This window comes from Oncorhynchus keta, chromosome 33, assembly GCF_023373465.1.
Source record: "Oncorhynchus keta strain PuntledgeMale-10-30-2019 chromosome 33, Oket_V2, whole genome shotgun sequence".
Lineage (NCBI taxonomy): Eukaryota > Metazoa > Chordata > Actinopteri > Salmoniformes > Salmonidae > Oncorhynchus > Oncorhynchus keta.
Window position 1 is genome coordinate 17782766 of NC_068453.1, and position 110918 is coordinate 17893683.

General features: G+C 43.3%; 3 protein-coding genes across 65 annotated transcripts; 1 reads left to right on the forward strand and 2 right to left on the reverse strand.

The window, feature by feature from the left end:
• The first annotated feature begins 10014 nt into the window (after window positions 1–10014).
• Window positions 10015–89500, forward strand: LOC118366306 (myotubularin-related protein 5). Of its 9 annotated transcripts, none has more exons than XM_035748867.2 (44): window positions 10015–10266; window positions 43246–43331; window positions 45247–45384; window positions 45712–45837; window positions 46064–46174; window positions 46815–46901; window positions 49446–49475; window positions 50917–51022; window positions 55298–55430; window positions 55620–55743; window positions 56793–56906; window positions 59511–59588; window positions 59856–59969; window positions 60222–60350; window positions 60446–60544; window positions 62887–63097; window positions 63601–63713; window positions 63901–64050; window positions 64331–64399; window positions 64525–64683; window positions 64864–65156; window positions 65431–65603; window positions 65864–65937; window positions 68069–68261; window positions 68347–68474; window positions 68688–68863; window positions 70232–70368; window positions 70580–70787; window positions 71202–71398; window positions 72857–72994; window positions 74386–74481; window positions 74811–74885; window positions 78233–78405; window positions 78537–78713; window positions 78911–79012; window positions 79179–79364; window positions 84774–84900; window positions 85124–85254; window positions 85500–85742; window positions 85850–85957; window positions 86176–86381; window positions 86479–86566; window positions 86647–86778; window positions 86928–89500. In XM_035748867.2, exons 1-44 carry the CDS (start codon window positions 10212–10214, stop codon window positions 87024–87026), a joined length of 5892 nt encoding a protein of 1963 aa, XP_035604760.2. In that variant the 5' UTR covers window positions 10015–10211; the 3' UTR covers window positions 87027–89500. The 9 variants fall into 9 exon arrangements, with proteins under 9 accessions (XP_035604760.2, XP_035604762.2, XP_035604763.2 ...); XM_035748869.2 differs by having other exon boundaries at window positions 64864–65144; XM_035748870.2 differs by having other exon boundaries at window positions 55620–55728.
• LOC127914624 (protein FAM98A-like) lies at window positions 75168–78270 on the reverse strand. 50 transcript variants are annotated; one of them, XM_052492304.1, is made up of 10 exons: window positions 78142–78270; window positions 78016–78105; window positions 77667–77690; window positions 77139–77174; window positions 76865–76900; window positions 76561–76770; window positions 76303–76524; window positions 76139–76270; window positions 75777–76030; window positions 75168–75533 (listed from the first exon to the last, which is right to left on the reverse strand). In XM_052492304.1, the coding sequence occupies exons 3-10, from the start codon at window positions 77674–77676 to the stop codon at window positions 75468–75470; spliced, it is 966 nt and encodes a 321-aa protein (XP_052348264.1). In that variant the 5' UTR covers window positions 77677–77690; window positions 78016–78105; window positions 78142–78270; the 3' UTR covers window positions 75168–75467. The 50 variants fall into 50 exon arrangements, 48 of the variants coding, with proteins under 48 accessions (XP_052348264.1, XP_052348263.1, XP_052348251.1 ...); XM_052492303.1 differs by having other exon boundaries at window positions 77980–78105; XM_052492291.1 differs by lacking the exons at window positions 76865–76900; window positions 77667–77690 and adding exons at window positions 76901–76972; window positions 77355–77630 and having other exon boundaries at window positions 76561–76864; window positions 77067–77174; window positions 77848–78105; window positions 78142–78264.
• A 1033-nt stretch (window positions 89501–90533) lies between the features above and the next one.
• On the reverse strand, window positions 90534–106645 carry LOC118365969 (serine/threonine-protein phosphatase 6 regulatory subunit 2-like). Of its 6 annotated transcripts, none has more exons than XM_052492251.1 (23): window positions 106323–106645; window positions 102702–102869; window positions 101149–101403; window positions 97567–97753; window positions 97341–97478; window positions 97140–97205; window positions 96802–97028; window positions 96337–96463; window positions 95906–96058; window positions 95465–95707; window positions 94790–94854; window positions 94548–94663; window positions 94335–94420; window positions 94109–94189; window positions 93937–94034; window positions 93727–93784; window positions 93499–93626; window positions 93219–93376; window positions 92932–93013; window positions 92677–92759; window positions 92350–92548; window positions 91861–91980; window positions 90534–91534 (listed from the first exon to the last, which is right to left on the reverse strand). In XM_052492251.1, exons 3-23 carry the CDS (start codon window positions 101373–101375, stop codon window positions 91483–91485), a joined length of 2694 nt encoding a protein of 897 aa, XP_052348211.1. In that variant the 5' UTR covers window positions 101376–101403; window positions 102702–102869; window positions 106323–106645; the 3' UTR covers window positions 90534–91482. The 6 variants fall into 6 exon arrangements, with proteins under 6 accessions (XP_052348211.1, XP_052348210.1, XP_052348209.1 ...); XM_052492250.1 differs by having other exon boundaries at window positions 93192–93376; XM_052492249.1 differs by having other exon boundaries at window positions 92932–93076; window positions 106323–106644.
• Window positions 106646–110918: the final 4273 nt, after the last annotated feature.

A 110918-nucleotide genomic window follows, 5' to 3' on the forward strand; every position in this document is an offset into this window, starting at 1 on the left:
ACACACACACACACACACGCACACACACACACACACACACACACACACACACACACACTATCCTAGCTTTAGTGTTATGATTGTGTGAATCTCTAACATGGGAAAAGAAGTCAGACAAACAAATACCTTGGGGCTGCCCTATGGATGATCCTATGTAAGCCTAGTCTGTGTGACCTTTGACTCAACAGGCAGCCAGTTGAGCTCCTGAAACTGGCTCCTACCAATATGAGTATGTGGGCTCAGATTCAACACCAGCTTAACAACTTGTTCTGGGCTATCTGAAGGTTGCTTTTTAGTAGATTAGTTAAGTCTTCGAACCATGAAGTGCTATTGTAACGTGGGGGAAATACACCAAAATATTTCATTTCTGTAGTCGTACTACGCCCCCTTTTAATATGCGAGGTAGGTCCTTGGGACTAAACTAAACATAACAGGTTCTTTGCATCAAAAAGTGGAGCATGGGAATCAGACAACAACAATTTATTTTCATCGTCACAAGAAAGGCACAATCTCTTGGCCTACGTAATATCCATATACCATCTTCAGCTCCAGGAGCGCCGTACAACTATCCTACAAGACAGACTTCAATATCACACAAATAATACTATACATTCCATTCCCATACTCAAACAGGCAATAATAATGTGTTGCCACAGTCACGGAGGGCGTGCCCAGGGAAGAGAGAAAAGCCTAGGTGGAATATGGACGCCAGTGCCTAAACACACTACATGTACAATAAGTCCTATTTCTCATACTTTGTTAAAAACCACCATCACCACTCCCGCCCTCCCAAGGCAAGCCGACCAGCACATAGTAAGGGGATCCACTAAATGACACAAACAGGAAGGGTTTTATACAAAAGGTGACACCCTTAAATAACAATCCCACACACCTGGCACAGGCAGACCAACAAGAGTGCATTCAAAATAGGTAGACAGTTCTAACCCGTTACACTAGCATAGTCAAAATGAGTGCATTAGCTAGCCCTTTCTTACCTAGCACCTTAGTGGCCATACCTCCCCTCCCATGTTGCCATCTAGTGTACATTCTAAGTAATTGCCTGCTGTTTTGGCTGTGAGTACCTCTCCTGCTAGCTGTACCCTGATGCCTGAGGACTTGCTTAGTTTCAATTTAGACCCCAACAGAATTGCTTCTGTTTTGCCGAGGTTCAGAGATAGCTTGTTGTCTATGAGCTATGCATTGATGTTAGTGAGCTCTGCACTCAGTATACTCTCCAGTGTGGTTTAGTTTTTGTGAGACACAAGGAGTGCAAAGTCCTCTTCATACAGAAACAGGTGCCATGAGCAAGCATCCTTTATATCATTAATGCACAGTAGGAATAACAGAGGCCCTAGCACGCTCCCCTGTGGCATGCCACGGCTTATGTGTAGCCTCGGAGGGTAAACCATTTACCTCAAACACTTGTTCCCTCCCCAATAAGTAGGACTCAACCCATTCAAGAGTGGTACTGCCCAACCTTCTCTCTTCTTGTCTCAGCCGATGTAATATTTTTATGGTCACAGATTGTCTGATTGGTTGTGTAAACGTTCTGAAATTGCTAAATGTTTTACTGTGATTTCACAGGAGCCCTTATAAACAGAGGCTCCCCAGGGCGAAACAGAACATATTACACACCATAATCTGTGTAGAAATAATTTGTGCTGTTGTAACGTTTGTCGTCGGAAGGAGACCAAGGTGCAGCGTGGTAGGCGTACATTATTTTATTTAAATGTTCCACCAAGAAAAACAATAAACAATACAACGAACGAAAAGCTTTGTCGTGCAAACTACATGCACTCAAACAAAGACAAGATCCCACACTGAAGGAGGGAAAAAGGGCTGCCTAAGTATGATCCCCAATCAGAGACAATGAAAGACAGTTGATTGGGAACCACACTCGGCAAAACACAAAGAAATAGAGAACATAGAATGCCCACCCAAATCACACCCTGACCTAACCAAACATAGAGAATAACAAGGATCTCTAAGGACGTGACAGCTATCTAATGTTGTGCACACAGGGGGGTCAGGGGATATGTCCCCTTATGGTTTCTGAACAGGAAGCACCACATAAACAAATTACAGAGCTGAAGTGTTCTGATTTTTCTGAGATTAGGTGGTTTCGTTGCAAAACAGCCTAATCATACAAACAAACAACACCTGTGGGCTGGAGGAAGATTTATGGAATCCCCCAGAGTCCAAAAGTTTCCCTCTGTTTCTGAGAACTGTTTTAGGGATCTGTTAAGAGGTTTTCTACGGATATAGCACTTAATTTTCCATGTATACTGTAAACATACAGTATAACCCACTGGGCGCAGACATCAATTCAACGTCTATTCCACGTTGGGTCAACGTAATTTCATTGAAATGATGAGGAAACATTGTTGATTCAATCAGTGTTTTCCCAGTGGGTACCCAATACCTACTTTTCTTCCTGACACAGCAACTTGATCATAACTCAAGAATGATTTCTCAAATATTAATTTCTACTTTATCCATCTTCCAACAATTCCATGTGCATCTATTCATTCACCCATCAATTCACTCATATGTTAATTTACTTCCTGCTTTTTTTGTCGTTTCACTTAGTTACAGTGCAGTTCACTGTTTGTGAGTGTCTGCACAGTACCAGAAACCTCACTGTATCTGGTTATCTTACAATTGCTGCCCCCTAGTGAACCTCCTATCAGTCGAATGTTCTCCAGTGGTGGACAGTTACTGAGGCCAGCTGCAGAGGCACACATAGCTGAGCCCAGTGGAGCTTTGCCAAACACAAAAGGCTTTGACCTCCAATGGGGCTGGGGACAGACCAGATTATGTCCCAGTTAGAAGATAAACATAATTTGTCAGCATTTTTTAAAACACAAGAAAACAAACATGATCAAATTAGGACTTTTTTGTAATGTCAAGCAGACCCTTGAACCCTAAGTACGAGGCACCATTAAATCCTCCATGAGAAATCATTTTGGAGACATGGTCTTTCCCACTGGGATGAGCATTCCTGTCTCCCTGTGTGCTCACAGGCACCGTGGCTCCCCACATCAAATGTGTTTACATGGCTAGTTTGTAGGGGATTGGGGCACAACCAAGAGTGTTTGCGTGGATAGTCATCTCTCTCTCTCTGTTTGCATGGCTCTTGTTACCAGCGAGGGGCCGAAGGTGACGGGGGTTGGAGGAGATGGCCTGAGTGAGTCAAGGTTTGGCCCAGTGTGCCCATTTCATGGGCAAATGAGGGATCACTCCTCTGTGTGGTGAAAGATGGTAGCACAGACGGGGTGCTTGTTGCTCGGTGGGACCGTGGAGGCAGACAATAGTGGTGCTTCCAGAACTGACAGCGCCTGACTGGGCCCTTTAAAACTGGCGGCAGGAGAACAGGAGATCACAGTATCAAATAGCCAAACAAATAAAAGATTGATGATAGTATCATGGCTATGTACAGCGAGTTTACAAAACATTAAGAACACCTGCTCTTTAGCCTGACCAGGTGAATCCAGGTGAAACCTATAATCCCTTATTGGTGTCACTTGTTAAATCCACTTCAATCAGTGTAGATGAAGGAGAGGAGACAGGTTAAAGAAGGATATTTAAGCCTTGAGACAATTGAGACATGGATTGTGTGTGTGTGCCATTCAGCGGGTCAATGGGCAAGACAAAACAATTAAGCGCTTTTGAATGGGTACGACAGTAGGCGCTAGGCACACCAATTTGTGTCAAGAACTGCAACGCTGCTGGGTTTTTCACATTCAACAGTTTCCCGTGTGTATCAAGAATGGTCCACCACCCATAGGACATTCAGCCAATTTGACACAACTGTGAGAAGCGTTAGAGTCAACATGGGCCAGCATCCCTGTGGAACGCTTTCGACATCTTGTAGAATCCATGCCCGGATAAATTGAGGCTGTTCTGAGGATAAAAGGGCAACTCAATATCAGGAAAGTGTTCCTAATGTTTGGTATACTCAGTGTAGAATAAAATAAGGTTAAACCTACTGCAGTTAATCTACTTCATGCATTCTCTCAGAGGCATGCTTGGTTCATTAATACATTTACTTACAGACCTGGCAATGACCATAGGCAGGGGTTAAGTCTGTCACCTCCTTGAATGGACAGGGATTTTCAAAATACAACGTGCTTATAGTATTTTTTAGATACAGTAAATTCATGTGACCTTTAATTCACTTTAAATAAATTAACGGAAGAGTTCTTGCACCAGAGAGCTCAGGAGAGACATCTCTGACATCTCTACCTGCCCTGAAGCTTCTTCTCTGTATGTTATGAGTGAAAACACTAATAGTTACAGAGCAGGAATATAAAGTTTACTGTACACAAAGCTCTTTGCTACATTTCCTATTGCCTGCGGGTGTGTGCGTGCTCCGGGCACCTAGGTACTGTGGGGGCTCGCTCTGTGGATCTCTGACCCCAGGGAAGTAGTGAGGAGGCTGGGCCTTGCAGCCTGGATCAGGACCTCTTCTAACAATCACAGACTGGTCCAATGACCTCTTCATTAAGGCCTCAGTCTGTCCAATACTTTCATTTGGTTTGTTTTCTCAGAGTGTCACGCCCTGATCTGTTCCACCTGTCCTTGTGATTGTCTCCACCCCCTCCAGGTGTTGCCCATCTTCCCCATTAACCCCTGTGTATTTATACCTGTGTTTGTCTGTTGCCAGTTCATCTTGTTTGTCAAGTCAACCAGCGGGTTGGCTCAGCTCCTGCTTTTCCCCCAGTCGCTCTTTTCGCACCCTCCTGGTTTTGACCCTTGCCTGTCCCGACTCTGAGCCCACCTGCTTGACCACTGCCTGAGCCTGCCTTCAGTCCTGTACCTTTGCCCCACCACTCTGGATTATTGACACCTGCCTGCCTGCCCACGGCAGATAAACATCATAGGCTCAATTACTATTGTGTTTATGTATACTTAGATGGTATCTGCCTCCTTGAGAGGAAACATTCTGTATTATTGCAGCACTATAGATGTCAGTTGGATTGACATCCTGAACTACCCCTCTTCCTTCCACAGTGGAAGTAGTAGTATATAGAGTATATAGAGACCAGCATTATACCTTTACCAGACTACCAGTACATCATAAAACAGTTCCCCTTTTCACTTCTATCGTCAGATACAATACAGTCTAAGACACTTGGGGAAGTGAAACCTTTTGATCGCTACTTTTGTCCTCATTAAGGACATTTTCACGCTTGCTTTATCTCAGAGGATGAGCAATTGAATGCTGGATTCCCCACGAGAGCTATGATTTGCAAGAGGCCTTCAACCCACTTCCTGTCTGTTGGTTTGTTGGAAGGAAGTCAGGTGACTCATCGTATCCGGCCTGACAGGTCTTCTCTTTGTGTTCTGAGTGGGCTGTGTGTCATGAGTTACAGAGAATCAGTGACAGGAGGAGCTGACCCTCTCTGTCTCTGTCTGTGTGACAATAGTAATCAATGTAGGAACTGAGATCAGGAACAAATACTATAGCCAATTCTCTCTGCTTAAAAGTCAGTTTTCCCACGCTAATGGCGCTTTCAAGTGTAACTCAATATTAACTTATTCATTTTGCTTTGTAATATTATCAACACACTACATAATAACAGTGTATGCACTCATGCCAGTCTGAAATCTTGCTATCTGTGCTATGTCTACCCAGGGCATGGATGCGCCTAACAGGGGAGACACACGAGCGGTGAGAAGGACCAGGAATGTCAGCAGCGCTGGGCTGGGTCGTCTTCAGAGGGGAACTGGAGCTGGACATGGAGATGAAACAGCTGAAAGGGACGACTTCATTAGTTTGAACTACAGGAAAAGGAGGTCCGAGCACGCCCCCATTCTCATCGATGGTGCTGTAGTGGAGCAGGTTGAGAGCTTCAAGTTCCTTGATGTCCACATCAACAACAAACTATGATGGTCCAAACACACCAGAAAGACCTGAGAGAACGACCTAGAGCCTTCTGGCCTTAGTTACAATGATCAAATTCCCCCACAATGCCTTGAGAAAGACACATCAAATCAAATCAAACCTTATAGTGAAATGCTTACACACAAGCCCTTAACCAACAATGCATTTTAAGAAAAATAAGTGTTAAGTTAAAAATAGATAAGTAAACATTTAAAATTAAAGTAACAAATAATTAAAGAGCAGCAGTAAAATAACAATAGAGAGACTATATACGGGGGTACCAGTACAGAGTCAATGTGCGGCGGCACCGGTTACTTGAGGTAATTGAGGTAATATGTACATGTAGGTAGAGTTAAAGTGACTATGCATAGATAATAAACAGAGTAGCAGCAGCGTAAAATTGTATGGGGAGTGGCAATGCAAATAGTCTGGGTAGCTATTTGATTAGCTGTTAAGGAGTCTAATGGCTTGGGGGTAGAAGTTGTTAGGAAGTCTTTTGGACCTAGACTCGGCGCTCCGGTACCGCTTGCCATGTGGTAGCAGAGAGAACAGTCTATGACTAGAGTGGCTGGAGTCTTTGACAGTACATCACTGGGACCAAGCTTCCTGCCATCCAGGACCTCTATGCCAGGCGGTGTCAGAGGAAGGGCCTAAAATTTGTCAAAGACTCCAGTCACCCTAGTCATAGACTGTTCTCTCTGCTACCGCATGGCAAGCGGTACCGGAGCGCCAAGTCTAGGTCAAAAAGACTTCCTAACAACTTCTACCCCCAAGCCATTAGACTCCTTAACAGCTAATCAAATGGCTACCCAGACTATGTGCATTGCCCCTCCCCATACACTTGTACGCTGCTGCTACTCTCTGTTTATTATCTATACATAGTCACTTTAACTCTACCTACATGTACATATTACCTCAATTACCTCAAGTAACTGGTGCCCCCACACATTGACTCTGTACTGGTACCCCCGTATATAGTCTCTCTATTGTTATTTTACTGCTGCTCTTTAATTATTTGTTACTTTAATTTTAAATGTTTACTTATCTATTTTTAACTTAACACTTATTTTTCTTAAAATGCATTGTTGGTTAAGGGCTTGTATGTAAGCATTTCACTATAAGGTTTGATTTGATTTGATTGGTCTTTCTCAAGGCATTGTGGGGGAACTTGATCAGTGTATCCATTGTAACTAAGGCCAGAAGGCTCTAGGTCATTCTCTCAGGTCTTTCTGTATCTTGTTGACTAGTCATTCAACTGAGACTGCTCTTCTCTGTATCACGGAGGCGCTCCGCACTGCTAAAGCTAACTCTCTCTCCTCTGCTCTCATCCTTCTAGACCTATCGGCTGCCTTCGATACTGTGAACCATCAGATCCTCCTCTCCACCCTCTCCGAGTTGGGCATCTCCGGCGCGGCCCACGCTTGGATTGCGTCCTACCTGACAGGTCGCTCCTACCAGGTGGCGTGGCGAGAATCTGTCTCCTCACCACGCGCTCTCACCACTGGTGTCCCCCAGGGCTCTGTTCTAGGCCCTCTCCTATTCTCGCTATACACCAAGTCACTTGGCTCTGTCATAACCTCACATGGTCTCTCCTATCATTGCTATGCAGACGACACACAATTAATCTTCTCCTTTCCCCCTTCTGATGACCAGGTGGCGAATCGCATCTCTGCATGTCTGGCAGACATATCAGTGTGGATGACGGATCACCACCTCAAGCTGAACCTCGGCAAGACGGAGCTGCTCTTCCTCCCGGGAAGGACTGCCCGTTCCATGATCTCGCCATCACGGTTGACAACTCCATTGTGTCCTCCTCCCAGAGCGCTAAGAACCTTGGCGTGATCCTGGACAACACCCTGTCGTTCTCAACTAACATCAAGGCGGTGGCCCGTTCCTGTAGGTTCATGCTCTACAACATCCGCAGAGTACGACCCTGCCTCACACAGGAAGCGGCGCAGGTCCTAATCCAGGCACTTGTCCTCTCCCGTCTGGATTACTGCAACTCGCTGTTGGCTGGGCTCCCTGCCTGTGCCATTAAACCCCTACAACTCATCCAGAACGCCGCAGCCCGTCTGGTGTTCAACCTTCCCAAGTTCTCTCACGTCACCCCGCTCCTCGGCACTCTCCACTGGCTTCCAGTTGAAGCTCGCATCCGCTACAAGACCATGGTGCTTGCCTACGGAGCTGTGAGGGGAACGGCACCTCAGTACCTCCAGGCTCTGATCAGGCCCTACACCCAAACAAGGGCACTGCGTTCATCCACCTCTGGCCTGCTCGCCTCCCTACCACTGAGGAAGTACAGTTCCCGCTCAGCCCAGTCAAAACTGTTCGCTGCTCTGGCTCCCCAATGGTGGAACACACTCCCTCACGACGCCAGGACAGCGGAGTCAATCACCACCTTCCGGAGACACCTGAAACCCCACCTCTTTAAGGAATACCTAGGATAGGATAAAGTAATCCTTCTCACCCCCCCCCCCTTAAAAGATTTAGATGCACTATTGTAAAGTGGCTGTTCGACTGGATGTCATAAGGTGAATGCACCAATTTGTAAGTCGCTCTGGATAAGAGCGTCTGCTAAATGACTTAAATGTAAAATGTAAATGTATCTAGAACACCTTTATTTACTGCAGTTAACAAGGCAGTGAATATTGCTACCTTATAGCCTAATGCTCAACCAGGAGAGCCAAGGAGAAGGATCTTGTGTGTTTCCCTCCCTCCTGACTACTGGCAGTTCGTCAAGTGAAGTTCAAGGCCATGTGTCTCATCAGCTGTAAGAAGCATAGACCATCCCCCTTGACCTGACTCACTACAGGCATAGGGAAATAGCATCACTCTATTGTCAACAATGATTTATCTACAGTATATGCTATCGGGTTGACACTGTGCTCACTGAAGGGGGAAGGTATAGGGGGTGTTTCTTGACATACATTTTCTTGCCAACCACCCACAGCGACAGCCTATCATTCTAAGTCAAGGGGGGATACCAATCCTCTGGGAGAAGGAGAGAAGGCTATACAGAACAAAAACAAAAGACAAAAATGCTTAAGAGCCATGCCTGGTTTTTAATCCCGAGGTGATAGGTACTTTGGGTCAAAGGTCACAGTGCAGGAAGTGCTGGAATTTTCTCAGTGGCGTTACGGAACTGGGCCTCTGTTTCAGAGGATGGATAAATGTCATCTGCGCTCAACCTCCCTATCACCTAACGGTATTGCAAAATCACTGCAACGTTGTGACAATGTTGCTCTTTGTTCATTATGAGGCAAGAGTTTTTCTGTGTTGGGACTGCTGTATTTTAAAGGTGATATTGTTGAATGTAATAATACTAAGTGCTCTGCAGTTTTACGCTGGAATTTGACAAGGGCATGAATGTATTATGTTACAGGTACTTTAGTTTTGTTTTGGCGATCATGAAGAGACAATGCGAGTGACACTTTTGGTTAGGATCACACTGGCTATTCAGCGGCACACAGAGGTGATGTTCTATTTCATCTCTATCTCTCTCATACAAGCATACTGTGTAAAACTGAAAATGTATAAATCCTATTTAATTCCGATTCTTTTCTGTATCGGTCTACGTTACATTTCAACTATATGGGCTACCATCTGTTTTGACCACACACACTGCGAAAGCAGGCATTCCTGTGGGCTGTCCTCTGATCAGTTCTGGCAGACGCTCTGATTCCAGAGTATTTCAGCAATGACATGCGGGCTGGGGAACACTTGTGACAGATATGAGGAAAATATGATCTCTATTTTAGATAACCAATATAGTGATGTTGAGTGCACAGAAAGGTTATGATACAGTTTTGTCATTTTCACTGTAAAAAGTCAATTTGAGCTGTCAGACTTGTTTCAACGTGTTTATTTGATATGTTGATGTGCATTGATAGACTACATAAGGTTTCCCAAGTGTACCATGCCATGTAGCCAAGATGTCATTGATGCATGCTAAATACACTAATTGTTCATAATCATTCTACCGCATATAGTGCATGTTTTCAGTAAGATAATTGTCAGCATCTAGCTAACAACGTGCTGCATTTCTAGGCAACAGTGGTTTAGTTTTTTACAAGGGATCAACACCCAACTACATTAATGGGACGTTGTGGGACATTCTTGCCATGCGCCGCTCCCTGTAACCCAGTGCGCAGAATCATCACACTCCGCTGTCAGCGCAAGACATACTGACGGTATGGCGGCAGGATACAGCAGGAAGGATGCTACTGTCGCCCGTGATGTGTCTTTCGCCAACAGAATGTGAATGGAATATCGACGGTAAAGGGAAAGGATACCGCAATAAAGGCCTGTCTCCGTGAACTCCGACATGGCCAGGCTCGCCGACTACTTCGTGGTGGTCGGTTACGACCTCGATAAGAGAGGTGAGTTTTGGGCTAGCTATTTTCTTAAGTGCTAGCTAGCTAATGCTGGCGTATTAGCCGCGGTTCAGCCCTGGTAAACATGGGGAGGCGGAGGAAAGGGAGGCGGGGACGGGCCGGGACAAAACGGCGTCCCACAGTTGTGGGGTGTCTTATCCGGCAGGGCACTGAACTACAAATCGCGGATGTCAAAGGCCTCTCGAGATTAGCCCGCCGTCTGGTGTCATTTCAAACCACGAGGAAAGAGTTCATTTGATTTTATGTCATGCATAATTTTCATAGCCATATCTAGCAAACTAATAACTTAAGTGAACTTGCAAGCTAATTAGCTTGGAAGAGGATACTTGTTAGCTTGCTAGCTAACGACATGTTTGGCGGCGTTGGTTAGAGTAGATTTCTAGCTAATATGGGTTTATTAAACCAACTTGTTATTTAACTAAAGCGAAACCATTTTCTGTCACCTCTCGCCAAGTTAACAGGAATTACCTAGTAAAGCAAACGTCACACAATCGTGTCGAGATTTTACATGATGAGGTCGAGATTATAAGGACTAACTGGTCATTCTGAGAAGCAAAGCAAATATTTGCTTGATAAAAGCGTACTATTCTTGTGAACAACTAACGAATGTTTTAGAAATGGAAGTATTGTTGTTTTCTGTCTGTTTTTGTTTGTGGACTAACCTAGATGGCTTTGCCCCTCCCCAAGCCACTTGAACCAGAGCGGCCCGAACCGAGCCCCGTAGATGCTCAGTTTTCATCCTGTTGTGTTTCGGACGCTGAGCGTTTGGGACCGTTATCTGACGCTCCCCCCGGTTTGTGCGGTGTCCTAGATCTGTGCGGTATAATGGCCTGTTCACCATGAAATATTAAAGCCGCCTTATCGGATGAATATATTCAGCTAGTTGGAAACTTGTAACGTCTTTTATTTATAGAATGGATTCTGTTTATGACTTATTTAGATGGAGCATGCAGAAACATCGTAGCATGACAAGTTCTCAGCGTCTAAAATCAAGCAAGAACTGGCTTGTGTACTTATTTCTTGGTTGGAAAGTTGAGGTTGGACAATCCATGTCTGTTTTGAAGGGGGACAATCCCTGCAAGGTTCAGCGGCAGGATGTTATAATGTGGACGTTGCACACTGCAGAATGTCTCTCCTTCCTGTATCTACCCTGCTGTTCTTGCTGCTGAATGCAGACTAGGCCTGTAAAGCATCTGGGAAGCAGACATTAAAAACCCCAAGCGTTGAGGCGATCAAGGAGAAACGAGGCCTCCGTACCCAATAAAAAAACAAGACTCAGGGATGATTTGTCTGAAGTTGAAACCCTTTTACAGCAGCCAAATGCATAATAAATACATGCATAGTAAATCACTTACTGCAACATATGCATCTGACATTTTATTCTTTAAAGTATGCATTTTACTTTTCAACAACACAAGCTTATTTTAGTCTTACCCCCTGTTCCTGAACACTGACTCCATACTTATTACCTAAAGTGGCTACCCACTCTTCTGTAATCAGATCGATACTACAATTTGATACTCTTTATTCTGTTAGGCTGATGCATTCTCCCAGGGGTAATGACATTGTCTTCTGATATCATTCCCACATGCCAGAGAGAGCTTGGTGATCCCTGACATTTTGACAGAGCTGCAGCCTGCCTGTCTTGCGATGTCCTGAATGCACAGGTGTGGAGGTGTTGCTTCATCTGTGTTTTGACTGGCGCACACACACACACATTTCTAGAGAAGATGCTTCCTGGGTGATTACATCATCAACATAACATTCAGTGATGAAGAAAAGCTTTTACCTGCAAACACCCATCCTTTAATTGTATGTGACTACGCTTAGAATTCGAGTCGACAGTGTACAATGTAAAGCATTCATCAGTTGAATTATTTGAAGAGGATATCCAGAGGAACAAAACCTCTCTGCACCCTGTGGGGCAGGTTTTGCTACTGTACTGTTTGCAGTCAATGTTGTGGTTGTAGGGCACGTCCCTGCCTTGATGACTACTGCCTACAGCTCCCATTCACACCCTCCATTAGTCACTAAGGTGTCAGGTTGCCTGATAATTGTGCTCAACCCAAACTCCCATCGATCAGATAGACTTCACATGGGGAGCCAAGATGGCCGGTCTGTGGCCAGGGTGTGGTCAGCCTGACTGGGGTTTCTTGTGTAGCTCTGTTTTGACTGCTGTCCCCTTTTGTGCTGAGAACACTGTGGCGAATCAAATGCTCCGTTCGCGGTGCTCCCGGCCCAAACAGGAAATAGGAGAGCGGACCCTTGGGAGACGTGTTTAGAGCGAGAATCCAGATTGTCCCTCTGTGTGTGTGTGTGTGTGTGTGTGTGTGTGTGTGTGTGTGTGTGTGTGTTCTCATGTGGGTGGGGAGTTGTCGTTAATTTTGTAGAAGCCAAGGGCCTCCTTTCATGATCAGCCGCAACACACACTGCTCTCCATTCTGACCCCTTCTTTTCTACCTCCTCCCAGGCAGCTGGAGGAGTGTTACTGTTTGTGTATGCAGAAGTGGGGAACTAGACAGAATGCACAGCAGTTGTTTTTCACCCAGGAGTGACAGCTCTGGCACTGTGAGAGAGCATGGACCAGAGCTCAGCACTGTGCCTCTGCTCCCTTTACAAGAGCTAGAGGTAAACAGATCTATATAGAGAAGCATGAAGAATGCCACCTACTGTAATGTTGTGTCCAATTCATTATAATACGAAATACCTATCAGCGATAGGTGAGCAGCATTCTTGTCATTGACAGCCAGGAGATTCACCCACTGGTTCTTTAGGTCAGGTGCATAGATATTAGAGGTCGACCGATTAATCGGAATGGCCGATTTATTAGGGCCGATTTCAAGTTTTCATAATCGGAAATCGGTATTTTTGGGCACCGATTTGCCATTTTAATAAAAAAATGGATACCTTTATTTAACTAGGCAAGTTAAGAACACATTCTTATTTTCAATGACGGCCTAGGAATGGTGGGTTAACTGCCTCGTTCAGGGGCAGAACAACAGATTTTCACATTGTCAGCTCGGGGGATCCAATCTTGCAACCTTACAGTTAACTAGTCCAACACAATAACTACCTGTCTCTCTCTCGTTGCACTCCACAAGGAGACTGCCTGTTATGCGAATGCAGTAAGCCGAGGTAAGTTGCTAGCTAGCATTAAACTTATCTTATAAAAAACAGTCAATCATAATCACTAGTTAACTACACATGGTTGATGATATTACTAGATATTATCTAGCGTGTCCTGCGTTGCATATAATCTGACTGAGCATATAAGTATCTAAGTATCTGACTGAGCTGTGGTAGGCAGAAGCAGGCGCGTAAACATGAATTCAAACAGCACTTTTGTGCGTTTTGCCAGCAGCTCTTCGTTGTGCGTCAAGCTTTGCGCTGTTTATGACTTCAAGCCTATCAACTCCCGAGATGAGGTTGGTGTAACCGAAGTGAAATGGCCAGCTAGTTAGCGCGCGCTAATAGCGTTTCAAACGTCACTCACTCTGAGCCTTCTAGTAGTTGTTCCCTTTGCTCTGCATGGGTAACGCTGCTTCGATGGTGGCTGTTGTCGTTGTGTTGCTGGTTTGAGCCCAGGGAGGAGCGAGGAGAGGGACGAAAGCTATACTGTTACACTGGCAATACTAAAGTGCCTATAAGAACATCCAATAGTCAAAGGTTAATGAAATACAAATGGTATAGAGGGAAATAGTCCTATAATTCCTATAACTACAACCTAAAAATTCTTACCTGGTAATATTGAAGACTCATGTTAAAAGGAACCACCAGCTTTCATATGTTCTCATGTTCTGAGCAAGGAACTGAAACATTAGCTTTCTTACATAGCACATATTGCACTTTTACTTTCTTCTCCAACACTTTGTTTTTGCATTATTTAAACCAAATTGAACATGTTTCATTATTTACTTGGGCTAAATTGATTTTATTGATGTATTATATTAAGTTAAAATAAGTGTTCATTCAGTATTGTTGTAATTGTCATTATTACAAATAAATAAATAAAAATCAGCCGATTTGAATCTGTATCGGCCCTTTTGGTCCTCCAATAATCGGTATCGGTATCAGCGTTGAAAAATCATAATCGGTCAACCTCCAATAGATATGCCTACGTTTTTCTGGACAATTTGAATCAGCTTTACATTTGGAGAGTACCGGAGTGAGACTGAAACACCACAACAACCAATGCAGCGGAAAAGGACACGAGCGAGGGAGAAGGCAAGAGCTTGCCAGCACTCCTCTCTTCTCGATCTGTGGGCTACCACTTCCTCCCTGGTTCCAGAGCAGGCCAGGCTGCAGCCACTCAGGACCTCCAGAAATAGACCTCACAATCTGTCTTTCATAGGGGACGGGGGTGCTGCTGGAAGGGGGACAGAGCTGTGAGTGTGGTGTGTGTGTGTCGGAATGTTTCTACCATGGGACTCGTCATGCCATGGTAACGTTACCGTCTCCCTGTCTGTTAGGCTGTAAACAGACACTGCTTGTCTCCGTGTGGAGCTACACTGAATACTGGCTGGTCTGGTCTCAGGGCTTGCGCCGGGTACTTCTCTCCCTGCAGACATGATGTGACTCTGTTCCCTGCTCTGACCTGGATGTAAGCCTACTGCTCTTATAGTGAGGGACTTTTGTTTATGTCCCTGCCCCAGCCCAGGGCTGTGTGTGCGTGTGGCTATTTCATTGCCGTCTGTCTGCTGTAATGAATGCTCCTTATTCAGGAGGCAGACGAGTGCCCCAGGGCCCTGCAGCCTGCCCCCAGTGACCCACTTCCAGAAGCTAGTGATGGGGATAAAAATTGATACAGTTACATATCGGGATATTATTTGACGATGCATCTTATTGTTTTGCAAATATCATTTTTGTGGTAGTAGGCTCCAATACTTAAGTATTTTTCCTTCATGGCTTGTACTCAATCTTCATTTTAATTAGGGAGCCAATCATGGGAATCGCAATACATATTGTATTGGCACCTAAATATCGTGATAATATTCTATCGTGAGGTCCCTGGCAATTCCCAGCCCTGCTTTGCTTTGATGGTCTTCCATGGAATTTCGAGAATTTATCCCCCTCACCCTTTTCCTCCTGCTGTTACCCCCTCAGGGCAGGACTGGGGCAATCCTGTTCCCAGTCAGCCTGGGATTAGAGGAGTAATTGTTCCAATCCCCCCCCCAGGGTATATCAGCGGTGGGACTAGATTATCTATGATCAAGACCACCTCCCCTTCATCATCGCCATCAAAGAAAGGAATTATAATCTAGTGTCCCACTGTGTTTCGCCTAATTCCGCACACATCATCTGATTGGTTGAAAGGGACAGGAAGCAATACTGATTGGTCCTGGGCCGGAAAAAGTTGATCCTGATTGGATGGTTATTTATCTCTGGTGAATGGAAGTTTTAAAAATGCATATACAGTGCCTTGCGAAAGTATTCGGCCCCCTTGAACTTTGCGACCTTTTGCCACATTTCAGGCTTCAAACATAAAGATATAAAACTGTATTTTTTTGAAGAATCAACAACAAGTGGGACACAATCATGAAGTGGAACGACATTTATTGGATATTTCAAACTTTTTTAACATATCAAAAACTAAAAAATTGGGCGTGCAAAATTATTCAGCCCCTTTACTTTCAGTGCAGCAAACTCTCAAGAAGTTCAGTGAGGATCTCTGAATGATCCAATGTTGACCTAAATGACTAATGATGATAAATACAATCCACCTGTGTGTAATCAAGTCTCCGTATAAATGCACCTGCACTGTGATAGTCTCAGAGGTCCGTTAAAAGCGCAGAGAGCATCATGAAGAACAAGGAACACACCAGGCAGGTCCGAGATACTGTTGTGAAGAAGTTTAAAGCCGGATTTGGATACAAAAAGATTTCCCAAGCTTTAAACATCCCAAGGAGCACTGTGCAAGCAATAATATTGAAATGGAAGGAGTATCAGACCACTGCAAATCTACCAAGACCTGGCCGTCCCTCTAACTTTCAGCTCATACAAGGAGAAGACTGATCAGAGATGCAGCCAAGAGGCCCATGATCACTCTGGATGAACTGCAGAGATCTACAGCTGAGGTGGGAGACTGTCCATAGGACAACAATCAGTCGTATATTGCACAAATCTGGTCTTTATGGAAGAGTGGCAAGAAGAAAGCCATTTCTTAAAGATATCCATAAAAAGTGTTGTTTAAAGTTTGCCACAAGCCACCTGGGAGACACACCAAACATGTGGAAGGTGCTCTGGTCAGATGAAACCAAAATTGAACGTTTTGGCAATAATGCAAAACGTTATGTTTGGCGTAAAAGCAACACAGCTCATCACCCTGAACACACCATCCCCACTGTCAAACATGGTGGTGGCAGCATCATGGTTTGGGCCTGCTTTTCTTCAGCAGGGACAGGGAAGATGGTTAAAATTGATGGGAAGATGGATGGAGCCAAATACAGGACCATTCTGGAAGAACCTGATGGAGTCTGCAAAATACCTGAGACTGGGACGGAGATTTTGTCTTCAATGATCCAAAACATAAAGCAAAATGTACAATGGAATGGTTTAAAAATAAACATATCCATGTGTTAGAATGGCCAAGTCAAAGTCCAGACCTGAATCCAATCGAGAATCTGTGGAAAGAACTGAAAACTGCTGTTCAAAAATGCTCTCCATCCAACCTCACTGAGCTTAAGCTGTTTTGCAAGGAGGAATGGGAAAAAAATTCAGTCTCGATGTGCATAACTGATAGACACCCCAAGCGACTTACAGCTGTAATCACAGCAAAAGGTGGCGCTACAAAGTATTAACTTTAAGGGGGCTGAATAATTTTGCACGCCCAATTTTTCAGTTTTTGATTTGTTAAAGTTTGAAATATCCAATAAATGTTTTTCCACTTCATGATTGTGTCCCACTTGTTGTTGATTCTTCACAAAAAAAATACAGTTTTATATCTTTATGTTTGAAGCCTGAAATGTGGCAAAAGGTCGCAAAGTTCAAGGGGGCCAAGGCACTGAATACTTTATGTATATGTGTAGGCACTGTATATATGTGTGTGTGTGTGTATATATATATATATTTAAACAGTTGTCAACCCCACTCCCTCTCCCAGGGAAAGCTGTTTGATATCTGTGTTCCAGATTATTACTGTGTGTTGTTCACCCCACCCACCTGGTTGTTTTTTGTATGCACCTGTCCTTGTAGGTCACTCCAGATAAGATTGTTTGTTAATATGCAAATGTCTGTGTTTCTCAAAGTGTGGCTCTTTTCTCTGTGTCTCTGTACCTGTCTGTCTACTAGGCAGCGTTTTCTATTAGCACCGGCCGGCGGCTAATCAGCCGGTTACAGACGCATTTTCAGCCACCTACTTTTTCCACTTCATTGTCAGTGTCCCCAGACTTTCTTGAAAAACACATTGCTACTCTTCTGGCACCTAATGACCGATCTGCACCAAACTTGATATGTGGCATCTATGGACAAAGGTCTCTCGAGAGACCTTTGTCTCTAAGGTGTCTTGCCTTAGAGATTCATTATTTACCAAATTACAATGATTGCCCCAAAGTGGGCCGCTGCATCATTCGTGGGGGACGACCTGTTCGCTGTTGCCTTTGTATTAGTAGGCTACTTTTCATTTAAGTTTCAATTGGCTAGTCCATCAAGCCATCTGCTAGAATGAAAGATAATCATCTTCTAGTGATCTCTTGATAGGATAGGTGCCTGTCAGTCACAAAGCGGGCTATGACAGGGAAATGCAGTCTTTTCTCTCTCACCTCCCGGTACAATTTGTGTGCATTGTTTGGTTGTAGTCACATTTTTTTCACACAGGGGAGGGAGAGCGCATGATGCTCGTGAATTTGCACATCCCCATGTAATGTAAGTGGTAACGATGAGTCAAAACCCAATTAGCCAAATTATTGTTTTCTGGCACATTAATTATCGATCACGTTTCACATAGCCAGCTATGCGGAGTCTGAATCTAATTTTATTTGTCACATGCGCCGAATACAATAGGTATCAGCTAATGTTTACTTAAGAGCCCTTTCCCAACAATGCAGAGTTAAAAAGAACAATTAGCTAAATAAAAAAAAGGAAATTGTAACACAATGTAATCACAATAACGAGACTATGTGCAAGGGTACCAGGTAGCTGATGTAATATGTACATGTAGGTAGGGGTAAAAGGGACTAGGCAATCAGGCCACATAATAAACTGAGTAGCAGCGTGTGTGTGTAGTCCAGTGAGTGTGCTTAGAGCCAGTGCAAGAGGGTCGGTGCAGAAAAAAGGGGGTCAATGCAAATAGTCGAGGTAGCCATTTGATGAACTGTTCAGCAGTCTTATGGCTTGGGGGTAGAAGCAGTTCAGGAGCCTTTTGGTCCTAGACAGTCTGACTTGGGTGGCTGGAGTCTGACAATTTTTAGGGCCTTCCTCTGATACTGCCTGTAATAGAATTCCGGTGTTAAATCGTAATTTAACCACATGTATTGAACAATTTATTTTGCCCAAGTTTATGCCCAACTTTATCATAAGACATGAACAGAATTCATCAGTGATTTGTATTTCCTGCAACCTTTTGAAGGGGCAAGGAGAATGCCACTGTCTGTGTATGGGTGTGTACCACTTTCTGTAGCTGTTGTCTTCTTGCAGATGGAAAGGCTTTCCCAAAAAACATTCTCAATTAAATGTTAACTAAAAAGTAGGCTATGGCTTAACTGTCAAAATATCATGAATATTTTCATCAATCCGGTGGGTATTTGGTTTGCAAACTCTACCGTCCAATGTGTGTTACAAAAACGTAGCTGAACAGCCTCTTGCTAGGTGCACAATTGAATTTAAGTGTAATTACACCTAAAAATCTACATTTCTCAGATTTTTCACAGACCTCAAGTCTCCTGTTGGATTTGCATCACATTCTGTGGTTTTTCTATTAGTGTGATTTTGGTAGGCATCCTACAGCGATTAAAAAAACAACTAAAAAACCCAACTATTTTACTGTTGAAAAGCGATACCCCAATTCTAAATATAGTAATGTACACACAGTGAAGGGTAAAATAATGTTTTGAGCAAAAGTTCATGGAGTAGGGCATTCAAGGAGTTGGTCTAATGGAAGTTGTGATGTCATCAGCCTCCTGCCTTGATTGTGGAACAGTATAGGAACAAAAGAGGAAAGGCCCACCTCCACCACTTGTGCTATGTCATAACTTACCTGGACCACCTATTGAGATGTGCCTTTTTAAGTGAATCTGGTGTTTAAATGAGACTGAAGTGACATTGGCTTGAATCTAATCAAATCAAACTTTATTTGTCACGTGCCGAATACAACAAGTGTAGACTACTGTGAAATGCTTACTTACAAGCCCTTAACCCACAGTGCAGTTCAAGAAGAGTTAAGAAAATATTTACCAAGTAGACTAAAATAAAAAGTAACACGATAAGAACAACAATAACGATGCTATATACAGGGGGGTACCGGTACAGGTTAGTTGAGGTAATTTGTACATGTAGGTGGGGGTGAAGTGAATACGCATAGATAACAAACAGCGAGTAGCAGCAGTGTACAGAAGGGAGGGTGTGTCAATGTAAATTGTCCGGTGTCAATTTTACTAATTGTTCAGCAGTCTAGTGGCTTGAGTGTAGACTTGGTGCTTCGGTACCACTTGTTGTGCGGTAGCAGAGGAAACAGTCTATGACTTGCGTGACTGGAGTCTCTGACAATTTTATGGACTTTCCTCTGACACCGCCTATTATATATGTCCTGGATGGCAGGAAGCTTGGCCCCAGTGATGTACTGGGCCGTTTGCACTACCCTCTGTAGTGCCTTAGTCAGATGCAGAGCAGTTGCCATACCAGGCGGTGATGCAACCAGTCATATGTTCTCGATGGTGCAGTTGTAGAACCTTTAGAGGATCTTGGGACCCATGCCAAATCTTTTCATCTAGATTGTGCCTTTTAGATTTTCGAGACAATTGACTACTAAACAAATAGTCTTTCACTTCTCTCATTGACTTCCCAAATCCCGGCTGGTCTGCTTGGTCTGTTTCGCGTTGTTGCGCCTCTGGGTTTAGAAGCTCGATGGCTATATCATCCACTGCCTTTTTCCTGTGTTGGCCAGCTGAAGAGCAAATGTAACAGCGTGACGTTTTGACACCTTGGAGATAGACTCCTAAGTTTTGGGTGTGATGGATGGTGTGGGGTTAGGATGATACTTTTAGATGGGATAGCTACTAGGATGGCCATGGGAGGTAGACACTAGTACCTGGGGAGCTGGTTAAGGGGAAGACGGGCATAGGGGAAGCGATAGTGATGGAGGAAAAAATCGATAGTTACATATCGCAATATTGTTATGGATGCCATATTGTGCCCTTGGTCACCACAAACGACTTCATTGTAGATCTTAATACAATAGAATTGTGAGAATTGCAATCCATATCGTATTGGCACCTATTTAGTGATAATATCGTATCGTGAAGTCCCTGGCAATTCCCAGCCCTAGTGAGTGAATCTACTATTCCCTCAGTTTACTTGCTCTAAGTGAAGTGTAGGGAGAGGGTTTTGATAAGTTTGATTGCTGTAAATCTATTGTTTTAATTTCCTGAGCTACCCACCCCTGTCCCACTCAGAGGAGATCATTTGGAGACTACTGCATGGTCAGTAAGCCATAGGCCTTGTGTCTGTTGTGGTCCATCTCCATGGTCAACGCCCTGTGTAACAGCTCTCCTCATAGTCTCTCTGTTAAACAAGACCGCACCAACAAATATTCAAATGTATTAAACTTCAAAGAGATTGAACAACCCTCTCGTCACTTTTTCAAAATACCTCTGTATAGGGTTTCTATGTACGGTATACCGCCCTAGCCTAGTTGATGATCCCTGCTCTAGAAGTCATTGACCACTACAGGCCTCAAAATTGTAGGCTATTCTATTAGCATAGCATTGTGCTAACACTCTGAAGAGTGCCACTGATTAAAGTTGGAGATATTTGGATCCTTTCCCCCTAGTCTGTCTACATACAGCTGTGATGTGAATGTGATAGGTGACAAACTACTAAACTAGAGTTGCCAACATAAGACTGTGTGCTACCCGGCCAAGAGTGTGAGTAGTGCAATGTGTGTGTGTGTGTCATGCTCCACAAGGAATGTGACGCTTATGAACTGTTGTAAGATCAGTTCTACTTGACCCCTTAACCTGACCCCGTCCAAGATAAGTTAAAGCCAAAACACTCTTTCTAGACCAGCGCTCTAAGGGATTTGAGACAGGGTGGGCAGATACTGTAGGCTGCTGTATATGCATACCAGTAATGTAGAAAAGACAGGGGCTCAAATGGAGAAGTCTGATACAGAACAGGCACTTAGCTGTCAGACTTTTTTTCTAATATCAAACTAATTTCACAGTGCTAAGATTCACTGGAAAGTGTGTGTGTGTGTGTGTGTGTGTGTGTGTAGTCGAACATATTTGGAAGCGAATAGTGACCTTGACTGTTTTGCTGCAAAACAAAAAGGGAAATGTTAAAGCGAAGACTTGTTGGTCACATCTCTCTTGTCTGAATGGTACCATATTCTCTATGTAGTGCTTTTTGACCAGGACGTGCATTTCGGGTAGCCTACATAGGGTGCCATTTGGGACACAGCCTCTCTCTCAGAATTTAGTATTTCCTCTCCTTGAAAGCCTGCATTTTTGGTTGGGGGGGGTAAGTTTAGCAGGAAGGATGTGAGTTAGAGGTTATTTATTTATTTTTTGCACAGAGAAAATGACCCTCGCGGTCACCATGGCGACGGTCATCATGGCAATGGCTGTTTCCCCCTTCTGGTCTGTCTGCAAGCCAGTGTTGGTTGCTACTGGAGATCACTTTAAATGGATTGGGTTTATCTTTGCATGGTGAAGTTTTTCCCCTGGTGTCTTCTATTTCCAAATTCAGAAAATGACAAAATTTAGAGATATTTGGATCCTATTGATTTATTTATTGCCATACTCTCCAGTGACCAGTCACATTGTGCATCCCACCCAATGTCTGAACCAAGTAGAGGCCTGGGTCTGGGCCTGCACTGCTGCTTTTAATCAGAGAGAGTGACTCACCCGCACTCTCATTCATATTACACCGCTGGCTGGCTGGCTCACATGTTAAAGAGAGAGGACTGTGTCAGAGTGGGTGTGGTGATGGGCCTGAAAATGATATAATTTTGCGTTATGCGTGTTGACTAGGTTTATGGCCTGTATACTGTGTGCGAGGGAGAAAGAGTGCGTTGTGCATCGGGCCTGTAATGGATCCACTTTTCCGGCCATGTGTGGTTTGGCCTCAGGAGCCTGAAAAATGCAGAGCTGCACAGTGCAGTAACCATGGCACGCTAACCTGGTTGGTGTCCTGACGTCTTTTTTTTAATCAGGTAGAAACATACTTGATCATGTTGGAACTATGAAGATTAGATCAAGATAATGATCTATGTGCTAAGGATAAGTGATGTAATGTGATGGCAGGTCCCAGAGCAGCTCCCCTCGTCACCATGCAGACACACACACCGTCTGGTAATTTATCCTGTGAGTTGCAGTAACCATGGTAACCAGCTGTCACGTTATGGTGGTTTAGAGACGAAAGCGAGAAGCTGTGGTTGTGGTCTGTTCTGATGCCAAGAACACAACACACACACAGGGCTGTTATCAGCCTGCATTCAAATCTAATTGGTCACACACATTTTGTAGATGTTATTGTGGGTGTAGCGAAATGGTTATGTTCCTAGCTCCTATGGTGCAGTAATACCCTTGACTGTCCATCCAAGACCATATGATAATTTTCAGTCTACAGCCAGTCACTATTCCAACTGCCTATCCTCCAAGATGGGCTTCCGAGTGGCGCAGCAGTCTAAGGCACTGCATCTCAGGTTTGACTCCAGGCTGTATCACAACCGGCCGTGATTCGGAGTACCATAGGGCGGCCCACAATTGGCTGGGTTTGGCCTAGAGGTCGACTGATTATGATTTTTCAACGCCGATACCGATTATTGGGGGACAAAAAAGCCGATACTGATTAATTGGCCGATTTTTAAAATGTATATATACACACATTTTTAAAAGAATGACAATTGCAACAATACTGAATGAACAATGAACACTTTTATTTTAACTTAATATAATACATATGGGCTTTTGGATGGGTGTTTTTAAGGTGATTCCACAGGTTGGCGGTATTTTTTGATTTAGCTGTTGCTGACACCATGCTTACATCTTTATCACAAATAAGACGCTTTGGTTTCCCTGGTGCCAATTCCATGTCATTGTCCTACACTGCTTTTCTCTGCCATCTGTAAAACACACAAACAGCTCTTAAGTGACAATGATACTGAAGAGTCTGCTTAGGAGACAAATACTCTCAACTGTTTGAATAAAAATAGAGTTTAAGTTACCTGTGATGAATATATGCAGGAAATCCTATTTTAATAATGGACATGGTAAGAATTGACTACCAAAGTGTGAGTCATAATTCCCATGACACCTTCTAGCAAAATCTGAACAGCGGTTCCTTCATTCATTTATCGCATAGAATATTTTTTAGATTCACTTAAAATAAGGTCTGTGTTTCGTGTAGGCTTGCCTTTTTTATAACTGTGTAGATATCCATAGGACAACGTAACTGGTCAATATTGGCTAAATATAAGCGGAGATCATTTTTTTGTAGAGTGGATTTATGAAAATTACGTTACCTTATTCTAGTGAGATTTACATGGGTATCAAAATGCCGAGGTGGTTTAAGCACGAAACACAGACCTTATTTGAAGTAGATCAAGACATTCTCTATGGAAGACATGAACAGAGGTGGATTAAGCACGAAACACAGACCTTATTGGAAGTAGATCAAGACATCCTCTATGGAAGACATGAACAGAGGTGGATTAAGCACGAAACACAGACCTTATTGGAAGTAGATCAAGACATCCTCTATGGAAGACATGAACAGAGGTGGATTAAGCACGAAACACAGACCTTATTGGAAGTAGATCAAGACATCCTCTATGGAAGACATGAACAGAGGTGGATTAAGCACGAAACACAGACCTTATTGGAAGTAGATCAAGACATCCTCTATGGAAGACATGAACGGTAAAATAACGAAGGAACCCCTTTCAAGTTCAGCAGCAAGTTATTAAAGGAATTATAACGCGTCAACTATTTCTCTAAACCATATACCTTTAACTATTACGAGCCTGCTGCTGTCTACCACCGCTCAGTCAGACTGCTCTATCAAATATCAAATCATAGACTTAACTATAATAAACACACAAATACGAGCCTTAAGTCAAATCTGGAAACTATCACCTCGAAAACAAAACATTTATTCTGTTCCGTATTTTATCTAACGGGTGGCATCCATGAGTGTAAATATTCCTGTTACATTGCACAACCTTCAATGTTATGACATAATTACGTAAAGTTCGGGCAAATAAGTTCGCAAAGAGCCAGGAAGCAGGACCGAGTTTGGGGAAACTCTGATCTAAGGCCCCCCATCTCAGCAAGTTGTCAGCATAGAGGGCGGCAGGGTAGCCTAATGGTTAGAGTGTTGGACTAGTAACCGGAAGGCTACAAGTTCAAATCCCCGAGCTGACATGGTACAAATCTGTCGTTCTGCCCCTGAACAGGCAGTTAACCTAGGCCGTCATTGAAAATAATCATTTGTTCTTAACTGACTTGCCTAGTTAAATAAAGGTTATATATATATATATATATAGGACCCCTCCCCAACTTCAACTCTGACCCTGCGTCACCGGTTTCTTACCTCTCACCTTTCTCCACCTACAGTGGGGAGAACAAGTATTTGATACACTGCTGATTTTGCAGGTTTTCCTACTTACAAAGCATGTAGAGGTCATTAATTTTTATCATAGGTACACTTCAACTGTGAGAGACCGACTCTAAAACAAAAATCCAGAAAATCACATTGTATGATTTTTAAGTAATTTGCACCCGGTCAACACCTAACATCCGCTAACTTTCTCACCTTGTGACAATTGACCAAAATAAGCATCACCTGCTCATAGTTTCACTCCACCTCCACCGTGTCACACTTAGTGTGTCACTGGGCCTCTCGCAGGGGGGGACCTACTGATCAATGGCCTGCAAACCTCACTCATGCAAATACCTGTGTTTAAAAGTTAACCAGGTATAGGCCTAACTTTAATTTTGACATGCCGCTGTTAACTGCCTCTCCAGAACCTGAAGGATCTAGAGAAGGTCTGTATGGAGGAGTGGGCCAAAATCCCTGCTGCAGTGTGTGCAAACCTGGTCAAGAACTACAGGAAACATATGATCTCTAATTGCAAACAAAGGTTTCTGTACCAATTAATTACTTAAAAATCATACAATGTGATTTTCTGGATTTTTGTTTTAGATTCCGTCTCTCAGTTGAAGTGTACCTATGATAAAAAATTACAGACCTCTACATGCTTTGTAAGTAGGAAAACCTGCAAAATCGGCAGTGTATCAAATACTTGTTCTCCCCACTATCTACCCCACTCCCTTCCTCGCTTTCCCCACCTCCAGTAGTTTTTACCCAACAGCATGTCCTGCTGATAGTAGTGTGTCTGACATTCCCTCACGCTGCCCGGCTCAGTTCACATTCCAGTCACGCTCCAGTCTGAATGCTCTGCAAGGAAACCCTTCTCTTACATCAGACTCTGTTACTTCGTCACCCAGGAGACAACTATAGTGTAGTCTACCTAACTGTCCAGGTTGGCCCAGACTCACTCTGCTGAGGTTTCACTGTTGATAAGCTCCCATAGTTGTGCCTGAGCCAAGACAATCAGGGTCTCTCACCGTATCTAATTTAGGCCCAAGAGCCCAGTTTTGAGAGTTCCCGCCTGTAACTGACCTGATTAAATGAATCAACTGGGCTTTTATGATTAGTGGAATCAGGTGTGTCAGTGCAATGCTGGAACAAAATCCTGCACAGTCCCTGTGGGTCTCCTGGAGTTAGGACCATGATTGAGAACTCTGGTTACTATGGTCTCTATAAGGGTGAGGTCTAAAGAACTTAGAACTATGGTCAGGGCTGCTACCAACACGTCAGTTGTCTAGTGGCTACTTCTACCTGATGCTAGGGGAAGCACTAGAATACTGTCTAGTGGCTACTTCTACCTTGTGATGCTAGGGGAAGCACTACAATACTGTCTAGTGGCTACTTCTACCTTGTGATGCTAGGGGAAGAACTACAGTACTGTCTAGTGGCTACTTCTACCTTGTGACGCTAGGGGAAGCACTACAGTACTGTCTAGTGGCTACTTCTACCTTGTGATGCTAGGGGAAGTACTACAGTACTGTCTAGTGGCTACTTCTACCTTGTGATGCTAGGGGAAGCACTACAATACTGTCTAGTGGCTACTTCTACCTTGTGATGCTAGGGGAAGCACTACAATACTGTCTAGTTGGCTACTTCTACCTTGTGATGCTAGGGGAAGCACTACAATACTGTCTAGTGGCTACTTCTACCTTGTGATGCTAGGGGAAGCACTACAATACTGTGTGAGACATTTCCTCTTCTCTGGAAGAGCAGAACCACCCGGTCAACACCTAACATAAGCTAACTTTCTCACCTTGTGACAATTGACTAAAATAAGCATCACCTGCTCATAGTTTCACTTCACCTCCACCGTGTCACACTTAGTGTGTCACTGGGCCTCTCGCAGGGGGGGACCTACTGATCAATGGCCTGCAAACCTCACTCATGCAAATACCTGTGTGTTAAAAGTTCACCAGGTATAGGCCTAACTTTAATTTTGACATGCCCCTGCTAACTGCCTCTCTAGAACTGTATCTATGATTCATATCATATCATAATATTTTTGTTTTTGTTTGCAGGTAACACCCTCTACTGTAAATGTTGATAGTACCTCCAGGGCCTGAGGCCTAGGGCCTGTTCTTTTCCCATCAAACATACTCTAAATGGCTCAACTTTCACCTACAGGGAGAATTAACTAAGGATTATGCAAGGGCTCCAGCTTGTGCCAACGCTCACCAAAAATGTAGGTTTTGAGAATAACAGTTGCAAAATCATAGGTGAATGCCAAAACCAATAGCAACAGCCACTGTAAAGGGGGTAATCTGCAGTTGCTGCATCCATTTTTTGATTAATAAATGAATGATATATTATGTCCCATTGATTATTGAAGAATTTAACTTATAAAAGCCTCATAAGCTAAGTTAAACTGTTGTTCCCGATCAGAACCCCAAATATAAGCTTGTTTTATGCCAATGTTTGTAAACAAAGTAAAACACTATATAGCATCAACATGGTTGTAACTATAATTTTGATATCACAGATGGTCAGTCCTTGCATCCGTTTCTCTGTCTATGAATTTGAGAGCGGTTGCAGTCCTTCAGCCCCATGCCGCAACTTTTACCAGAACATTTTGTTTCAACTGCTGATTGTCACTAAGGCAAACAGTAATGTTTAATCATTTATCTGACCATGTCATTGAGTCTGTTTGACCTGTATAGTGACTGGATGCCAACCCAGTGCCCATTCGGTCTTGCCCGTCCTGATGCCAGCTGGTCATACGGTTGCTGGGTGCATTCCCCATAGCCATGGGGTGTGCCAGCCAGAGCGGACCGGTGGGTCATGGGTTGCTCTAGTACCCGGTGTCACCCTGTGCTGGCCAAGCCTGGTACACCTCTGTAGCACAGACCTTTCTAAGGACCAGGTCCCTTTGAATGTTTTAAACTTGCAGACAGTTGCCTGCCTATTCTGTTTCCTGGTTATGTACGTTGCACAGAATTATGGTGTGCTGTTTGTCTGCCATTTGTTCGCTTGCTGACTACACTGTGTTTCAGGGACCACCCATCTGGGCACCTGACTGCCGCCATTTTTGTTAATATCTACACTCTTTCTATTCTGGTTGGAGCCAGTTTACACTGTTCTGTGAAGGGAATAGTACACAGCGTTGTACGAGATCTTCATTTTCTTGGCAATTTCTCATGGGAATAGCCTTCATTTCTCAGAACAAGAATAGACTGATGAGTTTCAGAGGAAACATTCTTTGTTTCTGGCCATTTTGAGCCTGTAATCGAACCCACAAATGCTGATGCTCCAGATACACAATTAGTCTAAAGAAGGCCAGTTGTATTGCTTCTTTAATCAGAACAACAGTATTCAGCTGTGTTAACATAATTGCCAAAGGGGTTTCTAATGATCAATTAGCCTTTTTAAAATGATAAACTTTGATTAGCTAACACAATGTGCCACTGGAACACAGGAGTGGTGGTTGCTGATAATGGGTCTCTGTACGCCTATGTAGATATTCCATTAAAAATCAGCCGTTTTCAGCTACAATAGTCATTTACAACATTAACAATGTCCACACTGTATTTCTGATCAATTTGATGTTATTTTATTATTTATTTTAATGGACAAAAAATGTGCTTTTCTTTCAAGGACATTTTTAAGTGACCCCAAACTTTTGAATGTTCGTTTATATTGTCATGGTAATCTTCATTACATTGCAGGCTTCTAGGCTTTGTTGCCCAGTACACAGAGACTATTGTTATGACAACCATGTTTATTTGAGCAGTGGTTTGTTTTTGTTGTTCTAGTATTCTAGTGCTTTCCCTTGTTTTCCAGTGGGTGTGTGCATACATGCTCTTCCATGATTCTCTATGCAATACTAAAGTGAAAAGGCCTGTTTTTTAAAATATATTTTTATTTATTATTATTATTTTTTTGTGTAGAAGTGAAGGAGCCAGTGACTTGACTGTTGTAAAGTGTTTAAAAGCGGTGATATCCAACAGAGACAGAACCAGCAGCAGAGAGGAGATCCATTAGCAATACCTCTGAAACACTATAAGCATCCCTTAAACGCCCTTGTGTGTGTTGTCCTCCATGCCATGTATTAAAGGAAATCCTAAGAGCCTGTTCTGTTTTGCTGACTCGGCAACCTAAATATCTTGGAAATCAAGAATCCTGGAATGGATCCTGGGAATATTGGAACCGGAATGAGACTTGAGTATTCCCCCATCAATACTCAGGGAGTCAAGGAAAGTCAGCTTGAGTATCCCTTCCAGATGACTGACTGAGCACACAGCCGCTGACAATTCATCGCATTGGTCTGAGCTCTCCTCTGTTTGTTTGGAGTCTCTGATAGTCTGAGGGAGAGTGGGGATAGTCTGAGGGAGAGTGGGGGAGGGAAAGCAGAAGATGGAGGGTATGATGGAAAGGAGGAGGAGAGACACTGGGAGGGATGGGTAGGATGACTCTGGTGTAGGAATGTGTGCTACTGACTAACAGTGCATTTTCCACCAGACACTGTGTTGGCAGGAGAATTTTGGGGAGCCCCAGTCATTTTAAATTGTGAACATATAGTCAGCTTAACAATATGCAAACAATGTGTGAGTTTAGCTATTCTCTGCTTCAGATGTACAATGACAAGGGCGCATTGCACATGCCCATAATGCCACTAATGCCATCATACTGTGGGCCTATGGCTGACAGCCCTGACAGACTATTAAGTTGCTATCACAGGAGGTTGGTGGCACCTTATTGGAGAGGACGGTCTCGTGGTAATGCCTGTACCGGAATAGGTGGAATGTTATTAATTACATCAAACGCATAGTTTGCAGGTGTTTGCCATTCCATTTGCTCCATTCTCCCCTCAGCAGCATGTTGTAACTCCCCCTCTAGGGGAAATGACTGTCCTCCCCTAAAATGACCAGCCCTATCTAACTAGCTAGTAGACTACTCTCTCCCTTTCTGACAGCTGGAGAGGCAAATCTGTTCACCCTCCTCCATGCCTGTTATCTACACATGCATTTGGAGCATGTGTTTTTTTTTATTTACTATGATAAATACATCAAGATAACAAGCTAAAATGAAGTTAGCTAGCCGATGATACTTATCTTAGCCATACTGCATGTCAGGTTGGCTAGCTAGCTAGCACCTCAGTAGCCTAAACACAGGGGCCTGCTGTAGCCAGCTAGCTACTAAGTGACATTCTGCTAGCAGCCTGAAAAGCGCTTAAAAAAACACATTGCACAGAATTATGGTGTGCTGTTTGTCTGCTATTTGTTTGCTTGCTGACTACACTGTGTTTTAGGGACCACCCATCTGGGCTTCTGACTGCCGCCGTTTTTGTCCGTTTTGCAAATTACAGCCTTAACTTTGTTCAGAGGTGCTAAGTACTCTCAGCCGGCAAACCCTAGCGTTGTGTCCGTGCCTTAATTAAGGCAGACTCCTTCCCTCAGCTCTGCTTGGTAATATCACCTTTACCAGATGCAGGATGTCCTGCAGCCTGGCTTTGTACTCAGTGCCATAAACCAGCACTCTTATCTCCACTATATAGCCAATTAGCGTTAGCCATTAACGTTACTCATTGTGTATTTATTCAGTGTTTATTCAGTGTTTTTTAATGGGGGTGTAGATCAGCTTTAATATTGCAGATTGTGGCTTTATTCCTTCGGTTACTATTTTTCTACTATTTCTCTTGTTTCTCTGCATTGTTGGGAAGGGCCCCTAAGTAATCATTTCACTGTTAGTCTACACCTGTTGTTTACGAAGCATGTGACAAATACAATTTTGATTTAACATTTTACTATATCCACACCAATCACTGCCCAAGGCTGATAACATAGCTCAACCTAGTGGCAGAGGAATCACTCTGCCAGGGTGTGTACCTGACTGGATCTGTTCTGGTAACTGTCGTCTTTTGTGAAACATTATTAAAGGTAATTTTAGGTTACTGTACGTTTTTTGTGGTTTTATCATTGAATTTATTTATAACAGTTAAGGGGGTTTGTATGGAGGGTAAATGTTACTACTGGGCCCAGTGACTCTAGTTCCACTGAAGATTTACCCTGGTGTTTTACTAAAAATCCTCAGACTTGTTTCCACCTCCAGATTACCGTGGTGTTTTACCAAAAACAGCCCTGCTCCTGGAACTCACTGGGCCAAAAACAGCCCTGCTCCTGGGACTCACTGGGCCAAAAACAGCCCTGCTCCTGGGACTCACTGGGCCAAAAACAGCCCTGCTCCTGGGACTCACTGGGTCAAAAACAGCCCTGCTCCTGGGATTCACTGGGCCAAAAACAGCCCTGCTCCTGGGACTCACTGGAGATTATAACAGAACCAAGATGTTCAAATGTTCAAATGTTCATAAATGACCAGCATGGTCGTATAATAATAATAGTAGTAGTAGTAGTAGTAGTAGTAGTAGTAGTAGTAGTAGTAGTAGTAGTAGTAGTAGTAGTAGTAGTAGTGGTCCTTCTGTAGCTCAGTTGGTAGAGCAGCTTGTAACGCCAGGGTAGTGGGTTCGATTCCCGGGACCACCCATACGTAGAATGTATGCACACATGACTGTAAGTCGCTTTGGATAAAAGCGTCTGCTAAATGGCATATATTATTATTATTATATTTAGTAGTAGTAGTAGTAAGGCAGAACAGTTGAAACTGGAGTAGCAGCACGGTCAGGTGGACTGGGGACAGCAAGGAGTCATCATGTCAGGTAGTCCTGGGGCATGGTCCTAGGGCTCAGGTCCTCCGAGAGAGAGAAATAAAGAGAGAATTAGAGAGAGCATATGTGGGGTGGCCAGTCCTCTTCTGGCTGTGCCGGGTGGAGATTATAACAGAACATGGCCAAGATGTTTAAATGTTCATAAATGACCAGCATGGTCGAATAATAATAAGGCAGAACAGTTGAAACTGGAGCAGCAGACAGTCTATTTTACAATAGTTGTTTTTAGTCCTTCCTCTATTTCTGATGTCCATCCAGTTTGATTTCTATTTGTAACTGTGCTATTTCACAAAAGTTCTGAACCTATATACATTTTACAGACCCCGTATGATTTACATGTTTTATCTTGCTATTAGTCCAACCCTTCAGCTCCATTCAACCTCTCCCATCTATCTCTCAACATCATCCATTTTGGATTTCTATTTGCCATATATTTTTCAACTGTGCTATGATGCTTCACAAACGAATTGAAGCTTTCTATTCTCATAGCTTCTACAGATTGTACATTAAAAATACACATTTTTACTTAAATAATTATTATATTATTGATTGATTGACTATGGCTTTTCAAATCACCCAGTACTGCAGCGTTAGTTCTAGGCAAATGTTGCAATTCTTCAGCCATTCCTGGACCTGTGACCAAAAACGAGCTACATATGGACAATACCAAAATAAAGGATCTAATGACTGCCTCCTTACAGGAGAATCTGCAGAGCTGGGAAGATTGTATCCCCCATATACATAACATTCTATTAGTTGCAAGAATTTTGTATAGTAATTTAAATTTAAAAATGTGAAGTTTTGCATCCGGCGTTGTTTTGCGTATCAATTCATAAACCATGTGCCATGGAATGGGTACATGGCAAATCTCTTCCCAACTATTTAGAAATGTATATGGCACAGCTGTCAGTTTTTTGGTCCTTAATTGAAATTGGTAAATGTTTTCATTTATCACACTTTTCTTGAACCATTTATGCTCTTTAATACAGGGCCAACATACAAGTTCTTACTTTTTTCCCCTTCTACTTTCCTCTTCCATTTTTGCAGTAATGCTGCAATTAATTGGTTGTAAATTTGGGTACAGCAGACATTTCCAAATGTCTGTGTTAGCTGCATGTGTGACAACTCCACCAGTCCTATTTATATCATTCACAAAAATTATACCTTTCTTAAATATTTCCTCAATTTTTTAAATTTTTGATCAATTAGTATATTTGAATTTAACCACAATATTTGTTGTATTATTTGTTCTGTCTTTTCAGGTGGATTAAACTGAAATTGCAACCAACTTTCTAAGGCTTGTTTAAAAAATCAATATATTTTGGAGATTATTTCCTTTTCAAACAACCTAAAGTGATTAGGTGTAATCTGAATAAAGGGAAAAAGGCCCTTCTTGAACATAGGATGAGACATTCGTAACAATTTACTAGAGAACCAGTTTGGATTTAAGTATAACTTTTGTATGACTGATGCCTTTAGTGAGAGGTCTAATGCTTTAATATTTAATAATTTCTGCCCTCCGAATTCATATTCGTTATATAAATATGCCCTTTTAATTTTACCTGGCTTGCCATTCCAAATAAAATAGAATATTTTATGTTCATATAATTTCAAAGCAGGTCACTAGGTGTAGGCAAAACCATAAGTAAATAGGTAAACTGTGATATGACTAAAGAGTTAATCAGGGTGATTTTTCCACAAATAGACAGGTATAGTCCTTTCCATGGTAGCAAGATCTAATCAATTTTTTGTTAACTTTCTATAAAAATGTATTGAAGTGAGTTCATTTCTTTTGGGATTTGTATACTGAGTATGTCCACATCTCCGTCAGACCATTTAATTGGTAAACTACATTGTAATGTAAAATGTGCGTTTGTTTTGGTTTTAATCCAGAGAGAATAGCAAAAGTATCTAGATCCTCTGAGGCCGTGGAGAGAATTGTGGTTTTAAAAGAGAACCTGAATCATCAGCGTACAATGGCACCTTTTAGTTTTTAAGCCACGGATTTCTAATCCCTTGATTGATCTAATCTTAACCTGTTCAACCTATGGGGGCGCTATGTCATTATTGGATAAAAAGACATGCCCGTTTTAAGCGCAATATTTTGTCACGAAAAGATGCTCGACTGCATGGAATTGACAGCCTTGGAAAGACAAAACTCTGACGTCTCCAGAACTGCAAAGATATTATCTGTGAGTGCCCCAGAACTAATGCTACAGGCGAAACCAAGATGAAGTTTCATACAGGAAATGCCCCAGATTCTGAAGGCGCTGTGTTCCAATGTCTCCTTATATGGCTGTGAATGCGCCAGGAATGAGCCTGTGCTTTCTGTCTATTCCCCGAGGTGTCTGCAGCATTGTCACGTGTTTGTTTACCTTTGTTCACCATTTACCTGGTGTCCCGCCCGGTGTCCTGTGTGCGTAATCTGTAGGTCCATGCGCGTTCCATTTCTTCAGAAGAGAAAGTAAACTGCCACGATGGATTTTATCGTCGATAGATATGTGAAAAACACCTTGAGGATTGATTCTAAACATCGGTTTGCCATGTTTCTGTCTATTATGGAGTTAATTTGGAAAAAAGTTTGCGTTTTATTGACTTAATATATATATATATTTTTTCCCCTCCCCAAACGTGATGAACAAAACGGAGCGATTAGTCGACACAAATAATATTTTTTGTAAAAACTGAACATTTGCTAACAGTCTCCTCATTGAAAACATCTGAAGTTCTTCAAAGGTAAATGATTTTATTTGAATTCTTTTCTAGTTTTTGTGGAAAATGTTGCATGGTGAAAGAGACTCATAATGCTATGCTAGGCTATCAATACTGTTACACAAATGCTTGTTTAGCTATGGTTCAAAAGCATATTTTGAAAATCTGAGATGACAGTGTTGTTAACAAAAGGCTAAGCTTGAGAGCAAATAGATTAATTTCATTTCATTTGCGATTTTCATGAATAGTTAACGTTGCGTTATGGTAATGAGCTTGAGGCTGTATTCACGATCCCGGATCCGGGATGGCTTGACGCAAGAAGTTAAAGGCTAACATTTAGATGGCAATAATAAATGGATATGCCGATAGTGGACAACCTTGTTTTACTCCTCTAGAGAGTTTAAAACCTTCTGAGATGTAGCCATTATTTACTATTTTACACCTAGGGTTACTAACCATAACTTTAACCCATTTTATAAGAGATTCCCCAAATTTATATATAAACTCCAGTTGTACTTTATCAAAAGCCTTTTCAAAATCAACTGAAAACCAGGCCTGATTTCCCCGATATTTCACAGTATTCTATTGTTTCCAGTACTTGTCTTATTATCGCCAATGTATCATTCCGTGTAAAAAACCTGTCTGATTAGGATGAATAATATCCGACAATACTTTTAAAATTCTATGCGCCAAGCATTTTGCTAGGATTTTTGCATCACAACACTGAAGTGTAAGAGGTCTCCAATTTTTTAAAATGGGCTGGATCTTTATATATACCACTTGGGTCCTGTTTCAGTAATAATGATATCAGACCTGGTTGCGTGTCTGATAATCTACCATTTTATATAGGAGTGGTTAAAACATGCCAATAATGCTCCTTTGAGTATATCAAAAAAGGTTTTGTATACTTCCACTGGTTTTTTATTTTTTTATTTCACCTTTATTTAACCAGGTAGGCTAGTTGAGAACAAGTTCTCATTTGCAACTGCGACCTGGCCAAGATAAAGCATAGCAGTGTGAACAGACAACACAGAGTTACACATGGAGTAAACAATTAACAAGTCAATAACACAGTAGAAAAAAAGGGGAGTCGATATACAATGTGTGCAAAAGGCATGAGGAGGTAGGCGAATAATTACAATATTGCAGATTAACACTGGAGTTATAAATGATCAGATGATCATGAACAGGTAGAGATATTGGTGTGCAGAAAAGTAAATAAATAACTGTGGGGATGAGGTAGGTGAAAATGGGTGGGCTATTTACCAATAGATTATGTACAGCTGCAGCGATCAGATAGCTGATGTTTGAAGTTGGTGAGGGAGATAAAAGTCTCCAACTTCAGCGATTTTTGCAATTCGTTCCAGTCACAGGCAGCAGAGTACTGGAACGAAAGGCGGCCGAATGAGGTGTTGGCTTTAGGGATGATCAGTGAGATACACCTGCTGGAGCGCGTGCTACGGATGGGTGTTGCCATCGTGACCAGTGAACTGAGATAAGGCAGAGCTTTACCTAGCATGGCCTTGTAGATGACCTGGAGCCAGTGGGTCTGGCAACGAATATGTAGCGAGGGCCAGCCGACTAGAGCATACAAGTCGCAGTGGTGGGTAGTATAAGGTGCTTTAGTGACAAAACGGATGGCACTGTGATAAACTGCATCCAGTTTGCTGAGAAGATTGTTGGAAGCAATTTTGTAGATGACATCGCCGAAGTCGAGGATCGGTAGGATAGTCAGTTTTACTAGGGTAAGCTTGGCAGCGTGAGTGAAGGAGGCTTTGTTGCGGAATAGAAAGCCGACTCTTGATTTGATTTTCGATTGGAGATGTTTGATATGGGTCTGGAAGGAGAGTTGTGGCTCCTTCCAGATGCCATCCAGTATGCCATCCAGCCCTGGAGTTTTCCCATCCTTAAATGCCCCAATTGCATCAAGCAGTTCCTCCTCTGTAATTTGGCCTTCACATGAGTCTTTCTGCACAGATGTTAATTTTACATTATTATTAGGGAAAAAATCCATACAATTTAGTTTGTTAGTGGAGATGGAGGAGCCTGAAATGAAAACATATTCTTGAAAACATATTCTTAAAGTACTTTACTTCCTCTTTTTTGCGTGACTCCATTTGTAACAAGTTAATACATTTTTTGGGGGTAGCATTTCTATATTGAAGATTGAAAAAGAATTTGGTGCAATTTCCCCCATATTCCCCATCCAGTTCGCTTTATTTTTGTAATCTATTACACTGGATCTTTCTTGAATAAGTTCCTCCATTTATTTTTGTTTTTCCTCTAACTTATTCTGTGCCTCTTTGGTACCGTTTTTATTGCTATCTAATAAAGGTCGACCGATTTTATGATTTTTCAACGCCGATACCGATTTATTGGAGGACCAAAAAAGGTTTTAGGTTGTAGTTAATAAAGTATTTATAGGACTATTTCTCTCTCTACCATTTGTATTTCATATACCTTTGACTATTGGATGTTCTTATAGGCACTTTAGTATTGCCAGTGTAACAGTATATCTTCCGTCCCTCTCCTCGCCCCTACCTGGGCTCAAACCAGGAACACAACGACAACAGCCACCCTCGAAGCAGCTTTCCCCATCGCTCCACAAAAGCCGCGGCCCTTGCAGAGCAAGGGGAACAACTTCTCCAAGTTTCAGAGCGAGTGACGTTTGAAACGCTATTAGTGCGCACCCCGCTAACTAGCTAGCCATTTCACATCGGTTACACCAGCCATTAGGCTGATAGGCTTGAAGTCATAAACAGCGCTGTGCTTGCGAAGAGCTGCTGGCCAAACGCACGAAAGTGCTGTTTGAATGAATGCTTACGAGCCTGCTGCTGCCTATCATCGCTCAGTCAGACTGCTCTATCAAATCATAGACTTAATTATAACATAACACACAGAAATACGAGCCTTTGGTCATTAATATGGTCGAATCCGGAAACTATCATTTCGAAAACAAAATGTTTATTTCAGTGAAATACGGAACTGTTCGGTATGTTATCTAACGGGTGGCATTCCTAAGTCTAAATATTCTTGTTACATTGTACAACCTTCAATGTTAGGTCATAATTATGTACAATTCTGGCAAATTAGTTAGCAATGAGCCAGGCTGCCCAAACTGTTGCATATACCCTGAATCTGCATGCAATGAACGCAAGAGAAGTGACACAATTTCACCTGGTTAATATTGCTTGCTAACCTGGATTTCTTTTAGCTAAATATTAAGGTTTAAAAATATATACTTCTGTGTATTGATTTTAAGAAAGGCATTGGTGTTTATGGTTAGATACAGTCGTCCAACGATTGTGCTTTTTTCGCAAATGCGCTTTTGTTAAATCATCCCCCAGTGTTGCATCGATTATATGCAACGCAGGACACACAGGATAAACTAGTAATATCATCAACCATGTGTAGTTATAACTAGTGATTATGATTTATTTATTCTTATTACAAGATAAGATTAATGCTAGCTAGCAACTTACCTTGGTTTCTATTGCATTCGCGTAACAGGCAGTGGAGTGCAACGAGAGAGCACTGCTTATAGCGTTGGACTAGTTAACTGTAAGGTTGCAAGATTAGTTCCCCCAAGCTGACAATGTGAAAATCTGTCGGATAAAAAACTATTATAAAACTATTTTTATAAGGAATTGGCAACTCGTTCTCATTCTGAGAAATAAGGTAGGCCACTTTATTTCAACGTCTGAACAAAGTGGACAGGCTAGTATGCTATTCAAACAGTTGGAGACGGCCGGACGGGTGTGTTCATAACAAATCAACTGTTTTACCTTTGTTAGCTAGCAAATGGATCCAAGTTGGCAAGACTTTAAATATAAAGATAAGCTGGCTACTCACTGACACTTGGGCTTGTGTTGAGAGATTATTTGAGACCAAATTTTCTATAATGCCTACTACAAAATGTTGATCATTATTAGTTGATGTGCATTATGCATGGTTTTGGTTAAATTAGTAACAAGAGCATTTTCATAGACTTGAATGACAGATCAGTGATTATTGCAAAAATATGTCTTAAACAATTTTGATAAAATGATTACATTATTTGCAAGTTATTTGTTGTTGCGGAAGGCCAGCTTGCGACCAGAGTCAGCTTGCAGGCACCCGGCCCGCCACAAGGAGTTGCTACAGTGCGATGGAAGAAGGAAATCCTGGCCGGCCAAACCTTCCCCGAACCCAGACGACGCAGGGCCAATTGTGAGCTGCCTCATGGGTCTCCAGGTCATGGCTGGCTCTGAGACAGCCTGGGATCAAACCCGGGTCTGTAGTGATGCAGTGCCATAGACTGTGGGAGGCCTCTATATACAGAGTTTACAAAACCTTATGAACACCAGGTGAATCCAGGTGAAATCTATGATCCCTCATTGATGTCAGTTGTTAAATCCACTTTGATCAGTGTAGATGAAGGGGAAGAAAGGTGTTATTAATGTTTTGTACACTTGGTGTATATTGTGAATCACCCATATGTTTGAAAAAAAATAAAGATATGATTTTTAGGCCGTATTGCCCAGCCCTAGACTAATTGCATTGCAAACACAATGTGTGAACACTGGCCAGGCCACGTGCATGTAGCAACAGACAGTCACTGTCAAATATTCTACCTTTGACCGATTTGTTGGTCACGCAAGCTCTTATTGCACATATTAACCCATTCAACATATATTACGTGCACTTACTCACACTTACACACAAAATGCATGAGGGCTATGTTCTGTGAAGTAAAGACATACACACCTACCTACCTACCTACCTGTGCTACGTGCTGAAGCTCACAGAGCCAAACCTTAAGGAAGTCTTTATGAACAGTCAGTTTACAGTCTACCACTGAGGAGGTCATCTGAGTACATGTAGAAAACACTCTTCACCACCACCTGGCTGCCACTGAAACAATACGTTCCAATATCCACGCTAGCATACTACATAAAATAAAGGAATGTATTGGATATGCATTGTAAGTGGTATTGCAGTATGGATAATTTAGGTACTATTGATAATCTACTACTAGCCATCCCCCCTCCCTTCTATATTGCCTGCACATCACTTAATGTAGCACGAAGTAGGTCTAAATTAATAAACAGCAGTGTGATAAGAAAGTTGAAAATGTAAATTCCTTCCCTGTCCCTGACCTCTGTTTAGACAGAACTGGAGTGGTGTTTTAAACGAATGACAGAGTACATGTAATATGAAAGGCTGGCTGCCTGCATTCCTGCAGCTCTGTGTTTGACTGGTCATCATGGGATTTTGATACCAGAATGTTTTTTGTAAAGTGGTCAGGAATGAAGGACAGCTGGTCTACTGAATGCAACCCACTGTCTCATGATGATCTTCTCACGAGAGCGAGAGAAAGGGAGAGCGAGACGGGGATGGTAGCACAGGTGAGATGGGGGAAGGAGAGAGTGCAGAAGAGAGGATGAGTAGGCTATTTCTTTCCCATTTGTGTTTGGTTTTGGGAGTTGCCTGCCTGCCCTAGTTGGTTGTATTGTGACTGGGCTTACCGGGCTCCTGGTTTTGTTCCCTGTGATAAAGAGCCTGAGGCTTTTATTATTTTCTCAGACAGATGCAGCATTCAACCACAATCTCTCTTCCTCCTTTACTTTGGGAATAATGTCTCTTTCAGTGACTTGTCCCATGCTGTGACGCAACAAAGTGAATTCTGTGTGAAGGCGACTGTCTGGACAGAGAAGCTCAAACGATGGTTAACAGAGTGATTTGTAGCGGTTACATAAGAAGGTTTTTGTCATTCTGCTAAGATGAGCAGCACTAATGTCTTAGCTGAATTCTGAAGAGAAATCGTACTGTGTTTGGGAAGAATCGCAAGAGCGTTGTGCCAAGAAAGTGTTTGCTTATTAGTGAGGCAGCCTGGAACAAGGCCAGTCCCTTCTGGGTCATGATCCCTCAAGGCCAGGTTTAAGGCTCGCACACGTTACACGAATGTGGATCCAGCATCCGTCTGCTGATCGAGCTTTTGTTATAGGGACCACCTGTTTTAGATTTCTGTCTGCAGACATTTTCCATGCGACTCTACAGTACATGTCAAATTTGTGCACACTCAATTTGCAAATTACATTCAGAGGTGAAGTACTCTCAGCCAGCAAACGCTATTGGCGTGTCTGAGCCCTTAGTCTGGAGGTACCTAAACCACTGTGTCAACAATAACTGTGTCATGATGTAACAGTTTGGCACTGAGCTTTTTCTTTATGACAGACTGACAGTAAGATTGGGGGGGGGAATTGATACAGTTACATATTACTTTTAGGTTTAATTTATTTGCACCCAAAACGATAAGTGAAAAAAAACTAGACAGATAAAAACTAATATAAACTGTGTAGGTGTGTTTGGAAGCCCAAGGGCCTTATATACTGTAAAAACCACACCACAAACTATATACAATTCAAGTACAAAAATAAGAAAGGTTTGTTAAAACGGATAACAAAACCCACCAATCATAAATGTACAAATGAACCGATCAGCAATCACAAAACGTGTGTGAGTGAGATGGGCTATATGGAGATTACTGAGTAGTTTGGTTCATCAAGCTGACCCCCAGTCTTTGTTTCAGGAGGTTTTTGCAATGTGAAAATAAGAATTCCAGAGTGTATGGTACCTCTGTATCTGATAGCCTATTCTCTATGCAAGGTGTGGCAGTTGGGAGGGTGAAGGTTATCGCAGTGTGTCTTGCTATATAGATGGATTTCAGAATTAACCTGGCAGAATCCATTGAAGGGTGTCGGTAAATTGTCTGGGAGGTATGAGTTTTTGGTGATGAAAGTGTATAATTGGCGTACATCGATGTCACATAAATGACAAGATATTGAGTTTCTTAAACAAAGGTGCAGATGGAGCCAGGTAATTAGAGGAAGTGGCTAGTCTTGTAATTTTAGTTTGTATGATGAGTAATTTGTGTAGATAGGAGGTATATGTACAGACCTGTGTGGCTCAGTTGGTAGAGCATGGTGCTTGCAACGTCAGGGTTGTGTGTTCGATTCCCATGTGGGGGTACCAGTACAGAAAGAAATCCGAAAATATATGGGTAGGAGCGTCTGCTAAGTGTAAATACTTGGGATGCACTGATTTTATTACATTTTTGCCGATACTGATATCCAATATTTTCCTTGCCAAAGAAAATGATGCCGATAACCGATATTTAACATTTTTTAGCTGCCTTTTAAGCATTCTAGTACAGTTAAATAGTTAGACCACTGCGTGTGTGTTTTAAGGCACTGCATCTCAGTGCAAGAGGCATCACTACAGTCCCTGGTTTGAACCCAGGCTGGAACACATCTGGCCATGATTGGGCGGTGCACAATTGGCCCAGCGTCGTCCTGGGTGGGCCGTCATTGTAAATAATAATTTGTTCTTAACTGACTTGCCTATTTAAATAAAGGTTACACACACTACACCACAAATCTAATGTATTTATATAGCCCTTCGTACATCAGCTGATATCTCAAAGTGCTGTACAGAAACCCAGCCTAAAACCCCAAACAGCAAGCAATGCAGGTGTAGAAGCACGGTGGCTAGGAAAAACTAGCCTGACCACACTGACCAAAAGTTATTTTGTTGGCATTTAAGTATGTTCCCATTACCAGTAAAATATAATCTAAATGTTTCTTTAACTTACTTGCTGTTTCGTTTTCATTTGTTCAGACTTTTCATTATTTTTTAAAAACATTTATTTTTTATGTTTTACCCCCTTTTTCTCCCCAATTTCGTGGTATCCAATTGTTAGTCGTTACTGTCTTGTCTCATCGCTACAACTCCCGCACGGACTAGGGAGAGGCGAAGGTTGAGAGCCATGCGTTCTCCGAAACCCAACCAAGCCGCACTGCTTCTTGACACAATGCCCACCTAACCCGGAAGCCAGCCGCACCAATGTGTCAGAGGAAACACCGTACACCTGGTGACCATGTCAGCATGCACTGCGCCCGGCCCGCCACAGGAGTCGCTAGTGCACGACTCCTGTGGCTTGTCCCTGCCAGCCAGCCAAACCCTCCCCTAACCCGGACGACGTTGGGCCAATTGTGCGCCGCCCCATAGGGTCTCCCTGTGGCAGCCGGCTGCAACAGAACCTGGACTCCAACCCAGAATCTCTAGTGGCACAGCTAGCACTGCGATGCAATGCCTTAGACCCCTGCCCCACTTGGGAGGCCTCTCTTCCTCTGTGGCCTCTCTTCCTTTGTGCCCGCTGTCACTGTGTCCGTTTCCATGTTGTCCAGCTGTGTATGTAGCATTTCACGTAAACCCTGTTTCTTGTCTGCATCGAAGTAGCGGTCCTTGTACCTAGCATCGAGCATGGTGGCGACACAGTAAAGAGGCTCAGAGAGAATGCCACCGGATCACTTGTTCACAGCCTCAAGTACTTTTGTAAGTTTTAACCCCATGGTCTGTGTCGGCAGTTTTATTGAGCAGGTGCTTCAATACCATGACCGAGGGTATCACGTCTGCTGCAGACGCAGTTGAGCTGATTTCTTGAGTCAGTTGTTCGAATGGAGCTAGGAGTGTTCATGTTTCAAACATGTTCTCAAATACCATTGAACTGGCAGCAGCGGTATGAGAACCAGCACATTCTTGAGCATGCAATACAGCTTTCCTCAGTACAAAATCACATTTTATTGGTCACATATATACAGTTGGTTGGAAGTTTACATACACCTTAGCCAAATACATTTAAATTCAGTTTTTCACAATTCCTGACATTTTAATCCTAGTAAAAATTCCCTGTTTTAGGTCAGTTAGGCGTTCCGACCTGACCTTTGTCACCCTCTCTCTTTCTCCAGGGGGCAGTGAGGGCCAAGGTCACATTCTCCAGCGCTTTCCAGAGAAAGACTGGGAGGACAATCCCTTTCCACAAGGCATCGAACTGGTATGTAACAAACATAGCTCACTCACAAACGAACGCACAATAGCCTACATATTTACCCCAGTTACATACAGTTGAAGTCAGAAGTTTACATTCACCTTAGCCAAATACATTTAAACTCATTTTTCCCACAATTCCAGACATTTAATCCTAGTAACAATTCCCTGTCTTTAAGTCAGTTAGGATCACCACTTTATTTTAAGAATGTGAAATGTCAGAACAATAGTAGTGAGAATGCTTTTATTTATTTCATCACATTTCCAGTGTGTCAGAAGTGTACATACACTCAATTAGTATTTGGTAGCATTGCCTTTAAATTGTTTAACTTGGGTCAACTGTTTCGGTTAGCCTTCCACAAGCTTCCCACAATAAGTTCTCACAAGAATTTTGGCCCATTCCTCATGACAGAGCTGGTGTAACTGAGTCAGGTTTGTAAGCCTCCTTGCTCGCACACGCTTTTTCAGTTCTGCCCTCATATTTTCTATGGGATTAAGGTCAGTGCTTTGTGATGGCCACTTCAATACCTTGACTTTGTTGTCCTTAAGCCATTTTGCCACAACTTTGGAAATATGCTTGGGGTCATTGTCCATTTGCAAGACCCATTTGCGACCAAGCTTTAACTTCTTGAGATTTTGCTTCAATATATCCACATCATTTTCCTACCTCATGATGCCATCTAATTTTGTGAAGTGCACCTGTCTGTCCTGCAGCAAAGCACCCCCATAACATGATGCTGCCACCCCCGTGCTTCACAGCTGGGACGGTGTCCTTCGGCTTGCAAGCCTCCCCCCTTTTCCTCCAAACATAATGATGGTCATTATGGAAATTGCTCCCAAGGATGAACCAGACTTGTGTAGGTCAACAACAAAAAAAGTCTGAGGTCTTGGCTTATTTCTTTGGATTTTTCCCATGATGTCAAGCAAAGAGACACTGAGTTTGAAGGTAGGCCTTGAAATACATCCACAGGTACACCTCCAATTGACTCAAATTATGTCCAATTAGCCCATCAGAAGCTTCTAAAGCCATGACATCATTTTCTGGAGCTTTCCAAGCTGTTTAAAGGCACAGTCACCTTAGTGTATGTAATCTTCTGACCCACTGGAATTGTGATACAGTGAATTATAAGTGAAATAATCAGTCTGTAAACAATTGTTGGAAAAATTACTTTTCATGCACAAAGTAGACGTCCTAACCGACTTGCCAAAACTATAGTGTGTTAACAAGAAATTTGTGGAATGGTTGAAAAACTAGTTTTAATGACTCCAACCTAAGTGTATGTAAACTTCCGACTTCAACTGTACATCATCCGTACCTGAAGAAAGGCTGCATCATGAAGGGATCAACATAACCCAGAATAATTTACTGTTGATGTGTATTTAATGTCTCCCAAATAACCCTTATTCCAGTATTGTTTACCTCATTATTGTCTAATGTGTTTTGCCAGCGTCAATATTGAAGAATTCCTAAGTGTTCATTATATATGTACAACGGGGTTCAATGGAATGTCTGTTTTGTATTTCATTCATTATATATTACAAGATGAATGCCTACAGAACAATGGTTATTCCTTGGTTTGCTTATAGCCTATTTCTCATCCATCCAAAATAAGGGTGTAAGGTTAATCATTTCTGACACGTGGAAAGTTTTCTTAACTTGATATAGCCTAGCGGTGGAAAATAACCAAATGAGCTAGAGATCAGAGGTGAGTCACAGAGAGATGCAGAGTAGGGACATGTGACATACCACACTGGGATTCGGCCCACTAATACTGTATATTCCTCTCCTATCATCCATCTCTCCCTCCTATCCTTTTCACCTCATTCCCGTTTCCCTCCTTCTTCCCTTGTTTCTCGACCCCTGCACCCTTTGACCCATTTTCTGTCACTCGCCCTCCCCCCCCTCTTTCTCCCTCTCTTAGTTCTGTCAGCCCAACGGATGGCAGTTAGTTCCAGAGAGGGAACGTCCGTCGTTCTTCGTGTCGGTTCTGACCGACATCAACTCAGAGCGTCACTACTGTGCCTGTTTCACGTTCTGGGAGGGCCTGGACAACCCTCAGGTGAGAGACTGGAGGAGAAAGAGAAGAGGCCCCCCTCGCCACACTTCTCCTCACACACTGACCCAATGTCATTATGAACCAGTAACGGTATCGTTACAGCTGTACTGTGTATCAACAATGTGCCAACATTTTACGCTGGCTACAAAGTTGTGGAAATGAGACGATCTGATCATATTAGAAACAGGTAACGGTTTATAAAAGTTCCAAGCTGTATGTGACATCTGTGATATGACGTTACATCTTTAATGGTACGTCTATAGAACATTTGCACAAAGTAGGCTACGTTCTGTACACTGTATGATATTTTGTCTCATTCTGTGTGTGTAGCTACCGAAAGCTGAGGCCAGTGAGGTGGATGAGGACGAAGTCCCAGGGCTGGTCCAGCCGGCCCAGGTCTTTGCCCCCAAGAGCCTGGTGCTGGTGTCCCGTCTGGACCACATAGAGGTCTTCAGGGTACAACGCACCTCAAAACAATACTGCACGTCCCTGTCCGATACTCCCATTGCACTTCTCATCTATGTTTCTTGTTACAACAAAGAGTGATTGAGACAACTCTAGGCTTGATTTGGCTGTATTTTGCTTTAGGTAGTGTTCTTCACCCACAAACCCCATTTGTTATTTCACTACAAGTCAAGGAAAGTGTGTGCTTGTCTTTTGACTGGGTGCCTCCCCTGTCCAGAACTGTTTGGGACTCATCTACGCCGTGCACGTGGATAGCCTCAGCGTTCCCTTGGAAACGGTGATCGGAAACCTCCTCACCTGCGTCATCCCCGTCGCTGGTGGTTCTCAGGTAAACACACCTCCTTTCAGCATGCATACCGACTTTTACGTATTCTCCTGGGCTGTGCAACCCTCCCAACCAGCTAGCCTATTAGCTTGTTAGCCCCATCCAACCTGCTAGCATATTAGCTTAGCATGTTGGCCAATGCAGACTGCTAGCACATTACTTTAACCAACCTGTTTGCATTGTAGCTTAGCATTAGCGGGTGTGCTATGCTAACCCTCATTGCCGAGTCAATGCCGGGTCCTCAGCAAAGAGGAGATGGCCAGCATAGTAACCTACACACCATAGGAGGTTGGTGGCACCTTAATCCTTAATGGACCTTAATGGCACCTTGATGCCATTCCAATCGCTCTGTTCCAGGCATTATGAGCCTCCTCCCCTTAGCAGCCTCCACTGCTACACACAATGTATAGGAATATTTTCTTAGCTCTTGTATTCACCCTATGTGCACAATTTAAATGTACTGTTTGTCTCAAACTAATTCAATGACGCTACAGCATGAAGTAGTGTAACATACAGTAAACTAGTATACTAAATCGTGCACTACTAGTATATTGGGCCTATACGTACATTTCTGTACATTTTGTTCCCTTGTGTAACATGCCATTGAACCCCGCTGTACATTGGTTCCTCCTGTGTGTTACAGATAAATGAGTCCCCAGTATGTAGTTTAAATCTTTCGGTTCCTCAGGCCTTAGCCTGTGACTGGCTACTGGGCTGCTTTCAGGACCAGGTAACATCACCTTCCGGCAGCTTCTTACAAATCCGCTTGCCTCATTGTGATTTTATCTATTTAGATAAACATGATGATTCTAAAAAGTCTGTTTTGTATTTCCTGTAATCATCTCAAACCATGCTGATTTAATATTCACTCAGTGGTTTGCAGTTTGCTCTAGTCTGCTTTTGTGGAATTTGTGGCCTAACGATGCTGCGTATTCCATGCTACATTAACCTGTCAATTTCAATCATTTTTTAGACCTTTTTAAATTCAAAGAATTGTTTTGATTCTGTGTGCCGTTGTTTGTCGTGGATCGATCTGATGTGTTTGCCATTATTGATCTGTTGTAGAAGTGATAAGACTTTTCACTTGGTGAGGAACACACACCGTACACAAACACTGATTCTCTGAGGGTGACCATATGGGACACCAGATGGCCTCATAGCAGGCAGTGCAGTGGTCTGAATGAGAGATGGGACTAATCAGCATTAACACACACACACACACATAGATCTTGCAAACAAAAACAAACACACTTGGCTTACACACACTCTGAGACCTTCAGGCATTGGATACTATAGCACAGATCATTCTATATTAAAACAGTACTTGAAGAGCAATGCTAGGTGTTTGTTACGGTGTAATAGCAGGTTTGATACTATCAAATGTCTAACTTTTTATTAGACTCAGGTCTAGACTTGCTAGGACTCTCCCCAGTCATGCCACGTCAACCACTGTCATCCCAACATACATTGAAACACATCCACTTTACTACTGCAACTGGCAATTATCTCAACTGTCAGATACGCACTCCTGACATACAGAGCAGCAACCTTTAGCCCAGTTACTGTACAGTGGAATATATATGAGTCTGATATGGAACCTGCCTGAACGTTTGTGTGTGTGCGCGCACGTCTGCCCGTCTGTATGAGGGATTTAATAGATCATTGTAAATGACTGTGTCTAGTCTCCACAATGTCTCCTGGTTACCAGCCCAAGGACGTTCTGTCAATGGGCCAATCTCCATAAATAAGTTATTTGATTTCCTGAAATATTAACTAAAACATTAACTAAGCAGATTTCCCTTTTAAAGTAACTTTACTGAAAAATGACAATGTTACACAAGTATAACATTTACATTTACATTTAAGTCGTTTAGCAGACGCTCTTATCCAGAGCGACTTACAAATTTCAGTCCTCTGTTATTTCACCCCAAGGTCATAAACACATCTGACTAATTTACTCATCGATGTTTGTAGCTACGATAGGGCTGGGCGATATGGCAAATAAATTACCACGATATCGATATTTTTTTCAATCGAAAACTATAATTATCACGTTATTAATCAAATAACGTTTAAAAGGTGCATATCTGCTTCAAACTCAAGAATGCCTGAACACACCGTGGTTAGAGCGTTGGGCCAGTAACCGAAAGGTTGCTAGATCGAATCCCCAAGCTGACAAGGTAAAAATCTGTCATTCTATCCCTGAACAAGGCAGTTAACCCACTGTTCCCCGATAGGCCGTCATTGTAAATAAGAAGTTGTTCTTAACTGACTTGCCTATTTTTATTTATTTATTGTGAGCTACACATGGAAAATCGTTCCATGTTTGCTGCGAGGGAGCATGTACCTGGTGTCAATTAAATTGACAAGCTTCTTGAAACCTTCCTTTTCCACTGTGCTAATTGGTAGCATGTCCTTAGCAATGCAATGCATAATAGCATTTGTGATGTTTGCATGTATGGCATAAATGCTGTCAGTGTTGACTGCTTCGGGCAAACATCCCTAGATTTGGCTGGTGCTTGAGGGGCGTTTATCAATACCGTGGCGCAAACTCAAACTTCCTGCATGTTCCAAAGAGTAATTTTGCTTAAGTGAAAAAGGTTTGTCGTATTACCAGACTTCGTAGCCACCTGTCTACGGCACAATTTGCACCGAACATTGCTCTGCTGTTTGTCGGACTTCAAAAAGCCAAACCACTTCCAAATGACTGGTCCTTCTCCATGGCTATCACTGCCACTGTTTTCGCCTATGTCACAAATGTTTCGTGGTTAATAGTGGCTACGCCATCACTCGAGAAGCGAAGTGTTTTTTTGTGGGCGTATACCTCTCCACGTGCACATTGTCACTTCTCCGTACGTTCCTGCTGCGACACAGAGGTGAAATAGACTGCTGTACCTAATTATTCTATATATCGACGTCAACAAAAATGAATGTAAACGTTCTATATGGTTATTGAGAGAAGTAATTACCTCTTGATATTGATTTATCGCCCAGCCCTAAGCTACAATGTCAGATATTAAATGTGGCTGAACTGAGCTGTGGCTGCTTCCATTTTATTTCCCCAAAGTTGACAGCTGGTTTGACTCTGTGCCTTATGTTAATGTTGCTATACTCATGTCATAATGCCACGCTGTAAAACATCTGTGTATATTTGTAATGTTAATGTTTTGTCATGTTTTTGTTTGGACCCTGTTGTCTTTAATCTGTGTGTTTTCCTATGGTGTATTTTTCTCTCTCTCTCTGTGTGTGTGTTTGGGGTGCTTTACTTGTGTAGCCGTGCCAGGAGGAGAGAGAAGAGAGCTTGGTACGCCGCCTGACTACTTTATTCTCCTTTCAACCAATCAGCTCCTAGCTTTCCCTAATTCTGTCAGGATCCTCTTCTGTCTATGGATCTCACCTACCTCTCTCTCAAGGGAAAACCAATCAAATCACTTTGATAAGGCCCAGTCTGTTACCCAATGGCTGATCTTTTTACGATCTGTTATTGGTAGCCTGGAAAAATTCAAGGATATCTAATTGGTTGTTGATCAGACGAGTGACGGTGAAATGGTGTTCAACAGTTGGATCATTGCGTTCCCATTGCTGCTGCTGCTGTAGAGAGCATGAGCTCACGCCAACCTTTTCGTTCCCAGATATATACTTGGGCCTTGTATTTTAAGTACTTTTAAATGAAGATTTGGCTACAGTAGATTCCTGTTTCTGGAGTTTATTTGAAAATGTATGTTTTTAAATCTATTCCCTATTTTATAGTGAAAATGTATTTTTGAAGAATTTCAGTACTTAAAATAATTTGCATTCCTACTTGTCAAATGTGGTATACAGCCTCTGTAGGTAGTTCCAGTTGTTTCTGTGTATTCTGTGTTATTACTATGTGATGTCTGTCCTAGAGGCTGCTGTGATTGTGTTTCTATGTGATGTATTGGATGCCTTCTTTGACCTTGTGCTACCTGTCCTGTATGCAACTCTTTGTAATCGGTCTTCATTTGCAGCCAAGACCCACGGTACCTATCATGCTGTGCAAATTGTGCCTTAACTCATGTCGGCTAACATGCTTTTTCAGTCTTGCAAATACTTCAAATCCAAAACAGTCATTGACATTGCATGCAACATAAATATCACACTTACAAATGATGGCAACTTATATTTTACAACAACTAGTACAACTCTCTTAAGCTATAAATGTAATGTATGTGCTACAATGTGAAGTTTACATGACTAAGATGTTTCATGAATGTTACAATCAACAACAATCAACAACAAAACAATCTAAATCATTCTGTCACTTCCCTTCCCTCTGTGTCACATGGCCGTAAGAACTATCCAGTAACACAAAACCAATAAGACATTTCAAATGTTAAGACCCCCCCTAAATCATTCAGATGTTTGAACTTTCCAAAATGCAATGGAAATGTCCCTCTATGGACAATCTGGAATGTCATTGGTATTTGACTCCCATGAAGGCCCATTTAATATGGTGGGCTGATTTGAATCTGTGGTAAGGCCCATTGCTCTGGGTTTCTCAGTTCAGCATAGGTCAGTTCTCTCCTGTTCAGCTCTGAATGGCTGGTTACTGTGGAGTTCTAATGTACCTGCTAAACCCCTGTGATTCATATCTGTGATTTCTCCTCAATACACTCCAAATCTCTGTGATTGTGCTGTAGTTGCTAATCCCCATTTTTCAGAGAGAGCGTTCACACTATCTGTTCTCTTTTTCCATGTGACCCTCTCTTTCTTTCTCTCTCTAGAGGACTATAACATTGGGTGCGGGCGATCGACAGGTCATCCAGACTCCCATCAACGACTCCCTCCCTGTCAGCGGCAGCAGCGTAGCCCATCTCTTTAGACAGCTTGGTACGGCAAATCACAATGCAGTTTATTCAGCCCAGGACCGATGGGGCACCTTATGTGATGTCAGTGATATGGACCAATCAGAGTCCAATGTTCCTTTGATTTTAAAGACCTTCACCAATTGTTCAATTGCTTAATGAACGCAAATCACAGGCCTATATTTGATGAGTTGCGAGGAAAGGTGTGTGTGTGTGTGTGTGTGTGTGTGTGTGTGTGTGTGTGTGTGTGTGTGTGTATATAAACTCAGCAAAAAAATAAATGTCCTCACTGTCAACTGCATTTATTTTCAGCAAACTTAACGTGTATATATTTGTATAAACATAAGATTCAACAACTGAGACATCAACTGAACAAGTTTCACAGACATGTGACTAACAGAAATGGAATGTGTCCCTGAACAAAGGGGGGGTAAAAATCTAAAGTAACAATGCAGCTGGTGGCCACACTAGCTACTGACTAAGTACTGCTGTGCATCTCCTCATGGACTGCACCAGATTTGCCAGTTCTTGCTGTAAGATGTTACCCCACTCTTCCAGCAAGGCACCTGCAAGTTCCCGGACATTTCCATTTCTGGGAGGATTGGCCCTCACCCTCCGATCCAACAGGTCCCAGATGTGCTCAATGGGATTGAGATCCAGGCTCTTCGCTGGCCATGGCAGAACACTGACATTCCTGTCTTGCAGGAAATCACACACAGAACAAGCAGTATGGCTGGTGGTATTGTCATGCTGGAGGGTCATGTCAGATGAGTTTGCAGGAAGGGTACCGCATGAAGTAGGAGGATGTCTTCCCTGTAACGCACAGAGTTGAGATTGCCTGCAATGACAACAAGCTCAGTCCGATGATGCTGTGACACACCGACCCAGACTATGACGGACCCTCCACCTCCAAATTGATCCCGCTCCAGAGTACAGGCCTCTGTGTAACGCTCATTCCTTCAACGATAAACGCGAATCCGACCATCACCCCTGGTGAGACAAACTGCGACTCGTCAGTGAAGAGCACTTTTTCCAGTCCTGTTTGGTCAAGCAACGGTGGGTTTGTGCCCATAGGTGACGTTGTTGCCGGTGATGTCTGTGGACCTGCCTTTTAATAAGCCTACAAGCCCTCAGTCCAGCCTCTCTCAGCCTATTGTGGACAGTCTGAGCACTGATGGAGGGATTGTGCGTTCCTGGTGTAACTCGGCAGTTGTTGCAATCCTGTACCTGTCCCGGTGGGATGTTTGGATGTACCGATTCTGTGCAGGTGTTGTTACACGTGGTCTGCCATTGCGAGGACTATCAGCTGTCAATCCTGTCTCCCTGTAGCGCTGTCTTCGGTGTCTCACAGTACGGACATTGCAATTTATTGCCCTGGCCACATCTGCAGTCCTCGTGCATCCTTGCAGCATGCCAAAGGCATGTTCATGCAGATGGGCAGGGACCCTGGGCATCTATCTTTTGGTGTTTTTCAGAGTCAGTAGAAAGGCCTTTTTAGTGTCCTAAGTTTTCATAACTGACCTTAATTGCCTACCGTCTGTAAGCTGTTAGTGTCTTGACGACCATTCCACAGGTGCATGTTCATTAATTGTTTATGGTTCATTGAACAAGCATGGGAAACAGTGTTTAAACCTTTTACAATGAAGATCTGTGAAGTTATTTGGATTTTTACGAATGATCTTCGAAAGACAGGGTTCTGAAAAGGACGTTTCTTTTTTTGCTGAGTTTACTCAACCGTTCGAAAGTTTGGGGTCACTTAGAAATGTCCTTGTTTTTTTTTAAAGAAAATCATTTTTTTGTCCATTTTTAAAGTAACAGAAATACAATGTAGACATTGTTGTAAATTATTATTGTAGCTGGAAACGGCAGATAAGAAAAAAAGAAAGGAATATCTACATAGGCGTACAGAAGCCCATTATCAGCTACCATCACTCCTGTGTTCCAATGGTATGTTGTTAGCTAATCCAAGTTTATCATATTAAAAGGCTAATTGATCATTAGAAAACCCTTTTGCAATTATGTTAGCACAGCTGAAAACGGTTCTGATTAAAGAAGCAATAAAACTGGCCTTCTTTAGACTAGTTGAGTATCTGGAGCATCGGCATGTGTGGGTTCAATTACAGGCTTATAATAGCCAGAAACAAAGAACGTTTCTTCTGAAACTCGTCAGAAACTGAAGATCTCGTACAACGCTGTGTACTACTCCCTTCTATTCTGGCTCTAACCAGAATAGAAAGAGGAGTGGGAGGCCCCAGTGCACAACTGAGCAAAAGGACAAGCACATTGCAGTGCCTAGTTTGGGAAACAGACGCCTCACAAGTCCTCAACTGGCAGCTTCATTAAATAGTACCCGCAAAACACCAGTCTCAACGTCAACAGTGAAGAGGCAACTCCGGGATGCTGGCCATCAAGACAGAGTTCCTCTGTCCAGTGTCTGTGTTCTTTTACCCATGTTAGTCTTTTATTATTGGCCAGTTTGAGAAATGGCCTTTTCTTTGTAACTCTGCCTAGATGGCCAGCATCCCGGAGTCACCGCTTCACTTTTGACGTTAAGACTGTGTTTTGCAGATACTATTTAATCTAGCTGCCAGTTGAGGACTTGTGAGGCATCTGTTTCACACACTAGACACTCTTAGAAAACAAGGGTATTTCTAAGTCACCCCAAACTTTTTAACAGTTGTCTGTGTGTACACTGCATTCGGATAGTATTCAGAACCCTTTACTTTTTCCACATTTTGTTACATTACAGCCTTATTCAAAACTGTATTAAATTGTGTCCCCCCCCCCCCCCCCATCATTCTACACACAATACCCCCATAATGACAAAGCAATAAAAGGTTTTGAAATATTACATTTACGCAAGTATTCAGACCCATTACTCAGTACTTTTTTGAAGCAACTTTGGCAGCGATTACAGCCTCAAGTCGTCTTGGGTATGACGCTACAAGCTTGGCACACGTGTATTTGGGGAGTTTCTTCCGTTCTTATCTGCAGATCCTATCAAGCTCTGTCAGGTTGGATGGGGAGCATTACATTTTCAGGTCTCTCCCGAGATGTTCGTTCGGGTTCAAGTCCGGCGCTGGCTGGGCCACTCCTGTGTTGTCTTGGCCGTTGACCTGTCTTCGCCCCCCCCAGTCTGAGAACCTGTTTCAGAGCACTCGGGACTTCATCAAGGATCTCTCTGTACTTTGCTCTGTTCATCTTTCCCTCAATCCTGACTAGTCTCTCAGTCCCTGTCACTGAAAAACATCCCCACAGCATGATGCTGTGGTGTGACACTTGGCATTCAGGCCAAAGAGTTCAATCATGGTTTCATAAGACGAGAGAATCTTGTTTTTCATGGTCTGAGCGTCCTTTAGGTGCCTTTTGGCAAACTCCAAGTGGACTGTCATGTGCCGTTTCCTGAGGAGTGGCTTACGTCTGGCCACTCAATCATAAAGTCCTGAGTTGGTTGTCCTTCTGGAAGATTCTCACATCTCCACAGAGATGTGAGAGCTCGGGCAGTGACCAAGGCCCTTCTCCCCCCGATTGCTCAGTCTCTAGGAAGAGTCTGTGGTTCCAAACTTCTTCCATTTAAGAATGATGGCGGCCACTGTTTTTGGGGACCTTCTTCAATGCTGCAGACCTTTTTTCGTACCTTTTATTTAACCAGGCAAGTCAGTTAAGAACAAATTCTTATTTTCAATGACGGCCTAGGAACAGTGGGTTAACTGCTTGTTCAGGGGCAGAACGACAGATTTGTACCTTGTCAGCTCGGGGGTTTGAACTCGCAACCTTCCGGTTACTAGTCACACGCTCTAACCACTAGGCTACCCTGCCACCCCATATGTGTCTCAACACAATCCTGTCTCGGAGCTCTACGAACAATTCCTTCAACCTCATGCCTTGTTTTTTTTGCTCTGACATGCACTGTCAACTGTGGAACATTATAGGCAGGTGTGTGCCTTTCCAAATCATGTCCAATCAATTGAATTTACCACAGGTGGACTCTAAGTTGTTGAAACATCTCAAGGATGATCAATGGAAACTGTATGCACCTGAGCTCAATTTTGAGTCCCATAGCAAAGGGTCTGAATACTTATGTAAATAAGGTATTTCGTTTTTGTTATAAATTTGCAAAATAATTCTAAGAACCTGTGTATGCTTTGTCATTTTGGGGTATTGGTTGTAGATATCTGTCTTAATGCCTGCATGTTTGATCATTTTGTTTGAAGATACATTTGATCTTTACAATCCATGCAGTTGGTCTTTCCCTGCAAGTAAAGTGAATACTGTACCTCTGCTATGTTGTTGCTCTCAGGTATAGTGAACGTCCTGTATCTGTTCTGTGCTGCTCTGACGGAACACAAAATCCTGTTCCTGTCCAGCAGCTACCAGAGACTAACAGACGCCTGCAGAGCACTACTGGCCATCATGTTCCCCCTCAAATACAGGTGTGTGTGTGTTTTTCGTTGTAAATTAGGTTCATAGATGTCTTTTTAATATTGTGAATTTACAGGGATTTGATTAACAAGATTAACAAGATATTGGTATGTTAGTTTGGGTGATTTCCTCACTTATCATATCATCTCCTAATCTGATTCCTGATAAATCTGATTTCCTCTTGTTTTCCCTCCCGCCAGTTTTACTTACGTCCCCATCCTGCCGGGCAAACTCCTGGAGGTGCTGAGCACGCCCACGCCTTTCATCATCGGGGTCAATTCTTTCTTCCGTTCCGAGACCCAGGAACTGGTGGGTAGCATGACCGTATGTTCCAATCTACAATACTTCTTTTTGATTTATTTTCTAGATCATGTTTATATATTCTGTCAGTGGTATGCATTTGTAAAGCCTATCTGATGCCAGTAAAGACTGTCTTAATTCTGTGTTGCTCCCCCCCCCCCATACTTTGACAGCTTGTGGTACGATCTTGATTATTGGATATTGTCAGTTCTCTGGCCTTCTTTCCTTATCTATAATTCATCTCACTCAACAACCCAGACCTGCTGTGTTTTAGCCATCTGAAACCTATTTTAGCTTAAACACCTCTCAGTACTAACACCACGGTCTTTGTAAACCATTCCAAGGTACATTAGCAATATACATTGCATGTAACTTAAATATCTTCATTCTATATCCAGTGGAATGTTGGATGACTTTGAAAGTTTCCTTTTGTTATTAAGGACAAACTAATGGTTAAGATGAATAATACAAATAATATATTTATTTTGTATATCGCTTTTCATTAGTTATCTCAAAGCTCTGAGGAAAGAATAATACAAAAGGATATTCAATAAAAACAAGGTACATTTTAGAGTGAAGGCAGGTAAAATAGCAGTAGTGGGCTAGGCACTAAATACATTTCAGATTGGGATTTAGGACTATGAAAAGACAGTCATTATAGTGTCATGTTTCGGAGGTCTAGGTTAGGGTGCGTTAAACTACATGTGGTCCCTCGCCATGCTTTGTTATGTAATGACTTTTAACAACGGACTGCCTGTCTGTTTAATATAGTATACTATACAGTCACATGGCTCTCATAGATCGATTGATGATGGAGTGTAAGGGGGTGAGAGGTTATCGCCTTGGCAACCCAACGGCCTGTTAAAAGGTCAATTTCACTGCTGCTGTAGGTAAAGTTCTGTAATGAACAGCTGTTGACAGAAGCGTTTGTGTGTGTGTCTGTGGCTCTGTCAGTCACTACTGTTCTCAATCAGCACACTTAGCATCATGTACAGTATGCAGTACAGTGATCTCTTACAAGATCAATCAAAGATATCGCACTGACTGAGCCGTCTGTGTGTGTTGTTCTACAGTTGGATGTGATCATCGCTGACCTGGACGGAGGCACGGTGACCATCCCGGAGTGTGTCCACATCTCTCTGCTCCCCGACCCCCTCCTGCAGCAGACCCAGACTGCCCTCTCCATGGTAACCACCGTGATGACAACACTCACACCTCACCGCAACACCCTTCAGACTTCTACACCTTCACGTCATACAGCTACATCCGTCACCAATACCAGTACAGCACGTTAACCCAACACAGGGACTCCCACTATGTATTACCCTGAACCATGTACAGCTATAGTGGTTTAAGCACAGCATCACATTGCGATGTTGATTTACTACTTCTGAACCAACTCCTTTTCTAAATAAGGTCAAGTTCCTTATTGTAATCGAGCTTCTCACTGCCAGCACAATCTGGAAATTCCTCTTGTTCAGATAAGATCCATGTTATGTAAAACTAATCTGATCGTGCCTGCCTATCATTGGTGTCTATGGCTGGTTTTATGCTTTTGTTTCTATGTGGAGGAGAGCCATGCCATTGCTTTCCCATCATTAGCTACAACAAACACATGGTTTTATTTATTGAATGATTCTGGTTGTTATTGTAAGCAATCTGGTTTGTGATCACAAAGTAATTTACCACAATCTTAAATTCTAATTGTAAGGTATCGGAACTACCATTACACACCCCTATAAAACAATATCATATTTTACAATATTAAAATTACCCATGAGACACAACTAAAAACAATGCAGTCATGACCTGTTCATGAGGATACGTCTGTTTTTAGTTTCACAATTGGTGTGAGTTGGCATGTGCAGAGCTTACTGTAATACACAGTAGTCCAATAAATAATTATGAAAGAATGGATATTCCCATCTTCAATGAATGAAATGATACTACAATCTGGAGCCAAAAGAGGGTTTATTTGTTTGCCTGTATGACATTGGCATTGATTCCCACAGCCCAAACTGTTTGTGTTATCAGAGTTGGACCAGAGGGAGAAGATGAATTATAGAATCTGACATGCTGTCCCACATGAGAAATATTTGGGAACATATTATTCCCTTGATAAAAATGTCTTCCTCCCCTCATTTCTTTATCAGGATAAGAGTAAAGTTATATGTTTTAATATGAAGGAACATTTGATATGGACTTGCGTAGATTGCTCAGAATATTGCCAGACCGGCATTGCTCGGAACTGCTCAAAATGCGTACTTCATTAGCTTTTTGGCACTTTTCTTAACTGTTATAGAAAAACATTTTTGGTTGTTTTTTGAGACATGTCCGTGGTAAATTATATTTTAGTACATGTGACAGTATACAGTGTTCATGCTTTTGACTCTCCAAGGCTGTCTGTCTGAGGCCAATGGGCTTTATCTCAGGGGCTGGTCTCTATGATCTCTATTGGCTGGAGGGCATGAAACATGAGCCATACTCAATCTGCGCGGTTACTAGCCAATCTGTTACGGCTAGACTGAACAGGAGAGGAGGAGGGAGGGACAAATGAGGTGGGAAAGGGGGGAGAGAGGGAAAGCAAGAAAAGGCAAAAGAGAATGAGACGGGGTTAGGCTGTTACTGTGTCCTCTCGGTCAGAGGTACATTGAAAAGGAGCTGCTCCTCAACCAGTATACTTCCCCCTTGTCCTTCATTACCATGTTTAAACATTCCTAGACATTTGAAAAACAACACAGTGGAAAGAGCTATGTACCAGCCAATACCTGCTCTGGTAAGTAATAGAGACTGTAAAATTGTTCCATCTCAGAACAACCAGTCCTGTGATGGGACCTGACCATTCTACAATACAATATACAGGCCTCTCCCACTTCCCTCTGTTCTGTCCTCCTTTCTTTTCTTCCCCCTGTCTCCCTCTGTCCTAACCTGTGTGGGCCATAGAGACTTGTAGTGCTGGCCCGGTGACCCTGCATGGCTGGAATGAGACCAGAGCCCTGTAATGCAGGGACAATTTCACTGGAAGTGCTAGTCCTCTGTGTCCTGAGTCAATAAAACACTATGTGATGTGTATGCACACATGCTTCCTTCCATAACCAGTAAAGCACATTGTGTGTGATCATGGGGTCCATTCCGCCCTGCATTTGTCTGCCTGCACTGTCAGTCTCTGTGCAGCGCTGTCCAAGCCTCAGCCCCCCAGCCGGCTCACATAATAGGCCTAAGTGACCTTCACCCAGACCAGCACAGAGAGGATAATTGCAGTGCGTGAAAAGCGATAGCTTTTGCAACTGGAGGTAGAGTTAATTTGTTTAATCATCTGGAAAAGTTATGTGGGGGTTGGTGGAGTGCGGTGGGTGAAGGTTGTTGCAGTGATGCTTCTAGAGATAGTTGGGCAGCAACCGTTGGGTGTGGGCTTATGTAGGTACTCTGCTGCTATCTTCACGATTAGCTGAATTAATTCACCTCACCATCCCCAAACACAAATAGGACTGTGAATAGGAGATTCTGCAGCTAATTTAGTTAATGGGTGTTTGCTGCTTAGTCTGAAGCCACATCTGTCTCATTTTTGAGCGAGGCTTCCAAGAATTCTCATCTTCCTAAAAGCTTCTGACAGCGTATTGTAATTTATGATACCCGATGAAGCGGTGTCCGAATGCCAAAATGTAGCAGCAGCTGCTGTAGGATTTATGTACTGAATAATATTGATGACCTGAACAGATCTAATGAGAAGACTGTTAGATGATATTTCTGTCCATGTTGTTGTAATATGACTCCTGCCATCTTGTTTGTAGGTGTTGGACCCAGAGCTGGAGATGGCTGACCATGCCTTCCCCCCTTCCTCCACACAACCCTCCACACTCAAGATCCAGGTAATGTTGAGCCCTTCTATCCTCGGTGGAAGGTGTGTGTGTGTGTGTGTGGAAAAAAAAGGAATACAATTGCACTCACTACTGTAAGTTGCTCTGGATAAGAGCATCTGCTAAATGGCTCAAATGTAAATTGAGAAAGTCCCTGTCCCTTTGTTTGGGGCAATGCTGCAGCAAGGTCTCCGGATTTCTGAGCTTTCCCAGGCTTACCGTCCAGCTGTCCCATACTTACCCCTCAGTATGTTATAATTCCCTGTCTGTGTGTTGCAGGATAAGGAGATCCGGGCGGTGTTTCTGTGGCTGTTCGGCCAGCTGTTCCATGGCTATCGCTGGTGTTTGCACATCATCCGGATCCACCCTGAACCAGTCATCCGCTTCCATAAGGTAGGTACACATCACCTTCTATCTCTCTGAACTTTATTCCTAAGGTGATATATTGTGTTCATACAAGCCTGGAACTAACTACGGTCTTTATGAACACAATGGAATACATCACTTGAATGTGTGCCTGGAGGACAAAAACATTTTCCTCTAAACAGACCTGCAAACTGTTTTGAGTCTAACACTTAGAAAGGAAGAGTGGATCCCAAGAATCTCCGGCCTGACGAGTGTGTGTGTGTGTGTGTGTTCCTCCAGGCTGCATTCCTGGGCCAGAGGGCTCTGACTGAGGATGACTTCCTGATGAAGGTTCTGGATGGTATGGCATTCGCTGGGTTCATATCGGAGAGAGGGCCGCCTTACAGACCCACAGACCTGTTTGATGATGTGAGTACCCCCCCCCCCACACCTCCCCAATCAGTGGTAAAGATGTGAAGGAAAAAGCATTCTAACTTCCTGTTTGTCTTTTCCTGTGTCTACAGCTGATAGCCAATCAGGTGGAGCGTATTCGCCAGGAGGAGTGCAGCCCGCACAAAGTCATGAACCATATCAAGGAGCTGGCTGAGCAGCTCTTCAAAAACGTATGTTGTGCATAAAAAAATGTAAAACATGTTTATTGATTTTATTTATTGACGTAGGATCTTAATTTGATCACCCTTTTGTTGCTTAGAATTTATGCTGATGAGCTTTGATTTGTGTAAAATTCCCTGAAAACTCACACTAACGTGGTTATTTTAACAATATTGGCCGATTTAACGGCAGCATGGCCCGAGAATATTTTTGGTATCACAGATAGTTTAAAAATTTTTAAAAAAAAAATCATGATGAAAGTATCCATTTTAGGCTCTTTTTAGACCTATACTGTACATGCCTCCAATAAGACCCTATGATCCGTGAACTGTACGTGATACAGACATCTTGGTGTCATTATATTCTTATAGTGTGTTTTAAAATATGGGGTATGTCTTGATTCAAATTTCGTTTTTTTAAGTACATTAATTTATTCAACATTAAAACTACTATTCATATCTTAAAAGTACCCTTTTTGATTTAGTTTGTTTTAAGACATTGTTTGGAACTATACTCTTAAAACACAAAGTTTCCAGTGTGGGGTCTCTGCTACTTTTGAAGAAATGATCCATTTTATACATAGCAATTGACATAATGGGTCATTAATCAATCACACACAGCCTCATGTCGGATTGCACATTCAGCAAATCACCAGCAGAGGGAATTCCCTTTGAATTCATTTTCCCATTCATTGAGTTGGTGGTGCTCATAAAATGTATCATAACTTTAAAAGTAGCAGAGAGCCCACACTGGAAATGTGATGTACTTGTAGGCAATGTTCCCTCTATGCTCTGCGTGTGCACAGCTCCCCCGGGACTGCCACACAGAAGAAATATCAGCTCGCACAGAGAAGCACGAGATTGAACTTCACTCAACTTTCTAGTTTTCCCCTTTAGTTAACACTATCAACAAGTCAGTCCCATACTTTACACAGACTGGTGCACCATAACCAATCAGAGCTGCAGTGTCCCTGTATGCAAATAGATCATTGCCATATATGGATCTGTGCCATTCCCTTTTAACTGGACTGTGTTTACAGCATGAGTGGTAGTGAGTAGATGCACTTGTTTTGCATGTGTCCAGGTGTGTACATTTGTTTGTATTCTTGGCTATTAAGTGAATTATTAGCCCAGTTATAGCACATTTCTAGTCAGCAATGGTGGAGTGGTTGCTTCCTGCAAGAGCACAACATGTGTGTAGTTGTAGACATCTTTGAAAGCAAGTCAGATAAAGAGCTTTTTTTCTGTCTTAAATGGGCAGTGTAGTGTTTTGAGACGGGCTTGAATAAGCTAAGTAGCCAATAGGCAGAGGGTAGCATCATTTCTCTTATTCTGTGTTATTATGGTATGGGAATAATAATACATTTTATATCAAACACAACATTTTCAGTCACCTTGTTGTCTGAAGGACAAGTGCATAAACAGGTTAATGGCAATCCCTACATATTTTTTTAGTCTCATGGAATGTAAGTCTATGTTGAATACCACACATTAGCTGCTACTGTTGGCTGAATGATAGAACAGCTATTTCCATGTTAAATTGTTATGGGATGCATTTCCTCCATTGTTTTTGATGGTAGGCCACTCTGGTAGACCTATATTATGATCAAATAGCCACAGTAGCCTTCATGGCCACTGTTAACTGTATTTTAAACCAAGTACAGCCTCGGTGTTCACAGTAAACTTGCACTAGAAGTTGCACAGAATTTTCACAGCGTTCAAGTTTGCGCTCAGCAGACCTGACATTTGTTAAGTGCCCACATTTTTGGGAGGTAACATTGCTTGTAGAGTATATTGTTTAAAACAATGTCTAAAAATGTTGAATAAATTAATGTGTAAAATTGTATTTCAGAAGGTATCATTACTCCATATTTTAAAGAACACTATAAGGAAGTTTAATGACACTAAGAGGTATGTCTGTATCATGTACGGATCATTGGGTCTTACAGGGGAGGCATGTACAGGTCTAAAAAGGGCCTTGAAATGTTCACTTTCAGGATTTTCTCAAAATGGTTTGTGTTACAATGTACGAAGAGTATCAACCACCCATCCTCCCAATAAAGTTTCTATGAACAATCTGAGATACCTAAAATATTTTCTGGCCATGCTGACATGTAATTGTCCAATTGCACTTCATGTAGCCTACTTTTGGCCAGCTAATAGCCTAACCACCGATCAGGTAACATTATGGACTAAGTGTTCAAATCCCATTGCTGTGACAATATAGGTCAAATTAAGATCCTCCATCTATGTAATGCAGTAACTAAAATAACAGGAGACCACTTACCTCTTTCCTTTGCCCTTTCTCCCCCTACAACTTTATGGTCACTCACCTTTTATTCTCCCCCCATCAGGAGAACCCGTACCCTGCCGTGGCCATGCATAAGGTGCAGCGGCCAGCTGAGAGCCCTGGTCACAATGACCCCAAGAACTTGGCTATGTTCCCTCTGCTGGACGACGTTACGGTCCAGCTCTTCATCGACCACGCTGCCGCCAAGCTCCAGACCGCCCCGCCCGTGGTCAAGGCCGAGCTCAAAGGCATGGTGCCCTCCGGACCCCCACTGGGTGAGTGTGCCAAGCTGGTGGGAAAGACTGAGTGGAGGGGGTTGCTGGGGATAGTGTGGGCTGGGGGGTGGAGCAGCATAGGCATGAGATGGTGGGATTAAGTAGTGCAGTGAATGAATGGTTGAAAGACTGATGCAGACATTCCTATTGGGTTGTGGGTCAGAATTTAGCAGAGATGCCAACATGAGATTGTGTCTGACGGATTGGCTTGATGTCTGATGTAAAGAGGCTGATCCAGACACAGACAGGCCTCTAGACAGGCCTCTAGACAGGCCACTGTGTTAGTTAGGACAACCTCTGTGTGACCCATCTCTCAGCATGGGTTTAACTGAGCTGGATTCAGTGTAGCTTCAGTGTAGACTCATGAGTGTCCACCAGAAAGGCCACTGTGTTCGGACCACCGCTGTGTGACACATCTATCTCTGTGTTGGTTTAATTGAGCTGGATTCAGTGTAGACTGATGAGTGTGATGTAATAACCGCTGAGTCGTGGTGTTCCTCCAGGAGACATTGTGGACAGGCATGGTCATGTCCTGGCTAACAGCGCTCGCAGGCTGGAGGTGGTCAGGAACTGCATTACCTACATATTTGACAACAAGATGCTGGAGGCCAAGAAGGTGAGAGACAAGGACACAATAGCATCTCAGTGCTCGGCCATTTTGGAATGATAAAGGTGTTAACAATTTATAGATAGTTTAGAAGTTTGACCTACATGATAGTCTAGTGATTTAAAAAATATATATTTTAAAAAATATTTTTTTTCTTCCATCTCCTAATGTTGTCCTGTGTCGGCTGCCCCCCCAGCTGATGCCAGCGGTACTGCGGGCGCTGAAGGGCCGGGCGGCCAGGGTGTGTCTGACCCAGGAGCTCAACCAGCACGTCCTGCAGAACCGAGCTGTGCTGGACGACCAGCAGTTTGACTACATTGTCCGCATGATGAACTGCACCTTACAGGTACATGCCGAAGCCACAAAAAAATTCTCTCTCCTCTTCTACACAAAGTTCTATTGTAGACCGCAGCACACAGTCGGGTTCAGTACATAGAACGCCTGTATTGAAGGAGTTCCTAAAGAAACTCCTTGGGACTTTTTCAAAACAGTACCATGCTACCTGCAATGGAGGCATTTATATTTTCATAAGATCACACACTGAATAATGGAGCCTAATCGGTGGTGTGTTTGCATGGCTGACATTGAGAGAGTATGGTGATGTTGACCTCTATTCTCCTACTCAGGACTGCTCCCACATGGATGAACACGGTATTGCAGCCATCCTCCTTCCCCTGGTCACGGCCTTCTGCAGGGTAAGTCACAAAAAACAAACAATCCCTATTCAACACAAAAGAAACAAATCATTGTCCTTTATCATAGCTTTAAAGTGGTCTGTTTCTAAAGCTTCTGTGTGGCCTTGTGTGTTTGTGTCTGGCAGAAACTAGGCGCGGGCATCACCCAGTTTGCCTACAGCTGTGTGCAGGAGCACATGGTGTGGACTAACATGCAGTTCTGGGAGGCCATGTTCTACAGTGATGTCCAGAACCACATCAGAGCCCTGTATCTGGAGGCAGATGGGGGGGAGCAGTCCATCGCTGTAAGAACGGACCCTACAATTACACAACAAGCAGAACCTTTTTAAGCTAACGCTCCTGTATATTAGTATTAAACACAGCAGTAAAAACACAACCGAGGCGTTTTCCTTGATAATGGTACTTAGTCCTTGGAGTACATCCATACATTGACCCCATCTGACCTTTCCCCTTCCACCTCCCAGTCTCGCGGTCAGCAGGAGTCTGGTCCAGCAGCGGGAGGTCAGGAGCTGCTGGGCGCTCTGGAGCTGGCGTCAGAGCAGAGCAGGCTGTGGCCCACGCTCAGCAAGGAGCAGCAGAGTGAGCGCGTGCAGAAAGAGGAGAGCACGGTGTTCAGCCAGGCCATCCACTATGCCAACCGTATGTCCTACCTGCTGCTGCCCCTGGACACCAGCAAGAACCGCCTGCTCAACAGGTCCGGGATAGGGGATGTGGAGAGTGTTAGCAACAGCTACGTCACCAACAGGTACACAAACAGGTGGGACACACACACACACACACACACACACACACACACACACACACACACACACACAACGAGACACACACACACGTGTACACACAGACAGAAAAACATACCCATCAGCTTTTTCACTAACAGACATGTTAAAAACAGCTTATCATACAGTGGGCAGCTTTGTAACATCTTACAGTGGAACCAGCAACAAACGTATGCGTAGGGAAAATACTTTAAAATTGAAGTTCAAGCTCATATTGGTCGTTCCTAAGATGCCTTTGTTGTTTTTGTTTAGCATTGCTGGCAGCATGGCGGAGAGCTACGACACAGAGAGCGGCTTTGAGGACGCTGAGAGCTCTGACGTGGCCAACTCTGTGGTGCGATTTATCAACCGCTTCGTAGACAAAGTGTGTAACGAGAGTGGGGTTACCAACGAGCACCTCAAGGCACTACACACCATGATACCAGGTAGGAATCTCCATTTTGTGTTTTTGGTGCTCATGTTGTGAACTTTCCTTGACAGATCAGGGTTGTATTCATTAGACACTTAATGGAAGAAAAAGGACTGCCGGGGAGGGATTCCCTGAACTTGTCCAATAAGAAATACTTGTTTTAGTTTTGCTACTGTGTTCCGTAATGAATATGACCCATGTTTTCTCAAGAGTTCAAAATGTGTATTAGGAGAGAGTTTTAATCAGTTTCTCTCTCCCTCTCCTGTTGTTCCACAGACATCGTTCAGATGCACATCGAGACGCTGGATGCAGTCCACAGGGAGAGTAAGCGACTGCCACCGATCCAAAAGGTAACCAATTCCTTATTTTACATTACGCTGGACAAAAGCCACGCAGAGCGCAGGCCAGCCCCGCCCAGGCCAGCCCCGCCCAACCCCCTCTCCACCAATCCTTGCAGCTCAGTGTCACAGTGCCACGCCCACGGCAGGTACGTCTGTCCCAGCGACAGCACCATGTGTGACTCACACTAATACGTCTGAGCAGTGCATGCTGGGTTGATGTAGTTCTCCTCCTCCTCTCAGTAGCCGGGGTCTCTTTCAGTTGGATCTAAATGGTAGAAAATGTTTTGAAACGGAGGAGGTACTACCTGACTTTGTCCAATACGAACAAGAATGTGGATTTTCTGTTTCATTACATTTTCTCCAGTTGGTGCCTATTGAACATGAACGCGGTAGATGACAACAGCCTGAGCAGTGCATGCTGGAGGTTGTAGTTCTCAGTGACCTGGTTGACTACAGCCTGTGTCACTGACTTGTGCCTTCAGACAGAAGGGTGCAGTTTGCTCTGTTTGTTCGGTGGAGTTTTCTGTTGGAGAGGGATGGTAGCTTAGCACGGCATCATTGGCATGTCTGTTGTGTTAATGGCAACTAAGCAGGGTCCTAGCATATGCATCAACCAAGAGCTCAGGGGTGCCCTGTATCAGATATCAGTCCAATTGGATCTCACCTTTTGTGAGTTTTCTGTGTTTATCCCATCTTATAATAACTCAGAGCGCATCACATTTGACCTGATCCCACCTCCCAGAATGCTCTAGATTTTTTTTTCCTGAGTGAGCGTTCATAACATATGAGTTCCAGTTAAATCCTCTCCCAATGAGCTGGACCCAGGGTATTAGCTGTTTCACAACAGATTATGAAATGGGTTACAAAACGAGTGCCTAAATTAATTTATGAGTTGAGCTGCTCTGTTTGGTGTCGTTGCCCCAGCGTAGGCCTCTCCAGGGTCGCTGGGGAAAGGAAATAATGTCAATGCCCTGAGCCTTTAACAGAAACTAGACCTGCCACATACCTCTCTATACATCCAAGAATGCTGTTAGATGGTTTTGTGAGAACAATTTGAGAAAATACACAAATTATTATGTTACCTCTTTCTAAGGGAAATTGCCATTATATGATTCCAGTCTTAAGAGATTTGAATGGTTTCATATCCAACTTTATAAAAATAACCACATAAACGTCGCTGTATTTTCCCTTCTGCTTGTTTTACTTGTTGAGCATCAGGGTTGTCTTTGCCAAGATCCCACCAGCCAATTGAGATTTAGGCAAACCGTTTATGTTATGTAACATTAACAAATTGAGGACCTCCCGGGTGGCGCAGTGGTTACGGGCGCTGTACTGCAGCGCCAGCTGTGCCACCAGAGATCCTGGGTTCGCGCCCAGGCTCTGTCGTAACCGGCCGCGACCGGGAGGTCCGTGGGGCAACGCACAATTGGCCTAGCGTCGTCCAGGTTAGGGAGGACTTGGCCGGTAGGGATATCCTTGTCTCATCGCGCACCAGCGACGCTAGTGGCGGACCGGGTGCAGTGCACGCTAACCAAGGCTTCCAGGTTGGATGCGCGCTGTGTTAAGAAGCAGTGCGCTTGGTTGGGTTGTGTATCGGAGGACGCATGACTTTCAACCTTCGTCTCTCCCGAGCCCGTACGGGAGTTGTAGCGATGAGACAAGATAGTAGCTACTAAAAACAATTCGATACCACGGAATTGGGGAGAAAAAGGGGTAAAATTGAATTTTTTTTTAAATTAAAAATTGCAATCATCTTTTGATGTCTCTGTTTTCAACTGTCTGTCGTGTGATACATTTGTGCTTCAACATGCATCTGGATTGACGTGTGCCATTTGTTGTGAATTTGCTCTAATTTGGTTTGAAGTATAGAACCACCAATGTGGCTTATACATTTGAATTCTGTTGGACATAGAGCACTAATAGCTCTTCTACTGTCTCTCTCTTTCCCCCTCATCCTTACCTACCATGTCCCGCTACTCAATCTGCTTACTTTTCTCCCATCAATTATCAACTCTTCTCGTTTCTTTACCCCACATCTACCTCTTCCTTCTCTTCCTCTGACCGCCCTCTCTCTTCTTGTCCCCGATCTCTTCCCCCTTTCCTCTTCTTTCCTTCACTCCTCCCTCTCTCCGTGCTGCAGCCCAAGCTTCTGAGGCCCATTCTTCTGGCGGGGGAGGAGCTGGTGATGGACGGCATGCGGGTGCACCTGATCTCAGACGGCCGGGAGGAGGCCACGGGGGCCTTGGGGGGTCCACCCCTCCTCCCTGCCGAGGGGGCCATCTTCCTCACCACCTATCGCCTCATCTTCAAGGGCACGCCTAACGACCCGCTGGGTAGGAGGGTCACAAACATGCACACACTTGTTAGCAGTAATACACACACACACTTTCTCTAAACCTGAGTGTTGTTGCTGTGCAGTGGGTGAGCAGGTGGTGACTCGGTCGTTCCCCATCGCATCCCTGACTAAGGAGAAGAGGATCTCTGTCAGTCTGTCCATGGACCAGTTCATACAGGAGGGTCTGCAGCTACGCTCCTGCACTTTCCAGGTACACATCTACCCTCCGTCCTGTCACCCTCGTATCCATCACCCTACTGCCTAAACACTAGGCTCCTAGGCCTTCTCAACCCTGCTAAACCCCCCCCGTCCCCTCCCCACTCTCATTCTGCACCGAAACGCTCTCCATTTAAAATTTGACAGAACACTCATTCATTTGTGTTTTTCTGACACTCATCCTAATATCGCCCTCCTCCTCCTGTAGCTGCTGAAGATAGCGTTTGATGAGGAGGTGGCGTCGGACCTGGCCGAGGTGTTCCGGAAGCACATGCACAAGCTCCGCTACCCACAGCACGTCCAGGGAACCTTCGCTTTCACCGTGGGCCAGAGTGGCAAGACGTTGGTCGAACACAAGACCAAGGACAAGAACCAGTCAATAAAGTAAGACGAGACCAATAGAACACCCACACACACACGCCAACCACAAGAACCCAAAACAACACTAAAAGGAAACAGGAAGAGCATACACATGCCAAACTCATTTCAACACACATCAGCGTTGTATAAAACGTCAGTACCGCTCCAGTTTTATCGTCAGTCAGCAGATTATTAGTAATGAGAGAGTGTAAATCTGTAAGACGTTTCACACCTCTCACATCCTCCAGGTCAAGTACAGAACATCCAATTAAAAAGCGCTTATTCACTAAAGGATGTGGGTCACAAATGACACCCCTGCACTGTAATGTGAGCTGAATATCAGGCCTGCCCCAAGCAGCAGCCTCTGGAGATATAGTAGCCAACATTATTGCCCTACATTTCATAGCCGTCCTGACAGTTTAGAATATATCCAAAACGTGGGCGTTTTTATCTGACTGTCTCTGATTTAAAGTCAGTGTTTGGTGTGATGTATTAATTAAACCGGATTCATAGACCTTCTGCTTGCGAGTGTAAGTGCTTCAGTGAGTGTGAACCCTTGTGGAACCACAAATGGTCCATATAGCATGCAGACTGTTTAGTTATGCTGGCTGCACACAGGCTTATTCCAGGCAGGGTCAGTACAGAGGAATGCAGCTTCACATCCTACACTCTATTCTGTCCACTGTTACTGCCAGTAGACCCCCAGAGTTCCCTTTTGCTTTATCACCCCCTCTCTCTCTCCCCCGTCACTCATTTTTTCCCCCTTCTCATCTGGGGTATGAAAAGAGCACATGCTCTCACAGAGAGCTGGCTTCTATCTTTTGAGTAAAGCAGCAGTGGAAACATTGACGGCTTCTCCGTGTTTGTCCCTGGTGTTTCCATCTCCTCCCCGAGTCGTCACGCCACTAAAAGACTCCCTTCATTCACTGATATTAACCTCACGACAATGCGGGCCCAACCCCCCTGCAGCAGTGAGCAGGCTCAACTAGCACTCTTTTAATGCATTCATTAGCTTTAATTCTGCATACAGACTACCGTCGAGTCTGCATTAGGGATGTGCCTTGGATTTAATGGACTGGTTAATTAAACTTCTAAGTACCTAGTCAGTGCATTTGTAAGTTTTACATTTCTAACCAGGGTTTTATTCACTTGAAATGAAATGGAAGCAAACAGGCCAAAACAGAGAGGTGCGATCTAAACTTGTTCAATAAGAAACTCTTTTCATTTTCTGTTGCAAAGTGTTTTGCTATGGTGTGCCCAAATGAATGTGACCCAGGAAGTAGAAGTCATAAAGTTTAGCTTTAACTGAAGTTAATTGTTTTGAACTCTTATACATCTCTCTCTTCCCTCTCTACTCATCCTCTTCCCTTTTCTTCCTCCACCCTTCCAAAGAACACTTTCCAAAAACTTGGTGAAGAGCGCCAAGAGGACGATCGGTCGACAGTATGTGACCCGGAAGAAGTACTCACCTCCCACCTGGGAGAACAGGAGCAGCCTGCAGTCAGAGCTGGACGAGGATGAGCTCTCCGGTAGGACATGGTGTTGTAGCAACGTCAAGGTTTAGGGCGGTATTTTGACTTAAGATCCACACACTCCCATTGACATAAATACATGTCTTATGTAAAAGTCTTGAGTTGCTGTTTAACTTTCAGCAATTAAAATGTTGAATGTTCTTTACAGTGTTTGACCTGAGGTAGTAGGCCAGTGTACACTGTCTCTGACTGTCTGTGTGTGCTACAGTCTCAGAGGAGTTGGACCAGGGCTCCCTCACCCTGTCTTCCACCATCCGCTCCTCGGACAGACAGACCATGAGCAACGTGGTGGAGCGAGCCTGTTGCCGTGACTACCAGCGGCTAGGACTGGGCACGCTCAGTAACAGCCTGACGCGCTCCAAGAACGAGCCCTTCCGCATCTCCACCGTCAACCGCATGTACACCGTCTGCAGGAGGTAAGTTCACGGTCCAACCGCAGATAGAACATGTTTTTACGACGGGTTCACCGTCACATCTCGTGGGTGACTCCCAAAATACACGTCCCTTCGATACTCTTCGTTTATAGGGAATCTCAATTGCATGTGGTCGTTTTATGGTCAAAACGTATATGGACCATGTTTCAAGTAACTTCCTGAGTTTAGTCTCCAAGTTTTGGATTCTGGTTGAATGTACACGTTTGATCTTGACATTTATATAGATCAACATTGTCGTTTTACTTTGATGCAACTTGATGTGCAGAGTGGGCCTATGAACAAACTATATTTAAACACATGACATTATCTTGTTGTCATGACATTCTGAGGTGACATGAACAGAATGTCATCTCGACCCTAACTCCCTCTGCTCTCTCTATCTGTGTGTGTCACCAGTTACCCCGGCCTGTTGATCGTGCCCCAGAGCATTCCAGATTCCACCATCCAGCGCATCTCCCGCTGTTACAGACAGAACCGTTTCCCTGTGGTGTGCTGGAGGAACTCTCGTACCAAGGCTGTGCTGCTGCGCTCTGCAGGCCTCCATGCTAAGGGTGTGGTGGGCTTCTTCAAGTCCCCCAATGCCACCAGCGCCGGTATGACACACTCTAAAAATGAGTTAGATGGTGTCTTTAAGGGAATGACTGGGGATGTTGGGCTTTGTTTAGGAATAATAAAACACGCCAAACCACTCCAAAGCCAGCTACAGTTGAAGTTGGAAGTTTACATACATTTAGGTTGGAGTTAATTAAACTTGTTTTTCAACCACTCCACAAATTTCTTGTTAACAAACTATAGTTTTGGCAAGTCTGTTAGGAAATTTACTTTATACATGACATGTTTTTAAAATTATTATAATTTTTTTTATTATACAATTGTTTATAGATATTTAACTTATAATTCACTGTATCACAATTCCAGTGGGTCAGAAGTTTACATACACCAAGTTGACTTTGCCTTTAAACCGCTTGGAAAATTCCAGAACATGATTTCATGGCTTTTGAAGCTTCTGATAGGCTAATTGACATAATTTGAGTCAATTGGAGGTGTACCTGTGGATGTATTTCAAGGCCTACCTTCAAACTCAGTGCCTCTTTGCTTGACGACATGGGAAAATCAAAAGAAATCAGCCAAGACCTCAGAAAAATAATTGTAGACCTCCATAAGTCTGGTTCATCCTTGGGAGCAATTTCCAAACGCCTGAAGGTACCACATTCATCTGTACAAACAATAGTATATGCAAGTATAAACACCATGGGACCACACAGCCGTCATACCGCTCAGGAAGGAGATGCGTTCTGTCTCCTAGAGATGAACGTACTTTGGTGCGAAAAGTGCAAATCAATCCCTGAACAGCAGCAATGGACCTTGTGAAGATGCTGGAGGAAACCAGTTGGGGTGCTTTGTTGCAGAAGGGACTGGTGCACTTCACAAAATAGATGGCATCATGAGGGAGGAAAATTATGTGGATATATTGAAGCAACATCTCAAGACATCAGTCAGGAAGTTAAAGCTTGGTCGCAAATGGATCTTCCAAATGGACAATGACCAAAAGCACACTTCCAAAGTTGTGGCAAAATGGCTTAAGGACCTTGAAGTCAAGGTATTGGAGTGGCCATCACAAAGCCCTGACCTCAATCCTATAGAAAATGTGTAGGCAGAACTGAAAAAGCGTGTGTGAGCAAGGAGGCTTACAAACCTTACAAGCTGAAATAAATCATTCTCTCTACTATTATTCTGACATTTCCCATTCTTAAAATAAAGTGGTGATCCTAACTGACCTAAGACAGGGAATTTTTACATGGATTAAATGTCAGGAATTGTGAAACTGAGTTTAAATGTATTTGGCTAAGGTGTATGTAAACTTCTGACGAGCTATTTAATGTGGTAGTATAAGTCTCAACTCATCAGAAACAATGAGCAAATAGACAAACACTTTAGATGCATTGAAATGCACAGCTCATGTCCCTTATAGCTTGAGCAGCATTTTTTAGTCTTCAGCATTTTATACCCAGCATGCAAAGCTGCATAAACCAGTGGTGACCCTTCCCCAGGCCCCTCCCAGGCCGACTCAACCAGCCTGGAGCAGGAGAAGTACATGCAGGCGATCATCAGCTCCATGCCCTCCTACTGTGAGCCCAGTGGCAGGAACACGCTCGGCGGCTTCACCTCCACTCACATGAGCACCTCAGGTAGGACACGCGTACACATCAAGGTTCCCGTTAGCCAGTAATAGCCGGCTTTTGTCCCTAAAAAATGTACGAGAAGACGATAAATTGGCACCAGACATAATCCCATTTCAAAATAATGCTATTTAGCCTAATCGTTGCTGAAAATACCAGTTTATGGAAATGCATTTGACCGGTCGTGCTTATCGGTCTATAGGTTAATTTGCATAATTTCATGGAATTAAATGAGCATGTGTTTATTTTCTTTAGTCGTTATGTTTATTTATCACATGCACATACAGATACAGAGCTTCTTCTTTTTTTGGAATGTGTTAAACAGCGCCAGAGCTTTTATAAGCCCAATCATCGCACACAATTTTAAATGCAATTACGTGTTAACTGTTTTGATAGCCAGCATTAAAGTGCTACTATTTTTATTTCAAGTGCTTAGGCAACTGAAGGCATGATTCAGAAGGTCACACACCACTTGAGAATGTGAGCTGTAGATGGTATTCTGAAAACATACACTTAATTGAGTGAAACTTTAATGTTTAACTTCATATTATGAGGCATGTCTTACCTTGCTTCAATGTAGCTGAGCCAAAATCTGTTCCTGTAAACGTGGAGGCATTTCTTTTGTAAAGACTTCCCAATGCCAATGAAACAAGTAGCCTAATTTTCTATTGGTTTTCAAATCAACTTTCTTTCATTGTCCAGTAACCAAAAACACAATCCTAATCATATTAGCAATCCATGCTAGTCGCTGCATCTTTAGATCTTCCATCTTTCTACGTTTCTAATGGATATTTTTGTGTTTTCCCGTTAATTGCATTATGGAACTAACATTAGCGTGTAGCCTATAACTGCTGTGTGCGCATTGCTGCGCTTATAATGTGAATAATCGTTTATCAACATTAAGCTAAACATTCTGATCTGTGCATGAGCCTCACTGCTTTTAATTTTGATGTACTGGTTGGATGAATTTGGGATCTATCGTCCCACAATTGTCCCAGTCTGTTTGGAATAGGCCATTTCTTTCTCGCACAGAACGACAAGCTGACAAATAGAATAGGTCAAATGTTCTACAATGGCGAACAGTAGATTGACATAGGCTAGTGATTTTCTTGTTCCTTATTCGTCTTGTTAGCTCAGGAAAAGTGAATGTGGACTGTTATTCTAACATCAAGTGCACTTCGGATTTTCGGAAGGACACGAGCCGTTGCATCCTTGAGTTGCATGTTCTGTTAAGTGCCTTATCATAATCAAAATTATATAGGTCTGGTACATTTCTCAAATGTTTGTTGAATTATGCTGTCGATCAAATGTCCAGCGCCACATTTTCCTAACGGAAACCCTGAAACACATACACTCTCTCATAAACCAGAGTTTGACTCTTAGCTTGTGTCTATCTCCAGACTCGTCAGATAAACTGAGGCAGCCTAAGATCGGAGCTCTGATGAAACAGGTGATGGGAGGCAAGGAGGATGTACCTGGAACCTTCAGCCGAGGAGGTGAGATTGTTTTTTTACAGTGTTTGTATGTGGTTGTGTTACTTGCGTCAATTAGTTAATTGAAACCTCCTTTGCAAGGAATGTTTGGTTTGGGATTGTATTGTGGCTTGCCCTACAATTACATGCCAAGGAACAGTCACTGTAACAAATTGACACGCAAGTGTGTTTTAACCCAAAGAGGAATGGTGGTTATGTTACCTGAATAATAACTCCTCTCCATAGCTTATCCATATTTGGGCATGTGTGTATGTATAGCTGTGTGAAACCATCTCTCCCTATGGTCTATGGTGTTGGTTAACGGGCATCATCTCTGTGTCATTTGACCTCAGCTCTGGGTCAAAGGGCGAGGGTCATCTCCCTCTCTCAGCCCAGAGTTTCAGGCAAGGCCAGAAACCCCCCTGGAGGTACAGTATGCACCGACCCCTAGCTCCCCAATCTAACCAATCAGGCCTCTTAACAGTGACGTCAGTCAGTCTGTCTGCGTTGGCTGGTGCCCCCGCCTGTCGGTCCCTCTTTCCCTGTGATGTCCTTGTGTGTGTCTCTCGCTCTCTCAGGACTAACCTTTTGTTGTCCAATCTCTTTGTTGGCGAGATTCTCTTCTTCTTTCTAGGCATCTGTTTGCATGTTTTTCTAGTGGACCGTCGACTCTACACACACTGCTGCAGATCGTCCTGTTTGTCCATGTTTCTGTTCTGTGTTTGATTACTACTCTGTGCTGTGAGTGGTCTGATGACTCGTGTTTTTCCAGTGTTGTTAGGTTTGGAGCATCATTTTCACACAGCCTATTTAGCTAAATAGATCAATCTTACTATAGTAGTTCAAATATTTATATTTTATCAGCATGGCTTTCAGTTAGTCTAGTGGTATAAAGTACAATGACTGTATGTGTCACTGCATAAATGGCTTGTGTGTGTTGATAATGTCAAACTTGGAGGGAGGATTGGAGAATGCACACTGTATGCATGTGATAACCCCCTCTAAAACCTCTACGTGTATGTGATAACCCCCTCTAAAACCTCTACCTGTATGTGTGTGATAACCCCCTTTAAAACCTCTACCTGTATGCATGTGATAACCCCCTCTAAAACCTCTACGTGTATGTGATAACCCCCTCTAAAACCTCTACCTGTATGTGTGTGATAACCCCCTTTAAAACCTCTACCTGTATGTGTGTGATAACCCCCTCTAAAACATCTACACGTATGTGTGTGATAACCCCCTCTAAAACCTCTACCTGTATGTGTGTGATAACCCCCTCTAAAACCTCTACGTGTATGTGATAACCCCTCTAAAACCTCTACCTGTATGTGTGTGATAACCCCCTTTAAAACCTCTACCTGTATGTGTGTGATAACCCCCTCTAAAACATCTACACGTATGTGTGTGTGATAACCCCCTCTAAAACCTCTACCTGTATGTGTGTGATAACCCCCTCTAAAACCTCTACCTGTATGTGTGTGATAACCCCCTCTAAAACCTCTACCTGTATGTGTGTGATAACCCCCTTTAAAGCCTCTACCTGTATGTGTGTGATAACCCCCTTTAAAGCCTCTACCTGTATGTGTCTGATAACCCCCTCTAAAACCTCTACCTGTATGTGTGTGATAACCCCCTTTAAAGCCTCTACCTGTATGTGTCTGATGACTCCCTTTAAAACCTCTACACGTATGTGTGTGATAACCTCTTCTAAAACCTCTACCTGTATGTGTGTGATAACCTCTACCTGTATGTGTGTGATAACCCCCTCTAAAACCTCTACCTGTATGTGTGTGATAACCCCCTCTAAAACCTCTACCTGTATGTGATAACCCCCTCTAAAACCTCTACCTGTATGTGTGTGATAACCCCCTTTAAAGCCTCTACCTGTATGTGTCTGATAACCCCCTTTAAAGCCTCTACCTGTATGTGTGTGATAACCCCCTTTAAAGCCTCTACCTGTATGTGTGTGATAACCCCCTTTAAAGCCTCTACCTGTATGTGTGTGATAACCCCCTTTAAAGCCTCTACCTGTATGTGTGTGATAACCCCCTTTAAAGCCTCTACCTGTATGTGTGTGATAACCCCCTTTAATGCCTCTACCTGTATGTGTCTGATAACCCCCTCTAAAACCTCTACACGTATGTGTGTGATAACCTCTTCTAAAACCTCTACCTGTATGTGTGTGATAACCCCCTCTAAAACCTCTACCTGTATGTGTGTGATAACCCCCTCTAAAACCTCTACCTGTATGTGTGTGATAACCCCCTTTAAAGCCTCTACCTGTATGTGTGTGATAACCCCCTTTAAAGCCTCTGATAACCCCCTCTAAAACCTCTACATGTATGTGTCTGATAACCCCCTCTAAAACCTCTACCTGTATGTGTCTGATAACCCCCTCTAAAACCTCTACCTGTATGTGTGTGATAACCCCCTCTAAAACCTCTACCTGTATGTGTGTGATAACCCCCTTTAAAGCCTCTACCTGTATGTGTGTGATAACCCCCTTTAAAGCCTCTGATAACCCCCTCTAAAACCTCTACATGTATGTGTCTGATAACCCCCTCTAAAACCTCTACCTGTATGTGTCTGATAACCCCCTCTAAAACCTCTACCTGTATGTGTCTGATAACCCCCTCTAAAACCTCTACACGTATGTGTGTGATAACCCCCTCTAAAACCTCTACACGTATGTGTGTGATAACCCCCTCTAAAACCTCTACCTGTATGTGTGTGATAACCCCCTTTTAAGCCTCTACCTGTATGTGTGTGATAACCCCCTCTAAAACTTCTACCTGTATGTGTCTGATAACCCCCTCTAAAACCTCTACCTGTATGTGTGTGATAACCCCCTTTAAAGCCTCTACCTGTATGTGTCTGATAACCCCCTCTAAAACCTCTACCTGTATGTGTGTGATAACCTCTTCTAAAACCTCTACCTGTATGTGTGTGATAACCTCTACCTGTATGTGTGTGATAACCCCCTTTAAAGCCTCTACCTGTATGTGTGTGATAACCCCCTTTAAAGCCTCTACCTGTATGTGTCTGATAACCCCCTTTAAAGCCTCTACCTGTATGTGTGTGATAACCCCCTTTAAAGCCTCTACCTGTATGTGTGTGATAACCCCCTTTAAAGCCTCTACCTGTATGTGTGTGATAACCCCCTCTAAAACCTCTACCTGTATGTGTGTGATAACCCCCTTTAAAACCTCTACACATATGTGTGTGATAACCTCTTCTAAAACCTCTACCTGTATGTGTGTGATAACCCCCTTTAAAACCTCTACACGTATGTGTGTGATAACCTCTTCTATAAAACCTCTACCTGTATGTGTGTGATAACCCCTTTTAAAACCTCTACACGTATGTGTGTGATAACCCCCTTAAAACCTCTACACGTATGTGTGTGATAACCCCCTCTAAAACCTCTACCTGTATGTGTGTGATAGCCCCCTTTAAAGCCTCTACCTGTATGTGTCTGATAGCCCCCTTTAAAGCCTCTACCTGTATGTGTCTGATAACCCCCTCTAAAACCTCTACCTGTATGTGTGTGATAACCCCCTCTAAAACCTCTACCTGTATGTGTGTGATAACCCCCTCTAAAACCTCTACCTGCATGTGTGTGATAACCCCCTCTAAAACCTCTACCTGCATGTGTGTGATAACCCCCTTTAAGGCCTCTACCTGTATGTGTGTGATAACCCCCTTTAAAGCCTCTACCTGTATGTGTGTGATAACCCCCTCTAAAACCTCTACCTGTATGTGTGTGCTCCAGGGAAGTGGGGCACTATTCGGAGTAGTGGGCGTCTGAGTGCCTACAACCCAGAAGTTGGGAACAGGCTGTCCAGTAAGGAGTCTCCCCAGCCCAACGGGGGCCCCAGCGAGGCCCTGTTCCTCAGACAGCAAAGGGCCTACCTCTACATCATCGGAGACAAGACACAGCTCAAGGTAACTGCCAATACACAATACTACACTGGACTGTCTACTGATTTGAATATTGATAAAGACTCAATATCTCACAAGTGTTTGGAGGTGTTGGTGTCATTGAACCTTGACCCCTGTTTGTCCCATATCATCAGGGTGGGAAGCAGGACTCGTTCCAGCAGTGGGAGGTGGTGCCCATCGAGGTGTGTGATGTGCGTCAGGTGAAGAACAGCTTTAAGAAGCTGATTAAGGCCTGTGTTCCCAGCTCAGCCACCTCTGAACCCAGCATGACCTTCCACCGCTGCCTGGAGGAGTCCGAATGGATGTGCCTGGTAATGCTCTCATTCATACAGTGTGTGTGTGTGTGTGTGTGTGTGTGTGTGTTAGCATGTGCAACTGTAAAAGTGTATGTATTGTGCAAGAGGGAGACCTACGAATGCATTTTGTTTTTGTATGTTTATCCTGACTGCATAAGTTCATGTGTGTATGATTTAAGTGGTTTTGTCATGACGTGTGTGTGTGTGTCCAGCTCCACAGAGTTCTGCAGGTGTCTGTCCTGGTGGTAGAGTTGTTAGACACGGGCTCGTCAGTCATGGTCAGCCTGGAGGATGGCTGGGACGTCACTACTCAGGTACAACACACATACTCCCTAAACGTACTGCTTACACACACCTCTCACAGCTAATGTAGGTCTCAACCCTGTCTCTGCCTGTGCGGTCTGTCTCTTCACTCCGCTGTTTAGGTAACCTATAAATTACAGTCATCCTGTCTGACTATCTCACCGATTCTGTCTCTAGGTGGTGTCCCTGGTCCAGCTTCTGTCAGACCCATACTACCGGACCTTCGATGGCTTCCGCCTGCTGGTGGAGAAGGAGTGGCTGTCGTTTGGCCACAGGTTCAGTCATCGCGGCGCCCAGACCCTGGCCAGCCAGAGCAGCGGCTTCACTCCTGTATTCCTGCAGTTTCTCGACTGTGTGCACCAGGTATGTATGTGTGAGGGTGGGTTTTATGAGTGCAGGTGTGACAGTAAAGTGTGTGTGTGTTTGTCTAACCGTGTCACTGGGTGTTTACATGTCAAATCAAATCAAATTTTATTTGTCACATACACATGGTTAGCAGATGTTAATGCGAGTGTAGCGAAATGCTTGCTTCTAGTTCCGACAATGCAGTAATAACCAACAAGTAATCTAACTAACAATTCCAAAACTACTGTCTTATACACAGTGTAAGGGGATAAAGAACATGTACATAAAGATATATGAATGAGTGATGGTACAGAGCAGCATAGGCAAGATACAGTAGATGGTATAGAGTACAATATATACATATGAGATGAGTATGTAAACAAAGTGGCATAGTTAAAGTGGCTAGTGATACATGTATTACATAAGGATGCAGTAGATTAGAGTACAGTATATACGCATGCATATGAGATGAATAATGTAGGGTATGTAACATTATATTAGGTAGCATTGTTTAAAGTGGCTAGTGATATATTTTACATCATTTCCCATCAATTCCCATTATTAAAGTGGCTGGAGTTGGGTCAGTGTCAATGACAGTGTGTTGGCAGCAGCCACTCAATGTTAGTGGTGGATGTTTAACAGTCTGATGGCCTTGAGATAGAAGCTGTTTTTCAGTCTCTCGGTCCCAGGTTTGATGCACCTGTACTGACCTCGCCTTCTGGATGATAGCGGGGTGAACAGGCAGTGGCTCGGGTGGTTGTTGTCCTTGATGAACTTTATGGCCTTCCTGTAACATCGGGTGGTGTAGGTGTCCTGGAGGGCAGGTAGTTTGCTCCCGGTGATGTGTTGTGCAGACCTCAGAGCCTTACAGTTGTGGGCGGAGCAGTTGCCGTACCAGACGGTGATACAGCCCGCCAGGATGCTCTCGATTGTGCATCTGTAGAAGTTTGTGAGTGCTTTTGGTGACAAGCCAAATTTCTTCAGCCTCCTGAGGTTGAAGAGGCGCTGCTGCGCCTTCTTCACGATGCTGTCTGTGTGAGTGGACCAATTCAGTTTGTCTGTGATGTGTATGCCGAGGAACTTAAAACGTACTACCCTCTCCACTACTGTTCCATCGATGTGGATAGGGGGATGTTCCCTCTGCTGTTTCCTGAAGTCCACAATCATCTCCTTAGTTTTGTTGACGTTGAGTGTGAGGTTATTTTCCTGACACCACACTCCGAGGGCCCTCACCTCCTCCCTGTAGGCCGTCTCGTCGTTGTTGGTAATCAAGCCTACCACTGTTGTGTCGTCCGCAAACTTGATGATTGAGTTGGAGGCGTGCGTGGCCACGCAGTCTTGGGTGAACAGGGAGTGTAGGAGAGGGCTCAGAACGCACCCTTGTGGGGCCCCAGTGTTGAGGATCAGCGGGGTGGAGATGTTGTTGCCTACCCTCACCACCTGGGGGCGGCCCGTCAGGAAGTCCAGTACCCAGTTGCACAGGGCGGGGTCGAGACCCAGGGTCTCGAGCTTGATGACGAGCTTGGAGGGTACAATGGTGTTGAATGCCGAGCTGTAGTCGATTAACAGCATTCTCACATAGGTATTCCTCTTGTCCAGATGGGTTAGGGCAGTGTGCAGTGTGGTTGAGATTGCATCGTCTGTGGACCTATTTGGGCGGTAAGCAAATTGGAGTGGGTCTAGGGTGTCAGGTAGGGTGGAGGTGATATGGTCCTTGACTAGTCTCTCAAAGCACTTCATGATGACGGAAGTGAGTGCTACGGGGCGGTAGTCGTTTAGCTCAGTTACCTTAGCTTTCTTGGGAACAGGAACAATGGTGGCCCTCTTGAAGCATGTGGGAACAGCAGACTGGTATAGGGATTGATTGAATATGTCCGTAAACACACCGGCCAGCTGGTCTGCGCATGCTCTGAGGGTGCGGCTGGGGATGCCGTCTGAGCCTGCAGCCTTGCGAGGGTTAACACGTTTAAATGTTTTACTCACCTCGGCTGCAGGGAAGGAGAGTCCGCATGTTTTCGTTGCAGGCCGTGTCAGTGGCACTGTATTGTCCTCAAAGCGGGCAAAAAAGTTTTTTAGTCTGCCTGGGAGCAAGACATCCTGGTCCGTGACTGGGCTGGTTTTCTTCTTGTAGTCCGTGATTGACTGTAGACCCTGCCACATACCTCTTGTGTCTGAGCCGTTGAATTGAGATTCTACTTTGTCTCTATACTGACGCTTAGCTTGTTTGATAGCCTTGCGGAAGGAATAGCTGCACTGTTTGTATTCGGTCATGTTACCAGTCACCTTGCCCTGATTAAAAGCAGTGGTTCGCGCTTTCAGCTTCCCTTTGATGTTTTATGTAGAAATTGTACACAAATATTGAATTTTAAAATTATATTAATTGAAGTGCCCTTGAATATAGACCGAATGGGGAAAAATGAATACATTTTGTGTCCTCTGACTTGTAGGAAGATTTTTAACCCACTCAATCCCAACAACAACATTGTAAAAACACTAGTTATTTTGTTGCTTTGATAGTCATTTCTGAAGAGGATTAATTATTTAATGTGATTAATTTTAAGGAAAGGAGAAAAAAGCCCCGTTCCTCATTTTAAGGTCAACCCTGTCACGTGAACTCTCGTTTTAATATGGGGAAACTATTCATGTATCTTTTTTTTCATTCAAAAGAACCATCTAATAATCAAATCGTAGAGTAAAGCTGGTGGGCTGGTTCTACTCTATTTGTACATTGTCTGGTGTTTGGTGGTAACTGAGTGGGTTGAGCATAACACCATACAAAGACTGGCTAGAAATGTTTAAACAACTTATTGGTGAAGCATAGTTGCCCCTCCCTGTTTCATACAACAATCTTCCATTTCCCCTGGATGGATTCACTATAGTAATTTTAGTTAACCTCTTGATGGGGATTTAAATTTTTATTTTATTTTAAGTTGAAAATGTGCTCTTTATAACAATGTTAAAATTAGGTGAAATAAAATGTTTGTTTTTTTCTTAGTTTTTCATGCGCCTCAAAAGGCACCTAACTGGTGAAATGTACCTTTATTTAATGACAGCCTAGGAACAGTGGGTTAACTGCCTGTTCAAGGGCTGAACAACAGATTTGTACCTTGTCAGCTCGGGGGATTGAACTTGCAACCTTCCGGTTACTAGTCCACTAGGCTACCCTGCCGCCCCAAATGACCCGTATCTCACTAGGATCCTTTGTCTCTCTCTGCCTAGACTGTCTTTAAATAACTATGTTACAAAGCTCAGCCAAGAACTATTAACCTGGATCAAATATTTCCTGAATGTAATCAGATGAGTACGCTATGTCCGACCATCCTGTTATAAGGATCTGCTAGAACAGATTATTTAAAGGTTTTAACATGTCTTCCTCCTTTCCCATTCATCCAAACATTTGTTTGAGAGAGTGCAGAGTCTGCTGACTCTGGCCGTTTCTCATTTGGGTGAAAGTCTGTCCTAAGTGGTCCAGGAGCGTGTCAATTTTGAAGGGTAGGCAAATGGAAGAATTTCCTCCCCTCCTCGAAAGCCACCTTTCATCGAGGATAGTCATCCAGTGCTTTCGCATTTTGTTACGTTAGACTAAAATTGTCCCAAAATTATTTAATTTAATGACTGAGGAGCAGGTTGTTTGATATGGGCACCTTTTCATCCAAGCTACTCAATACTGCCCCTGCAGCCATAAAAAGTTAAGGAGCACGGTTAGCCGGGTTTCAGAGGACGCATGACTCCACCTTTGCCTCTCCTGAGCCTATTGGGGAGTTGCAGTGATGAGACGAGATCAAATTTTGGGAGGAAGAGGGGGGCAAAAAATATTACTTAATTTGAGTCCACCTGTGGTAAATTCAATTGATTGGACATGATTTGGATAGGCATACAAGGTCCCACAGTTAACAGTGCATGTCAGAGCAAAAACCAAGCCATGAGTTCGAAATAATTGTCCGTGGAGTTCTGAGACACAGATCTGAGGTACCAAAAAATGTCTGTAGCATTGAAGGACCCCAAGAACACAGTGGCCTCAGTCATTCTTAAATGGAAGAAGTTTGAGCTTGCCGCCCGGCCAAACTGAGCAATCGGGGGAGAAGGGCCTTGGTCAGGGAGGTGACCAAGAACCCAATAGTCACTCTGACAGAGCTCCAGAATTCCTCAGATGGGAGAATCTTCCAGAAGGACAACCATTTCTGCAGCACTCCACCAAGCAGACCTTTATGGTAGAGTGGCAAGATGGAAGCCACTCCTCAGTAAAAGGCACATGACAGCCATCTTGGAGTTTGCCAAAAGGCACCTAAAGACTCTCAGGCCATGAGAAACAAGATTCTTTGGTCTGATGAAACCAAGATGGAACTCTTTTTGGAGTAAACCTGGCACCATCCCTACGGTGAAGCATGGTGGTGGCAGATGGTTTTTAGTGGCAGGGACTGTGAGATGAGTCAGGATAGAGGGAAAGATGAACAGAGCATAGTACAGAGATCCTTGATGAAAACCTGCTCTAGAGCACTCAGGACCTCAGATTGGGGTGAAGGTTCACCTTCCAACAGGACAACAACCCAAAGCTCACAGCCAAGACACGCAGGAGTGGCTTTGGGACAAGTTTCTGAATGTCCTTGAGTCGCTCAGGCAGAGCCCAGACTTGAACCCGATCGAACATCTCTGGAGAGACCTGAAAATAGATGTGCAGTGACGCTCCCCATCCAACCTGACAGAGCTTGAGAGGATCAGCAGTGAAGAATGGGAGAAACTTCCCAAATACAGGTGTGCCAAGCTTGTAGCGTCATACCCAAGAAGAATCGAGGCTGTAATCGCTGCCAAATGTGCTTCAATGAAGTAAAGGGTCTGAATACTTGTTTAATGTGGTATTTCAGTTTAAAATGTGTAATACTTTTGCAAAAATGTCTAAACAGTTTTTACTTCATCATTATGGGGTATAGTGGGTAGATTGAGAAAAAACAATTTAATACATTTTAGAATAAGGCTAACGTAACAACATCTGGAAAAAGTTAAGGGGTCTGAATACTTTCCAAATGTACTGTATGTATCCTATCGGAGTTCTTCGTGGAAGAGTTTTGAAATCTGCCACACACCATTTGAATCAGCCTTTGTTTTTTCGTAGGAGAAAAGCATATACACGTTTAAAAACAATATGCTACTTTTATCTATAAAATGTCTTGCACAACTAGCCACATGTTGTTTTATCACGTCATTTATCACATTCGCCTGTTGACGCGGGAGAGGAGAGTCTAAGCTCGTTTTCCTTTTCCTCGCCGCCTCTCCTCGATTACCTTTGAACTTTTTCTAAAGGAGGTGAAAGAGGACACAGGAGTTGAGCAAATCCAGTTGAGAAAAGGCCCGTGAATGTTTGACGATCAGGAAGCAGTAAACAGAGGAAGGGCAACTGACGTGTTACCTTAAATCCTGTCCCCCCTGCAGATCCACCTGCAGTTCCCCATGGAGTTTGAGTTCAGTCAGTACTACCTGAAGTTCCTGGCCTACCACTACGTGTCCAACCGCTTCAGAACCTTCCTGCTCGACTCGGACTACGAACGCATTGAGCTCGGTGAGCCTTTTCTCCGTTCTACAGATAAGGGCTCGAGTTTTCCCCTTATCAGATGGCCTTTCTCTACATTTAGGTTACATGGTTAGAAGAAACTCCAGACCCCATAGATACTATCTGAATTCTTATAAGTAGGTTATTTCGGTACACTTAAACACCCAAAAGTGTAACTTGTATGCCAGTTGAGTGTGATCAGTGAGTTGATGAACCTTCCGTTTGTGTTAAGGGGTTCTGTACGAGGAGAAGGGGGAGAGGAAGAACCCGCAGGTGTGTAAGTCAGTGTGGGATTACATCGACCGGCTCAACAAGAAAACACCTATCTTCTTCAACTACATGTTCTCACCAGAAGATGAGGAGGTGAGTGAGCCTGGAACTCTACTTGGTTGCGGTAGACTGCCCCCTGGTGGGGAAGGTTACTGAAAATTCAAGTGGATTTGATCCATTTTCTAATCAAGTGGAGGTTTAGTTTTACGATCTTAGACTTAAGATGTACTAGACGATCTTGTAGTTATTACATGCACGTTTTGTGGTAACAAAAATAAATCCATGTGGTCATTTACTAGCTAAATCCCTCTGTGTTTTTACTATTTTCTTTTCCCCAGGTGTTGCGGCCGTACAGCTTCATCTCCAACCTGAAGGTGTGGGACTTCTACACAGAGGAGACGCTGTCTGAGGGCCCGTCTTACGACTGGGAGCTGGTGCAGAGGGGCCGGCAGGAGAGGCTGGCTGAGGAGGTACCTGACAAACCAGACACCACCACCCCCAAATCCCAGCGACACATCGTCTGGCCCTGCTACGACAGCCGCAGCAGAGTGGTACCCGACGCCATCACCAAACTGCTGCAGGTTAGTGGCGATTACTTACACATTACGTACCATCAGTATACTGCAGTAGTCCCTGTATAACCCTAACTTGTTATATAAATTCTTATACACGAATCTGACTGTCCTAGGACCTGCAGAGTCTGGAGGCAGAGTTGGGGCTGCCACCAGAGAAATGGAAGGACACCTGGGACAAGATCAAGGCCAACCAACGGGCCGAGGCCAAGCTGGAGAACAGGGTGAGAAACGCTTGACAACCAGAAGCTAACCTAGGGTTTCACTGGCTATTAGGATGCCATCCTTCTAACAAACTTACACTTTACACAGATTATTTGAAAATAACTTCTTGTAGATTTATAGCAATGTGTTCTACTGACCTCTTGTGGCAACTGTGTTTTATTGAATATATTAGCCTCCTGTGTTTTCTTGCTCATCCTCCGTTCTCTCGCTCTTTCAGCCGTCTTTCAACAGCTCCTTGCTGATGTCGTCCAATCTGAGTCACCAGCGGCGGTCTCAGGGGGTGTACCTTCCGGAGAGTGGAGTGGGCTCCTCCATTAACCTGGCCATGGACCGTGAGACCAGCACCACCTCCACCCCTGTGGCTGGGCGCCCCAGCACCAGCACCCTATACAGCCAGTTCCAGAGCACGGAGAGTGAGAACAGGTCTGTACCCCCACCCTTATCACTGCCCCAGTAACACATTACCCCTCAGTGTGTTACGAAAGTGGCTGACTGCGTTCCTTCTACCTTTGACTCCCAGGAGTTTTGAGGGCATCCTGTTTAAGAAAGGTGCGTTGCTGAAGCCATGGAAACCCCGCTGGTTTGTGCTGGACAAGACCAAACATCAGGTAAGGAGGTGGACGGTGGAGGAGGTGGACTGATGATGGACTGATGGTGATGATGGTGATAATGATTTCTCTCTGTCTAGCTGAGATACTATGAGACCAGGCAGGACAAGGAGTGTAAGGGGGTGATTGAGCTGGCGGAGGTGGAGTCCGTCATTCCAGGCACGCCCACCATGGGAGCGCCCAAAAACATAGAGGAGAAAGCCTTCTTCGATGTGAGTTACCAGAGCCCTCAGTGTGTATTGTGACATGTTATGGTCAGCGAATGTGTTTGCTAAATGCCTCAAATGTAAAAAGGAAATCTACACGGTAACATAAGAACGGTCAAACAGTCTTAACCTCTCTCGTTCTCTTTCTACGGCAGCTCAAGACGACCAAACGAGTGTATAACTTCTGTGCGCAGGACAGCCCCAACGCACAGCTGTGGATGGACAGTATTCAGAGCTGCCTCTCTGATGCCTAGGCTCCACCATAACAGGAACTATCCAACCAGGAACCAATGAGCAATGCTGAGGCACCCGATGGACATCTCTGCTGGCCAATCACAGGAGTTCCTCTCCAGAAGGAGGCGGGATTGAGACAGAGTCCTTTCCACAGTTGAGCGCCATTGAACTGATGTCACGTTTCAGTGTTTTTGTTCTAAAAAAATTTAAGAAAACTGAAATGAAAGTAAGAAGTCCCTGAATGACCACTCGCTTTTGTCTCACCGTGTTGCTGGCTGCAGCCTGTCACCTTGGTAGTACAACCACTCTTTGCGCTGGATGTCTATGCAAAATTAAACAAGCATGATGTAGTTTGTTGTGAGCTTGAAGATGGACAGTTTCTCAGTAATCTAACTGAGGCCTCCAGCATGTTCCAGCATGCAGATGTAGCCAGAATCTCCCATCTCCTAGAGACTACAACTCCCATTCCCCCACACACCAGGGAGGAAGTAATGATGAACTACATTATCCAGCCCAGCCATGTCCTGTTGACCATGAAAACAGGAAGTGAATTATTTAACAGAACACAGAATTGGCCACAACTGATGCGGGACAGTCGTCATGGTCACTTGCTAGCTGACGTTGAAGCCTCCCATTTCCCCGTCACTGCCTGATGTAGCCGAGTCTTACCCGTGAGGAGTTGAACACTCACAGATCCCCTCTAAGATGTCTCTTATTCCCCAGACACACCACCAAGGGAGCCCTCTCAACGGTTTATGAAGAATTTATATTTTTTTACAGCTGATCTGTTACATTTTTGGGTCAGTGAGAGATCAGTCCTCCTAGTTATCACACCCAGAGCAGTTGATATGCTGTTATTAGCCCTCGTGATCAAACCAGGAGAATGGCAGTCGGAGATTCTAAATCCACCGGACAGGGAGTCTGTCTGCAGAACAATATTAGTGTTTACACAACAAGCTATGGGCTGTACTTCTCCCTCTATATTTCTTATCAAAAACAAATAAAAACCACTATTACAGTTGAATGTTAAGGGATGCTGAAGGAACAGGAGGGATATATTTTTGTGAAGATTAATTTATGCACAAAATTATAAAACAAAAGGTGGATGGGGCCTGTGGGCAGAGCAGAGGGGATTATGGGATGGATGACTAGTCCGTTTACTACATGTCACAGTGCTGAGACTGGATCTGACTAACATGACAGACTTCCTGGATACGACCCCCTCCCCTCTGTTTCTATGGTCAGGTTTAGTGTTGGACAAATGGTATTTCAGTTATACAAGTGCCAGTGGATTTTAACATGTGACAAGTATTAGACAGTTGGATTGGAATGTGCTCTAAACAACCTATTTTGTTTTCCGGTAATATAGTTCTTAACCAGAGAGGAGCGTTAGGTGTTCAAGGCACTTAGAATAATTCAAATCCCCAACTATAATTACGCAGCCAATTAATAGCATTGAAAGTCTCAAAAGCATGTGTCCGAGGATAAGATATCACTCACTCTCTGTGCACCTACTCAGCCTTTGTTTGGTGATCTGTGAGTCACAGCTTGGCTTCTGAAACAACTGCATCTACGTGAACAGTAATACTTCAGCGAGTTCCAACTTTCTCGCTGCTGCTCTTCTGTCTAAACCAGTGTTTTTAGCTAGAGGCTGTTACATTCTATTCTTAAGCCTGTACATAGGAGTCAATGTCTGTTAGAGCCTTGTAGAGAAAATATGTTTAGCTGGAATTTGTGAGATTGCAATTAAGTCAATTGTTAGGTTTTTTTTATGCTACAGAGCAGTATCGGTTAGCCCTCATTTTGAGCCCCCAAGTTATGAAAACAGACGCACACACATTGCCGTGTAAAATATGGTTATACTGCTGTCATGTTGAACATAAAATTTGAATTGTAGATTTGTGTCTAACTCCTTTTGTATATACTACTCAGATTTGTATGTAACGTTTATGGTAGTAATTTATTTAACTTTGTCTCCTCTGTAAGAAAAGCACCACTTATTTTTAAAATTAGGAATCCAATGTGCCATTTGTTTATTTCTGTGTTTACGTGACTAATGCTACTACTTTTTGGAAAATGTGTTGTATAAGTAAACCCTCAATGTCTTTTTATTTTTAAATATTTTTTTTAAAACATTGTCCTTCCCTAAGCAGAGTGGAAATGGTGTGTTTGTATGAGCAAGAACTAGCCTCCCTAGTTAATAAGGTGTGTTTTCTGGAATGGAGTTACGGAATCTCATTAAGTTGCTTACCTGCACAGGTGGGGTGTTTAACATGTCACCCACCCACCTCAACACACACTTAAAGGCCAGCTCATCCCATTTTCTGCAGTCTACTAATCTCTCCTGATTTGGTTAGATTAGATCCACAACATAACCTTTTTATTTATTTGTTCTAAGTTTTTTTTCTCTAATTTGAAGTTTCCTTCTGAGCTGGGTCTGTCAATCATGTAATATATTTTTTAGAATTAAAACAAAAACAATGTGGGTTTAAAATTAACTGGTTTGTCCTTTTTCTTCTTCTGTCGCAAGTTCTTATTTAGTCCAAGATTGTAACAACTGTTAATGTCTCTGATCAGTTATGATTTATGAAGCTCTCAATTTTAGAGCTATAGAGTTCAGACACAGCACCAGCCTGGTTATGTTAGACACAGCACCAGCCAGTTAAAACCAACCTCATTCCCTGGTTATGTTAGACACAGCACTAGTATGAAGGTGGATGTGATGGTTAAATAGATATTATAGATCTAATTATGTATCCATGCAGGTGATGGTTGTCCAGAGCTGCCTCCCCCTGGAGTGGTTAATGGTCAGTGCTATGGGCAGGGATCACCATTCAGAACTCTTTATATAGCCTTCCTGAAGCCACTGTTAGACTTGGCAGGAGACAGACAGAAGTAAGAACATGCACTTTTTTGAAGAAAATGCTGTCCGGTCAGAATCTACCGTTCAACCCTAAACTTAACCATGGCAGGATAACATGCTATTAAAGATGTTCACAAAATGTAAAGTGATGGAGATGACAGGGTGTAAGGAAAGCTAATGCATTCACAAGCCAAGACATGAACTTGGTAACACAAAGCATAATCTGTTCTACGCTCACACTTTTATATATTTAGATTGAAACAACTTGGCATCAAGACACACCTCCATTCTGGTCACAGTCCCAAAATGAGGGAAACGCCAATGCATCCTCCCCTTCCTCTCTGCCTGAAGGTGATCAGACATGATTGGATGGGTGAAAGCACTATGGTTGTCATCCATCCAATTGTTGGATCAGTGAAATCTCCATTTAAGTACTTTGCTATTCATGTGGTCAACCACACAACTTGCTAGGTGTCAAATGACTAAATACACTGGTTGATGTACCACTTAATGAATTTTGCTCTGCCCGGAGTACCCCTGCACTAGAGAGATGAAGTATTTAGCAGAACCCAACGCTGACCTTCACCCCTATCTGGTGCAAAGTCAGTTCCTGCCCTGTAAGAGTTTGGGAAAAATGGAACATTAACACACGGTAATCTCAAGATTGCTTGTAAAATTACTTTAAAATGTAGATATTTGAATATAGGTAGATCATGTTTGGTTGATTTTAAGGGGGATAGCAGTAACAGTCAATTACAATCAGGTCTCAGCTCACGAGCTAGGTCAACGGAGAACCGGTTATACATGCAATAACACAAGACAAAATCAAAACCTCGAGTTTAGGTTATATCCAAATTAGTTGGCCCATAACTATACCGAATGAGTCTTCCTTTCGACAACACTAAAAGTTGATTTAAATAAAATGGCTAATTGTCATTATTGCACATGAGCAGAAGATTATAGAACTGTGTTCCTTTTCCTTGGGACACTGTAAAACATTCAAGAGAACTAGTGAGGTACAAGAATAAAGATGTTTTTCCATGACAAAAGAGCAGGTTTGGTATAAAACCTTGATCTGAGAGACAGACAAGATGGCCAACGGAGCTGAGGGTAGAACATAACATTGTCCTATAATGTACAGTAAAAATGGCTGCATAAGTGCCTTTTTAAGCTCTCAAGGAGAAAAATATTTCAGAAAGGTATTTATTGTTGAGGCATCATTTTGTTAAGTTAACCTGTGCTATCCGCTCCTTACCACTCAGGTCCAACCGTTTGTGAAAAGAGTATGAGAACAAATCCTTCAGAAAAAAACTTTATACTCCTTTCGGATTTCGGTTGTTTAAAAGATCACTGCTACATTAAAACCACACGTACTTATGAGCAACATCAGAAAAGGCTTTGAAGACAATTTCCTCTACACTGTTCTGCCTATTGGTTGCTTTTACACGTCCCGCCTCATTATTGGTGCTGATTGGCAGTGTCCAGGTCCAATAACATGGCAGCGTGATTCATTAAAACACTGTAGGTTGCAGTGAGGTTATTTGGGAGAGGGTGGTCTCCCTGGAAATGGCACAGTCTGTCACACCAGTCTGGGGTTTAGGACTGTCTGCCCCTCAGACAGGCCCGTTGACTGCTGGCATCTCTGGGCACTGGGGTGGATCCTCTCTGGAGGGCGGGGGGGGGAGAGAGATGGTATAGAGATAAGCGATTTAAGAAAGTGAGGAAGATGAAGACAAAGTGAGAGGGTGATAACATAATCCAACATTGCAGACCACCTCTCCTTCTCTGGCAGGCTAGAGTTCACAGTAAATACTTCTACAGGCTCACAACGCTGGCAACTAGCAATGCTATTGTTCAACGTCCAGATGTGTGGCTTGGCTCTGGCTGTTAGGAAAAGGAAACCGGGTTGCTAGAATATTTTTAGCCCTGATCTGCCTGAGATTTCTACGTGCAAGCATGCATTATTTGTACACACACAAGCTGGCACCTACTTGTTGTCTGTCTGATGGGTGGGGGTCGAGGCTGGCGGTGTGTTTGCTGCAAGCTGTGCCTTTGGGGGGGACTTGGGGGCATCTGTGAGGGACAGTTTTTCCAGAGGGATGGGGTTCTCACTGTAGCACAGAGAAAAAGTTAGGTTTTTTTGCTTGTTAGTCAATGATCAACAAAAATGTGTGTGTGTAGAACATAAACACGTGAAGAGTGTTTTGAGTTTAACTGTATTTTGGTAGTTTAACCACTTGAACTCATATTTAAAATGCTAGTGATTCTTCCTCTTCAGTAAAGCACATTCATAGCTCTGGATTTCCAAACTCTGAATCCAGTCATTTCAGTTCAAGTCCAGTGTATAATTACTTCAATGTGGTAGTTATGTTTCAAATATAGATGTTTATTTTACATGGGTACTAAGGCTTGAATGGACTTCTACAGAAAATGATTTAGCATTGACTGTGTGAGTATGACGAGTCTCATGTTAAACCAACCTTTTGACTTCTGCTTTCTTGTTGGCGCCCGAGCTGGTGGTTTCCGTTGCGGCGGCGGCGGCAGTCTTGTCGTCCTCCTCGCTGTCGGAGCCCCCGGAGGAGCTGCTATCTGAGGCTACGAGGGGAGCCTTCCTACCTTCACCCACCGGCCACTCACCACCGGGAGAGGGGCTCGCACCTGGACACACAATCACTTTGGCTTGTGTGTTAAGTAATGAAAGCCTTGTAAAACGTTTTATTGTTCTCAAATGCAATAATGACCGTCTCCACAAGGGGGAGCTAAACCAAATGTCAGGTGGCTGAAACCTCCCTTCATCCCACACTCACCACTCTTGTCCGGACCCGGTTTGACTTGTTTGTCTGCGTCACTGCTGCCTACGGGAGAGCTGCATCTAGGGCCAACCTCTGGGCTGCAGGGAGAGGAGGTAAGCTTCAGGTACAGAGAACACACCACTTGGTATGTAACACAATGAAGTAAACAACAAGGTCTTACTAAAAACAGTTTGATAAATTGACAAGTTACAATATCCCAGACACTAGCATCAAATGTATATAAAATTGTATGGAGTGTTTGGTTCCCACCTGCTGAAAGGTTGGAACTCCGTGAAGTTGGCCCAACCTGCCTCTTGTTTGTCTCCTCCACTCCCCCCTGGGGAATCCCAGCCTGCAGGACCCGGAGAGGACGAGTTACCCCCAGCTTCCCCGAAACTCGCTGTCCAGCTTGGACCTTCACATGATAACATGGTAAGAGGAAAAAGTGTACAATGGTTTTCGCAAAGTGGAAACCATTCATGATGACTGTCTAATTGATTGAGTAAATATGGGTAATAAGCATAGTTTACAAATAGCTGATTGACTGCCAGGCGTACTGGGAGTGTTGTCCTTGCTCTCCTTCAGGCTGCCTGGATCTGAGGCGCTCTGTCTGGAGTCCTCGTCCTCGTCTGAGCCCGACCCGCGGTCCCGCTCCCGACCCCCGTTCTCCAGACTGCTTCTGGAGCTGCTCTCTGAGGTGTGGGACACCCCAAACCTGACACACACACACGGAGAGAAAGAAGAGCGGTTTGATGAGAAAAAGAGAAATCGAGGGCGAGAGCTGCACATTGGCATAACATCCCCTACTTTGTTTTTGAATCTTGAATTTTTACCAACCGTGTTCTGGATTTGACTTGTGTTGCATAGTTAATCTCCTTCTCCTCCCAAATGTCGTCCTCCTCTTCAGCATCGTCAAACTGACGTATCCTCTCTTTACAGCAGGCCTCAAAGGCAGTAGCGTTGGCCTGCATTCAACACAGGGAGAGGGAAACGCATGTAAACAATTAACTTTCACTACACACACAATGAAGCTGTTAGACATTACAGAACAATACAACAACTTACACTATTATCATCAGCATCTAGATTGAAGTTTATTTCTGCAATCCGGTCAAATGTGGCACTTAGGAAAGGAAGGAAACAAAATAACGTTTAATGCAAACAGCAGCTGTTAGCCCCCCCAGAGGTCTTTGTCAGCAAACTGCTGTACAGTCTCTTTCAAAGCTGATTTCTGGTTATTGGAGAAGGAATAGTGGAACGGATGACTAAACTCACTTGATGTTTTCATCATGCTCACTGAACTCCTCATCATTGAACCCAAACTGATCCACAAAGTTGGCAGTCATCTGCTGGATCTGATAGTCTGAGAAAGCCTGGGGGGGACATGAAATAATGATCTTTCCTCATGGGCAGACAAATGTGTCGTCATGGTGCTGTGGCTTCCTACCTGTTGGAGTGACAGATCGTTGGGGAAGGGACTCTCCATATCATCATCTTCACTGGAGGAGTGCAGGTTATGGGTGCTCACCTGGGACACACAGGACAGACAGAGAATTAGAGTGAGGAAATGACAGACAGAATGTGTAGAAGGTAATGCTTGTGTGATTGAGCAAGAAAAAAAAGGGTGTCTGTGTGTTGGAGAGAGACAGAGATGGTGACTGAATGGTTGATACCAGTTCCACTGTGTTTCTCCTGTTGGTCTCTCTCAGGGTCTCATCCACAAAGCTCTCCCAGCGTCCTTTGCAGTCCTCTGGCAACTCTGCAATATCACAGTCCAGTTCTAACTGAGGACTCACCCAGGCACAGTAACCGGCAGTGGAACATTCTTTGCTATTCTTTTATGAATACAGAAGTGGTAATCTGGCAGTTCATCAAAACACACATACCTTTGATGAGGTCACTGATCTGCGACTGGACTGGTCCTTTCTCTAGGTTCTGTACCACCATGTTGGCCATCCTGGTCAGGTGACCCATGTTACCTCTCCTAGCGCCGCCCTCCGCCCTGAGAGACAAAACCACACACCGGTTAATGACCTCTAACAGACACTACTATCATGCTAGATACCACCATTGCAGTGAAACAATACTAAAAGCAGTTCCCCGGATTTGAGTGTCTGACATATCTTACTGTATTTGATCGTTCTCCTCCCAGGCGTCCAGGATCCTCTGTACCAACCGACATTTCTGGAAGAGCTGGGGAGGAAATAGAAGAAAAAATAAATAAATTCAGAGACAACATAAAAACAGAATAATAATGTATTACGCTCTCGGACCAACAGGCTCCGAGACGGCTTCTACCCCCAAGCCATAAGACTGCTAAATAGTCAATTAATGGTACCCAAACTATCTGTTTGGTACCATTATCTGGTACCCAAACTATCTGCACTGACTACGCACTCACCCCTCAAACTCAACTCTGGACCAGTTCCACTGTGCTTTTTCATTGTTTCACTCTAAGTGGGAACTGATTGGGTGCAATTAATAATCAGGTAGAACAGAAAACCAGCAGGCTTTGGACCTCGTATGGTGGGAGTTGAACACCCCTGCTCTAGACTATATATACACACTTCAATGACATTCACACACTTTCACACATTACATGCTGCTGCTACTCTGTTCTTTTTTGGACTCATCTATCTTGATACCTAGTCACTTTATCCTGCCTTCATGTACATAGACTACCTCTGCACATTGATTGATTTTACATTGTAGGGAAGGGCTCATAAGAAAATTAAATGTTATGTTTTACACTAGACTATTACTGCACATAGACAGATAAATGCAGAGCTACCAAGCCACCTACATGTGCCACCAGGGAGTTGTGAAGGGTGGTCTCCTCCACCGGGTCGCTGGCCTTGGCTGGCGCCCCAGCCTCACCTACTGCCTCCCCCTGGTTCTCTGGGCCTGCTGGGGGCTTCTCTTCCTCGTGGTTCTGGAGGCCAGGGATGGGCCGCTCCTCTGGGACAGAGTGGTTCAGGATGGACGCCACACACAGCTCCACTTGGAAGTGCAAGAAGTTATTCCATGAGTACTTGAAGAACAGGTCCTGTGGAGAGCAAAGAACGAGAGAACCGTGGTGACCGATGGTGGGTGACAGAACAAGAGAGAGCAAGAATGTGAGTGTGAACAACAGAAAGGAGAGGAAGTGAATAAAAGAAAAGAAAGTGCCAGAGTGTGAACAAATGAATGAATGCGAAAGATTAAGAGAATGACAAGTTGATGAAACCCGGCGGTGCAGACACACCAGTAGCTGGTCCATTGTGGTGAGCTTGCAGAGCTCCTGACAGACACTGGGGGCGCTGGTCTGCAGCAGGGCGGCCACTAGCCGGGCCACGTGAAGGCGGGCGTTCCCCAGCGGCTCCTCCAGAAGGCCAACGGTCGTCAGTATTGCACTTTTCTACACACACACCATGTTCAATTCAATTACTCAACAGTCCAATGTATACAGGAAGAACTGTGTTGAACAAGTTGATTCAATTGTGTGTTAATGGTTGGAGCTGAGGTAAACACCCTGAACAGCTTATTTATAAAAGTATGGTTTGAATTCTACTGCAGTCTGTTGGCCTCCAACATAATCAAATAAGAACATTTTAACAAAGTATTATTTGTATCTTTCTTAGTACCCACAGACCACTGTAAATTGATCAGCCATACGGCCTTACTGTATATCCTTACCTTGGGGGGGTTCAGGAGAAGCTGCTGGAAGTCCTTTAGATGGGGCTCAATGGCATGTAGAATACTGCTGTTGACAGTGTAAGACCTTTCATATCCCTGAGAATAGAGATCCATCAGCCCCTCCAACCTGGGACAGAAACAGAGAACAAGGGAGGGATAAGGAAAAATATGTTCACATGCTAAAATAGCTGGAGAGATGGTCCCTGTCCAGAAACAACCTCTAGCCCCTACCCCTGCCTTAAGCATTTGGGAGATCTGAGAGGATTAGTCAGGTGTAAGCAATGTGGTGATAAATCCAGACAGCCTATCAGAAGGCAAGGTGGATGTATTACCATATTGCTTAAATCTAGCATATCCTTTTAAGATCTCCACAAGTGGCTAGAGGTTGTTTCTGGACAAGGCAATGGAAAGAGATATGAGGGAGAGAGAGTTTATTTGAGGAGAGAGAACAGTTGTTCCACTCACCCGGACCTCCTGGTCTCCAGTAAGGTAAGTAGCACTTGAGTTCCGTTAACAATGGAGGCCTCACTCCTCTCCCCCTCAAACATGGTCTTCAGGAGCCCAGCTACGCTCTCCTGTGACTCTAGAACAGCCAATAAGGGGTCGGCCTCGACATTCTCCTGCATCTGATTGGCCTGGTCTCGACTAAGGCGGATGATGTCACAAAGCGTCTGGGACGCATTTGATTGTCTCTGGAAAAAATAAATAAAAAAGGATTCATACTTCTGACCAGATAATTAATATCAACTGCCGTGCCTTGTCCAGGAGAATTCTGAAATATCAGTTTAAGGTCTATGACTCACTTCCTCATCTTTGCCTGTGTGGATGAGCTCTGTCAGTCTCTGAATTAGCTTCTCTTCGCTCAGCCACTGAGATAAGGAAAGAAAAATAATGACAGGGAATGAATGAGAGAAATACAAGACGTCCAGGTCAATAAGAAATTATATTTATAATTGAACAACATTTATGAGAACAGGAACGGCTGGCAGACAGTGGCAGCTTACATTGAGGACCTCCTGTCTCAAGGGGGCAGGCTCCACACAGCTGATGAGGCGAAGCAGCAGGTCCATCATGGCGGAGGCGTCGATGTGTTTCAGCACCAGGCCGATGAAGCCATCCTTTTTCCTCAGGAAGGAAATTACCTGGCACAAGAGAGACATTTGGTGAGCTCCAGGTAGGTCCTTACACTTTCTATATCCACCTTTACAACTGCTTGGGCATTGTGGTTACCTGTTCTGTTTTCCTAGCGATGAGGTTGCCGATGGTCTTGCTGAAGAAGCTGGCTAGTAGCGGGTTGAGGGGCAGTTCCTGCTCCAGGAAGTGATAGAGAGTCTCCAGGAGTGACTCGTCCCCGCCCAACTTGTCATTGATGAGGGACACATCTGATGTCAAGAGCTCACAGGCGATGTTAGGGAACCTGTAGCGAGGGGACAACAGGATGAGAGGGGGAGAAACAGTCTAAGGAAAGGCTGTGTGGGAGGGAGGTGTACAGTCTGTATTAATTATTGAAATATAACTTTTACGATGTTTGGAAATATTCTGACAATGCTCATCTCATCAATTCTGAATTCATGTTTATTGGACCGAGTATACTGAAGACCACATTGTGTATGCTCTGCTAACAGACCCAATCATGACCAGGACCCAGTTTCCCAAAAGTATCTTAAGGCTAAGTTCTTTGTTAGAACCATAGCATCTTATCCTAACTCCGGCATTAAGATGCTTTTGGGAAACAGGGCCTATTTGGTGTTCTTTGTGTCTTGTCAGCAACTTTCGAGGGCAAGATGTTGTCCACAAGAGGGCATGCATACAATTAGGAATTAGAATAGTAATGTAATAGGATCTCTGGGCATGTTTCAAACCCAACGCCACCTGTTGTACTCTTCTGTTACATTAGAAGGATCAACCTAAAAACATGAACTAATTTAGAGGCATCTACCATGGCACTGGTAGTTCTGTTCCCAGTTCATGACATTGTGAGTTCAAAACAGTGTTTCTACTGTAAATGATCAGTCTTCAACCTTAAAAGCCTTCATAAACATATCTTGGCTCCCACTAAATTCAGGATTCAATCAAATTACGAGTTATAGGCATTGTGGCTTTTAAAGGCAATGTTCCTGTTTTTGCAGAGATCCCATTCACAGTATAAAAAATATACACTGCTCAAAACAATAAAGGGAACACTTATACAACACAATGTAACTCCAAGTCAATCACACTTCTGTGAAATGTCCACTTAGGAAGCAACACTGATTGAAAATAAATTTCACATGCTGTTGTGCAAATGGAATAGACAACAGGTGGAAATTATAGGCAATTAGTAAGACACCCCCAATAAAGGAGTGGTTCTGCAGGTGGTGACCACAGACCACTTCTCAGTTCCTATGCTTCCTGGCTGATGTTTTGGTCACTTTTGAATGCTGGCGGTGCTTTCACTCTAGTGGTAACATGAGACGGAGTCTACAACCCACACAAGTGGCTCAGGTAGTGCAGCTCATCCAGGATGGCACATCAATGCGAGCTGTGGCAAGAAGGTTTGCTGTGTCTGTCAGCGTAGTGTCCAAAGCATGGAGGCGCTATTGTCTATAATGTCCACCTGTTGTCTATTCCATTTGCACGACAGCATGTGCAATTTGTCAATCAGTGTTGCTTCCTAAGTGGACAGTTTGATTTCACAGAAGTGTGATTGACTTGGAGTTACATTGTGTTGTTTAAGTGTTCCCTTTATTTTTTTGAGCAGTGTATTTAGCCTTTATTTAACTGGGCAAGTCAGTTGAGAACAAATTCTTATTTACAATGACGGCCTACCCCAACCAAACCTGGATGACGCTGGGCCAATTGTGAGCCGCCCTATGGGACTCCCAATCATAGCCGGATGCAGCCTGGATTCGAACCAGAGACTGTAGTGACGCCTCTTGCACTGAGATGCAATAATTGAATATGTCTGCTCAATCGATATTGCCTCTAAAAGCCACAATGACTATTATATAACCCGCAATGTTATTTAATCCCAATTTATATATTTGCCATATAGGAGACAGTGGGTGAGAGGTAACAACCTGGCCTCAGATCTAAACTTGTGGGTTCAAATCTGTGTTTTTGTTTAAACAATTCTCAACATCAAATATTTGAAGAGAACTGTGTATTTTTGGGAGAGTATGAGGTAAGACCATTGCCTCAAGCATTGGGCCAAAGGTCTGAATCTAGCTTGCTGTGCTTGTTTGTTCTACTCAACCTCTACAACTTTGTGAAGAGAGCATATATAGTGAAGTACTCAGTGGCTCTGGAGTAAGAACCTTGCCTCAAACTGATGGTTGTGGTTTGCAAGCTAACTGGTTGTGTTTGTTTGTGCTTCCACAATTCTCAATATCAATCATATGCAGAGGCATGTATGAACTGTGAAGGTGTTGTGGCTCTGGGGTAAGAACCTTTCCTCCCACACTGATGGTTATGGGTTCAAATCTAACTTTGCTGGTTTTATTCATGTTATTGGGGAGGTGCTGCCACAAATGGTTGGAGGACAGTGGTGTTGGAAGGGAGTGATGAGCAGATGGGATAAACCCGCCCCTACATTCATAGCATTGATTATTTCCCCAAAAGGTGGGCAATGCAGACCTTAATGCTGGAATCCGTTTTGAAATACTGACTGTTCAAACGTTAGAAGTGACCAAATCGGTTGTGTGTGCTCAGACAGCAGTAATTAGCTCACTAGTTAATAACGATGGGTGTGTGCGCAGTGGTGTTGTAATAGTAACAACGGGTGTGTGCACAGTGGTGTAGATTGATTGGTGATGGTGCTCGTGCGTCCTATTACTCAAAGTTATGTAGCGAGCTAAGGTGATCACAACATCGGCCATGGACGTGTCCCAGATGCTTTGAATGTTAGAAATCTTAAAATAACAATGTTGAAGCCTCAAAGATAACATGATACAACTTCCAAAATGAGTCCTTTGTAGCAAGCCACGGCACTCAACTAGCTAGCTTTCTAGCACATTCACTCATTTCTAAACAATTAACAAGCTAGTTATATTGTTGACAAGAACAGGTGGTAGCGGAGTAGCTAGCAAGCAACAAGATATGCCAAATAACAGTAAAAACCACTTGAGGGTAAATAAATCAGATTTGACTGTTCAGACAAGTTGCATGGCCATGAGTCGGATTTGTAGCCGTGGTTTGAAATGTGGCTTGAAATATCTGATTCCATGTGCTTTATGGACATTCACACTGCAAGAGAAAAAGAACAGATTCGAGTCACTTCAAACTGCCAACGTGAACAAGGCTTTTGTTTTTCTAGGCAAAATCTGTATTTCAATATCAAGTGGCCATGGTGCTCCAGCCCCTTTTACCTCTAATCATCACAGCTGCCATTCAACCAACTCCACAGACATAACTGGATTTGAACTCCCAACCTCTCGGTGACAAGGCAAAGACCCCACAGCCACAAGCTCTTTCACTCTAGACAGGGATCTCAGTGTGTTAGACATTGAGAATCACAGGAAAACAAAGAATGTAATAGAGTGTATGCATGCTGGTCTTAGGTTGAAACTTGGCAGTTGGTACTTATCCACTGAGCATAGAACCCAGGCCATGTCAGAGCATGTTACGGACAAGCCCCTTTCATTTTGCACAACTGTTCTTTAGAGGAAAGGTCAGTCCGTGATGGCTTAAGCATAGGGTGTATTTGAATATTTATTTCATTAAAAGTATATTTTGTGAAGCACAAATTTTCTTACAATAATTACATAGTATACATGTGTGTTGAGCAGCCACATTCAGCCCATCCCTCTTCCCCCTCGGGTGACCCTTTCTCACTTAAAGCGGCTCTTCTCCTCTAGGTCAGCAGGGGGCTCTGTGGTGATGAGGTTGACCAGCTCTGTCATGCAGTGATCCTGGGAGAGGAAGAGCAGCAGCCGGCGGTTCTGGGCCTTGCACTCCTGCAGGACATCATCCTCCTCCATGAGCTCCCGCAACGTCACGTCCTCCCGGTCCAGCAGCTGGTCGATGTGGGACGTGGTGTGCAGGTCAAACTTCCAGAACATGGTGGCTGCTTGGACAGGGGACACAGCCCTAGAAGGAAGGAGAGAGTCAGAGAGAGAGGGATGCAATGATGGCATGGCGCCCTAGTAGCAGCCTAAGCAGAGAGCTCCTTTAAATAAGGGTTTTCATTTTATTATAATTATCAGCCGTTTAGTTTTTTTAACATAGAGTTTTGCTGCATATTTCTGGTGGTTATGTAGCCCTCTACAAGATCATCACCAGACACTTCATCTCCCTGACTACCTTCTTCTGAGCAAGCAATGAACTGTCCCTCTCCATTTTTAAAGAATGCATACACTCAAAAACTTGGCCTCTATTGGTTGACCTAGCCAACTAAAGCTAGGCTACTCATGGTGATGTATTAATTGACCTAGCCAACTATAGCTAGGCTACTCATGATGTATTAGTTGACCTCGCCAACTATTGCTAGGCTACTGATGATGATGTATTAGTTGACCTAGCTACTCATGGGGATGTATTGGTTGACCTAGCCAACTATTGCTAGGCTACTCATGATGTATTAGTTGACCTCGCCAACTATTGCTAGGCTACTGATGATGATGTATTAGTTGACCTCGCCAACTATTGCTAAGCTACTCATGATGATGTATTAGTTGACCTCGCCAACTATTGCAACTAGTTGCTCGCCAACTATTGCTAACTCATGATGATGTATTAGTTGACCTCGCCAACTATTGCTATTGCTAGTTGAGCTACTCATGATGATGTATTAGTTGACCTCGCCAACTATTGCTAAGCTACTCATGATGATGTATTGGTTGACCTCGCCAACTATTGCTAAGCTACTCATGATGATGTATTAGTTGACCTCGCCAACTATTGCTAAGCTACTCATGATGATGTATTAGTTGACCTCGCCAACTATTGCTAAGCTACTCATGATGATGTATTAGTGATGATGATGATGTATTAGTTGACCTCGCCAACTATTGCTAAGCTACTCATGATGATGTATTAGTTGACCTCGCCAACTATTGCTAAGCTACTCATGATGATGTATTAGTTGAGCCAACTATTGCTAAGCTACTCATGATGATGTATTAGTTGACCTCGCCAACTATTGCTAAGCTACTCTATTGCTAGGCTACTCATGATGATGTATTAGTTGACCTATTTTTATTTTAGAGGAAGAAAAGGGAGATTAAAAGAGCTGAAGTTAATGCGGTGGGGAGGGTAACTGAAGAAATACACAAGGAAACGGATGAAAACAATGAGGCAGGAACATCTAAAAACATCAACATGGTCACTGGCTCTGCCCACACATGAACAACAAAACTCATTACAGATATAATTTGAGATGTGCTTACCAGTAGAAGAAATGTGGGTATCTTTAATCAGATCTCCCTCAGACAGGCAGGCATTTGTGTTTGTGCAGGCGGCAGAGAGCGTGGCGAGACCTGGCATTTATCAGCATGGGTCTCCTCTTAGAACACAGGCATCCTTAGTACACAACACACTGAAAGGCTCACCATAACCTGAGAGAAGGGGGTTACAATAAATTATAATTCAATTCATATTAGGACCTTGCATCAGATCTCAAAGGCATCTATTATTAGTCAACAGCAGTATTTGCATAGTCATCTTTAAGCAAGATGCATGTGTTGCATCAGATTTACTCAGACTACTCGACATCACAAGGAGGATTCTAAACAGAGCTTTTCAAGAAAGACGTTTGTCTGGCTGCCATTAGTTATAAGATCATGACCTAGCCTTCTAGTTAGTAGATTGCTAGTGAGAAAGCTGTAGTGGGGTTTGACTTTAGAAATCTTAGCTTTGGGCAGCCGAAACCTAAGTCAACGTGCTTCTATAGAATTCTTAGCTTTCAGTTATGAATGAGTCAATGAACTGATGTGCCAACAGCCTGCCCCGACTTGCCTTGTGGCTTATAAAAAAAAGAAGAGAACTAGGCCTAGTCTAACGTTATATATCAATACAACTTAGCCTAACAACGGTGAAATGTGCAACGCTTATTGTTGTGTCGTCAAGAACAAGAATAAAAGAACTTCAGCTAACTTAATTACTTGAAGACAGTAGTGAATGGCATTTAGGCCAACAATGGAGAGGCTCACACAGAAATACAGGCACACCATCAACTAAGAGATGCTGGCTGGAAAATCTTAAAATCCCAGATGCATGCTTTGGGTCTTGTTAGGACTATACAAATGCTTTATGAAATGAGATAAGCATTTTCAAATGGATTATAGGCTTGCACAGGCTACAAATTACAGTCAAATTCATGAGTACTTTGTCTGAAGTCTAATGTATGAACACCGGGCTGACTAGCAGGGTAAGCTGCCTAGCTACTACAATTAATATTATTATCTGTATGCTTTAAAAGATATGCAAAAGTAAATGCATCTAGTGCACACTACCCTTTCCTGGACCCTCACTCATACGTCACTAATGTGAAAAGGTTGTGGTTCGCTCTAGCTACTTCACTGTTCTTGACATCAGCATTTCACACTGAACAACCTAGCTATAGGTCTAGGCAACCACAACTATAGACAGGAAATTAGAATAGTTTGAAAAATCTGTTGCCCATTGTTGCTATGATAAACACACTAACTAACCTATCGAGACCATTATTCAGATATGTTGGAAGGGACCAAATCAAACCAACTTGCTTAGTCAAAAGACAAATGTGCTGGCCAGTGCAATATTACACCGACTGGCCGCCCACACAACAATGGGTCTGAAAAAGAAAATCAAAGTGTTTCCTACTCTTTCCTCTTATTTGGACAATCCTGCACATACAGGAGAGTCCATCTGGCATACATTTACAAAGAGCACACTAGTGCAACAATAACCCCTAGAGTGCTCCCCTGTGGATGCTACACAGGAAAAAGCTAAAACTTGACTTCTCATCTAAAATAGAACTCACCAGGGGCATCCTCAGCAAAACAGTCCACTGGCTAATAGAGTAAATGATGAAAATAGGCGCAATGGTTGAAGAGCAATCAACTGGATGCTATGACCCAACAGTAGCCTGTCATTAAGCAAAGCAAGTGGCTTATGGGGCAGCATAGTAATGCAGCGTTCGTTCACACGCTCTTCGGACATTCCTATTTCCTAGTTGTGATGTCAGATATACGACCGTTTCATTCGTGCTTTTTGATCGGAACAATTCGTCAACCAACAAGATTTTAGTTAGCTTGATAAGCTAGCTAACGTTGGTAATAATACAAGTTTTCTAGCTTCCTTAACATTGACAATATGGTCAATCTAGCTTCTTTATAAGGTTGTAGTTGTCAATAACGTCAACAATTCTCAGAGTTTCCACACTTGTAATTCAGAATTGGAGGGTTGTTTAAGTGAAACATCCCAGTCGGAACTAGGAATTTCTGATAGCACATGAACGCAGCATAGACAGAGCAAACAGAGGGCAGGCTGTCACAAATCTTAGATGGCTTCCTTTCCTTGTTTCCTCACCTTCGTGACCACTGATTAGATATGCAAAAGAAAAATGGTGGAAACGTATAAAGTCTACTACAATCGGTGGATATGAAGGAGAGTTGATAGGGAAAGGAGGCTATCGAAGATAATTGGGACATAGCCAGGCTCTCCCATTTCCTAATTAGGTGCTTATCAGTCTCAGTTGGCTGCACTGCTAAGCACCTGCAGGTGTGCTTCTCCATGAGTTGCTAACAAAAGTAGCAACAGGGAGCCTCATTTAAGATGCTCTTTCTTGTTGCCACCATATACCTAGGATTCAAGATGTGGTTGGTTTTGAATAATTGCTTTATTACAAACATGACCATTTTGTTTTGTCTGTAGGCCTATCAAGGACCTCAGCCACAGCCTTTTCTCCCGTTTCCATTACTTAGATGCAGGCAGTATACTTATCCTGCCCCAACTCTCCAATGGACATGTATCATTGCTACAGTTGTCAAAGTATATTATTTGTAGTATTTTCTCATGTAAACATTTTTACATGATTTAATTCACTTCAACACTCCACCAATTCTACTTTTCCATGTCGATAATTTCTTTGAAAAAACAGTTGCAAGATGAATAACCCTTTAGGGTCTACTATCACTCCTTGTCTGACAATGCAGGGACATGTTCTGTAGAACTGTAAAATGATATGTTGGTGGCCTTGGCAAGAAATGCACATCAACTGCTGAGTGTTGGAAGCTCACATTTCTGTTTACTTCACAAGTCACTACAGTAATACTTGCTGGCTATTTCTATTCACTACTTGGAGATTTGACATTGATTATTTAAGCTAAAGCTGCCAGTGCCAAACCCGTGCCCTGCAGTTGGAAACGGGGTTGAGTTTGTTTGTTCAATGGATAGAAATTCCAAGACCGTCGATTTGTTTCTAGACAACTATAATTTTACAACGGTGTGGAATTTTCCGCAACAAGTATATCTTCACGAATGCAAGAAGTAACATGTTAGATAGTTAGCATTTCTTGCAACCAAGACATGATCTTGAACGAACTTCCCTTCTCTTTTTGGTCTTGTTAACGTCGAATGTCTGAACAGCAGCAGCTAACGTCAGCTAGTATTAACGTTAGTTAGGACACATTAGCAAGCAACCTAATTCAGTTAGCAAAGTAGATTGGCTAAGCCAGATGGATTCGACAGTCAAAGGCGGAGAGAATCATGAGCCGCTAGCTATTCAGGTAGTTAGCTAACTTATCGTTAGCATTACATTTAGCTAGCTTTAGCACAAGGACTTGGGCAAATTATCCTCAACTTTGTCGCCAGATGGTTAAAGGGCTGGGTGTCGGCGTTAGTGTCTCTCCGAGTCGGATAACTATCAGCTAACGTTAACATTAGCACAACTTTAGCTTGCTAAATTGGCAAAAGCTAGCTAACTCTCTTCAGCTAACTAGGTACTGATAGCTTAACCATGTATTTTAAATCGCCAAGCACAAATAACTCACCAGCTTTAGCTAGCCAACGTTGGTCGAGAAACTTACCGTGTTGTTCAAAGTTTGCAATCCACTCGTCTGTATAGCTAACGTTAGTTAGCGAGCTAGCCAAATGTGATTTGTTTTGATGGTTCAGGCTGACGAGCAGTATGAGCAAAGTATCTGTCAACCTGGTGACACGGATATTAATCTCTTGCGACGTGGCAACGGACAGGCCTCACATGTGTACCTTGTATATTCAATATTATTACGCGTAATATCTATGTATGTCCTCTACAGTACATAAATTCAAAAGCTAGCCTGTTACAAGCTAAAGCAGGAAAAACTCGGTCATATTTTCGAAACAAAATGGCGAACATTCTCGCGGAGGCGCGCAGGGGAGTGCACATTGACTTCTTCTATGGCCTGGGTGTCAAAATCATTTTGCCCCGGGGCCTCACTGAAAATTGGTTATGTCACTGTACTTCACCATCTACATTTGCAAAATATAGTCCTCTATCCACTGTTTTTCTAATTTTCGACACACCCTGTTTATCTTTAATTTCCGTGATTATTAGGGAGCAGGACACATTAAATAAACTGTATAAAATAGGCCCATTATCATTTCGACACAGTTTCGATTTGGTTTTAGTCATTTTAAAGTATACTGATCAAATATATAAACACAAAATGCAACAATTTCAAAGATGTTACTGAGTTACAATTCATATAAGCAAATCAATCTATTTGAATTAATTAATTGGATTTCACATGACTGGGAATAGAGATATGCATCTGTTGGTCACAGATAACTTTTTAAAAAGGTAGGGGCATGGATTAGAAAACCAGTCAGTATCTGGTGTGACCACCATTTGCCTCATGCAGCGCAACACATTTCCTTCTCATAAAGTTGATCAGGCTGTTGATTATGACTTGTGGAATGTGGTCCCATAATTTTCTTCAATGGCTGTGCGAAGTTGTGGATATTGGCAGGAACTGGAACACACTATGCCTGTGGTACACAGTCAGTCCAGAGCATCCCAAACGTGCTCAATGGGTGACATGTCTGGTGAGTATGCAGGCCATGGAAGAACTGGGACATTTTCAGCTTATGTACATGGGGCCGTGCATTATGGGGCGGCAGCGTAGCCTCGTGGTTAGAGCGTTGGACGAGTAACCGGAAGGTTGCGAGTTCAAACCCCCGAGCTAACAAGGTACAAATCTGTCGTTCTGCCCCTGAACAGGCAGTTAACCCACTGTTCCCAGGCCGTCATTGAAAATAAGAATGTGTTCTTAACTGACTTGCCTGGTTAAATAAAGGTAAAATTTAAAAAAAAAAATAATAATTATCATGCTTATGCCTGCCCATAGCATAACCCCACCGCCACCATGGGGTACTCTGTTCACAATGTTGACATCAGCAAACCGCTCGCCCACACGACGCAATACAGGTGGTCTGTAGTTATGAAGCCAGTTGGACATACTACCAAATTCTCTAAAACCAGTTCGAGGCAGCTTATGGTAGATACATTACATTCTCTGGCAACAGCTCTGGTGGACATTCCTGCAGTCAGCATACCAATTGCATGCTCACTCAAAACTTGAGACATCTGTGGCATTGTGTTGTGTGACAAAACATAACATTTCAGAATGGCCTTTTATTGTCCCCAGCACAAGGTGCACCTGTGTAATTAATGCTGTTTAATCAGCTTCTTAATATGCCACACCTGTCAGGTGGATGGATTGTCTTGGCAAAGGAGAGATGCTCACTAACAGGAATGTAAACACATTTTGTGCATAAAATTTGACAACCCTGTGCATATAGAACATTTGTCTGCTTTTTATACATATGGAACATTTCTGGGATCTTTTATTTCAGCTCATGAAACATGGGTCCAACAAATTAGTTGTTGCGTTTATATTTGTGTTCAGTGTATATTGAGTAATTTTAGTATATACTAGTATATACTTTAGTGTATACTCTAGCTTGAATTTCTGTGAGTATTAGCGAGCTGGACATAGTCAAGAAACTGTATAAAAAGGTATGTCATCATGATCTTTTTTTACTCAAACCACCAGCTTCCAAACCACAAACTTGAAGGTGGATGCTGCCACCTACTGTGCTGGAGTGTGTGGTCAATCACAGTTTACATTAGCTCTGCATGTATAAAGGAAGCAAACCGATAAACATAAATCCACCTACCAAACTGTACTATTAAGAACATTTAAAAGAGCCCTACTAACTTCTAACAGACCCTTCCCCATTCCTTCCAAATCCATCCAAACCTGTCCAACCTCAATGACTCAACACTTCAATCTTTCCCTCTCTTCAACATAATTACAACAATATAACAACACATGCTCCACCTTTTCATCCACCATACACTCCAGACACAAACCATGCATTACATCCTTGCCAACCAGATGTAATGATGAGTGCAATGTACACTGTCCTAGACAAAACTGAGCAAACACCACCTCTTCCTTCCTAACCTGACCTTTGAATCTTGGTCCGTCGACCTTTCTTGGCGAAATGACTTCAGAGAGAGACGAGGAATAAACTATAAATATTTGCTGTTCTCCGTTGAGACTGTCGATTTATCAAACAATATAATTTCCATTATTACATTATGATTGGGATAAAGAGTAGATTTTAAAAAATGTTATTCACCAGCTCCTGGATGCATACATGGGGAATTTTATGTCTGTCTGCTACAGTTTTCAATACATTGGGACCAGGTTGGGGCTTAAGTGGATTGTTGACAATGAGCTGCATATTAATGTAAATAAATCACAAGTATATATGACATCTCCTGTCTGCGACATTACTGTCTAGGATAGTGGACCTAATGGTCTTGGCCTGCTCCTCTGATAAGGCATTTTTCCACTAGAGTGGACTAGAGGTCTTTGTTAATTCCATCAAAAGATAATCCATTTATTTACCACTAATTACCAGTTGAACACAGAAATGACCATGCATCATCTGCACTGTCCATGGATTAACTTTTATTTTTCATGTATTGCTACAGATCTAATACAATGTTCAAGCATACGTTTTTCTGCACAAACACAATGCATTTCATTTGCAACACAATTATTATGTATGATAAATATATAATTGACTTTGTTATATTTGTATATTTTATTATATTTGTTTGATGCTGCCTTGTGCTGGGATGACATGCGGGGCTGAAAGAAGAGTGTGAGGTTCAAACCCAAACCAACATCTGTTCTCTCTGCTACCACAAGGCAAGCGGTACCGGAGCGCCACGTCTAGGTCCAAGGGGCCCACCCACACACACCACTGCCACTCTCTGATGTCATCTATGCATAGTCACTTTAATTAACTCTACCTACATGTACATACTATCTCAACTAACCGGTGCCCCCGAACACCGGTTAGGGGGCATGTTGATGTTTCCAGGGTGAGAGTAGTGCACAAAGTGTCATTTGCTGAGGCAGTGATGAAAGTAGAGGATGGAGGGCAAAGGGTGTTATTAGTGCAGGGCAAATTGTATTATTAGTAGGCCAATACAGAGTGAAAAGCAGCAATACACAACGAAGCGTCTAGTCTGCCGGAAAAAACACCTGAAGAAGAATACGCTGCGTTCACCCACAGAGTTTTTAAACCTAGAGGTACAACATCGCGAGACTTTCGTGAACGCTTGCTATAAGAAGACAAAGCAGACCAGACCGTGGTTTGTTGTTTTGAGAAGTCAATGAGAGAAGTGAAAAATTCTTCCTTAGTTGTTCATTTTCTCAAAATCTAAAGGCATAACCCACATTTGAGCCAATGTCTTTAGGAGCAGAAGATGCTATGACTACAACCTAGACAAAGTCAAAAACAGACACGTTTTAATTTGTTGTCAAAAACGACTTAATATTGAAGGAGTGCCTTTGATTTGGCAACATGCACAATTTGACGCGTGACGACCGTTATTTCTGCACATGAGTTTGGCCTCATTCCAAACACGTAAAAGACACACCCTCTCCCCTCAGCCCTCAAATTAAGCGGACACTTCTGATGACGTTTTATGACATCGGACGAGTTTACACTTGCAGGGCAAGGGGCGATTAAAATTATTTTTATTTTTTGTATTTAAATGATTATTTTGTATCTTATTTCTCAGAATAGTTACTGATTACACTACGGGTGGTTTTTACTCTCTCTTACTACAGAGAACCATTGGTTTGGTCTTGAACATAATTTTCTGATAAGTTGAATTTCAAAAGTCGGATAACATCTAGCTCAGAGTTATGGAATAAGCTATTTTCACTTTAAATGTACTTAAATGGTGCAGATCTCGGTTCATTGTAGCGTACGTTCACTGCTCATACGTTTTTGACTCATCCTACAGTTTATACTGTTCTATAATATTTGTTGTTTTGTCTTTGTCTATAGTTTCTCTTAATGCTAGGGGGTTACGAAACAATGGGAAGCACAAGGCCTTATTTTTTAGTTTCTAAACAATTTCGAACAGATTTGTGCTTTTTTCAAGAATCTCACTCAATTTCGGGCTGATGCCAACTTCTGGAGGTCACAGTGGGGCAAAGATATTTGGCTTTCCCATGGATCTGGTCACTACAATGAAAAATACATTTGGTGGTAATATTCTACACTCGGAATGTGATGGTTTGCAATTATAATAGTGATAAAGTTGTACT

Bases quoted from the DNA above. Each gene is read 5' to 3' on its own strand.
- LOC118365969 (XM_052492246.1), bottom strand. From the start codon at position 101,375: ATGTTCTGGAAGTTTGACCTGCACACCACGTCCCACATCGACCAGCTG. The intron at 97,479-97,566 runs GTAACCACAATG...CTCTTGTGCCAG, and splicing joins TCGCTAGGAAAACAGAACAG to GTAATTTCCTTCCTGAGGAA. The intron at 94,035-94,108 runs GTAGGAAGCCAC...TGTCCCCCCCAG, and splicing joins ACGATCTGTCACTCCAACAG to GCTTTCTCAGACTATCAGAT.
- LOC118366306 (XM_035748867.2), top strand. From the start codon at position 10,212: ATGGCCAGGCTCGCCGACTACTTCGTGGTGGTCGGTTACGACCTCGAT. The intron at 64,684-64,863 runs GTAAGAACGGAC...TCCACCTCCCAG, and splicing joins GGGGGGAGCAGTCCATCGCT to TCTCGCGGTCAGCAGGAGTC. The intron at 65,604-65,863 runs GTAGGAATCTCC...GTTGTTCCACAG, and splicing joins ACTACACACCATGATACCAG to ACATCGTTCAGATGCACATC.
- LOC127914624 (XM_052492252.1), bottom strand. From the start codon at position 78,111: ATGCAGGTAGAGGTTTTAGAGGGGGTTATCACACACATGCAGGTAGAG. The intron at 77,631-77,847 runs GTTTTAAGGGGG...ATACAGGTAGAG, and splicing joins TCACACACATACGTGTAGAG to GTTTTAGAGGGGGTTATCAC. The intron at 76,865-76,900 runs GTTTTAGAGGGG...ATACAGGTAGAG, and splicing joins TCACACACATACAGGTAGAG to GTTTTAGAGGGGGTTATCAG.